The 113,450-nt window shown below is 37.9% G+C and overlaps 5 protein-coding genes across 6 annotated transcripts; 1 reads left to right on the top strand and 4 right to left on the bottom strand.

The window, feature by feature from the left end:
• The first annotated feature begins 19,870 nt into the window (after window positions 1–19,870).
• On the top strand, window positions 19,871–29,675 carry LOC111564906 (purine nucleoside phosphorylase-like). The gene is made up of 6 exons (XM_023264772.3): window positions 19,871–20,026; window positions 22,824–22,993; window positions 23,112–23,215; window positions 24,946–25,121; window positions 26,238–26,428; window positions 28,704–29,675. The coding sequence occupies exons 1-6, from the start codon at window positions 19,998–20,000 to the stop codon at window positions 28,922–28,924; spliced, it is 891 nt and encodes a 296-aa protein (XP_023120540.1). The 5' UTR covers window positions 19,871–19,997; the 3' UTR covers window positions 28,925–29,675.
• Window positions 29,676–37,595: 7,920 nt separating this feature from the next.
• On the bottom strand, window positions 37,596–43,538 carry LOC111564905 (zinc finger protein 235-like). The gene is made up of 4 exons (XM_035945734.2): window positions 42,677–43,538; window positions 42,397–42,464; window positions 39,630–39,723; window positions 37,596–39,436 (listed from the first exon to the last, which is right to left on the bottom strand). The coding sequence occupies exons 1-4, from the start codon at window positions 42,882–42,884 to the stop codon at window positions 38,397–38,399; spliced, it is 1,410 nt and encodes a 469-aa protein (XP_035801627.1). The 5' UTR covers window positions 42,885–43,538; the 3' UTR covers window positions 37,596–38,396.
• Window positions 43,539–49,912: 6,374 nt separating this feature from the next.
• On the bottom strand, window positions 49,913–72,692 carry LOC118469922 (oocyte zinc finger protein XlCOF8.4-like). The gene is made up of 4 exons (XM_035945736.2): window positions 72,225–72,692; window positions 68,107–68,697; window positions 52,664–53,419; window positions 49,913–51,265 (listed from the first exon to the last, which is right to left on the bottom strand). Exons 1-4 carry the CDS (start codon window positions 72,478–72,480, stop codon window positions 50,448–50,450), a joined length of 2,421 nt encoding a protein of 806 aa, XP_035801629.2. The 5' UTR covers window positions 72,481–72,692; the 3' UTR covers window positions 49,913–50,447.
• Window positions 72,693–81,911: 9,219 nt separating this feature from the next.
• On the bottom strand, window positions 81,912–83,931 carry LOC118469921 (gastrula zinc finger protein XlCGF52.1-like). Its single transcript, XM_035945735.2, has 2 exons — window positions 83,551–83,931; window positions 81,912–83,049 (listed from the first exon to the last, which is right to left on the bottom strand). Exons 1-2 carry the CDS (start codon window positions 83,816–83,818, stop codon window positions 82,127–82,129), a joined length of 1,191 nt encoding a protein of 396 aa, XP_035801628.2. The 5' UTR covers window positions 83,819–83,931; the 3' UTR covers window positions 81,912–82,126.
• Window positions 83,932–86,323: 2,392 nt separating this feature from the next.
• Window positions 86,324–104,805, bottom strand: si:dkeyp-68b7.12 (rho GTPase-activating protein 30). Of its 2 annotated transcripts, none has more exons than XM_023264769.3 (14): window positions 104,717–104,805; window positions 103,773–104,162; window positions 100,738–100,840; window positions 100,467–100,611; window positions 98,801–98,883; window positions 97,033–97,140; window positions 96,681–96,799; window positions 96,425–96,599; window positions 95,670–95,767; window positions 95,050–95,121; window positions 92,689–93,429; window positions 91,264–91,472; window positions 89,419–90,023; window positions 86,324–88,215 (listed from the first exon to the last, which is right to left on the bottom strand). In XM_023264769.3, the coding sequence occupies exons 2-14, from the start codon at window positions 103,858–103,860 to the stop codon at window positions 86,970–86,972; spliced, it is 3,792 nt and encodes a 1,263-aa protein (XP_023120537.2). In that variant the 5' UTR covers window positions 103,861–104,162; window positions 104,717–104,805; the 3' UTR covers window positions 86,324–86,969. The 2 variants fall into 2 exon arrangements, with proteins under 2 accessions (XP_023120537.2, XP_023120538.2); XM_023264770.3 differs by having other exon boundaries at window positions 86,324–88,212.
• Window positions 104,806–113,450: the final 8,645 nt, after the last annotated feature.

Raw genomic sequence — 113,450 nt, 5'->3', positions numbered from 1 at the left:
AACCCTTGCACAAACAAATAGATGTGCATGTTTGGACCCTCACATGCACATTCCCCACCACTGCACCAAGACACACGCCAACAAATGGCTCTAACAAACCATCCTCTGCAGAACACACAAACACACACACACACAAACACTCTTTTCAGGGGACCCACAGAGCCCCCTATTCAAAACTTTTGTGCCCGGCGTTTGCTGTGTCCAACAGCGTCTGTACGGATCGTCCTGTTGAGCTCAAACACATAAAAAAGGGGACGTCCGTGAGGTGAATACAAGCCCTTGCTCTGCTGCAGGAGAGGGTGACAAAGCATTATTTAATTGAAAGAGGGAGAGTTGATGAGGACCATTGGTCAAATGTGCTGAAGAGTCCCTGTGAGTCCACCTGGCACAAAGCTCAGGATAGGCTTTATTTTGTGATGCCGTTGCTTTTAAATAAAACTGTATCTTCAGTACACTATGGTGGATGTTTGGAAAGATGGACGGAATTAAACTTTTTTGCTATTTACATTAAGATGATAAGATATTTTATGTTTGCTTTCATGTAGAAGATCTGGAAGAGATCCAAAACAAATGCACATGAGCATGGGAAGCCCATGTGTAAGGGCCCCAAAATATCAAGCCCAAATAGCTAAGAGAAAAGAGCTGACATTTAATCATCCTCATCATCTCACTTCTTGTGTTAAAGTTGCAATTAAACATCCTGTAAAAAAAACAAAACTGCAGCTGATTGTATTGCATTCAGGACTTGAAAGAGCAGAAATCTCACTACGGTGGCATGCTGCAGCATATATTTGCAACCTAATAATGTGGCATAACCTATGATTTTCACACCACTTTGAACATATGAAAAAGTTTCCTATTTGCTCTTTATGCTAAAATGCACAAGATATATGTAATCAACTGCCTCTTGCTTTGTGAGCTTGTGTGTGTGTGTGTGTGTGTGTGTGTGTGTGTGTGTGTGTGTGTGTGTGTGTGTGTGTGTGTGTGTGTGTGTGTGTGTGTGTGTGTGTGTGTGTGTGTGTGTGTGTGTGTGTAAGTAGGGGGGGGGCTTAGTTGTTTAAAGGTAACATGTTTTTCAAACCAATCTATGGTTCTTGGTTTTCAGAGGGTTAAAACACTTTGTAAATATTCATGTGTACTATCAGTACAAGTGAAATTATTATTTTTAATGTACTGTGCACTAATTGTCATATGTGTTTTTTTCACAGACTATGAAGTTTGTGGCTTTTTGTGGAGGAGACTACAACATGTAATACACACCAAAACCAGTTCCTCCACATTTCTCGTACATTACATATCTACACAAAGGGGAACAGTGGGTTTCCTTTTACTGTAGCTCTTTCCAACCTCTCTGACAGCACTTACTGTAAGCATGTTGAGCTTTCACTTTACAATTTAAATAGGAATCACCATATTCTTCCCTTTTACATATGTCATCATGCTGTCATCTTTATTTCGTGGGAACATGACTATGATGTGATGTTGTGATACTTTTATGGAGAAGTTGAGTCTGACAAATTATATCTCACAAACTATCACGTTTTACCATGAACATGTGATCAGTTTGGCGGTTATTCAAGGCCTGAGACAGACTCATCTGTTTACCACTTCCTGTGTGGGGGAAGGAAAGAAGAACATGTGCATGTGTTGCTACAGGGGTCAGTTGGTGCTCTTGGCTCATGTCAGTGGTGGTGTTGGTGGACTTACCTCCGTTTTATTCATCCTTAGAAACCCCTTTCTCTCTCTCTCTCTGCAGACTTTTGTCTGGCTCTCTATGTCTCCTGCATATTTATTTGCTGTTTAGTTCGCTGTTTCACTTCCTTCCTGGGCAGCTCTCAGTTTGCCAGTTCAGGTGAAAACACTGACACAAGGTCACAGAGAGTTTAGAGACCTGCTGCAACTTTCCATCAAACCCAGACTCATGAGGCCACCATTTACCCCAGAATTGATCTGTTTCATTCATTCATTCGCTCATCAGAATGTAATTAACTGGATCATTAAACAGCCACAGATCATGCTGCAATGTCTACAATATAGTGCAATCTGTAAAACAATAGAATATCACATTTTTGTTATTAAACGTTAACAGCAGCAGTGCAAAACTAGCTGCTAAAATCCATTACATGCAAACTAGCATGATTTGTACAGATGATGCTCAAATTTCTACAACCAAAGGTACCGTGGTGCATCTCATCCGGACTACCCTGCAAGTTAAGGTTTAGCCAGCAGGGGGCAATAACAGATAATAAAGATTCATCTCAAGACCGACTTTCAGTGTGTGCTGCACACCATTTACATTGAGGGGAATTACCTCCTTTTAGCGGGCAAAAAGCAAGCAAGCATAATAAAATCCTTCCATTTTGAGATGAACAGTTGGTTTAAGATCAGGGTAACGCTTGGTTTAGGTTAAGGTGAAAGTCAACGAGAAACTGCAGGCACTGGCATTAAAATCATGTCAAACAAATCTAGCAGCCATGTTTGACTCAAATCTTTTTCTTGAGCCTTATATTAAAACCATAACAGACTGCATTTTATCATTTAAGAAGCATTGCCAGAGTGCAACCTGTTCTCTCTCAAGTCAATACAGAGATCCTGCTACATGTTTTAATTACTTGCAGGATTGTAAGACCATCTTAAGGTCTCTCCAAGAAGAATATATCTCCATTTCAACTGTTAAAATACTCCATAGCACATGTTGACTAAGACCAGAAGAAGAGCACATGTTTCATCAATTTTAAAGTCTCTTCACTGGTTACCTGTCCATTTTAGAAAAGGCTTTATGATCCTTACATTGGTTTGTACAGTTCAGGATGATCTTGGTCCTACTTATTTATCAGATTTGCTTTTATCCCATGAACCCTCTAGCTTAGCATTTTGTTAACATGGCCTACATCATTAGCCTTCCTAAAGATTTGAGGGCAACAAAGAGTGTAGATATTTTCAAAAGCAAACCCCACACCTACCTTTTTAGTCTGGCTTTTGATTGTCTTATTTATTGCTATTACTATTTTGAAAACTGATTGTTAAAATTGATTTCTCCATTTATTTTTTTCATTTTTTGTCTATGTTATTTATTTGTTTTACATCACTTTTAGTTACTGTCTTATTTTGCTGGTATTTGCTGGAATTTTGACTGATCCTGTCTCTGGCATTTCCTCATTACATTTATTTATGACAGCCTTTCCTCAGTTCCTCAATTACTGTTTTATTGATTTCATCACTTCCTATTGTTCTGTAAATCACTTTGTGTTCCATTTCATTAATGTGAAAAATACTATACAAATAAAGTCTGATTGATTTATTAATCAATTAAGGTATGGTAGCAGTCAGGGTAGGTCTAGAGGAAATTAATGTATTCCACAGGTCTGTACTACCAAGCTAGATTTGAGGTTAGTGAGTTAACTCAAGATTTAACTCTGGGTTTTCATGTCTACAATGGTGGTTTACTTACTAGTGTACATGCCTATGGCAACTGAAGCAGGTTATGTTCATGCTAACAAATCAACACGTGTCTGCCTGAATTTATAGTCATCCAGGTCATGATATTCATTGGAGTGTCAGTAAAAAAAAGCAAATGGGCTCAAGGACTGAAGAGTCGTCTTGGATGAAAGGAGAAACATCCTCAAGAACCCAAAAGAGAAGTCAATTTGTGCAGAAACTGCAGGGTTTCTGATGAGACCAAGAGTTTTTTTTTTACAGACCGTCTAAACCCCTGTCATTCCCTGATAAGCATATAGATAAGCGATAAAGAGTCTCACTGGAGTCTTGCTTGCTTTTTTGCACTGTTCTTTGTTTCTTAAATATTATTTATCTCAGTACATATGAGCAGATCTTGACCTTTTGCACTGTAAATGTTGCACAAGCCTTTCTTGACACTGATTCTGTAGATATGTTAAACACAAAGACATGGACAAGTAAGAATTTCATCACACTAAAAACATGTCTATTGCTGTGTATGACAATAAAACATTTGGATCCACTGAATCCTTTTCCTTCCTTTTTGACGACAAGCAATTTCATTGTTCTACAGGCCTGTGTAGAGCGATATAATCCTAAATCTGACATGGATAAAGGCCACAAAAGCCTTAAACTTGTTGACCTTACGAGGTTTTCAGTGAGATTGCTTCTCAGTTTGAATTGTGTTTTTATACACTGCTCAAAAAAATTAAAGGAACACTTTTTAATCTAAGTATTGCATCAAGACAGTTAAACTTCTGGGATACTGAGCTGGTCAAGTAAGTAAAAGAAGTGGTTTTTAATCAGTTTCAGCTGCTTTGGTGTTAATGAAATTAGAAACAGGTGCACTAGAGGGGTAACACTGAGACACCCCTCAAAACAGGAATGGTTGTACACGTGAAGGCCACTGACATTTTTTTCCCTCCTCATGTTTTCTGACTGTTTTTCAATAGTTTTGCATTTGGCTAGGGTCAGTGTCACTAGTGGTAGCATGAGGCGATGCCTGGACCGTACAGAGGTTGCATAGGGAGTCCAATTCCTCCATGATGGCACATCAATACGTGCCATTGCCAGAAGGTTTACTGTGTCTCCGAGCACAGTCTCAAGAGCATGAAGGAGGTCCCAGGAGACAGACAGTTACTCTAAGAGAGCTGGACATGGCCGTAGAAGGTCCTCAACCCATCAGCAGGACAGGTATCTGCTCCTTTGTGCAAGGAGGAACAGGATGAGCACTGCCAGAGCCCTACAAAATGACCTCTAGCAGGCCACTGGTGTGAATGTCTCTGACCAAACGATCAGAAACGGACTTCATGAGGAAGGTCTGAGGGCCCAACGTCCTGTAGTGGTCCCTGTGTTCACTGCCCGACACTGTGGAGCTCGGATGGCATTTGCCATAGAACACAGGAATTGGCAGGTCCATCACTGGTGCTCTGTGGTTTTCACAGATGAGAGCAGGTTCATCATGAGCACATGCGACAGACATGAAAGGGTCTGGAGAAGCCGCGGAGGACGTTATGCTGTCTGTAACATGGTTTAGCATGACCGGTTTGGTGATGAGTCAGTGATGGTCTGGGAAGGCATATTCACTGAGGGATGCACAGACCTCTACAGGCTAGACAATGGCACTCTGACTGCCATAAGGTATCAGGATGAAATCATTGGACCCATTATCAGACTCTACACTGGTGCAGTGGTCCTGGATTCCTCCTGGTGCACGACAATGCCTGTCCTCATGTGGCAAGAGTACGCAGGCAGTTCCTGGAGGATGAAGGAATTGATACCATTGACTGGCCCCAATACTCACCTGACCTAAATCCAATAGAACACCTTTGGAACATTATGTTTTGCTCCATCCAACACCACCAGGTTGCTCCTCAGACTGTCCAGGAGCTCAGTGATGCCCTGGTCCAGTTCTGGGAGGAGATACCTCAGGACACCATCGTTCGTCTCATTAAGAGCACGCCCCGACATTGTCAGGCATGCACACAAGCACATGGAGGCCATACAAACTACTGAGTACCATTTTCAGTTGCTGCCAAGGAATTTCAACAAGATGGACCAGCCTGCCACATCAGTTCTTCACTCTGAGTTTTGGGGTGTCTTGAATTTAGCCCTCCTGTGGGTTGATAATTTCATTTCCATCAAACAATGTGGCATCTTTTCATTCCTAACACATTATCCAGTCCATATCAATGTAAATATCCACTTTGTTTTTTCCCCGCATTGAAATATGATGTGTTTTCAAAGTGTTCCTTTAATTTTTTTTGAGCAGTGTATTTGATCTGTACTCACTCATGACCATTTAATGCAGGCAGGGCTGCAACTGTGAGAATAAGACGAGAACTTTCTTACAAACGCTATAATGATTTATTTAAGAAACACATTTAATGGAGTAGTCAGATGCACTCATGCCTTAATGACAGGACAGTGATAATAATAAGACTGTTAGCTTTCAGCAGTCAGGAGTCAGGATTTTCCACCTGCTACCTTCAGGTTTCAGATTATAGCTTGTTGTTCTTGTGACAAACACACAGCTCCACAATGGTTCATGTTTGCAATAAGCTCGATTCAGGAACCCAGTTTTGTGTGACCACTTGGCTTAACTGGGGTTGTTGGGTTTCGTGAAGCCAGATAATGAAAAGACATCCTGAATGTTTTGACCTTTCTTCGTATTGCAGGCCTTATGTATAAGTCATGTTGTGGGGATCACAAAATTAAGTCTTACCTGTATAAATCCTTCAGCTTTGAGGTGAAGATGTCTTTTTAGGTTACAGTAAGTTTAATTCAGTTCAGGTCTGGATTGGACAAATCTTGATAGTAAGAAAAAAACCTAAGTCATTGTAATGTCTGAAAGCAAGATGCAAACTTAACTGTGTGTGTGTGTGTGTGTGTGTGTGTGTGTGTGTGTGTGTGTGTGTGTGTGTGTGTGTGTGTGTGTGTGTGTGTGTGTGTGTTTACTTTGCAGAAATCCTCAGCTGTTCATTGTCATGAGAAAGCAGCTCCAGTCTGCTCACCTGAAAACAACAATCTGTGGTAATAATGGCAAATACGTATAAATACAAAATAAACAAATGCCCAGAACATATTCTTAGTGAGAGTTGATGGTTACATCCATAATTTAGAAGGTTTTTTATTTTAGAATCTGTGCTTCAATATTATAAAATTTGCAAAGTTATTTTTAAAAAAAAAAAAACGTTTTTACACAGCAGAACTGAGAAGAACTGAAAAGCAAAAATTCTATGACGTTATTACCTTAAAGGTCCACTTGCTGGGTTCAGGAGCTTTTTTTTTTCAGACTTTGTTGCTTCATGGTGAGAGCATTCACTTGACAACACTTAATTTCTGCCTTTTTATGTAGACAGATTATTTTTTATTTGTTTTGTCATAACAAAGATGGTGAAAAAAACTCAGTTTAAGCTGCATGCATTAGAATCAGAGCACCTGTCTGGGGTGTGCAGATCTGGAAAAGAAAGTGTCTATATTAATTCGAGGAAATATGAGGGGTTAGAAGCAGAGTGGCCCAACCTACAAAATATCCAAACTGAGTTTTATATAATTTCTATATTTTATGGTCTAGATTTTAATGGCAAAACCCAAACATAGTGTTACAGCAGCACTTCGAATGTTAGACCATTCTTGAAAACACAAAATTTTGAACCCATTTTTCTCAAAAACAACAGAAAGTGGGTTAGATCACTCTGCTTCCAAATCCTTCATTTAACCAAAGTGTGAGTAATGAGTAAAAGCCCCCTCCATCTCTCATATTTATTTTGCTTCCAATTTTACATGTATGAATGTTACTAACATGAGTCACAGAACTGAAAATTCAAGCAAGTCTTCATAATAAAACTAATTTGTGCTTCCCAGGAAGACTTTCCTCGGTATCTTAGCAGGCTGGTGAAACAGCACATACAGGTGTAGAGATGCTCCACATTCAAGTGAATGAATCTTTAACACCAAATCCTCAACTAGTAAAGAATCAGAGTCACTGACTCAAGCAGCAATGTTATGGATTGAAGCTCCAACTGCTGACCTAAAGCACCATTCACCAGCTTAGCTTTAAATTTCGATATGTGACTTTCTGGTTAAAATGTTCCTGAAGCCACAGAAAGAAACAGAGAACATACATTATGTTGCAGACAATTCACTGCTGACATATTCAGCTGATAAACACCAGAGTTCAGTTCAGTTCAGACCAGTGTTGTTGTCATTTTCTGGATCGATAAGCTACTGCTTCTGGAGGCCTGATGGATCCATTTATAGAAACCCACTTAGTTTAATGAATGCAGTCCTGACAGGGGGCAGGTAAATGTAACCATTAATGTGTAGTGTTTAATGTAGTGTTTGTCCATCAAATGAGATGGTGTTGAATGTATGTACTATCACCAACATGTCTCCTAAGTTGCATCTACAAATGTTTTATTTGGGAATACATTTTGGCCCTTTTCACTCTCAGCATTCATTTACAGTATTTGGAATAACCTAATGTACACTGTAAAAAAAAGTTGTTTATTCAGTAGAACGTCGGCAGCTGTGGTTGTTGAAACACTACCGTAAAATTACAAAACAACATTTTCTTCATTTACAGTAAAGAAATGTATTGACGCTTTGATTTTGTGGTTAAAAAATGTGCTTAATTCCATACTTTACTGTTGAAAAAAGTTTTAACTTTAAAAAAAATGTTTTACTTGAAAATTTACATGAAAATATCATAAAAAATAAAGTTTGTGCCATGACATATGAAAGTTTTTTACTTGACAAATAACGGTCTACTTTAAAAACTACTAATTTATTCTGTACAAATTCCCAGAAATTACTGCAAATATTAAGGTCCAGGCGGAAATTCCCCATAAAACTTACAGTAAATCAATTTCTACTAGTAACAGTAATGGGTGCTGCTGATTTTATGGTTTAACATTGTATTGTATTCCGTATTTTACTGTGAGAGTGTATTCTGTGCTTTCATTCTGTTCTGTACACTTAGTACACAAAACATGAATTAATATTGTAAAATTATTTCATGCATCAAAACAGCCACAAAAAATATTCACCTTAAAACTTTCAAATATATAAAGTCTTCATTTGATATTTGTGAGGTTGTAAATATCAAATTGATTTACATATCACAAAATATCTATGACTGAAAGAACATCATGAAAGAAATATTCACAAGTTCACGCTAAAACTGTTTTAATTTTGAAACCAGTGTAGTAAGGTGAACACACTTTTTACGTACGAACTGTAACAGACAATTTGCCAAGAAACCTTTATACTTAACTGGAGAACATTTAAGTGCACTTTTTGGTACAAATCTAACCAGAAAGTGGTATCAGTGTAAATACTGCATATCATTTTCACATCATCAAAATAAAATCATCGGGAGCAAAAGTTTCAAATCTTGCATCATAAATCTAAAGAATATACCATCTCTGTGACTGCAAGGAATTGTTTCACTTACTTGAGGGGAACAAGTCATATACTTAAGGAATGGTTAATTAATGCATAATCCATGATGAATTGCTACATGCACTAACAAAAGATAGATAATTGATTCATGTTGCTCATAGTTAACACATTATAAAGCCATTATGACTTTGTTATTAGTTCACACTTAATAGATCATCAATTAAGGATTACTAAATCACAGGTACTTTATATGTTAATTGATCTTTTATGAGATCAGTTTGATTTCCTTAGTATAAAAGTTTATGAATAACACTTGAATCTTTATGGCATTAGGCCTAATAGAATTTGTTGGACACCTGATGGTATTTTGTTAGCAAATGAGTGTTCTTTACACTCAATCAACCATTTACTGGCACAGCCTGTGTCACACTGCTGAACTTAAAAATAACTTAACTTAAAAAGTCCACCTACTCTGTTGTAAATCTCTCCAAAAATACTATCAGATCTATTCCCTTAAACGTTTCAAGGGAAATTAAGGCATTGCCCATGAACTTTTAGACTAAAAAAATGTGCTAATCTTGTTAAATACCAATTAAAATATGAAGTAACTGAACCAACAACCCTTGATTGATGATCTATTAAGTGTGAACAAATCACATTAAGTTTGGCAACAGGAATCGTGCATCCTTCATTCATTACAAATTATGTATTATTTAAGTATGGCTTAAAGAAATAGTCCACTTTAAAAGAGAATTAATTCATCTTCTACTCACCCTGCTGATAACAAGTCCAGAGTATTTTTTGACTAGAGAAAACACTAAGCTTTCACGATTTTTCCAAAACAATGCAGGTCTATAGAGGGGGGGTGTTTCATTATATTTTATCACTGACCTGTATATACTTCCACTGTTTTGGAAAAAATCCTGAAAGTTGTTTTGCTCTGTAACTCTATTAGACCGGACTTCTCATCAGCATGAGAGTGGGTAGATAATGACTGAATTTAACTTTAAAATGAACTATTCCTTTAAGTATATGAACTGTGTACTTCTAATTAACTATTAGCATTTTAAGACATTCATAGAACGCACAAGTTCAACTCAACTTTATTAAAGTACAACACCAGTGCAGTAAAGCTGAACCAGACAATATATCTAGTAAAACAATACATTTTGTAAAACTCTAGGAAATTTAACTCTAACAGCAAAATGCTTGCAGTATTTTTGGGTACTTTTTATCATATCATCCCTCAGCATCACTGTTGGGTCCACCATGGTCAGCAAGGTCTGAGATGAGAGTGAGGATGCTGGGATTGTCTGAGAACAGTTTTTTCTTCTTCTTCCACTCGACTTTGGAGCTTTTCTCAGGATTTATTGAAAAGAAACACCTTTAAGAAAGAAAGAAAGAAAGAAAGAAAACCTCAGGTGTGATATGAAATGTCTTGTATTTTCTAATACTATAAAAAAAAGAAATTTTACCATTTGAGGAACTCCAATGTTGACCGTAGTTCCACTGAGTAGTGTAGATAGATCGATAGATAGATAGATAGATAGATAGACAGACAGACAGACAGACAGACAGATAGATAAAACCTTTATTGATCCCACAGCGAGGAAATTTATGGTGTAACAACAGCAAATAGAACAGTTTGAATAAAAAACAGAGCAGCACACAATGCACACAGTGCATAGATATAAATATTTTCTTGTTCTAGAAGAAAAAATACAATATTTACAGCAAAATTTCTATGAAATTGCACAGCATCATTATGTACATTTTTATTGCACAGTTTGTAGGTGGGTGAGCTGAACTACTGGGAGCTTGATTGTAAAGTCTGACTGCAGGAAGGAAGGACCTGCAGTATCTCTCCTTTAGACACTGTGGGTAAAGCAGTCTCTCACTGAAGGTGCTGCCCAGTGATGATACTGTTTCCTGCAGGGGGTAGGAGGTGTCCTCCATGATAGACAACAGCTTTGTCATCATCAATGCACATAAGTTGGGGTGCACAAGGAATATAACATCAGACATCATTACACAACCAGACATGCTGAGGAGTACGCAAAATATCAAGGAGATGAGAGAGAGAACCAGGTCGTCAGTCTTAAAACATGTCTACTGAGGCAACAAGATTTCTTCAAGAAAGCATGCCTGCTTTCTTGAAGAGAATGATGTAGCAATGATGATGTAGCAATCAAAGCTAGCTACGTGGTGAGTGAGATGATTGCTAAGGCGGGAAAGCCATTCAAAGATGGTGAGTTAATCAAAAAGTGCCTGTTACAGGCTGCAAGTATAGTCTGTCCAGAAAAGAAGTGTCAGTTCAGAAACATCAGCCTTTCAGCCAACACAGTGGCAAAGCACATTTCTGACCTGTCAGGTGACGTATACGAGCAACTGTGTGAGAAAGCAAAACGTTTCTGTTAGAGGTGGGCGGATTGATCCAAATATCGATAAAATCGATTCCAGCGTTGGTATTGATATTGAATGATACCAGTGCAACAATATCGATACTTTAGTTTCAGTTTGTGTCCTGTATGTCTGCACTGATGCTGCTTCAACAAACAGGCAACCTGGCTGTCAGAGGTCCTCCTGTCTGAGGAGCAGCAGCTAATCCTCCTCTTATGATTGGATGTTGTATCCTCACATGACTCAGTGGCACCAGACAAACAAGCAAGCGGGCTCAGCTACATCATAAATCATAGTGGTGGAAAGTATAACTTTAATTTCTTCCATGGCTCTGCAGGTCTGTTCCTGCCTGATGTTTAGAATGAGCTGTTTAACTGTTGTACGTTCCTCAACCAACACTGAGAAACAAGGAGGCAGAGAGGCAGAAGTCCGACTGAGACACAGCTGATGATCAGACTGCAGGCAGGAAGATACTGAACCAGAGACAATAGTGCTGTAACAGGACTACAAAATGAAATAATCGTTAATCACAGTAATGATTTTTAGCTTCTAACCACTATAAGAAAACAATTGACTGTGGCCTTTAAAATTAAAAAATGTGCTCCGCTCTTAAAAGACTTAGCGCACTTACGTGCCCTGTTTTCTCCACTCATAGAAGACAACATGTAGATAAAATCAATAATTTTCATGTTGGACTACCCTGAAATGAGGACACTTTATCTCACTCTTTTCAAAGTACCGCAGTCCAGGCTGTGAGGCGTTCAAGGAACATTGGTAAACGTCTGTCGATAATGGCAATGTCTGTCACAAAGAAATGTGTGTGTGTGTGTGTGTGTGGGTGGGGGGGGTGAACCGTTCATGTTCTGAAGAACCGTTTATGTTCTGAAGAAACATTCATGTTGAAGAACTGTTATTGATAAAGAAGAAGAAGATTGGCTCAGTTGTACTTTTCTTTGGAATACTTCAAACCCTTTTTTGTGGCATACTCAATGCGACCTCCAGTGGCCCCAAGGTAAGTTCAGCTTGAGACCCCTGGTTTAGAGCATAGACTCTATAATAAATATATACAATCTATGGTATAGAGATGCTTTTAAAGTCGTTCACATGATTGACGAAGATGCTTTTCAAAACATGTTTTGAGATGTTTTTAAAATCATCTTTTGAGACGCTTCTAAAATCAATCAGATGTTTTGAGATGCTTTTAAAATCATTCAAAAGGTTTTTCTTATATAAATTCAATTTACCTGTTGATGGTAACGAAACAGGGGCATAGGCCTTTAGAAAGAACAGACTGCAGGTTAATGTTTAAATATATTTTAAATATTTTTATAGAAAAATTTAATATACACTTAACATACATGCATTTAATATATGTATTTTTAGCAATGACATGTATGCAAAAAATTGGGGTTATAGCTGTCATAGATATTAAAGCATATGTCTGTTATTACCAAAAAAATCCACCAATTTGACATGTATAAACTGTATTTTTTACATCAAATAAATGCAAAAATCCAAATGTTACTTGTTATAAGTTTTACGGCATGTTTCCATTATCAGCACAACAGTACGTACATTTAACTGTGAAAAATCGTACTCTTTTCAGGAAATAAATGCAAAAACTACAATATTGAATGTTTTGCACAATACGGAATTTTCAATTTAAAAAATGTGCAAGAGTAGGCAAATGTATTTTTTCAGGAGAAAAAATTTTAAAAAAATTTTTTTTTCTCCAGATTAGGTCATTTAAGGTGATTCAGTGTTATATTAACAGTATCAGACTGTTTCTAGAGTTTACAGATTTTTACCATCATGGTTTGACAGTTTTTCACCGTAAAATCTATGGACATTTTCTACAGTGTAGAATACTGCAAAATAAATGCTGTAGGAAATATTTCTGTACAATTAGTTCAGCTAGTCACATTCTCACCTACAACAGGTACCTGGTAAAATACTGGCAGCTGTGATCACCAGTAAATTACTCTAATTTTACCGCATTACAGTTGTAGTTTACTGACAGATAATTGTATAATTAATTACAGTTCTCTGCATTAAGAATATGAGGTTTTCTGTTTATTACTATCATCTAGACTTTCCAATAACATACTGTATTTACGTAATGTTGTCACTGTAATCAGTATTAATTGTAAGTGTAGCTGCCTGTAAATTACATTTTCTTCTTTTAAAAAGAAAAGTGAAAGCAATAAAAGATAAGAAATAAGGGAAGTTACATTTAAGGAATTTAGAAAAAATATTCAAAGGCAGCAATGGACAACAAGTTGTGGTTTATTATGTATATTTTGAAAACAAAGGGGGAAAAAATACTTAATAAAACCTGATGTAAAAATGGCCTATCTGAGAGCATCAGTGGAAAGTTAGAAATAACAGTTTTAGCTGCCTAAATTCAATCATGACACTTAAAAATGCTCCGTGAACTGTTGTGCAATGATTATTTATTTAGTTCATACTGTCAGTGTGTTACAGTCTTTTACAGTAGCCTGCTCTTAGTGGTTTTTCTTGTTTTGACACCAGAAACGTTTCTTCTGTTTTTTGACATCACTGTTTGAATTTGACTGTATTTTTACAGTAAGTCATTGCAGTGAGGCTTACATAAACAAGTTTGGGGCACATTTATGAGGACTTCAGTGTAAAGTGTTTTAATTTTTAACTTTCTCTATGACATTTGAAATTGTCATATGTTTGATATTCACGCCATCCTATAATATGTGGGGCATGGGATTAGTTGCAGACTTACAGCCACTTTTGAGTTACAATGGAACAAATTATTTGCCCGATTAAAGTGTAGCAATCAAACGTCACAAATAAATACATTTTTTCTACATTAGACAGAGCGAAGAAGTCTGTTTCACAAAAACATTCTTCACTAAAATCCAAAAAATTAAGAGTGACTGTAATCATTCTATTAATCTTAACTAGATGACTACAAACAGCAAAGTTTATTACCATTTCGACCTCTTACTGCAGCAACTTACATCCTTTAAGAGTTTAGTTACCCTTTATTTATCTAACTAGAAGTCCTTTTAGATTAAAGCCTTTCATTTGAGGGCGACATGGACAAGAACGGACTCGATTACAAACTTACAAAAGATTATAAAATCAAGCAACTAAGGAACTGACACAGGAAAAAAGCAAAGCACATTAAAACAACTGAGGCCTTCCAATACACAAAACAGAATCCAGTTTAGGAGTTCAGTTACACACCTTTTGATCAGAGTTTTGAACTCACCCCAAAATCATGAAGCTGCAGTTTGTTTTCAAGTTTGTTTATTCCAGAACCAGAGAGCAAAACAGAAGGAGCCTGTTCGACCATTATTCAGAGCAAGTCCTGGGTCTTCTGTAGTAGCAGCAGTTTCGACGAGTGAGAATGATAGAAAATTACACAGTTTACTGTCTTCTGTTTGGTAAATAAAATAGAAAGGTCCTGCTGCCTCCTAAGAAGCAGATTACAAAATGCACAGTGATGTGAGCTTGACAGTGAGTTGGACATAAAACAGAGAAAACTCATGCAGAGAGGAGTAGAAGCAGCGTATACAAAATGTCACAATAGCCTAAACACTTGCGAATCTGTGTTTTTCTGACTGCTAAATGAGAGCAGGACCTATTTCAATCTTAAAAACACAACTTAACATTCAGTTTTGTTCACTCGGTGCACAATATGCATTCAGAAATGGAGCTATATATCCAAATACTAAGACACTTGTTCATTCAAGTCAAAATGCTTTGCAGCACATTTAGAGTAAATATGATCCAGATATCTACAGCACATGTCAGATCTGATACCATGTCATCTGTTAGAGAACATTTGAGGTTGGAAAGAGTTCAGGGCGATACCGGTGAGGATGGTAGGTGTGTTGCATGACTTGACATGACAGCAGCGCCCTGGGCAACCTCTGACCTAAATTATCCTGTTAAAGGCTGTGAGGATTTTTGTTTTCGTCTTCTAACAAAACAACTTATTATTATTTTGCACCAAAAAACATCAAAAATCTAGAACATAATATTTCTTTGAAGTTCTCCCTTAGATCCCTTAGATAAGTCTCACAGACATACATTTACGCAGCAGGAGTGGAAATTTTGACCAGCTCGTAGGTAAAGCATCAGTGTCATTATGATTCTTCCACTGGGAACCATGAAAGCTGGCAGCAAAGTCTATTATAATCTCTTTAAAACTTGTTGGGATGTTTCAATCTGGACAAAAATAAGTTCCCTGGAGACTGTCAGTACAGTCACGATGCTTCAAAGCTCAATGCGTTGGCCCCTAGTCAGAAGATCAGGTGTTCAAACACAAAAAAAAAGGCTCAGTTTTTTTCATTGTTAAGCAGCTTAAGTTACATGAAAGGCGTCGCATGTATACAGATGAACAAAGACACAATGGAAGACACACCTAAAGCGAAAAACGTGAATATTTGGTTAGTTTGAGGCGTAAAAATGCAAGAAACTAACATAAACCTGTAAGAAATGCAGTATGGATGCTGGTTTGTAGCATGTTTGATACATCAGAGAGCTGTGATGTGAATAGGACAAAGAAAGTACAAACACAAAGTGATGAGTGCAATTACATTTTACAGGTAAATGTTGAGCTTAAAAGATGTGCACAGTTTTAGTTTGGAATTCTGTGTGTGCAGTAATAAATTATTAGCGATAATACAGTCTGAAGCTCAGTCAGAAAGTATCAAAACAAGCTCCTGCACATGAAATACATGTAAAAATGTGTCAACTTGCAAAGAAACTATAGTGTGAATCTGCCCTGAGTTGTCAATGTGAAATTCTTGCACCGGTGACTCTTTTCTAATTTGCTTGCAGAGCGAGAGCTGCAGCTTTTGTCCGGCACGTCAGGATAAAGGCCCGACAACTATGTGAATACAAATCAGCAGTTACGTAACTGCTGGTAACCGGAACACTGGTCGCTCTGTGCTGCTGTCACAGGATAGAACAACACACACAGAGGTAGATGTACACACAGAAAAACCACATCTGTGTTAGATACTTTTTTCTTTTTTACAATCAGACAAACATTAATGCATGCTTGGAAATACAAATTCATTCTTTGTCCACTCAAGCAAACATAGCCCAGACTGCTGTTTAATTTATCTAAATGATTCTGTGTACTAGTATTGAACCTTGCTTCCATCAGGTCAATATTTCCACTAGATAGATGCTTTAATTAATGATAAGAGCTTGAACAGTGCTGGCTACATTCTGATGAAATTTGCACTGAATGTTCATGATCTCCAGAAGATCAATCTTGATATTTTTTAATAACTCCTGACAATAATTCACTAAGTCTAATTTATTTATAGATTTGATTCTAATAAGCAATTCTAAAGACAAAAAAAGTACTTTTTTCTCCAATTTTACAAACAATGTGCTGCTCTTTTCCACATTTTCATAGTTTGTATAAATTACAGCTTATAACTAGTAACAGTGCAAGAACAAATAAATCTGTTACATGTTAACCCTTAAAAAAACAGACCAAAAATTGTTAATTATGTATATATTTAACATAAATATTTTTACAAACATTTCTTCTGTCACAATCTTTTTGATCATAAAATTACATTTTGTTTTATTGTATTTAAATCAGCAAAAAACAGAATTATTTGACAGATCTATTCTATTATGTGAAAGAAAAATATGAATATTAAGGATGAAAAATGGTAAATTATTTATGAATAGTTTTTTTTTTACAGATTTCCCGTTTTGTAAAATTCCAGAAAATATCTAATGAAATCAGTGAAAAAAGTATTAATTTGCATGTTGACTATAACATAATGTCTACATTACAGTCAGTATTTTTACAAATAGTTTTTCCACAATGTTTGATCATAAAATTACAGATTTTTTTATTGTATATAAATCAGAAAAACATATAATTATTTATTGATTGTTGCCATTACATGAAATACTCTGTATTTGGGATTGGAAAATAGTTTAAAAAAAAAAATTACAGTTATTGTAGTATTTTTACATTTTTTTGACAATGTGAGATGGAAAAATTACACAGTTTTACTGTATTTAAATGAGCTTTAAAAAAACTATTTTACAGATATTTTTCGGTATTTTCACTGTTTTCCAACTTACAGTCGTCAACTGTTTTTTAACCGTTTTTGAACATCTTTTGCTTGGCTCCTTGCTGCCAGATCTTCACTGGTTGTTTGTTTTTTACAGTGTAGTTGGACCAACATCTGACCTGTCAACTCTACACATAGTATTCTGTATCTGATTATGTGAAAGGCTAACTGCAGATCTGTTGATGACCTCTACGCTCTATGAAACCATTTCATTTTAATGAAGCCGAGACATCAGATTACCCTTTAGTGTCACCATCGGGCCTGAAAACAAACATTCAACAAAAAACTGTGAACCCAGCTAGTCGTTTGACAGAATTACCTTGACTCAGAGTTCACTAAATTATGCTTTATTTTCACTTTAAACTGTATCTTATCGTATATGTATAATAATTTCAGTAAAAACTAAAAGTATCTGTGTTAGTTTCCATTCAGCACTTTGATAATGTTAAGTGTAATAACTGCATTTGAAGTCTTGTTGGCTTTTTAGTACTTTTGTCTCAAACATACTCCAAATGTGCGCTACACTTTTGAATGGTGCCGCAAGTTATTTAAAAACCAGATGTTTAAAAGCTACACTTTGCCCTGGTGTGATTACAGCTTCTACACCTGCAGCCTTACATTTTGTTGCTGCATTTATTTTTCCTTTTTGTGAAAGTCAGCAGCCTCCAGGGAGACAAAAATGGACGATTCCAGCAACAGATGTGAATACAACAAATTGATAATTAATCATGTCTATTATAAATTTAAAGTGCTAGTATTAGCAGAGCTAGAAATATTCCTCTTTTTAATTCAAAAGTACTGATATGAAGCTGATCCATTAAGCTTTCTAAGAAATAATTTTGAACAAATTTCATAAATCCTTAGTAGTGAAGACATCTAAGATCTATCAGACAACCTTTAATGCACTATCTTTTCGTGTCTAGTGCTGGGGGATTGCATCAGCGCCCGAGCCAACAGGACCACGTTGTGAGATTTGTGTGGTCTGCTGATGCGTTCATGTACTGTAGGAAATCTTACAGCTGAGTGATCACTTGGGCTTTCACGGCCAAAATGGCTAAATGATGTTTTTGTGTATTTTAAATCTAAAAAAAAAAAAAAAAAAAAAAAAAACTTAATGTGGACAAAACTGCTGCAAATCTAGGCTTTAGCCAAACTATAATGATAGATTTTGGTTCAAAGGCTTTAAAACGTGACAGTATTTAAGGAAGAACTTCTAACATTTTGTTGTCTTACTGTCTCCCACACAAAATAACTGATTTCATTTTAGAGGAAAATAATAATATCCCTAATAGTTTCTTTAAGATATGTTTGGTTTATGTGATGTCCTACATCTGTGGTACATTTAAATAACTTAAAAATTAGACTTTTTAGACAATTGCATTGTAATATTAAAAATTTCATAGATAGATAGATAGATAGATAGATATCATTTCACAGATATTTGCTGCTATTTGAAAGGAAAAAATTGTATATTTAAGAAAAATGGTACATAATTTTCTGACTTCCCTTGTTTTGTGAAATGACATAATATCTAGTAAAATCATAAAAAAGTATTGATTTACACGTCCACTAACAAAAACCACAACAGGACAAAAAACAGGCCACACTTGTGCATAATGTCCACATAAAAAATATGTACTTTTATAAATGATAATTTGGTCTTTTACAATATTTTACCATAAAACTATTTGGGCTAGACCTGAATATCCGAATATTCGGTGTTATCCGGATATTAATTTTGAGATCCGAATATACCCCCACCCACCCACCCACACACACACACACACACACACACACACACACACACACACACACACACACACACACACACACACACACACACACACACACACACATTGGTTTTTTTTTACTGTATTTAAATCAGTCAAAAAAACTAACTCTTTTTAACTTAAATTTTCTGATAATTGAAAGAAAAATTGTGTATTTTAAAATTATGAGAAATTGTAAATACATTTAAATGCTATTTTACAGATTTACTCTGTTTTGGTAAATTACAGATAATAACTAGGCCAAAACTGTAAATAATGTCCACATCAAAAATCTGTATTTTTACAAAAATTTCACAATGTGTGACTGATATTTACATTTATTTTTACCATTTCAACAGTGTGTAAGCATTGCAGTATGTATTCTGCCATCTTTAGCTCGAGCTTTCTGGGACCTTTGCTGTCAGATTTTCATCAAAATGTATGAAATTCAATATAATTCAAATCACAAATCAGACAAATTACAGGTAAAGTTACTTCTTAAAGCTCTGCTAGTCAGCTTAAACCTCAGCAGTTTAAATTTGTGTCAATTTATGGCAGACATAACTCCTGCAGCTACCTCGTGTTTATTGTGTCAGAATTTCCACACCGACACTCTCCTCCCGCTTCACTTTGTTTCATGAGGCTCCTGAACGCACCACCGGAGTTACCAGCAGCCCGTCAGAGGCGCAGTCGAACAACGCCTGCGCTGCAACCAATCAGAGGCTCCGCTGGGCTGTGACGTGCAAGGGAACATGTCCGCAGCGTGGTGGAAGGATGGGGGGGTGGAGGGTAAAACCTAAAACCGGCCCCTCCGTCAGGAAATCCGGATAGTCGCTCACAGACTGAAACACGGAACCTGCAGCATCTCGTCATCATGCTCTCCATGTCCGAGTTTGTCTCTGGGTGAGTTTTTCTGTAATATTCTGATTATAAACTTAAAAAAAACAAAACAAAACACCAGTCTGAGACTAAAACTTGATTTCTGACGCTACATGTTTGATTTTTTCTGCTTGTAATTTAACATCAGATGTGTGTTTCCACTGATGCTGGCCGTTGGGGCTGTTACCGGGTTTTCATTGCTCATATTACATGTGGACGCGGTGTTACTCTGATGAAACGCTTACGAATGCAGCTCCTGTGTCCACATCCGAAGAGTAAAATAGGCAGAGGCCTGTTTAATTACACTGGTCCTAATTAAAAACAGCTTGAGAAGCGCCTAATGTGGTGTGTTTAAAATAAGTCTGAGGAGTCTTTTATTAACCCAATAAGGCGCGGAAAAACCCACGGTGTGCTTATTCGTGGGACGGAATGATTAAAAATAAACAAAAAACGTGACGCCAAGACCAGCCCAGTGACCTATCAGCGGCTCAGGAGGGTGAGTCAGGCTCCTGAACTGAGACCTTCTGTGTTTTTTTTTTTCATTTGCGCTCATGTGGCTCAATGTGAGGTGTCCCTGAACCTGCCACAGCTGGCGGCCAGAGAGGGTTTCCATCACCGCTAAAATGAACAGAGTGGGTCAGCCGCACTGAGAGGAACGAGGATAAAAAAATAGAGGGCTCACAGTATTTTTTGCTTTCTGTGTATTTTTGGCATCATTGTCAATATTTTGTGTAAATATATCGCCTTCTGCCTCCCTTATCTCAGGTGCAACTCTCAGAATTTAGTTAGATCCTTTTGTATCAATATATTTTCATGAACTGAACGCCAGTGTAGAAATGCTTCTTAGCTTCTGGGGTAAAATGTGTCAGAGGAAGCTGCTGAGGGCTCATTTTGTTTTCAAGAGTCTCGGGCTCGATGTGGGCAAAATGATTTTTGGATCGGATTAGACTGGATTCAACTTTACAAAATTTACAAAAAGAAAAAAAGAGGATGAACTCATCTGATGCCTTTTGGGCGAATTAATCCACAGAGTGGAGGTCAGCGGCTATGTTGGGGTGTCCTCACATGTGTTTCATAACGTTACTCACTCATACTGCCAAGAGGCTGTACACAGTTTTTAAAAAAAGACATCCTTAAAAATTGTAAAATAAAAATTGAAGAAATGTGAAAAGCTGGCATCAAGTGTGCCAGGAAAAAAAAACAAAACTTAAAAACAATGGAAAACTGTCATGTTATAAAATGGTTTAAAAAATAAAATAACAGCAAATATATATAAAATAACTACATTTTTAGCTGATTTAAATGCAATAAAACAGTTTAATTTTACACACACTGTAAAAGAACTAATTACAATTTGTGAAAATGTAGATTTTTTTATTTTTATGTAGACATTATTATTCGTTTTGGTTGTTTTTTTCATTTTTTACGATCAACATGTAAATTACAACTTTTTTTCTGATTTTATTTGTTATTATTTGTAATTTAACAGGGAACAGGGAAAATGTATTTGTTATTTAAAAAAATATGTTCTTAAAATGCAAAATTTTTCTTTGAAATGGCAGCAAATTTTTTTTCTGATTTAAATCAAGTAAACATTTTTATGGTCATACATTGTAAAAGAACAAACTATTCTTTCTAAAAAATAATAATTTTTGATTTGAACATTATTTATAGTTTTGGCTTTTTTAAAATTTATTTTTTACTGTCAACATGGAAATTAATGCTTTTTTGCTGTTATTTTATAACATGTCTTTAATTTAACAACAAAAAAAAAAGAAATCTGTAAAATGATGTACATAATTTGTCTTTTAAATAATAGCAAATATTTGGAGAAGAAGGATATTTTTGGTAATTTAAATACAGTAAAATTAATGTAATTTTTCAAAGAGCCAATTACCTAGAAAAATACAGATTCTTACTGTGAACATTATTTACAGTTTTGGTTTGTTTTTTAGCAGTTAGTGTGTATATTAGCATAAATTGAAATTTTATTATTGTTCTGAGATTTTACTGATTTTAATTAATAATTTTTTGCTGTCATTTTACTAGATATCTATAATTTAACAAAAAAGAAACAAAGCTGAAAATCTGTAAAATAAATAAATCGATTTTGTCCTTTTATATGCATAATTTCTTTCAAATAATGGCAAATATATGTTGAAAATTCTTTTTGTTGTTGTTGATCTAAATACAGTAAAAGTTGTGTAATTTTATGTTTGAATGTTTTAGAAGAACAAATTACAATTTGTGAAAATACAGATTTTTGATATGAACATTATTTACAGTTTTGGTCTGCTGTTTAACACCTGACATGTATAGTATAAAATGAAAAGTTATTACTTTTCAGGGATTTTACTGATTTAAATTCATCTTTTTTTAGTGTCATGTTTAAAGATATCTGTAATTTACAAAAAAAAGGCCAAAAATCTGTAACATAAATTTTTATATTTTATATAGATAATTTGTCTTTCAAATAATGGCAAACATATGGGAAAGAATGATTATTTTTTTTGCTGATCTAAATATAGTAAAAGTTGTTTAATTTTATGTTCGAATGTTGTAGAACAAATTATAATTTCTAAAAATATAGATTAATTTTTTGATGTGAACATTAATTACAGTTTTGGTCTGTTTTTTAACAGTTAATATAGATATTAGTATAAAATGATATTTTTTGTGTGATTTTACCATTGTAACCCATGTAATTTAACAAAACAAAGAAACTATTAAATAAGGACAAGTTGTTCAAAGTACAACATGTTTTTTTTACAGTGTATGTTGGTACATGTCTGCTTCATGTTTGTTTTTCTTGCTCTCTCAGTGACAGCTATGAGGAATGTCGGGCCACGGCGGACTGGCTGATGTCCAACACTCAGGTCCGACCCACTGTGGGAATCGTGTGCGGTTCAGGGATGGGAGGACTCGCCGAGACGCTCAAGGAGCCGCAGGTCTTCAAGTACAGTGACATTCCCAACTTCCCCCGGAGCACAGGTATGCACAGCCTGCAGCTGTTTTGGAAAATCACAGCAGTAAATGTGTTTGTGCATGGTTGCAGGTTTTGATTAAATGCACTGGCTGTCTAACTGTGTGTGTTTTATTTGTGTTGCAGTGCACGGTCATGCTGGCCGCCTGGTGTTTGGAACGCTAAAAGGGAAGCCGTGTGTTTGCATGCAGGGCAGATTCCACCTGTACGAGGGTTACCCTGTCCAGAAGGTGAGTCTAGATGAACACCTGCACCAGTAGGCTTAGTTTAAAGAGTCCATATCCGGCTTTTGTGGGATTTTAATTTCCTTCAGAGTGTCATATATCTTTTCTTGTGCATGGAAAATGTCTGCAAACCTACAAAGCCCAAAGTCCACAACAAAGAAAACACTACTAATTACCTGCTTGAAACCACCATGTTTGACGTCCAGGCTTTTTTTCTGTTACTTACTTACTTACTTACCAGGGATGTTAAAGATTAGTGATTAATTGCTAATTTCCAGTAATAGTATAACTGATTAAAAATAAATTAATCACAAAGGCAGAAGACAAAGCACATCCATGCCAGAAAATGTACCGTATATTAGCTGTAGTACCTGGTGAAACACAGGAGGCGATCACTCCAACTACCAGCAGTTGGAAACCAAAAAACAATGTGGGAGTTCTTCCAGTTAACTAGATCCCCCAAAAAAGAAATTTTAAACCTGTGAAGCCTAATGCAGACTACACGACTGCATTTATCCATTGTTTACAGTTTGCCTCTGATAAATTCTTGAGCTCTGAGGCAGCATTCAAGTCTGCACATGCATTCACAACACATAGAGTGTTGTCTAATTCAACTCCGAGACACGGCAGCATTTTTCAAACATGTTTTCTTGTGTCATAACCAACCACAAGATGCACTTAATAATAAACAATAATAAAATCACCTTTGAGATCAGCCTGAGATGGTCATTGAGCTGTATCCAATCAGAGAACAGGAAACCAGATGGAGGGTGACAACACCACGATTCTACAATTTTATTTAGCAGATGCTTTTATCCAAAGTGACGTACATCTGAGAGTAGATACAAAAACAGTTACTTCTGCTTGACTTAGTATTACCATTGTCTCTCAGCAACCACAATAATCTAATAATCTGTGAGTCTCACAGTAGAAGTTCCAAGACTTTAGAAGCCTTGTAGTCTGCACCAGCTTTAAATGTTCAATTTAAATGATTCAAATTACAGGAGATATTACATTCGATATGAATGTTTTCTATCTCAATCTTCATATCACTAAGCCACGCAGATACATTTATATGGTGGGTTTTGCGATATTTGCTGCAAAGACATTATCCACCACCAAAGTAGAAGTAGATTAACATTTGTTTGTACTTGTGTTTCCATAGATATTGTCCTGGTAACAAAGTGTTATGCACAGACTTTCCTGTGCAGTTTTCAATAGGACAGGTTCTTTGATTGAGAGTATATTTCATGAAAACATCTAATCCAGAGAATTGTCGACACACACAGCTGTTAAGAGTTTCAAATGTAAATCTCAGGTTCCAGATATGACTAGAGGGGATTAGGAAAACATGTAGTTGTGTGATTTGTGCACCTTTTAAAATATTACGTTGAACATCTGCTGGATGTTTTTAGCAGTTCAAACGTTGTCTAGACACAGTCGGCAGAGGTAACATGCTCCTCCTTTTATCAGATTGTCCATCGTGGAAATATCCTTGTTTGCTCTGTTTGTTGTTAGTTGACACACAGATTAGGAAAAAGACATGTTGCTCCAAAAACATTGAGAAAGAACACATATTTTGAATTTCTATTCACTTATTTAGTCTTTGCCTCACGTCAGGTTTCTTATATCTGGCCCAGTTACAACTCTAATACTAAAAGTGCTCATCCACAATGTTATTAAATCTTAAAATTGTGGGTGCGCATGTGCGCTTTATATTCACTTGTGCATTCCAGATCACGCTGCCCATGCGAGTCTTCAAGCTGATGGGCGTTGAGACGATGATCCTGACCAACGCAGCCGGAAGCCTCAACCAGGACTACAAAGTCGGAGACGTCATGATCATCAAGGACCACATCAACATGCCGGGATTCGCTGGAATCAACCCGCTGGCTGGACCCAACGATGACAGGTAGGTACTGAAGAGAGTGAGGGACAGAAACGGATACTGAAAGTAGTGTTTTAGTTTAGTTTCCCTCCCAATATGTGACTATAATTAGGATGTGTGATGAGGGGAGATATTCAGTCCTGGATCACTCTGTGTTTTGTGCTTTCAAATGGGCAACAAACGAGCCTCACAGGGGAATTTTTCTTTCCGACTTTAAAATCTATAATTAATGCAGCTTTCTTTAATCCCTTATTTAGTCACAATGCCCAAACTAGTCATTAGCACGCCCTCAGTACATGTCTCACTCTGGTGCACCATGGCAACACTTCAGTTTGCTCTCAAAATGAGCATCAGTGATGGTTAGATGTAGGGCAGAGAGGCCACAGAAAATGTCACATAAGTCATCCTTTTGCGTAAATGTTAGTTTCCAGTATTAGAAATCATGCTGTGGATTAGCATAATCTACAAATAGTTTATTTCAAAGATTCCATAATTGCAGAATATTTATGATTAAATCAGAGAAACCAAGTCATTTTTTGAAAAATTGCAAGTAAGCGACGTTGACATTGACACTGCTCAAGTGACTCAGTTGTTCCAAGTTTTCCCTGCCGCCTTATTTCTTCCAGTAATTTATGTGCATTTTTGCAGTCTCCTACACAAAACGGCCTCTCTTCAGCCTCGGAGCAACAATAGGCATCTGATGTCAGCGTCAACAAACTCGTCTTTTGTTTCCAATGGCTACCAGCTTTACATGACACTCGATTACTGCACGCCTCAGAGTGGAGCTACATGTCATTACAGAGGATAATAGCAGTACATTCAGTGTTTGTTTAAATCGATTAGGTGCAGAATGCGTTGAGCGATTTATTTTACCAAACTAATGTTCCACCCATGTAGTGAGATGTTTAATAAACTGTCTTATGCAATGCTGGTTTACCGTTTATCAGCATGAAGCACCACAATCGGTGACACATGAGGTTTTTCACGTCTCACTGCCATGTTACCAAACCTCAAGGACTTGCTGCTTTAGTGTTCTATGAGTCATCTGGGGGCAATTTTAGTATTTCAGTGTTATGCAAAAACTATGCCGATTCCTTCCATTGGCTGAGCTTGACTCAAAACTCACCTCCAATCCTTCAGGTTCGGCGTCCGCTTCCCCTGCATGTCCGACGCCTACGACCGCAAGCTCCGGCAGATGGCACATGATGTGGCATTGGAGCTGGGCTTCAGTGACTTCCTGCAGGAGGGAGTTTACTGCGTGCTCGGAGGTCCGTCCTTCGAAACCATCGCCGAGTGTCGCATGCTGCACCGGCTGGGCGCTGATGCTGTCGGTGAGTGTTTGAATTGCAACCTCCATCACATGCATGTGCAGCTCAAAAAAAAATTAGGGAAACTTCAAATTTGATAACTTTCATATACATATACACATTAAGTAACATATTTTGAGCCTTGTCTTCATTTTAAAGGCCCCACAGATGCAGTAATTTGTGGTAAAGGAAAGGAGCCACACCCAAATGTTGAGAGTATATTCTAGTAATTTGAGATACTAGATTTCTGATTCTCATTAACTATCCGGCCATAATCATCCAAATTAAAACCAAAAACAAGGCTTGAAATAATCCCTTTACGTGTAATGAATATAGAATATTAAAAAGTTTACCATGTTGAACTTAATTATGAAAAAAAAACTTTTTTGCAAATTACAATTTTTTTTACCTGCAACTGTACATGTACACAGTTGTATTACTCTAACTGAAAACACCTTCTTTGACGTGATGCATCACCACACCCTAAGCATCAGAACTCCTTGAGTAACACAAAAGTTTTTTTAAAAAAATGAGGATCAGAGAACAACTTCAAACATTCAGGTTAACACAAAAGTCCAAATAAAAGCACAAACACAAAGTGTACAGTCATCCTGCCAGCTGAAAAGATCAGTTCAGATCATCTCAGTTAATTGCATGATGACTAACAGCCAGGAATTACACCATGACAACTAACAAAATAGTTATCATGAAAAATAATGCATGACGCAAAACACTATTCTACATGATAAGCACAGACTGATACCTGCATTAATGGATGCACAATTATATGGATATATTTGGTGTATCACACCTTAGAGATCAGTTCAACTGTCACAGCAGCAGTGCAGGTGTCAGCGAAGCAAAAACTCCTCTTAAATGCCAGGCGCAACCGCTATCAAGCAACATGTCAGTCGCAATGCAATATGCATGTGTAAATCCTGCCTAACTGAGGCTGTGACAAATCCAGCAAATTAAATAATTAATCATCATACTTTACATTGATTCCCCACTTTATGTTGTTACTCCGCCAAGGAACGGCGGAGTTATGTGACGATCGGCGTACGTTTGTCTGAATCTGTCTGTCTGTCAGTCTGTGTGAAACATTACTGAAAAACGGAGCAACAGATCTGATCTCTCTGAGTGCTTTTCTAGTTGCTATTGTTGTTTTGTTTACCAGGGTTTGAAGGAATATGAAGATAATAATAATGATAAAACAACTAAAAAATGATACAAAATGACTACAAAATGTGAAACAAAACAACCACAAAGTGACAAAATGGCAACAGATAAATCCAAAACAACTAAAATGAGACACAGAATGTAAAGAATGTGACACATGACAGAAAATTACCTTAAAGAGACACAGAATAACCACAACATAATTAAAATCACCAAAATGTGAAACAAAATCATCTAAATGTGAAATAAAATGACTAAAATGTGACGCAGAACTCCTAAAATGTAACACAAAACAACCAAGGTGTGAAACACCATTACCACAAAGAGACATAATGGCAATAATTAAATAGAAAACACCTAAAAGGGGACACAAAATGAGACTCAAATTGAATAAAATGAGGCACAGAATGTGACACCTATGACAGAAAATTAACTTCCAAGATGGGGAAAAAAGGGAAACAAAATTAACTAAATGTGACATAAAATGACCAAAATGTTACATAGACTGACTAAAATGTGACATAAAATGACCAGTAGGAGACAAAATGGTAATAATTAAATACAAAATGACTAAAAGGGGACACAAAATGACTGAAATAAGACACAGAATGTCACACATATGACAAAAAATTATCTCAGAGACACAGAATGGCCATGAATGATGTGAAATCACCAAAATGTGAAACAAAAGGGCCATAAAGAGACAAAATGGTATCAAATAAATGCAAAACAACTAAAAAGTGACACAAAATGAGACAGAATTTGACCGAAAATGACCTCAAAGAGACATAGAATGGCCACAAGAGATGCAAAAGGACAAAAATGTAACACAAAATGACCAAAGTTAGACACAGAATGACAGAAAATCTTATTTTATTGTACACGTTTTTGATATATAAAGATTTGGGAAACAATATTTTGATTAGACATGTATGTATAGACACTGTAACATTGCTGACAAGAGACTAAAGTAATAATTAAATCAGCATTAACAAAATCAAATACAATCTGATGACAGGTGACCAATGTATCTTTACAAACCAGAACTTCTAACTATAACGTACAGCGACTAACGTGAATAAAGCAGTATGGTATTTTACCTTTTCTGTCTTCTATGCAGGTATGAGTACGGTACATGAAGTAATCGTCGCCCGCCACGCCGGGATGCGCTGCTTCGCCATGTCTCTGATCAGCAACCAGTCAGTGATGGACTATGACAGCGAGGAGAAGGCCAACCACGAGGAGGTCCTGGAGACGGGCCAGCAGAGGGCCGAACAGCTGCAGAAGCTGGTGTCCACCATGGTGGCTCGGCTGGAGCACAACAACAACAACTCCTTCTGAAGATGCTTTCCCATTCCTTCTGCTGCAGCTGATCCTGGGTCAGCTGTCCTGCTCTATATTTTTAACACGTTTGTTAGAATGCTAAAAGAAAAGGTATAGAATCTTAAACTTCCAGGCTGGGGTTCCTACTCAATGAAGTAGTTTCTTAGCAAAATAGTTTTTAAAAAGTTCCTCCAAACTGTTACATTAAGTCTTTTCCTTCTGGAAATTGGTCCACTTTTCTACACATTCCTCTATCAGCTCCGTTTACATTCTCTTTGAGTTGTACACATAAATTATGCCATGTTAAAGCATGTGTACTGTACTGTGTCCAACTGACTTGTGTTTCAGTGAAACAGCATTTTATTGTAAAGTTAAATTATCTGAATATTTATTGTTTTAGTTCTCTCACATTCCCTCGATATCTAATAAAGATGAATACAGTTTTACTAAACAGGACCGACTCACCGTTCATACGCTCATGAAATAGTGACCAAGTTGGAAATCATTTGTTGTAGAATCAAAGAATTTTTAAAATATTCGAAGATATTTATACTAAATTTATTTAAGTAGCGTTTGTATTTGTCTTTTTTAATATAGTAAGTGCTGGATTATCTTAAAGGGATGATGCGACCAAACATGTAGATATGCCATGTCTTATCACTGTGTTAACCAACAGAATGGGTGTCTGTGCTTTTAGAGATACTTTACTAAAAACTGTACAAACAGGGATTGATTTTTTTATAATAAATGACTCAAATTGAAAATAAAATGTTGTTTGTGGGCTTCATTTCAAAGTTAAAGATTGAATCTGCTTACTTTTGGTTCGTTCATTTGTAGGATTGTGTGGGATCTTTGGCTTTCAGACAGATCATGCGGCCTCTGTTGCTCTGATGGTCATGTTGCTTTGCCCTGTACAACATCAGAAAGATCAGCCCATTCCTGTCTGAACGTGCAGCACAACTCCTGGTACAGGCTCTCGTAATATGAAGCATCGACTACTGCAATTCCTTACTGGCAGCCCTCCCCGCATGCACAGTCAAACCTCTGCAGATGATCCAGAATGCAGCAGTATGTCTGGTTTTCAACCAGCCAAAAACAGCTCGTCATCCCACTGTTCAGATTGCTTCACTGGCTTACAGTTGCTGCCCGCATAAAATTCAAAACTCTGCCACTTGCATTCAAAACTACAATGAAAACAGCTCTCTCCGACCTGAACTCTCTCATTCAGGTGTACACTCCCTCACACTCACTACGCTTGGCCAAGAAAAGGTGCCTGATACAACCACAACAGGGCCGGTCCATAGCTAGACTCTTGTCCTCTGTGGTTCCCTGGTGGTGGAAACCAAACTCTGTTCGATCTGCAGAGTCCCTTTCAGTCTTTAAGAAAGGACTAAAAACCCAGCTCTTCCCATTATCACACTTTAACTTGTTTTTATGGAACTTACCCAGGTTGTTTTCTCCTGACTAGATCCTTGCTTGTGTTGCATGTATATTGCTTTGGACAAAAGCGTCTACTAAATGAAATTGTAGAATTGTAGATCAGCCACAACATTAAAATCACCTGCCTAGTATTGCGCAGGACCCCAATGGGCCACTAAAACATCTCTGACCTGCAGGGGCAGGAACGTAAGACCTCTGGAGGTGGTATTTGCTGTTGCTGCTGCTGCTTAGGTTTTGTAGGCTGCATGGATCTGACTTGTTCCGGTGAATCCCAAACTGGGGGAAGTTGGGGTTGAAGCAGAGCAGTTTTTGCAGTTGATGGGATGCTTTATCCTTCTGGTGATCAAGGTGTGTGTGCAACAATGTTCAGAAGGTTGTCAAAGTAACATCTACATGAATGTAAGGGAGTATCCGACATTTTCCCAGCAGAACGTTGCATTGTAAGAAGAAAATCAATGGTTTTAATACATTCTTATCTTCTACTCATCAAATTAGTAGTTTCTATTCAAAAGTACCATAGAGCCAAATTCAAATTGAGCAAAGTGGGCAACAGTATGCACAGCCCCGAAGGCCTGAGGCATATTGGGTTTTTTGTTTTTGCTATTTTATCAATTGCATATTTCTTGGAATTTGAGTCATTAAAGCCAATATAAACTGACAAAAGGACATTAATGACCCCCTCAGTTAAGTTTTTTACCTGGTTAACATGACCATATGTTAACAAGGTAACATCTGGACGTTTGTTAAAAGGTGTTTTTTTTTAAATATAAGTTTAAAAGACATAACAATCAAAATAAGCAGTAAAAGCCATGGCTGAGCATTTCTACCTTGAACTTTCAGTTTACCAGAGATGGTCTTAAAGACACGGATTCACCCCAACAAGGTTTCATATGTAACAGATCTAAGGAACTAATCCTGTCAGCTAGCAGGATGAAACTTTCTGTACCTTTATTCTTCCTCAAAATCAGTCTCTGTTTCCGACCTGTCTGGCTAAAATATTCCAAAAATAGTTATTTGCCATTATGTAGTTTGAAGTCATTTTACAGCCAAAAAGAATGGGTGAGTGGAGAGAAAAGCACAAACTTAATAAAACTGCTAATTCTGGAAGAAACAATGGTGCAGAGTAAAATCTAAACCATTTTACGAATTGATTATTTTTTGTGAAAAAAAATATGAATTAGTAACTCTGATGCAAAGAGGTGAATTTCTGGGGGTTAAATCAGTGACAAGAGGGTGCTTTAAAGTCACATTTTATACATACTTAATCATTTGAGGTCCTGCCTTATTAGGGTCCGAGCACCGAGTGGTGCGAAGACCCTATTGGAATGCAAGGAAATTATAATTTTTTTGGGACATTTCAGGCGGCTTTTAGAGGGCCTAAACATGCATGAATTCGCGTGAAAAATTCCAAATCCATCAAAACTGGTGAAAAATTTTATATTTTAAGGGAATTGCAAATGTGTGTGGAAAAATGGCTCTATAGCGCCCCCTGCAAATTTTGCAACAAGTACGACAGACAGAATATTTCACCTACAGCTACCAAATTTGGTACACACATGCAGCACGTCAGGCTGAACAAAAAAGCCAGCGGTGGCCATATCCTAAACCCAACAGGAAGTTTGCTATTTTGCATTAACTGTGGGATATTTGCGGCATTTTTGCTCATTTTCAAGCGCGAACTCCTCCTAGGGGATAACTCCAAGGTCACTGAAATTTTGCCAGTACATACAGCAGGCCTTAGTGAGCAAAAGTTATCAAAACGCTCCTGGAAATTTAAAGGGTGTGGCCGTGGTGGCCTCTGGAAGTTTGATCCTTCGCCATGAAACATCAGGTGCTGTGCAGATGCCCTAAACATGCTCCAATCTGCCTGAAACTTTACATGTATGATCAGTGTCCTGCCCTGATCACATTCATATGATGAAATACATTCATAGCGATAGCGCCACCTGCTGGCAACAGGAAATGACATGTTTTACACTTTGATGTACTATTCTTAAGCTGTTGGTCAGATTCACCTCAAATGTGGTGACATAAGCCTTAAGACTTTGATGATGATTCACAGTGAAAATGGTGAGTTGTCATCAAAAGGCGTGTCTGTGGCGGCGCTGCGAATTTCGATGTTTCGCCATAACTACTGAAGTGTTTTTTTCTTTGCTAATCCTGATCCTATCTGCCCCAAACTTCATATGCTGGACACCAGGCCCAGTCTGAAGACATCCACACTCATAAATTTAGAAATAGTCAGAGCGCCACCTTTTGTTAACAGGAAGTTTAGGCATTACATTTGCACGTCCCATTGCTCCAGACTTCGTCATATCATTCTGGAAATTGGTCAGCTCACTCTTCACCCCTTGACAATGCCACAGTCTGAAGATTTTGATTTTTGATACAATGCTGTTGCCGTGGCAACACCTTGTTGCCGTGACAAAGTACTTTTTGACAGGTTTAGAATGCTCAACAGCTCACCAAAATTACCACACCCATCACTGTCGACCCAAGGAAGAACACTGTATGCATCTTGGCATTGCGTGTGCTATAGCGCCCCCTGCAGTATTTTTAACAAATAGCCCCCGCAGCATGTTTAACCTACATCCACGATATTTGGTAGGCATGTATAACACATCAGGGTGAACAAAAAAGTCTATGGTGCCCAAAACCTAAACACAACAGGAAGTCCGCCATCTTGGATTAATTGTGAGATTTTGGGTCATTTTGGTCATTTTCACCGGTTAACTACTCACAAGGGACAACTCCAAGAGACATGAGATTTGGACAGTATGTAAAAGCAGTCATAATGATGACAACTTATCAAAATCACCTGCATCAGTCAAAGGGCGTGGCCATGGCGACCCCCTGAACTTTGATGCTTCGCTATGAAACATCAACTACTGTCTGCCCCCACAGCAACTTTCACCGATGTCTCTGAAATTTGGTATGTATATGTAGCTATACATTGGGATGAACAAAAAAGCCTCTTGGACACACACTCTAAACCCAACAGGAAGTCCGCCATTTTGAATTAAATGTCAGGTTTTTGGTGTTTTAGGTCATTTTCAGCAATTAATTCCTCACAGACAATAACTCCAAAACACCCGAAATTGGGACAATATATACAACACGCCTTCAGGTTTAAAAAATGTGAAAATTGTACATGATACTCAAAGGGCGTGGCCATGGCGGCTGACTGAACTTTGATGCTTCACCATGAAGCAGGAAGTCTTGTATAAATCCCCTGTACATGCTGCAATCTGTGTCAAACTTTACATATGTGATCAAAGTCCGGTCCTGATGAATTCCATACAGCAATATACAGTCACAGTGATAGCGCCTCCTGGTGGACAGACAGGAAGTGCTGCATAAATAGTCTGTACACCCTCCAATCTCACTGAAGCTTAACGTGTGCTCAGAATCCAGCCCTCGTCGCATTCATGGGCCTAAATACACTCTTGGTCACAGCATCGCCTGATGGACATGCTTGCGGTCGCCGACCAGCAAGGATGCATGGACCCGTTCAACGCTGCTTGCAGCTTTAATTTAATTTATGCTTGTTTAATAATTGGCCATTTCTCTACAAGAATACGAAAGACACAATAACACGCAATAAATCTAGAAGGACACTCAGAGGGCACACTCTCCACCAAAACCCAACAAGGTTTCATAACAAACCTAAGAAAGCAGTCCTGTCAGCTAGCAGGGTGAAACTTTCTGTATCATTATTCTTCTTCAAAATTGGTTTTGGGTTCCGAAGTGTCTGGCTAAAATACTCCAAAATTACAACTTGCCATTGTATAGTTTGGAGTAGTTTTACAGCCAACAAGAATGGGTGAGTGGAGAGAGAAGCACAAACTTAATAAAACTGCTAATTCTAGAAGAAACAATGATACAGAGTAAAATCTAAACCATTATATAGCATGAACTGATTATTATTGTGGGGGAAAAAAATTGTAATTTTGATGCAAACACATGGGCTTTCAGGAAATCAATGACCAGAGAGTACGTTAAAGTGACCTTTTTTACATACCTAATCATTAGAGGCCCTATCTTATTTAGGTTATGTTTGTTTAATGATTGGCCATTTATCTACATGAATAATAAGAACACAATAACACACAACAAATCTAGAAGGGTACTCAGAGGGCCCATTTTCCACCAAAACCAGTGCCCTATCTCACATTTTTTATTTTAAAAAGTGATGGGGATTTGCACCAGAATTAAATGTGTTCTGTCTCTTGCCATGCTCCACTTCTTTACCAGATTTCATTAACTTCTGCCCAGTAGTTTTTGCTTAATCCTGCTGATACACACAGACAGCACTGAAACAATACAGTACCTCTGACAAGGCAAGAGCCACAAATGCAAATATTTTCACCAGGCTCTATCTTCTCTAAAATGTTAACATAGTCATTAAAGCACAAGCTGCTGACCTTCCAAGAGTAAAAAACATAAACCTAGGTGGTGCACACAGTTCTCCCTCTGAGAAAAAACCTTATCCGTCATGTATATCCTCTTATCTTGTTACCGTCTGCTCTCCCATGGATGCTCCTGGCCCCACTCTGCTGTTCCCACTTTCTTACCCAAAAAATATATCCACTGCCACTTCGTCCCTCTTCCTCCTCCTTCTGCAGGAAAAAAAAAAAAAAAGAAATTCCGTGACGCTCAGGCACCACTGTTATGGCCATACAAGGTCATGAGAATTTTATGAGCTGTCTGTTTGCCTGCAGCGGGAGGAGGAGGTCCAGGTGTCTGCACAAAATTTATTGATATACTGCAGCGTACGGACACAAAGCAAGGCCACAGCTGTACACACTGTTGGGACGCGCTGACATAATATCAATAGCTCCATACACTGCTTCTGCAGGTTGGATTTATGACTGAACACTGAACTCTTGGCAACCCTTGGATGTACAGTATGTCCTGCATTTAATTATGGTGGTAAAATCATAACAGCAAACTGACTGACTTTCATCTGATGACTGCACTGCTGAAAATGCCATACTGGCTAAAAGAAGCACAAATATCCATGCATCAGTGGCGCAGGTACATGTCAGAATGATCTGGTATCAGGCCATTCTGATCACTGCCTTCTGAATTATATTTTGATTATGGAAAACTTCAAAAATGAAGTTTTTCGGAGGAAAATCACTAACTGAGCTTACCTTCTTCCACAACCACTGTATGCGCATGTGTGCAACAAAGCTATGCAAACATAAAAGCTATTTCACATTACTGTCAAACATGACGGCTGCTGCTTCAAATGAAATTGAAGATTGATTCATTTACAATCTGGAAAGAGTATGTCTATGGAAAAAGTAAGCATTTCTGACCCTAACTACGAGGACACAGTGTTCCAGACCAGTGTTTATACTTAACTTTACAACCTGCACAACCTTGCAACACCAAACCAAGCCAAGCCCTACTACACTATTTAGCCATGATCACAATGGCAAATATACTCAGAATGTGGTCCAGAACCTCAGAAAGGTCAAAATATAACCAACAAAACTTTAAGAAAATAAATGGATCTCGTTTGGAAATCTGAACAAAAGCACTAGTATCCTTGCTAACAAGCCATGCTCACTGAGGTTCGCTTTAGGGCATAGCAATATTTTTGGCCTACATTCTAATGTCATAAAGCTAATCTGTCAATGTTTACCCTGTAAATCATCTTGGTTTGCATGTCAGCAAGCAAACATTTGCCAATTAGCACAAAACCCAAACTACATCTATCTGACGCTAATGGAATGCCATTAATTTGCAGATAATTGGAGATAAAACAAAGTTAGTGTGAACTTAAATACTGACTTTATAATGGTGAAAGATTAGCCTGGCATAGCCAGACTATACTGCAGCACAGAATGGTCTGACTCCTCCCCTGCTACAGGGGAAAAATTGCTCTAGCTTGTTGGTACTTCTTAAACCACTAACAATCACACTGAGCGGATTAAGCCCAGGATGCAGCAACAGTGTCCCCTCAGAATAATGATGGGGGAATTGTTTTGGTGGAACAGTTGCAAGCATGGAGGCAAGCAGTGTAATTAAAATGGCTAATTTGCCAATAAAAACACAGCAGGGTTGTAATCAGTCCAACTCCTCTACAAAACTTTACATTTTCAGTGTGGAAGGTTGCTAACCTGGATGTCGTTGGTGTAGTTTCCTGTACTGAAGGGGATTTTGATACAGTGACATGTGGACGGGAAAAGGGGAGGAAAAGCCTGCATGAAATACATGACCAATGGCAGACTTATATAAGCAGTCTATATCCTGTGAGTCAGACTAGTACAAGCACATCACCAAAGCTGTTTCAACTAAGACATGAATGAGTGTAACAAATTCCAAGGCAATGCATTTCATTTAAAACCACAAATGTAAAGTAAGTGGAGGTGGAAGGGAAAAACCTCTGCTTTGTACAGTGAGGCCGATAGTGCAACAAAAACCAGCAAGTAAAATAAATTAAAAACATCAAATATTGAGCAAAAGGCAACAGGTAGAATAATGAAATAAGGCTGGAAAGGGGATGCAAAGTTGTATCAGAAGCATGCAGTGTTTATGAGAAAGGCTCTCCAACCAATAAAATTCACGGTCAGGTGGTTGCTATTATTTCTTGTACTAAACAGGAACTTCAAAGCGTAAACCTCCTGTTCCTGTACAGGCAGTGCAGTGTCACAGTTCCCTTTCTGCTCTGTAATCGTTTAAATGAGTTACACTGCCCTCTGGTGACATTTCACCTACCAGAATGACTATATTCTTGGATAATGCCAGAATTTGTGTGGTGGTGAGACAGTAGACTGATGGTAAATTAATCAACAACAGCTTTGCTGACCACCAGATTTCTTTGGCATCTGGTGATGGTTCAACAAGCGGCTGCTAATGTTCTAACAGGAAAAATGAATTGTGATCACATAACCCCAGTTTTAAAATCCCTCCATTGTCCTACTGTTTGTTTCACAATTGATTTTAAGATTATATCGTTTTCAGCCCTAATTTTGTTGAGGAGCAAATGGCACACATATTAAATAATGTAATGAAAACAGGGAATAAAAGTGAATACAGCCAAGTCATATCCCTACAAGCAGTTAAAGGAATACAAAGTTTGCAGTTGACAAATTATGATGTCCAAAATTTGAAATATTTCTGCAAATGACACATCGTCTATCAAATAATTTGCAATAAAAAAGTACTACTTTGTAGGATTAAAGTAAATATAAAGGAGTACATGTCTTTCATGTGAGAATCACAAAAGTCCAGCTGCTGGTTTTGACAATCCTTTTAATATAAAGCATTACAAAGAGGAGAGAATTTTGGGGTGAATTTTCATGGAAAATGTAACACAGAGCAAAAGTCAGGCAGGTTTACCAATACTGACATTAAAACATGAACCTGAGGTGCTGATTTGGGTGGAAACCCCACTTGTCTATGGAGTATGCAATTCTAATCCAATACACTCATAGTCCATTGGATGTCCACTTCATTTGTGCTGAAAAACATCCGGTGTTCATACACTGCCCTGACCAAATAAGCTAGCTAGCTAAATATCCGCAGTCTTTCTCCAGAATCGCAGACTCCACCTTTAAGGGAAGAGTGGATGGGGCAATGAGCATCTTGTGCTTCTTAAGTTTCAGTACTAAGATGAAGTAAGGCTGGTTACTACATGACAAGCTAAAAAACAAAGAGTTTGGGCGAGGATCTGTATGTACGTAGGTAAGTGTCAGAGGAAAGGCTGAAGGGTTTGTTTGATGACTCCACATTTTAGACCTTGTTTTTTGGATTTCTAGCTTCGGAAGTATTTTACAAATACTGACTTATGTGAATGAGGGTGGTTTCACATTTTGATCCTTTTAAGACAATTAAAAAAAAAAAAAAAAAGAAGCAAACGTCTTAAAATCCATCCAGATGGATTTTGCATAGTAAAATATGCGTTAATATACAAAGTCTGTCAGCAACACCGCAAGGTTAAAAATCACAACCCAAAAAACAAACAAAAAAGCTGCCGCTCAGTGGCTTTCTGATTTGGTTTCAAAGTGTTACTTGAGTCCTTTCTTTCTCCTGAGCCTCACACATCTCCCCCCCAGCTGTACGTATGAATTATTCTGTGCCGTTTCAAATGGTGCATTAGGATGAAGGTTTTCCCGCACTGTGAGCAGCTGTAGGGTCTCTCCCCGCTGTGAGTGCGCTGGTGGACCCTCAGGCTGCTCTGCTGTGTGAACCTTTTCCCGCACTGTCCGCAACCATACGGCTTCTCCCCCGTGTGCGTCCGGTGGTGGATGCTCAGGTGGGATGAGCACTGGAAGCTCTTACCGCATACCGTGCACCAGAACGCTCGCTTTCTCTTGTGGCTCTGCTGGTGCAGTTTGAACTGGTGCAGGCGGTTGAAGGTCTTCCCGCACTGTGAGCAAGCGTAGCCCCGGGCCACGCCGGAGTGAGACTTGTGGGGGTGGAAATCGCTCGGTGTGAAAGTGTTGTGCGAGTGAGTTACAGCTGCTCTATCTTCGGTGGCAGCCTCCCTCTCGGAGTCTTCGTCTGGCTGCCTCAGATGGGCGCTATGCGAGGCGTTTCTCTGTGGGTAAATTTGTTCCTTCTGCTTGTCTTGCTGCGACAATGCAGCCTGAGGTCTGGGCTGAAAACCGGATGACTGAGGAGCATCACTGTTGTAGATCCCATTGCACAGCCTCTGTGACTGCTGGACATTGGTCGACTTGTTAGAAATCACGGTTGCATCTGAATGGTCTGGGAATGTGTTGGAATACTCCTCAACTACACTCGAGAAGTCCGGAAAACCAGCCTCAATGTCATTGCCTTCAATTATGGATGACCAGAGCTGATTTTCCCTTTCATCCATGGAAAAGTCGGCAGTCTGCTTCCCCACATTGTGCTGGCATCCATCCTGTCTGAACGCCAATCGATCCTCCTCCTTCTCCGTCTTGACGGTGAACTGAAGGCCACTGATGTCTACTGCATGCGGACCAGAGTTGTACGAGTTGCTGAACTCTGAAGGCTTCTGTCTGGTGACCTCTGAATGGGTTAACTGGTGGTCATCTTCAAACTGCTGGTTCCCCGGAGCATTAGTAGCATTCGGGTATTGTACAGCAGAACCTGCAAGTGACAGGTGTGAGGAGACTTCAGGAAGGGATATGAAGTCGATTTCAAACTAGAGACAGCAATTCTGGAGATTTAATTCCTACACAAAGTCCAGTTCTTCCTGTGTGCAACCATCTGATCTTTAAATTGGATTTGTACAGGAAAGAAATCCACAAATTCTTGCACAAATTCCCATCCGTTAACTCACCAATCGCTCGAGCAGAATCACTGATCCAAAGTGCCTCATCTTGACTCTCCTCTTTAATTGTAAAGGAAATTGTGCCATCTTCAATATCGGGAAACTAGATAAAGAGAAGACGGATTAGTTGGATTTCTCTGGGTCACTTGGGGGCAACAAAACAAGCACTAAACAACTCCAACATATTATTACCATATAATATAGATTTGGAGAAGGTGTTAGCAAGCAGCTTCTTGTTTGTGCATTTATCAGACGAACAGCAGCTTTGCTACCTGGTGAAATAAGTCCAGTATTGACCTGCAACTCCTGAGGGATGTATTTGGTTAAACAGTCGGTTTATCTGTCAGCTGTGTGGTTCTGGTCAAGTAGCTGCATTTTAAGCTGCCTGCTGTTGCTGGAAGCAACACTGAGCAGAATAGTAACAAAAAATTGTGAAGTTTCAACCAGAAATGCAGCCAAAACAGTTAGCCAGAAGACACAAACACTATTCACAGAGTTAAAGTGATATTTATCCCTAGATTTGTTGGACATATGAGTATTACTATATAAAAACATTACTCAGTGAAGCAGCATTTACTAAAAGCAAGTTCCACGTTACAGCTGAACAATTAGGGCAAAATATAAAACTTTTCAGACAGATGTTGCAATTGCAATTTGATTTGCAATGCATGAAATATCATAAATAACTCTTTAGTCTAATGTAAGGATCTGAACTTAGAAACATGAACTGCTTTTGCCATGACATTATGTAAGTGGCATAGAACATAGACCAACTGAAAATGGAACAATTATCACTAAAGCTGTAACTATGTTAAATTAATTTCATAAAGTGATAATAGTACTGGGAATAAATTGTCCAAAACTGTTTCTAACTAGGGCTGCACAGTGGCGTAGTGGTTAGCACTTTCGCCTTGCAGCAAGAAGGTCCCTGGTTCGCGTCCCGGCTTTCCCGGGATCTTTCTGCATGGAGTTTGCATGTTCTCCCTGTGCATGCGTGGGTTTTCTCCGGGTACTCCGGCTTCCTCCCACAGTCCAAAAACATGCTGAGGTTAATTGATTATTCTAAATTGCCCGTAGGTGTGAATGTGAGAGTGATTGTTTGTCTTTGTATGTAGCCCTGCGACAGACTGGCGACCTGTCCAGGGTGTCCCCTGCCTTCGCCCAAGTCAGCTGGGATAGGCTCCAGCCCCCCCCGCGACCCTAGTGAGGATTAAGCGGTGTATAGATAATGGATGGATGGATGTTTCTAACTAAGCGAAGACCACGTCTCCCCATTGCAAATGAAACGTTTTCTGTTTATGTGTTTATTGGATGGCTGTCACACAAGGGGGACGCCATGAATTTGCAAAACCACTGACAAGACAGTTTAAAAGCTGGGTCAGACACGTAGTGTAGCGAATGCCCCAAATTGAGTGAGTTGTTTTTGATTTTTGAATAAAATCAAGTGGCAAACAACATAAAAGCTAAAATCCTACATCTATGGAGGAAAAATATGTATATCTAACTGACTAGATACACCTTTTTAAATTCCAAATCAGATGAAACAGCTCTGATTGGTCAAAAAAATATTACAATACACAAACATACAAAAAATAAATAAATCACTATACTGAGTTGGATAAGAGATCCAAAAATTTAGGACTAAATTTGAGCTTTTCAATTTCTGAATTTTCATTTTTGGATTAACCTTTATTAATTGCTAGTCCACACCAGTATCAACGCTAGTCAGTTTATTTCTTTTCTCTGCTTCTTTTTCTTCTTTTGCCTGCTCTAGATCCATCTCTTCCTCCTCCACCTGCAATGTCTTCTCTAACCACATCCACAAACCTCCTCTTTGGATTTTGTGCTCAACTGGCAACTCCATCTTCTGCATCTTTTCCATACTAAACCAGGCATATCTCCTCTGCAAACCAACTCAATCTTGCTTTTCTTACTTACACCCATCCAGAGCAAATCGCAGCTTCTTCTTTTACCTCCAGCTTCACTTCCTACTGTCTTTAATATAACTGGTCCTTCTATCATTTTTACCTTTTACTCTTTCTGGTATGATTCTGTTGCATATCACTTCTGGCGGTGTTTCCACTCGGACTCCACTTTCTTTCACAACATCTTAAACTCATCCACTCATTTCTTGTAAATACCACCAATTTTGCATCTATCTATCTATCTATCTATCTATCTATCTATCTATCTATCTATCTATCTATCTATCTATCTATCTATCTATCTATCTATCTATCCCAATCCTGAAGAAATTCTTGAGCCAGAAACAGCTAAAAGAAAGTATAACATGAGAACAAACCCAGTGCCTAATAGAATTACAATAAGATAAAAGTACAATATAAGTAGTAAGATCAAATCAGACTAGATTATCAAAGTAGGAATCAATACTAGCAATGGCTCTGCAGTAGTTAAGTAATAATACATGGGAATAAATGCACTGTGTAATAGAAACACAATAAAATAGAAGTATGATATAAGAAGTAAGCTAAAATAATATTAAGTAAAACTAGTAATACGTTTGAAGTCGTAAAGTAATAATGCAAATGAAAATAAAATATATAATACAGGTTTTAGTTTGAAATTTCATTATTTTTGCTATCTTGCACTGCTGTATAATGACAATAAATAATACAATTTTGCAGGAAAATGCAAATACTGCATATAAAATTGACATATCACAATATTATGAAACTGATATTTGCAGCGAACAGTTAAAGAAATTAAAAAATACATGTACAAATCAAAGTTTTTATATAATAAAACCGACACAGACTTTAATATCTCCTGCTGTGGGGTGTGGACAGTTGTTTCCCTCATCAGGTCCTCGGTCCATGTAGTTCTCTGGAGGCAGAAAATGAACATTTAAAGGAAATTAAGTGTTATTTTTAAACAGGAAATAATAATAGAGGTTAACCTGAAACGAGCAGCCTTCCTACAATGCTAGATTAGACTCGTGTTGTTGCATAAACCGACTGGGCGTCTTGTTTTCTCTACTTCTACGTGAAGATGCATGAATGAATTTTGACAGTTTTGTGCAGAAACGAGCGTCTCACCGAATCCTCGCTGCAGCTGCCGGTTCTTGTTCTCCGTCAGCAGCAGCTTCCTCTTCAGCATCTCGTTCTCGCTTTGCTTTCGGGAGATTTCCAGGTGCAGAAAAGCACATTTGTCATCGACTAGTTTGGAGATTTCTGCCACTGCTGCCTTCACCAGAACCTCCATTATTGAGGATAACTGTGTTTGGAAGGTGATGCACGTCGCCATGTTCAGTCGCACAAAGTAAACACGAGAGGAAAATGTAAACAGAGGCTCCCTCAGCGCAGAAGGTTTCTTTTTAAAAAAATGAGAAAAGGGGCGACGCAGTATAATTTTTACATCCCTGTGTGTTTCTAGCAGCTAACTGCTCCTTTCTTCCGTGTGGCGAAGAGTTTTACCGTAAAGACATGAAGAGACGCGCAGAGACATTACTGCTAAAGTCTGACATGATGACCTCCACCTTTATTTAACATCATTAAACTTGTGTTTAAAGGAAAATTAAAAGTAGCTTACCTGAATTTTCAGTCAGGAATCTGCACAGTAATACATTAGGACATCAAAAAGTTCACATTTTATGTAAATGAAGTTCCAGAGGCTGGGTTTTAGGCCAAAATCCACAAATACATTAAATAAATGTTGGGCTGAAAACACTCATTCCATACAATTTTAGAAGTAGGCATTAATTTGTTTCCTTTTCATTATTAGTCAGGTCAAAGTCACCACTATTCATATGGCACAGTGGTGATTAAATATTAACATTAGGATCCTATAATATTAATATGGAAATTTACCAGAGTGATTTAAATATTATGCTAATGACCCTACAACATTGTATGAAATACAAATTTACCTAACTAAATTAAATATTGTTGAGACCCTACAATATTCTATGAATTCTAAATTTTCCTAACTAAATTAAATATTAAAACTGTACAATGTTGTATAAAATACAAACATACCTTGATAAATTTTGGTGGGACCATACAATATTATATAAAATACAAATGAAATGACATATCAGAAACATAAATTTCATTTTTATATATATATATATATATATATATATATATATATATATATATATATATATATATATATATATATATATATATATATATATATATATGTATATATATATGCAAATAAAGCAAGACCAATTTAAAATTTATAAATAAATACTACAGTTTACACCCTGCGATATCGTAAACTATATAATTATGAGTAATTTAGATATGACGACCAAGACCTTACAAAATTAAACAAAATACAAATTTACCCGCCAAATGAAATATTAAGACCCTACAATATTGTACAACTCAGACATTTACCAGACTGAAAATAAATATTGCAAAGACTCCATAATATTATATAAAATACCAATTTCTCTGACTAAATTAAATATTAAGACCCTACAATATCATATAAAATATAAATTTACCTTACTAAAATAAACATGGTTAGGACTCGACAATATCATATGAAATATAAATTTAGCTAACTAAATTAAATATTGATCAGACTCTATAATATTATGAAAAATACAAATTTACCTGATTAAATATTAGGACCCTACAATATATATTATACAGATTTACCTGCCAAACATTTTTAAGACCATAGGATTTTGTAGCAAACACATATTTTGGGTAAATTAAGTTCCAGTGGCTGTGTTTTAGGCCAAAATCTACAAATACATTTATTAAATTGTGGGTTAAAAACACTCATTCCTTGTAAAATATAATTTTAAAAGTAGGCCGATGTATTTTTTTGTAATTATTAGTCAAATAATCATTATTTATAGGGCACACTGGTGATAAAAATGGAACAAGCAAGTTTAAATAATAATGTCAGGACCCTTCAATATTAATAATTATGTAAATAAGGCAGAGTTAAATATTACAGCAAAGACCCAATAATGTTAATTTTTAAAAAAGAGTAATATCAATAAATTAAATATTAGTGTTAAGGCCCTACAATATTGTATACAAATTTGAGGAAGTCAGATATTATGTTGTAGACCCCTTATTCTATTAGATACAAATATACTTGACTAAATTAAATATTGTTAAGACCCTAAAATACCATATAAATCAGACATTTACCAGACTGAAAATAAATGTTGCAAAGACTCCATAATATTATATAAAATACAAATTTCCCTGACTAAATTTAATAAAGATCATATTCATATTATATAAAATACATAATTACCTAGCTAACAAAAATGTTAAGATCTCCTTCATCATCTTTTAAATATCCTAAGCAGCATTTATCAGTCCCAAGAACTCCTTTGAAAATGTAGACCTACTGTAGAGTGCTGCAAGCCCTTCTGCAGCAGACAAAATCTATTAAAGTTCCTTTATGGTCATTGATTAAACCCTATAACCTCATCTCTGTGTGGCAGAATTACATTTATTTTCCATTAAATAATCCATGACTTAATAGAAATAGACTGTATATAAAAAATGGATTTAGTTAACAAAGAAGTGACTTAAATTTGCATTCCTTACAAAAGCCAGCAACCAGGGCAACTCTGGTTTAAAAAGAAGTCAGACTGCATAGAAGTCTATGAGAAAATGGCCTTACTTCCTCTGTGAATGGGTACCTTAGCTAACATTTTCCTAATAACTCTCAATTGCTACTTTTAAGACTGTAATAATTCAATCTAAAATCCGGCATCCCTCAAGGACCCATGCTGAGTCCTCTTCTGTTATCACATTTTACCGCTTTTCAATGAATGTAGAAAACCTGGAAGAAAAGGAAGGAAGGTGAGAGGCATAATAAAGGAGGAGGAGGAAGCAGTAGAGAAAAGTTTCAATAATCATTTACTTACCCTGATTAATAATAGAATAACCACAGTGGCCAGAATTCAATAAACTTAATTTTTAGTTCTTTTGAAAATATAAAAAGAAGAAAATCTGGTTTTACTTTCAATATACATTTATCTTTTCAAACGTCATCTAACCTCCTGCACACAGTGACTACTATTGTAAAGGTCGTGTGATGTCCGTGAACCATGCTACAATTGTTGGGTATCAGATTAACAGTTATTGATCATGATTTTGTGCAACAAGCTGCTGAATTACATCAGAGTGAAAACACTATAATTAAAGAAGAAAAAAAACAAGAACGTGACAGTTTTTAAAGGCAATAAGACTGCAGTGGCAGATTTAGAGATACCTTTCTCATGTGAAAAATGTAGGCACTCACACAATAAAGGGTTCTAGTCACCACTCTTGCCCCTGACAGGTGCTACTTCTGAGCTAGTGCTATTTTAACCATGTAGACTTTAAGTCCAGCCATCAAAAAACTGCACTGTTCATCTAGGACACATAATTGAATCAACCAGATGATTTCTTTTCATTTAAAGGGTGTCCATTTGAAATGCTCAACACCGCCTTTGACTGCATTTGTTATAAACGATCTTGACCAAATCAAAGGGACATCTTAAAAATGATGTGACCTTCCCAAACTCTTGGTATCAATGAGGTATTTCAGGTCTCTTTAGTAAAGTTTCTTACATATTCTTCAGCTTATTACCGTTCCTTCACTTTCTCCACAAAAACTTCACCATGTGGTCATTCACTGTTTTTGGTTAGTGAAAAGTCACGTATGTTTTAAATCTTGCCTCGCCCCAAAATTCACAGGACATGCTTTTTGAAACATCAAACGGAATATTGAACCGACATTATCAAAACATATTCACATGCAGCTTTGGAGGCGATGACAATCTGAGGCACAGTAAATGAGGACGAGGTTTGACTCTGCTAACTGCTATCATTTCAACAAATTATTTTAAACTGGCTTTTAATCACTTCTGCAACAAAACAAAACTTCAAGCACCTTCATTGGATCCCCTCAACAGAAGAACTCAATCCATATTGTAAAATAAAATAAATTATGCTGATGATACGCTGACCACTGCACTTTATCAAAATTATGATGCAGATTGATTTGTGAAACTATTCCTGTAAAACAAGCTGATAGAGCAGAAACCATTAGCTGATATGCTACATCCATGTATTTTGCATGTGTTTGTACCGATTCTGAAAAAAATCATTTTAAAAAAGAAAAAAAAAATCATCATTACCTGACTAATTAGCCGATATATCCATATTGATCTTTTTTAAATCAGGAGATTTGCTTAAAGCACATTACTTGTAATATAAAGGACACATTTTTAACCCTCTGAACCTCAAAATCTACAGTTTGAAAGGCATGTTGTCTTAAAAAAGAAAACAAATTTGCAGAAATGACACAATTTAGCTGCAGCAGGAATTGTAAAAACTGAAAGAATCATCAGATTTTCTAACTTTCCTTCAGCATTTCACTGGAAAACTCATCTAAATCTAAAATTAAAATCATAATTTTTCCCAAAATTAATTTCCTCTACATGCCCTATTTTAAAAATATTGCCCAAATTAAACTGTTTGCGTCAATCAGAATCTGCATAAAACAAAAATTGGCAAGTCCACCATGTGTCAAATATTCTGGGACTTTTTTGCTGAACTTCAGCTGCTGAGCAGGTAGCAAACATAATTAAAGCTGCAAGCAGCGTTGGACGGGTCCTCGCATCCTTGCTGGTCGGCGAATCCATGCATGTCCACCAGGTGGCGCTGTGACCGAGAGTCCATGTCGGCCTATGGATGTGATGAGGGTTGACTCGGATCACACAGGTCAAATTTCAGGCAGATTGGAGCATGTTCAGGCTACTTATAGAGCTTTTCCTGTCCATCCACCAGGTGGTGCTGCGACCGAGAGTGTATATTGGCCTATGGATGTGATCAGGGTCGGACTCTGATCACACATATAAAATTTCAGGCAGATCGGACCATGTACAGCCTAGTTATAGAGCATTTCCTGTCCATCCAACAGGTGGCGCTATAACTCTGAATGTATATTTGTCTGTGAATGTCTTCAAAGCTGGACTCTGATCACGCCTGTAAAGTTTGAGACAGGTTGGAGCATGTAGAGTATAGTTACACAGCAGTTGATGTTTCATGGCGAAGCATCAAAATTCCAGAGGCCGCCATGGCCACGCCCTCAGACTTTAGGCGACCATTTTGATAACTTTTGATCACCCATGCCTGGAGTACATCCTGGCGAAATTTCAGCTCTCTCGGTGTTACCCTGTTTGAGTTTATAGCTTTTGAAAATGTCTAAAAATGACCCAAAATTGTCAAAGCATATGACATATAATTCAAAATGGCCGACTTCCTGTTGGGTTTTGGGCATGGGTGTCAATTACATTTTTGTGCGTCTTGACAAGTTACATATGCCTACCAAGTTTCATAATTGCAGGTAACACGTACTGGCCGTAGTAACTGTTTGAAGTTTTCCAGGTGGCGCTATGGAGCCACTTTGCCACACACATGTGCAGTTTCCCTAAAATATCAAATGGGTTGCCGGTCCAGATATGTGTGGTAATTTTGGCGAGCATTTGAGCATTTTTAACCTGTCAAAAAGTACTTTATTACGGCAACGATGCATTGCCACGGCAACAGTGTTTTATGAATCGTCAAAATCTTCACACTGTGGCATCATCTAGGCGTAACCACTGAGCTGACCAATTTTCAAGATGATATGACAAAGTTTCCGGCAATGGTAGGTGCAAATGTAATGACAATTACTTCCTGTTGCCAATAGGTGGCGCTATGAGTATTTCTAAATTTATGAGTGTGGATGTGTTCAGACCCGGACTGGTGTCCACCATATCAAGTTTGGTACAGATTGGATCATTTCCAGCTGAGATATTAATAATTCAATTTTCATGGCGAGAAATCGAAATTCGCCACGCCGCCACAGACACGCCCTTTCATGATGAGTCACCATTTTCTCTGGGAATCATCATCAACGTGTTCAGAGTTATGTCACCAAATTTGTGGTGAATCTGATCAACCTGCTAAGAATAGTACCTCAAAATGTAAAAAATGTCAATTTCCTGATACCACAAGGTGGCGCTATGACTGTCAATGTATATAACCACATGGATGTTGTCAAGGCCGGACTCCGATCATACATGTAAAATTTCAGGCAGATTAGAGCATGTACAGCAGAGTTAGACACCACTTCCTGTTTAATGGCGAAGGATTAGTATTTCTGGGAGTCGCCATGGCCACGCCCTTTGACTTGTGGTGAGTATTTTGATAACTTTTCATCAGATATGGCTGCTGCATGTACTGGCCAAATTTGGCGTCTCTCGGACTTATCCCTGCTGAGGTATTAATCTCCAAAAAAATTTTTTATTATCCCTTATTAATCCCACGAGGGGAAATTCTGATTTTCGCATCTCTCAGAGCGCAGGGTCAGCCGCGGTACAGCGCCCCTGGAGCAGGAAGGGTTAAGGGCCTTGCTCAAGGGCCCAACAGTGGCCGCATCGGGGTTTGAACCTCTGACCTTCTGATCAGTAGTCCAGAGACTTAACCGTTGCGCCACCACTGCCCAAATTGCAAAGCAATTCAAGATGGCCGACTTCCTGTTGGATTTACAGTATGGCCATGACTGACTTTTTTGGGTTTCCTGATGTGCTGAATATGCCTACAAAATTTTGTAGCTGTAGATGAAACACTTTGCCAGTTGGCCTAATGACCAAATTTTCAATTTTCCAGGGGTCGCTATGGAGCCATTTTCCCACACACATGCGCAACTCCCATAAAATATCAAATTTTCGCCAGTCCTGATGAGCATGCCAAGTTTCACGCGTTTTGGGGTATGATAAGGCCGCCAAAAGTGCAAGTCTGGAAAAGAAATAATAATAATAATAATAATAATAATAATAATAATAATAATAATAATATTAATAATAATAATAATAATAATAATAATAATAATAAATAATTCCTTGCATTCCAATAGGGTCTTCGCACCATTCGGTGCTCGGACCCTAATAAAATGTCTATAATTCGTAGAGACACCACATTTTAATCTAGTATTGGCAACACTTGTGGGCACTTGAATGAAGGCTGTACATGTTGACTTAGTTTCTTTCCAATTTTTGAAAAATAAGTTATCCAAGTAATTCAGCTTTTGTTTGTTTTCGATTTATGACATTACAACTGTCTTGTTGACCTTTTTATAGTCTCTACTTCTAAACACAATTGTTCTTTCGATAGAAGCGCAGGACTTTATATTGCAGTGAAAAAATGAAAATGAAAATGTGACAGTAGCAAAAAAATTATGAAAAACTGATTGAGGTTCAGAAAGTTAAGAATAGAATTTCAAATCTCAGCATAAAAAAAAACACAAAATCACACAACTTACAGTACGTGTTGAATTGGTTTATGTTTAAAGCTTCTTAACTTGTACTGTGAAATTGCACAGTAAAAACCCCAAAAATAGCCTTAATAATTTCAATAAACTAATGACAAGCCTAACTGACAGCTCTGAAAATAATACTTTTTTTGGTTTCTCTTTATAGTAATTCAATTATTGTCACTCAAAAGCTGAGCCTACTATGGCAATCGTGTTCGCTCTATCTGCCAACAAAACTCAGTCATGTCGAAAATAGCTTTCCTTCTACTGTAAGAGGCAGATGGAGGAGGTTAAAGTAGCAGGAGAACATTTCTGCCAGGAAATTAGAAATATGAAAGAAGTCAGACCGATCAGTCATTTGGTCTCCGCAAAAGAAAACAAAAACATGATTATTACTATGAATGGAGAACAATGCATTTTGTTCCTCAGCTTTAGCCATTGAAAGTTTTGGTTGATGTTGAATAGTTTTGTAGATTTCATGAGAACATGATCTTGTGTCTTTTGCTGTTTGCTACAACTGTATTTTCCCTGTTGTGGACATTATGAAGGATTTTTTTCCACGTGCAGTTTAAGGTGCAGTTTCAGGATGGTCATCTGATTGAAAGTCTTCCCACATATCTTGCAGCAGAAGGACTGCTCTGTGATTTGCTCACACTGGTGCCTTTGAAACATAGTGAAACTATCAAAGCTTTGCCCGCAACTTGCACATATAAAGCTATTTTGTCTGGCGGCGTCCCCAACACCACCATCCTCATGCTTGCCCGAGGCGGTCATCGTAAATTCAAAGAAGCCTCCCTCGTGAGTCCTGCCACTCACTGAGCTGTAATCATTCACAGACACCTCATGAGTAAGATGCTGATCATGTGGCTCCGCTGCTAAAGTTAAATCAGAGCTTCCTGGCTGCATTCCCAAGACTGGATACTGATCAATGTGCATGACACTTTCCTTTTCTTTGTTGTTGTGAAAAGCCAGATCTTTGACTGAGGATGCGTATTCCTGCTGCTCACTGGCTCCGGCAACAGGACTGAGGTGATACTTGACATCTTGCAATAGCAGACAGACTGTTTGTTCGGGGGCATCATTGCTCTTTTCCATCCCAGATGTCCACAGCTGACTTTGGTCCGGTGCTCCTGATCCACCTTCAGTCCCTATCTGACCCAGAGTCTGAAAATCCTCCCTGTTTGGCTCAAGCTTTACCGTTACAGTTTCCTCTCTGACTGTCTCGCTGTATGCAGGACCTGGTAACTGTTCCTCTAAAGTGACCAGTCCGTTCTTGGGTTCCAACAGGTTCTCCAACAGTTGATTGTCAGGCATCGTGAAGATCAACTGAGTAGCCTCGGTCACGTCTGGATTCTCCCCTTTTCAGAGAAAAAGACAAAAGAATTAAATGAGCAATCAGTATTAATAGACTAACTTTTTGTGTTCTTAAGCCCTTTTCAGACACGGGATTAATATGGTAAAATGAATGGATTCTGTCATTCAGATGTAAGTCACTTTGCCATTAATGTTCCTCATGGTTTCCTTAAGACATACCCACGAAAGTGATGTAAAAAAAACCACAGCACATATGCAATATTCAGCAAATGTAAGATTGTACAGTGTAAGTGATGTATAATGCATGTTAAAGCAATAATATCAATTAGGGATATTCTGAGTCCAATTGCAAGGGATTAAGGTCAGTCATGGCATTAGATTTAGTCTAATTCTTTGTTTTCATCAATTGTCACATGGACAAATACAACAAGCCACATGATGGCTGTTTCAAATGACACTGAGAAATAAAATGACTAACCCAGTTTATCCCAGCTCGATTTAATGTTTGTGCACTGTCTGGATGTCATTATGTCTAACAGAAGACTTTGTCATGGTGCCCCTTTGCTAGCTAAACTCCCACAGTGCTCACTACTTGCCAACACCAGTGCTTCCACTGGCCGCTACTGTATTAAATAAACAGCGAGAGGCTCCAATCAGGCACTACAGCTAATCTACAATACTTGTGTGTACAATCCATGAATATGGTATCAGATACCATCAGCAGCAAAAAACACCAGATCTGTAAATCCCGAATAATAAAAATGATAATAATAATAATAATAATAATAATAATATAAATGACTAAGCTTAAACTACCAGCTAGATTATCAAACTATTCAAACAACATAAAGTCTAGTTTATTTCTGATTTCCTAAACTTTTAAAGTTCTGTCCACGTGTGACGATAATCTAACTGCAACTATAAGAAGAGTGAAATGAAAATATCCTGACAGCTGAAATGGAGCACAGGACTCAACCTGAGGATGAATGCTAAATAACAAATAACGAACTGCTGCTGATTAACCACTGATATGACGTGACTATTATTATTCATTTCATCTCAATGGGAAACCCTGGGTTCTGGCATTTATGTGGAAGTTACTTTGACAAGTGCCTCCCACAGACAATGCATTACTCCTACACAATATTAGTCAGGTGGTCTTAAAGTTGTGGCAGATTGGCCTATTTTCCTTAAAATAAATCTATTTCAAGACACAGACTTTACACCTGCATGTAATCTCTGGAGACATGACAATAATCAGGATTTTGCTATTTTGTGCAAATTTGTTTAAATCATCCTTGGCTTAGAGTACGTGATGCGAGTTGTATTGTTTCAGGTATGTTAATAACAAAATGAAAGATAATCAAGACAGCAGTGGGTTTCTTAATAAAAATTAGTTGCATCTCTAATCTTTATTTGGAGTGACACAGTTTGTCTCTTACCATTTCTGTGTGTCTTCATGTGGCCCTTGAGGCTGCTCTTCTGGTTAAAGCACCTCCCGCAGATGTGGCAGCCGTACGGTTTCTCCCCGGTGTGAATTCGTAAATGTCTTTCAAGGTGGCCAGCTCGCTCGAAGATCTTGCCACAGTACGAACAGACGAAGCATTTCTTTGGTTTGATCACCTGAAAAGATCTGGGTCTCCTCTGTCGGCAATGATCTATCGAGGCCTCTGTTACACTGTGTAAACCTGCTTCACTTGGCATCGTAAGTGTGTCTGAGGATCTGTAAGGTGTCTGGGAGATCATGCTGGTTTTGATTTCCCTGTATGGTTTCCCTGGGAAAGAGAAGGTGCTACAAGAAGCTTCAACTGGTGATTGGAGTAACTGAGCTATCCCTGGGTAGGAGGTCATGTTCTGTGCTGAGCTGCTGAGAAACTCTGTGCTGCCCAATTCTTGGTTGCTTTGTAATCTGGACATCCACTGCTGACTTTCTCTCTCCAACACTGTGAAGGTCTCACTGAGGTTGTCAGATCCTTCCCTTGTCTGCTGATTTCCTTCGTTAAACAGTGGTTGTGTTATGTTCTCCTCTACGGGCTCAGATTTTACCTGTACAGGTGTGGGCAGAATGTCCTCAGTCTTATGATGTAAATTTCCAGCCTGACTCTCCTCTTCGGGGCGTTGTGTTTCAATACAAGGTATCACCTTCGGAGCCGACTTCTGTTCGCCCATTTGGGTCTCAACTAGTCGAGACTGAACATCTGTTTGAGCAGAGAGATAAACATTTTACCAGAAACATCTACGACCATATTACTATATACCTGTAAAATCCATAGAAAATCTGTAGGATCTATAAATGCTGGCAAAAATGTATTAGAAGTAAACACAAACAAAATCAACCACAATTAATGTTCAGTTAGGTCATTCATTCAAACATCGAATACAAACACTGCAAAGTCTGTGTGTAAGGCATGAAGGTGGCATCATCTGGTGCATTTGATTCAAAGGAACATTTCAAATCAAAACCACAACAGATGAATATCCATAAGGCTGAGAATCAGAAACAGATGATGAGGTTTGTATCCCAGATGCCCCCCCAAAAAACATCTGAAATTCTTCTTTGCAACTTCTTAACACAACACAATCTGCTGATGTCTGACTGAACTTTAACCAAACATATGTTAATTTGTTTTTAATATTCTGCATGATTTCGTACACATCCATAAGCAGCTTAAATGAAATCAATATAATTTACTCAAACTGCTCAGTCAGTTATTAAAGCTCAGTGAAAATACCTTTCTTTTCATTTTTGTGACCATATAATTGAAATTAAAAAAGTATTCTGTTTTGTTAAGTTTCATTGTAACATGAAACTACACATGGCTCAGAAATTATCACTAGTTCACTTCTACATTGTTATTATTTAACTCTGGATCAATGCCATTATTAAGAATTAACTTTGATATTTTCATGCTTTTATAGTTAATAGCTCCTGAGATATTATCGTTCAACCGTAACCTCAAATTTCAATGTGTGGAAAAATATGCTAAAAATAGGTTGGCAGGTAGTTGTTTCTTAAATGTCATCTCAAAAAGCACTTGACATACATCAAGCTGAAATGTCACAAATGTCTTTATAAATATCCATATTTCATGTTCTAAGTACTTCAGGCAAATGGAGATGGTCGAGCAGAAATTGTTCTAAAAATCTGATGATTTAAGATGGAATGACCCAAAATGTGTTACAGGGTGACATAAGTAACAGAAGGGAAAACCTGGACTTTAAACAAGGCCTATTAGTCAGGTAAAGAGCCATCTTTGCTGTGGAGGAAAATAACTCTGTTTGGCGTGGACATTGGGCTTTTTAAGATTGCAGACCTTTTAAACACTCAAAAAAGCTACACTGCCTGGCCAAAAAAAAAGTCGCCACCTGGATTTAACTAAGCAAATAGGTAAGAGCCTTCTATTGGATAATTACTGCAGAGATGAATATGTTTCATTTGGCAACAACTTATTTAACCCTAGGTGATGCAGTGAGGAGCTTCTCATTTCTTAAACAACCATGTTGGAAGACATGTCCTGTGGTCATGGACAGAATGTTAATCTGTCTCAGAAGGGTCAAATTATTGGCCTGCATCAAGCAAGACAACAACTAAGGAGATTTCTCAAACTACTAAAATCAGGTTAAGAACCATCCAATGCATCATTACAACCTGAAGGATAGTGGTGAACCATCATCTTCGAGGAACAAATGTTGGTCATGTGGTCTGATGAGTCCAGATTTACCCTGTTCCAAAGTGATGGGGGCATCAGGGTAAGAAGAGAGGCAGATGAAGTGATGCACTCATCATGGCTAGTGCCTACAGCCCTGTGGGGGTTAGAGTTATGATCTGGGGTTGGTCAGGTTCAGCAATGTTATCTTCCTAAGAATGAGGTCAGCTGACTACCTGAATATACTGAATGACCAGGTCTTTCCATCAATGGAGTTTTTCTTCCTTGATAGCACGGGCATATTCTGAGATGACAATGCCAGGATTCATGGGGCTCACATTGTGAATGACTGGATCAGGGAGCATGAGACATCATTTTCACACATGGATTGGCCTCCACAGAGTCTTTGGAATGTGCTGGAGAAGACTTTGTCTGACTCTCCCATTATCAATATAAGATCTTGGTGAAAAACTAATGCATCTCTTGACAGAAAAAACTGCTGTGACATTGCAGAAGCTTATCAAAACGATGCCATTGGGAATGAGTGTCATATTCAAAGCTAAAGCGGTCCAACAAAATATTAGAGTGTGCGACTTTTTTTTTTTTGGCTGGGCAGTGTGTAATACATGAAAGAAAAATAAAATCCTAAAAAAGTGTAATAGGGGCTTTTTATAATTTCAAACATCCCACTAATACCATTTCAGTAACTTGTTATTCCAGTTTTGTGCATTAATTCCTCAACCAATCAGTCTGTTTACATCCCTTTTTCCTTATGACCCTCAATGCTTCCACCAGTGTCTGCATTACTGCTTCATCATCTGTTTACAAGGTTATCAGCAATATAATTTGGCATATTCACAAATTAATCTGCAGGGTAAATAAGTCTTTATTCAAATATTCCTGTCTAACTACACAAAGTGCTGATATAGTAAAAACTGACTTAATGCCATTTAATTAACTGAGAAACTGATATTTGTAAGCAGTGTTTTATTGCATACACATACTTAGCCTGAATTAAAAAACAGATAATTAAAAGTTGAAACAAACCTTCAAACCTGGGTGAAAAATATGTAATCAGTCCAAATGTGTCTATAAGAACAACAGGTAATCCTGTGCTTCAGTGCAGCAGCTGGTAAAATGAATTTAAAACACCACTGAGGAACACTGAGTAATCAGAAGAATTAACAACCATTTCAATAATTTATTTATCATTTCAATCATTATGTAATCAGAAATACAAAAGACTTAATTTCCCCACGGTAAAAAGAAAAAGTCTTACATTACAGCACAGTGGATATTTTGGGGTTCTGGCAGGTTGATTAATTAATTAATGATTAATTGCTATATAAAAATAGCCGTTTGTTGCCGCCCTGCCCAACTGACATCAGCGAATTAAGCTTCTGAAGTTCTCCTCATTAATGCAACCAAGAGAAAACCAGCGACCACTACTCGCTAAGTCTAAACCATCTGGGAAGTCGTGTATGGAAGCGTTTTGGATTCAATACCACAGATGGAAAAAACTGTGGATAAAGCTGTTGGCTGACACTTAAAAAAGCAGCTGCAGAATAGAAAGAACCAAACCACATCCATCTCACACCAATACTGTAGACTGTAGAATGAATTCTAAGAAACTAGTACATTCTCATTTGTCTGACGTAGGTAATTTAAAATATTAGCATCCTTGGAGGTGTATTTTATGGGGTGTAACAGCTGTTAAAACTATTGTGGTCTCTAAATTGAACACAAAAAGTGCATCAGAATCTCTGTGGTTTACCAAGTTTGCCAAGTATTCTCTGAGGTAAACATTGGTATGCTCTATTTGCATACATTGGAAGGAGTTCTTAATCACGGGTCTGCATAACTGGCCCTCAGTGCATGCCATGCCATGCTAATATTAGCAGAATTAAAGATTAGAGCAGGGGTGTCAAACATGTGAACTGCGAGCCAAAAGCCCGCCGGATTGGACCCGCCAGAGGGTCCAATCCGGCCCGTGGGACGACTTTGCAAAGTGTGAAGATTACAGAGAAGACATTAACTGCAAATTGTAAATTTATAAAACTCTAAATTTAAAATAATTTCTTGACCTTGACAAGTTGTTTTGATCATAAAGTAAAATACCCTATTGCTCAGTGTTATTTTGTACCTCGTTTTAGTCATATTTTGTCAAGTTTTTGCTGTTTTTTTGTCTGATCTTTTGTCGTTTGTTTCATGTTTTTGTCATTTTGTGTTTCCTTTTTGTCTCATTTTTGTCATTTTGTGTTTTCCTTTATTCATTGTTTTTTGTCTCATTTTTGTCGTTTCATGTCTTTTTTTGTCTTGCTTGTGTCGTTTGTCCATTTCTTTGTCACTTTGTCTCATTTTTGTAATATTTTGTCTTGTTTTTGTCATTTTGTCTGACTTTTGTTGTTTTGATCATAAAATACTATATTGTTCAATTCCAGATACCTGTGACTAAATGTTTTCTGCCTTTGTAGATACTCTGATCCGTTAGTTGTAATGTGTAAAGGATAAACTGAGGCCTAACATTTTTGAAATTGAACTTATTTTTCTTAAGAAATTTCAGGTTGTTCATAATGTCTTGCAAAAGATAATTCCTTAAATGTGAACATTTTCAGAATGTACTTTTTTGCACTAAAACAAAGGAAAAATTTGGAGTTGTTGTTATTTATAGGTTATTATGCTCTGATTTTACTGGTGCGGCCCATTTGAGATCCAATTGGGCTGCATGTGGCCCCAGAACTAAAATGAATTTCACACCCCTGGAACAGAGCATCACCTGAAGGTCTGGAGGACAGTTTGAATGCTCCAATAGTTTCACTGTTGCATGCCTGAACTCAGGTTTGACCTTAGTAATTAATATCAAATGGATGTTAAAGATAAAAGACGATCTTCCAAAGCCAGCCGGGTGAACTCAGCTGTTAGCAGGAAACTTTTCAATCCCCATCCCCCCTCTGACTGTCGTTCCACTTACACCACAATGTTTTTCTCTGCTTAGTGTGATACCGAGGAATGTCACAGTCAGAGAAGTCCAGTTGTGAACTGAACCGAGACTTCCAAAACGGAGTATAAAAATAACGCGTCAAGAAGCACAACCAGCTAGGAGTGTGTCAGCGAGACGCAAACCCTCAAATTAAGAGAGATGATTAACCACTTCTCTGCATCATTTCTCTATCTAGACCAGTTTAAAACTGATTCCAGGGAGGACTTCCGGCAAGATGGCACAGAGAGTAGCTGAGTAGTTTCGAACTCCTCTAAGTCGGTTAAAATAGCTCCACTAAAACTACCTAACTCGATATGCAAATATTTCGAATTTAGTAATGAGTGGAGATAATAAGAGAAAAAGCCACAAAAACAGCAAGAAATCAACACAAGAACAGCGAACAATGGAAGGAGTCCCCAAACGCAACCAAGCTGACCCTGATGACGAGACGGCGGGGAAAGTTGACTAGGACCATGCCGAGGCCCTCCAGTCCGAGCTAGCAGACATTAGTTGAGACATAAAAGACTTCCATCAAAATCTCCAAGATGAACTACAAACATTCAAAAACGATATAAAAAGGGAAATAAAACAAGAATTGACTTCGCTCCGAGAAGATATTGACCGCAAACTCAGAGAGAGTAACAGAGAATTACAAGAACAAAAGACAAAGCTAACCGAAGCACAGGGCATAGTGGAACTGGAGGAGTGGAACACCGAGGCTAACGAAGCGCTGCTGCATCTGCTCAACTGTACTGGTCATATGCAAGACAAAATAACTGACTTGGAGGCGAAATCATGAAGAAATAATATCCGCATATTCAGTCTACCAGAAGAAACAGAGGGAAGCTCTATGATTAACTACTTTGACCAACTATTGAGAAGAGAGCTGGCGCTTCCCAGAGAAATGAACCTGCAGATCCAGCATACACACAGAGCATCACCGCAGAAGCCGAGCGCAGGTAACCCTCTGAGATCAGTTATAGTCAACTTTCTTCAGTTTGAAACCAAAGAAGTAATCCTGAGAAAAGCATGGCAGAAGAAGATGAAGGTGGGAGAAAAGGTAATCCAGTTTGACCACGACTACCCATCAGAAATAGTCCAGACACGCAGAACATACTTGGACATAAAGAGAGCACTGAGGGAGAAGGTAATCTGTTTCCAGACCCCGTATACAAAAATACGAATTCACTGGAATGACGGAGTAAAAACTTGTAACGCCAGAGAGACCACACGGGATATGAAAACAAGAGGATTCACACTGGATATGCCGAAAGATGTCGATGAGCGAGAGGGGAGACTCCGTGGAGCGCCGGGATGGCAGCGAAGGAGAGGCAGCGGCACGAACCGGGACACAGCACAGCGAGCGGGGGAAAAAACTACAGGGATATCAGAGGAAACTCCAGAGATCATCGGGAGTAAGACACAAAACGCTTTCTTTAAAAAACTGCTTGTGGTAAGACAAATAAAAAGACTATAAGGTGTTGTGGTAAAAACATGACTAATACAGCAGGGACCACTCCATGAAATTGTTTAAATTGATACGTTGAAATCAAAAGTAATACACAAGTTAATAGCACAATATAGGAGATTATCACAACACTGTGGCTTTAACTATTTCAATTCATCACACGCCGGCAGAGAGGAAGAAATGTTAAAAATGTTGGACACTTCTAGACTGAGGACAGGTCCACATGGTGGCTACATGTCACTGTCTAGGGATGGGCCCTCATGGGAGATGAGGATTCCCTGTCCACCCACCAACAGGGACTATGGGGAAAGTAGGGTGACCCCCATACGGAAGTCCGATACAGTTCGTGTTGTTCAGAATTGTTTAGTTTTAAGCTGCTTTGGAGAACATCTACAGACAACGGCTCAACATAATGGTACATAACAGTATGGAGGTGCTGTCAGTAAATGCTAAAGATTTGAATTCACCTGTGAAGAGAGGAAAAGTTGTAACAAAACTGAAAAAAGCGAAGGTACAAAACATATTTCTACAAGAGACCCATATATCACAGACACAGCATGAAAAAATATGGTTTTAGGAATTCATTCTACAGTTCATATAAACAAGGACATAGAAGAGGAGTGGTAACATTATTCTCCAATTCAACTAAATTCTTATGTGAAAAAGAAATGCAAGATAAAGAGGGAAGATATGTCCTAGTGAAGGGAAGACTAGAAAATTAACCTGTTACCCTGGTGAATGTATATGCACCCCCAGAAAGTGACAAGCACTTTTTTAAATCCATGTTCAATATAATAGCAACAGAAGCAGAGGGCATACTAATCTGTGGAGGGGATTTCAACATAGCAAGAAATCATAGTTTTGATACAACAAGCATAAGGAAAAACAAAAGACAGTTGGCTAAATTTTTTAAGTTCTCCCTAGAAGAGATGGGAATGAGTGACATATGGAGAAACCTCAATCCTTCAAAAAAGACTTTACTCATTATTCATCAACTCATGGGGTCTACTCGAGGATTGACTACTTCTTTATGAACATGGATGACAGATACCTTAAATAGTAAATATCTTGTAGAAGACAATAAAAAAAAGAAATCAGACAATATATAGATGAAAATAATAATGAGGAAGTTGACCCAACAATAGTATGGGATGCTTTGAAAGCAGTTGTCCGGGGAAAGCTCATAGCAAGGAGCACATTACTAAAAAAAAAATAAATAAAACCGCTAAGTACAAGAACTGCACTGAAAGGTGAACTAGAGCAGCAAAACCAAATTACAAAAGAACAGAGAGTATATCAACAAATACAGGACACTAAAAATGAAATAAACAACCTCTTATTAAGTGAAACGGAAAAAAGATGTTTGTTTCTAAAACAAAGCTATTATGAAATGGGTCCTAGATCAACCAAATTACTAGCAAAACGCATGAGAAAACAACAGGCAATAAATACTGTATAAAAAATTAGAGACCCGGACACCAGTAAGGTCACCTACAATCCAGAAGACATAGATAAAAAATTTTATGAAAAGTTATACACACAACCACTGGCTGCAGATGTGAAAGAAATTGAAACTTTTTTAAATCAACTAGACCTACCATCAATCGGAATCTTTCAAAATGACATTCTAACAGCTGCTATCACCAGTGAAGAGATAACGGAAGCCATAAATTCATTTAAAAAAAAACAACAAATTCCCAGGTAGCAATGGCTATCCTGCGGAATGGTACAAAATGTTTAAGGAAGAGCTGATACCAGTACTGCAAACCTCTTTCAATTGGACTCTAAAAGAAAACAAAATGCCTCCAACATGGGCAGAAGCAATAATCTCAGTTATTCCAAAAACAGGGAAAAATAAAGAAGAATGTGCAAACATCGACTACAAAATATATACATCTATTATTTCCAAAAGATCAACTTCCTTTCTATCAGATCTCATTGATGAAGACCAAACAGGCTTCATAAAAGGTTGCCAAACTCAGGACAACATCCAGAGAACACTTCATATAATAGAACAAGCACAAAGGGAAAAACAAAGCACTGTCTTGGTGAGCACTGATACCGAAAAAGCGTTCGATTGTTTAAATTGGAGGTTTCTCTATAAAGTATTAGACCGAATAGGATTTAACGAGATATCAGTACAGTTAATAAAAACATTATACAAAGAACCTTCAGCCAGAATTAAAATAAATGGAAATCTGACTGATGAAATTAGGCTCCAAAGATCTACCAGACAGGAATGCTGCTTATTACTCACCCTCTTTGCTATTTTCATCAAACCTTTGGTTCAGACAGTTCGGCAAAACAAAGAAATAAAGGGGGTCACAATAAAAGACACAGAACACAAAATTGGACTTTTTGCCGACGATGTAGTAGCCTTCCTCGGACAGCCAAGCAGAGCACTTCCAGCACTGATGAAGCTTTTGGAATCATATGGCGATTTATCAGGTTACAAAATAAATATTTCTAAGACACAGATCCTCACAATTAACTATACTCCACCAAGGGTAATCCAGGAAACTTACAAATTAGAATCTTAAATCTATTAAATATTTGGGTGTGACAGTCACTCAAGACCCATCAAAACTTTATGAGGAAAATTACAAAACACTAAATCAAGATATACGAAAAGATATAGAAAGACGGTCCACTTTACCACTAGACTTACTCAAGAATTGAGATAATAAAAATGAATATGTTGCCCAGATGTCTGTACCTGTTCCAATCATTGCCTGTGGAGGTTCCTCAAACTCAGTTCACAATGTGGGACAAAATCATATCTTGATTTATTGGGAGTGGTAAAAGACCAAGAATAAGATATGAAACCCTCCAGCTGCCCAAAGATAGAGGTGGAATGGCTCTACCAAAATTAAAAGAGAACTTTTATGCAGCTCAACTGAGACCTCTTTATTTTTGGTACAAACCAGACTATGAGGATAAGTGGAAAGATATTCAGAAAGAAATAAACCAACAACCGATTCAAAACATAATTGGAGATAAGGAGCTGTACAGAAAATTCAGGAAAAACATGGATCCAATAACAAGTCACACACTAGACTTATGGTTAAAATATTAAAGTCCAACAAATGTCTCAACGAATCCAAAAGATTAAAATGGGTTGCTTATGATAGCAACTCTGAACCAGGCCAGTACGACCAACGATTTAAACAATGGGCAGCGAAAGGCATGACAGCTTGGTGTGTTTTAGAAAATGAAGGGCGGCTGAAGAGTTTCCAGAACTTGAAAGGAAGGTTTGATCTGGCGACACATGACTTTAACAGATATCTTCAGTTAAGTAATTACTACAGAAAAGAAGTCCAGATGGATCCCTCCAGAAAAGTGAATGGTGTGATACAAACTACAGTCAAAGCATACAGGGAAAGTAATATGAGAATACTTTCAGCAATATATCAAGCACTAAATTTACACGATAAACATACAACTAATTACATAAAACAACTGGGAGAAGGAACTTAACATGGAAATTACAGATGATGATTGGCTTAATATGTGGAAGATTCATCACACATCCACTAGTTCGCGGATATGGAGGGAGTTCTCCTGGAAAAATGTGGCACGCTTCTTTATTATACCAAAGATAAAAAATAAACAATTGAACCGACATCAGAAATGTTGGACAGAGTGTGGAGAACTTGATGTAGCTCACTCACATTTTTTGGAAATGTCAGAAAATAACAGTGTTTTGGGAAACTGTATGTGAAGCTACACCAAATAATGGGTTATAAGATCCCTTTGAGCTGCAGTGTGCTTTATCGTTGTAATTTCTCTGAAGAGAGTGTGATGGGAAATGACAGATATTTAATCAAAACACTGCTAGTGGCATGTAAAAAAGCCAGAACGAGAAACTAGGGGAAAACAGGACCACCAAAAAAGAACAATGGTTGAAAATAACTGAGGAAATCTACATAATGGAAAAGTTAACTCACAAACTGAGACTACAGGAAGCACAAATGGACAAAAAAAATGGACTAATTGGACTGAATACAGAACTCGAAATGGCAACGTTGGAGGAGAACAAGGGGAAAATTATGATTAACAGGACTGAAGGATGATGTAGCTGCTCTGTTACTAGCCAGGCATTGTTCAATTGTTTTGTTTGCTCATTTGTTTTTCTTGGTTTGTGTAAGCACATAAAAATAAATAAAAACTTGAGTGAAAAAAAAAAAAAGATTCCAGGAGGAAGTCTTTAATCTTCCTGTCGTCCAGTTGAATATAATAATCGTACGAGTCCCCAGACATCCAAGATCGGTCACCCACAAATCTGTGAGCCTCTCTAATCCTGCAGAAGAGTCCTTAATCCCCAGCAGCTCCACAGCCAGAGGGCCCAACCTCCCTTAGCAGGAAAACATCGAAGGAATGTCTTCATCCTCAAATTTATATTCAGACATTTATCTGGAGATTGCTCTAATGTGCAGACTCTTTTGCGGCAACACCCAGATTTACGCACACATCTAACCTATTTGGCACTTGAAACCTGCCAAGTAGAACACCGAGTCCTTCTGTGAGAAAAGCTGGGATTGTAAAGTCACCAAATCATTCGAGGACGTTTAAAAATTAGATTGTGTTGGAGCATTTTCACTGAACAGGACTGAGTCTAGGTGCTTGCACAAGAACGAAAAACATGCCTTACGGTGGTTGCAAAACATGATCTTGTGTTTTCCACAGACACAAACAGGGATAAGGCAAGGATATTTCAGATTCTAGCAGTTTTAAACCAGTTTGTGTTCATTCAAGGAAGAAAAATGAAGTTTTTACAAGATTAGAACTTCGACCTATCGAATACTTTGGGGGCTCATTTGCTGCCTTCAATACCTGCAAACATTAAAGATCTTTTACAATAACAGAAATAATGCATTTGTTGTAAAGCTGCAATGATTATTAATTAATTGTCAACTACTTGATGACTGGTTCATTAGTATGAGGAAGACTTTAAGAAATAACAAGTCACAATTCTCAGATTCTGATTCCGCCATGTTTGCCCTTCGAACACCCAAAACCCACCGGCAAGTTTGAAATGCTTGCTGTTTTAAAAAAAAAAAAAAAAAAAAAAAAAAAGGAAAGGAAAAAGTAAGAAAAATTACCCAACAAAATAGGAGCTAGAAACTATTAAAAAATTTACTGAATTGTCAGATTTTTAAGTTTTCCACCATACTTGTCCTTGGCTCATCTGTGAAACGCTGATCGATCTGGAAAAATTAAACCAATCTAAGCTTAAAATCATGACATTTCATTAAAATCTAATTTTTCTACGTGTCTAATTTGAAATTTCACCACAAATAAACAACGTGCTTGAAATAGATTCTGTCACAAAACAACAGTGAAGCCATCAGTGATTCAGCTGTGACCAACAGTCACGGGACAAAACCTTTGCAATTTTTCGTCTGAACTGCAGGTTGTGTTGATGTGGTGCACCTAAAATTTGGTGACCACATTTTGTCTAATTAGATTTAATTTTACAGTATTCCAGCCAGGACAATATTTTATTTTAAATAAGGGACAGGAAAATAGCAGCATTCCGAGGGGGAACTGTTGACATCTCCAGTGTTGCGCCTGGGTCACCTTAGGGGGAGGGAAACGGTGGCACCCCAGATGTAACCTGTAGTGGTTTGCGATACTGCAAGATTTGGTATCCATCCAATACCAAGTAAATACATGGCCAGTATTGCCGATATAGATACCGATACTCCAGACTAACTTTTTCAGTAGTACTGCTTTAAGAAAATTTTTTTGCAGTTACTTTTGTAATGTTAAATATGATCTTTTAATTCCTCCACGGTTATTGTCACACTGATAATAAAGTGTGACAGACATCGTCAGTTCGTCGCACCGACCTGGTCCCACCTGGTTACAGGTGAAACACCTCACTAGCTGAACTTCTAGCAACTAGCTTACTGACAGACATTTACCGATGTTCCCTGAACGCTTCACAGCGCAGACTGCGGTAGATGCTGCTCAGTGGCTGGGTGATCAGACAGGTGTGAGAGCAAAATTTACTTTGAAAAGAGTGAGATAAAGTGTCCTCATAAAGTGTCCTCATTTCAGAGTAGTCCATGATGGAAGCGATTGATTTTATCCACGTGTTGTTTTCTATGAGCAGAGAAAACAGCGCACATATGTGCGCTATGTCTTTTAAGAAGGGAGCGCATTTTACATTTTAAAGGACGCAGTCAATTGTTTTCTTATAGTGGTTAGAAGCTAAAAATCACGACTGTGATTAACGATTATTTAATTTTGTAGCCCTGCTACAGCACTATTGTCTCTGGTTCAGTATCTTCCTGCCTGCAGTCTGATCATCAGCTGTGTCTCAGTCGTACTTCTCCTTCTCTGTCTTCTCTTTACTCAGTGTTGGTTGAGGAACGTACAACAGCTAAACAGCTTGTTTTACACATCAGGCAGGAACAGACTGACAGAGCCACTGAAGAAATTAAAGTTATACTTTCCACCACTGTGATGTATGATGTAGCTAAGCCTGTTTGATTGTTTTTCTGGCGCCGCTGAGTCACGTGACGGTACAACATCCAATCACAATAGGAGGATTAGCTGCTGCTCCTCAGACAAGAGGACCACTGACAGCCAGGTTGCCTGTTTGTTGAAGCAGCATCAGTGCAGACATACAGGACAGAAACTGAAACTAAAGTATCGCTATCGTTGCACTGGTATTATTCAATATCAATACCAACGCTGGTATCGATATTATCGATAATTGGATGGATGCGCCCACCTCTAGTAACCTGGAGGACGAAGAGTGTGCCGAGTGTCTTCATTGGTGTGCATTATCTCCTGTATTTTGCAGATTAGTACGGTTAAAAATTGCTAAAGTGTGCTTATGACTTATCAAGCCTTAAATGTTAAATCACTGTGTATCAGTGAGATGTTGTTTTAAGTGATGTTTAAGCAAAGAAAATTGTTACCAATTGAGGATATGTTTTTTTTTTTAAAGAGTTTTGATAATAATAACTGTATAAAGAGTTTCTAAAATGGTATTTACATTACCTGAAAGTGCCTTGTCCTTTTAGGAGTTTAGACAGCTAAAGGAAGCTTGTTTATAAGACAGTTGTTATACTGTACTGATTTAGAGATGATTGTATCCAGCATACTGAAGCAGTGGAATGTGAACAGTCTGCAATATATAATTTTGGATTAACAGAAGAAAAGGTAGACAATATTGCACTTATGAGGACATTGATACCAGGATGTTTGCACAGAATGATGAATGTTTTCTGTTAATTGAAACCAAAATAATACAGATGCAACCCGGAGGACAAAGAGTGTGCCAAGTGTCTTCACTGCTGCGCATTTTCTCCTGTATTTTGCAGGTATTCATTTTTGTTGCTGTGGTCCTATTCTTGGACCAGTAACATTTACACAAAGCTGAAATTAGCCAAATTAAAAATGTAAGTAGTAAAATATCTATAGTATATGGAGTCACTTTTTTCAGTATTAGTCACACCTGTGGTCTGTGTAGTTTCTCATTCATCCAGGTCATGGTTATCCAAAGTTGTTTAAATCAATCCAACTGGACTTTAAGAAAGTTCCTTGAAGACGTTTCACCTCTCATCCAAGAGGCTTCTTCAGTTCTGGTGGTGGTTGATGTTGCCTCAGCTTATAACCACTGTGAGGTGTGGTCAGTGCTATTCATATTCCGACGACCATTGCCAAAGCCCATCTGGCTCCTCAACGATTGTCGTTGGGAACCAGGGAGTGACAAAGGGGGTAACATCAACCACCACCAGAACTGAAGAAGCCTCTTGGATGAGAGGTGAAACGTCTTCAAGGAACTTAAGTCCAGTTGGATTGATTTAAACAACTTTGGATAGTCACACCTATGGGCACTTTGTACATGATGCTTCCAGATTTTAAAATACTTTTTAAATAAATAATCAGAGAAATTCAATTTTCATTTATAACTTTCTCATATAGCACACAAGACATTTTTGAGTCATCTCTACTTCTAGTCAGGATGTTTTTTGCTTCCTAAGAGGTGCAGGACTCAATATTGCATTGAAAAATGCTCAGAAACTTCATAAGCTTCAGATGGGTAACTGTGAACTCTTCTGTTTTCTGCACTAGTTAATGACAATAATGTGGTTATTTTTGGGTCGTGGACCAAACAAGACATTTCAGCAGTTTGGTCTTCTGCAAACACAGATCCACCATTTTCTGACATTTCATAGATCGAACAACTACTTGATTATTGAAGAAATCCAACAAATTTACATATAAACTGGCAAAGAAAGAAATCACTAGTTGACTAGTTAATTTCTTATCTCATATCTACCATTCAAAAGTTTGAGGTCACTTAAAAATGTCCTTTTTTTTGAAAGAAAAGCATTTTTTCTCAATGAAGATAACATTAAATTAATCACAAATACAGGCTAGACATTATAATGACTATTGTAGCTGGAAACAGATGATTTTAATGGAATATCTACATAGGGGTACGAAGGCCCATTTCCACCTACCATCACTCCTGTGTTCTGATGATACATTGTGTTAGCTAATGGTGTTGAAGGGCTAGTTGGTGATCAGAAAACGCTTGTGCAATTATGTTAGCACATGAATAAAAGTGTGCAAAACATGGAACACATGAAATTATCCGGGTGACCCCAACTTTTGAATGGTAGTGCATGTGGAGAACTAGTAATTTCCTGATGACCTTCGGAGAACAAAACTATAATGGCAGATGATGTAAAAAATGTTTTTTTTTCTCTTCTGGCTTAACAAAAAAAAAAAAAACATGAACCTTAAACATTCCCATACTTTACTTACATCTTCTGTGAATCTTCATGTGCTCCTTGAGGCTACATTTCTGATTGAACCTCTTCTCGCACATCTCGCAGCGATACGGTTTCTCTCCGGTATGAATCCTCTTGTGTCTCTCGAGGTGGCCGGCTCGCTCAAAACATTTGCCACAGTATGGGCAGATGAAGCCCTTCTTGAACATCAACCTCTTCACAGTCCTCCTTCGCACCGTGTTGTATGAGTTCCTGTACTGACTGTAGCCCAGCAGTCCACGGCTGATGAACGGACTGTGGTGAAACCCACTGGAGCTGCCACTGTTGCAGGACACGACCAGTCCACCATCCAAAGGCGTTTCAGGAAGACGCAACATTGAGCTCTGTCCTAAAGTCAAACAATCTGAGTTGTTGTGTCCGGTCTCGTTTAGCGTCATTGATCTCCACTGAGCACCTTCGCACAAACCCAACTCTTCTTTCGGCTTGTCAGGTTGTCTTATAACCTCTCCACCTCTATCTTCCACAGGTTCACATTTCACCTGAGCTTCAGCTCCAGGCAGGATTTGGTGGCCTTCATGACATTTATGAAGAAGGTTCCTCTCATCTCCAGCACCACTCTGACTTTCTGTGGAGAGAAGATAAACTTTGATGTAATTTTGTGCTGATAAAAACTGTGATTATCATCCCAAAAATTACACCTAACATGTCAAACAACTAAAACACTCCAATGACACACTGACTGACTGATCCTCTAGCATATCGAGAAATGGAAAATCTGAAGCTTTTCATTTAGTAGTTTTCATCAACAGGTAAATATGATTCTTCATAAACCTTCTTTAGGCTGCAGTGTTGTTAGGACTCATGTAAAACCGAAGAAATATGCAAATAAACCTTAAAAAACCACTACAGCCCCCACATGAGGATAAACAGGCAATCCAAACTGCACAGAAATTAATTCTAACAAGCTTACAAGATGAACTACACATGTAGGTATTATAATTAGGCCAAACAAACTTCCGCAAACCTTTAATTCAACCACAAATAAAGCAACTCCTTTATTGCCAAATGTCTACTAATATAGGCTGCTGCCAAATACAATCAAAAAATTGTACAATAATTAGATTGTTTTACAAGCTAATAGATTACTTTACCATTACAAGTCTGCAGTTTTAAATGTCAAAAAGCTGTTTAGAAATGGATGTTTGTCAATATGTCAAGGTGTCTTTATCAGAAGGATGGTTGGTAAAACCAAATCTCTGCTTAAAAGAGAGTTTTATAGACTTGCTTTTATGTGATGCTGTCTTTTTATTGCTTAATACGGTTGAAATGCTTCTTATTTAGTTTGTGTAAGAGAAGACAGAACTTTATCAAACCTGGAGAAAATGTACTTATGTTGACATGTTGCATCTTTTGTCTTCTTTTACCTTTATCATAATTTGACTATAATTTTGCATTGCTTTGTTTGGCTTTATTGTCTCACTTCTTGTAGTTATTTTGCTTTCCTACTAAATCCTACTTCTGCTGTCCATCAGAGCACTTTATAAACCATTATTTTTGAAAATGCTGTTAAAAATAAAGTTATTATTATTATTATTATTATTATTATTATTATATATTATCAGACTGGCCTCCCGAATGAATTAAAGACCTTAAAAAAATAGGAAAAAGCCCAGAAAAGTGTTGTGCTGGTGAATGATTTTTCACAATCTGGCAACACAGAAGCTGTTCTTATGAATAATTTTTTTTTTTTTTTAAATCACATCTAAAATATTAGTAAATGATTAATTAATCCTTGTAAAATCTATCGAAGTCAGAAAACTGAGAATCGTGCAGGTCCATCCTTAAGAACAGCTGTGTGATCAAAATCAGTGAGCACCTGCCGGGTCAGCACGGCTGTTTATATGGGTCTAGGGGTGGTCCAGCCCGGGTGGTGCTGTGCCAAAAAAAAGATTATTCGCTAAAAACTGATTATGCTTCATGTTTCAGCTGTTTTGTGCAGTTTCATGGAAGTAGACAGCTGCTTTTATCTGACTCAAGCAACCAAAATGTTCAAATATGCTTAATTTTTTTTTCAGTAGTCACAGCAAAAGTGTGTCTCTTGCAAAACTTCAGCGTTTTCACAGGTTAAAGTGGAATCAGGCCTTACATACTGGCTGGCCAAAAAAATTTAATTAAGCAAATAGGTAAGAGCATTCCATTGGATAATTACTGCAATGATGAATATGTTTCAGCTGACAACACCTTAATTAACCCTAGCTGATGCAGTGAGGAGCTTCTCATTTCCTAAACAACCATGTCAGAAGACATATCCTGTGGTCATGGAAAGGATATTAATCTGTCTCAGATGGCTCAAATTATTGGCCTGCATCAGGCAAAGAAAACAACTAAGGAGATTTCTCAAACTACTAAAATCCAGCTAAGAACCGTCCAACACATCATTACAACTTGAAGGATAGTGGTGAACCATCATTTTCGAGGTGCAAATGTGGTTGTCATGTGGTCTGAGTCCAGATTTACCGTGTTCCAAAGTGATGGGCGCATCAGGATAAGAAGAGTGATGCACTCATCATGGCTAGTGCATACAAGTCTGTGGGGCTTAGGGTTATGATCTGGGGTTGGTCAGGTTCACCAACATTATGTTCCCAAAGAATGAGGTCAGCTGACTACCTGAATATACTGAATAACCAGGTCTTTCAATCAATGAAATTTTTCTTCCCTTATGGCACAGGTATATTCCGAGATGACAATACCAGGATTCATGGGGCTCACATTGTGAATGAGTGGTTCAGAGAGCAAGAGACATTATTTTCACACATGGATTGGCCTCTACAGAGTCCAGACCTCAGCCCCACTGAGAATCTTTGAGATGTGCTGGAGAAGTCTTTGCGTAGTGGTCCAACTCTCCTATCATCAATATAAGATCTTGGTAGAAAATGAATCCAACTCTGTAGAGCAATAAATGTTGTGACACTGTAGAAGCTTATCAAAATGATGCCACAGTGAATGTGTGCCATACTCAAAGCTAAAGGCAGTCCAACAAAATATTAGAGTGTGCGACTATCTTTTTGGCCGGGCAGTGTATCTAAAATGAAGATATTATTTATATTGATGTTTTTCTATAAGCTTTTATCTCCTAAATGTAACCTCAAGAGTGAAATCAGTCACAATGTTGAGGCTGCACTCAATTTGGTAAATGTAAAATTGCATTATATGGGGTAAATAGGTCCTTTTAAGTTATTTCAGCGGGTAAAAACAATTGGATTGATTATCATCCAGGCCACAAAGCAGGTTTTTTTTTTTTTTTTTTTAAAGGCAGTAATAAAATGATATCTGTATTAACAAAGGCAGAAAACATTTAGTCACAGGTATCTGAAACTCAACCATCCCGTATTTGACTTTCTGATCCAAACGACTTGGCAATATCTATAAATTATTAAGTTTACATTAATTTCCACATCTGTCTAGTAATCTTGACCGCCTGAATTGACTCCCTATTATGGAAGAAGATTAAGTTATCTCCCTGCCATGTAAATATATAAAATTTATACATAAAAAATAGACAAAAGTTGTGACTGCAACATGGCTCCACCAAACCTGACTGACATTACATTGCACATATTGCAAGTTCAATGTCTTTAAATATTTCCACAATAAGGATTCATTTTCACAGAACAACATTCTTCAGGAAGTGTCTGAAGAAGCATTTTACATGAAGTGGGTTTACTAACCGTCTAATTTGCTCCTGGAACTTGGCATCTTTTTTACACACATGGTGTTAAATATAATTTTCAGACTGTAATTAGCATGATTTCTGGATGCCTTCTACATCTAAAACGAAGAAATTATTTTTCTTGCAGTTTTCCTATAAGCTTTTATCTCCTAAATGTAACCACAGGAGTGAAATCAGTCACAATGCTGAGGCTGCACACAATTTGGTCAATGTAAAACTGCATTACATGAGTTAAATATGTCCTTTTAAGTTATTACAGTGGGTAAAAACTACTGGATTTTTTTTTATAATTCAGGTCACAAAGCAGCTACATTTTAATAATAATTAGATTTTTTTTTTTAAAAAGCAGTGACAAAATGATATCAGCTCCAACAGATTGCAGTCACTTTTGGGCAGATGATCCCTCCATGCCTCCCACTCACCCTGTCCTCCTCCTCCTCCTCCGCCGCCGCGATGCTCGGGTCGCCGAGTCACTGCCTGCTGCGCCGCCCTCAGCTCTCCGTGCAGCAGCTCAATGTCGCTCTTCAGCTTCTGGATCTCGGAGTCCCGCTGACAAACCTCCAGCCGCAGCACCACCATGCCGTCCTCCACAACTTCGGCGATTTGCGCCGCCGCAGCTTTGGACAAGGCGTCAATCACGGAGGCGATCTGAGCGCGGAGAGCGACGCTTCCCGACATGATCACAAACCGGCCAAGAGGCGACAAAAGCTCAACTTTAAAGCCGACAAAAGTGACTCAACCGTCCGGCAGGCGGCTGGAAGTCCGGCGGCTGTGCTTAAGCGTGGCGGGCCGCTGAATGAGCCGCCGTCCGTCCACAGGTTGCAGCCATTTAAAGAGCTGAGTGATGTTTTTAATGAGCCGCTTCCAGCTAGCAACTGCTAATTGGTATAAAGACGTCTTCTTCTACGGTCTTAAAGGACGCTGACAGCTGCACGACCGCCACCTGCTGTACGGAGGGCAGTGGACAAACGCCGAATAACACGTCACTACTATCATGTTTCATACAGCAAACAACTGATGAAATGATCAAGAAAATTAATGGATCAATCTTTAATGAAAATAATTCTTAGTTGCAGATCCAGTTGTTACCCCGGCAACCAGTACTTTGTAAAAAAAAAAAAAGAACGTTTTTAACAGTAATACTTGTAATGATTTACTTGTATTTTACAGATTTTCCGTTTTGTTATATTACAGATAACTTGTAAAATCATTTTTTGTATTAATTTACATGTTAGCCATATGAAATTAGGCCAAAACTGTAATGTCCACATCAAAATCTATACTTTTAAAAATAAATGTACTCTTACAAAATTTGGAAATATCTACACTTTATGCACCTTCTATTTGTATACTGCACCTTGTTTGTGCTTTAAGCAGAGGTGGGTAGAGTAGCCAAAAATTGTACTCGAGTAAGAGTAACGTTACTTCAAAATAATATCACTCAAGTAGAAGTAAAAATAGTCATCCAAAAATCACTCAAGTAAGAGAAAAAAAGTATTTGGTGAAAAGACTACTCAAGTACTGAGTAAAGTGCTACTACTCACACTGAAGTATGAATGCGTGTGAATGTTGGTGGTGGTCGGAGGGGCCGTAGGCACGGATTGGCAGCCACACTTCCGTCAGTCTGCCCCAGGGCAGCTGTGGCTACAAATGTAGTTTACCACCACCGTGTGAGAATGTGTGAGTGAATGAATAATGGATTCATTGTGAAGCGCTTTGAGTGCCTTGAAAGGTGCTATATAAATCTAATCCATGATAAAGGCTGGGTTATACTTTCTGCACGAACGAGCCGCGCGGAAATCCGCGAAGACAGAGAACGTGTGTGCATTTATACTCCGTGCGGTGTCTGCTCCCAAACTGCAGGGGGCAGTGTATCGCAAACACACGTCTATCTAGTTTACTCTAGTACTAGACTAGAAGAAGTTTGCCATTGTTTACACCACTTACAATATGGCATTTTCCTGAATAGTTGCATCTCAGCAGTTAGTTTTAATTTCACACCATGAATCGTTCATAACGCAGTTGCCACAGTGATCTCTGTGTGATGAATTGTATAAGTGCCCATATTTCTAGACTTCAGCTACGAGTAGGTCCTGGTTCTCTGCCATGTTTTTCCGCGCGGCTCCGTCCGCGTAGTTAGAAAAATGTGGAGGTGCACGGCGCGTTAATTTTCCATGTGAGAAGGGCCGCTTGAGGGTGCGTAGTTGCTAAAATGACGCAATTTTTCCACACGTAGCTGCACGGACCTCGTGGACGTGGAAAGCATAAAACAGGCTTTACTGTTTGATTGTAATGTCCGTTTTTTTTTGTTTTGTTTTTTTAATGATGTGATCAGACAGACAAAAATGTAAAATAATGTGCAAATTCTATATATTTCCAAAAAATGAAATAAAAAAATAGCAAAAATAAATAGCATCTTTACAAAATGACAAGTTAAGGATCAAGAAACACAAATTTCCAAATCTGTTTTTCACAGCATAAAGCTTTTGAAACAAATACCTGAAGTAAGGTAACGTTTTTATGTTTGAACAGTGCAAACTACTTCCAGTGACAAGATATGCTGTATTTCACTTCCTTCCAAATGGCACAGGCTGAGTAGATAGAAAATAACATTACAACTCAGGCAGGACCCGAATATCCGAGTATTCGGCCGTCGGACACCCACCCCCACGCGGGCTACCAAGCGTGACGTCCCGCTTCACTTCGGCCATGTAAACAGAAGACAAAAACTATTATTGTAGCAAAACTATTTGTCAATGCGAATCGAGAGTTGTCTGTATCTCAATCCGTGTGTCTGAAGTGAGATTTGTCAGTGTGTAAATGAACTGAGATTTGTCAATGCAAACCGGAATCTGCAAAAGTCGTCTCAAAATTTGTCTGTCTGTAATTAGGTTTTCAAATGTGTAAAAAAATCTGCTAATCTGTATTAAAATTTGTACATGTAATAAGATTTGTACATGCGTACAAAGAGTTGTCAATGCGTACCAGGATATTCATAGTTGAAAAGTTTATGTATTCGGTTACACAACTGCTGGAAATGCAAATCACCAGTTACAAGTTGTTCGGCTTCACAATTGGCTGTCTTTTTACACATGACTTTTGCTTCACTTCTGCCGTGAGAGAAATTCGTATCCGAAACGTCAGGGTTTTAGCTACCTGAGCTCAGGCTCAGGTAGCTAAAACCTGAGCCTGAGCTCTCTCTCTCTTCATAATACATCTTGTCTTGTGACTGTTCAGTTTTTACATTTCACTGTCAGCAACACGTTGTTTATTTCATCCATTTATTTCGTGTGTTTACACATCTTTACAGTTCAGAATTGATAAATAATGCAGTTTTTAAATGTACATAAAGGAACTAATGAAGCCGTTGCCCTGAATGTGTTGATGTTTTAATACAGCATATCTGCTATAAATGACATGGACTTTTTATGCTGTATTTCTGCTCCAACAGCAGAGATGGAGTTAAAGGTGATAAATAGAACCCCTGAAAACTAAGAACAGAGAATAATAAACTGCTGAAAGAGTTGGTCTGTCCTTCTGTAAGTGAAAGCTAAACAGGAAGTGGCTCACTGAGGATGTCGTCCATTCAGTCTCCTTCTTCACAACCAGATGAGGTTTTCCTTCTATTGGCTTCACAAAGAAGATCCTCACAGTGAAAATGAGACACCTGAGATGAAGACAGATGTCACAGTATCAGCATCAACAGCAGAGGTTCATTTGAAAGTGACCCTGGAAAGATTTCCTGTTTCATATAGTTTATCAGCACTGAATGACAGAAAGGCCTGTAGTCACTTCAGCTTTAGGAGTGAGGATTTTATTCTTCAGCTTATCTGTGCTGTAATTTAAATGTAGTAACTGTAGTATTAATCATTACTTTGATCATATTCTCAGTTTGTTATTCCAATCTATACTGCAGGAATAAGTACTACATCATGTGAATCAGTCATTAAACAACGTTAACCATTAGAGAGTAGATTTACTGTTTTCTCCAGTTTAACTTCAGAGACTCAGCAGATATTCAGGACTACTGACAATTTAGGTTTTCTAAACATTACATTAATGTGAACCAGCGTCTCCACTGACAGTTTTATTAACTAAATGTACCACATTACAATAACACAACACACTTCAGCTGTTTACATGACACACAACACAAACACCATTAGCTTAATGCTATGTTAGCTTTAATCAGGCTACAACAGAGCAGCTAGCTCAATTAACAATTGATTCACATTAAAGCTAATATTTACTGGATGCTAACTCTCTTCTCTGGTCAACACACAAAGAAATAAACTCCACCAACGAGTGGAGTGCATGGCACACATTATATCTGACACTAAAGCTGCATGTAAATTATAACCGGAATTGACAGGAAAATAAACATTTACTTACCGAACTATCAGAGTCCTTTCAGTGTCTGCTGGTAGAATCAGCCGAAGGTAGAAAACTGGTTAAAACAAGCCAGCGGGCAGAAAAACTGTCGGTGGAAAATGTTCCGCTGCTCCAAAGATAAATAACGACAAGCTAACAGTTACTATATCAGAATTATATCCAAACGAGATGAGTTTACGGTGTATGAGTCTCAGCTGCTTCCTCCAGATGACCTGTCAATCATTCCAGACCAGACTGTCAATCAAGTAGCCCCGCCCCCTGACGGGCCTAAACCTTCAAAGCTTTATATAATATTCAGTATTGATTTATTTTCATACCCCTCACCTGATCTCTGGTTTTGGCTATGAAAACTAATGAAAAAAGAAAATCCTGAGCTGTAGAAAAGTAGTTTTTCGTTTTTTTGGTTTTCTTTAAATGATTGATCAGCTGTGACCTGCAGGACACTAATCTGCAGCTAACAGTTAACTGGAGAGTCCTCTGCATAACTACTGGGGTACAGGGCAGCAGAGCGGAATGCAGCCAGCGTGAACGAGCCTGTGAGCCTGAGCTCAGGTAGCTAAAACCCTGACGTTTCGGATACGAATCTCTCTCACGGCAGAAGTGTCACAAAAATCATGTGTAAAAAGACAGCCAATTCTGAAGCCGAACGACTCGTAACTGGTGATTTGTCTGTATTTCAAGCATTTGTGTAGCCAAATACATAAACTTTTCACCTATGAATATCCTGGTACGCATTGACAACTCTGTACGCATGTACAAATCTTATTACATGTACAAATTTTAATACAGATTAGCAGATTTTTTACACATTTGAAAACGTAATTACAGACAAATTTTGAGATGACTTTTGCAGATTCCGGTTTGCATTGACAAATCTCAGTTCGCATAGACAAATTGTTTTACACACTGACAAATCTCACTTCAGACACACGGATTGAAATACAGACAACTCTCGATTTGCATTGACAAATAGTTTTGCTACAATAATGCCCCCATAGATATCCACGCTAATGCTATGCTAATGTTGTCGGACTCCAAAGCAAGATCAAATGTCTCGAAAACGCCCCCAATTTTTTCATTCCGTGTCTGCTACGTGTGAAGACTTTGTGCCGCTATGCCACCATGGTTCGCATGAGGTCATGTGACCGCAGGGTGAAACGGAGTCACGTGATGATTGTGGCTTCGTCTGATTGGTGAAACACAGTCATGTTGTAGATCCACTGGGGGCATCTCTCTGGCAAAATAAAGCAGATCTAATGTGGTTAATAAAAAAGTAATGAGTCGAGCATAGCCCAGTGTAACGGAGTAAGAATAGCATTTCTTCTTCACAAATCTACTCAAATAAAAGTAAAAACTATGGCACAGTAAAACTACTCTCAGAAGTACGTTTTTTTCGAAAAGTTACTCAAGTAAATGTAACAGAGTAAATGCAACTCGTTACTACCCACCTCTAGCTTAAGCCATTACATTTTCATATATGTTCAGCAATGCGCAGTACCCAGAAGTGCAACATCAGCTGCACTACTGTTTTAAAGTTTTTAATACACCGAGCTATCCTTACAAAATAAGCTATATGGATGTTGTAACTGATTACAGTTGTACAAGCAAGTTTTTTTTTCTTACTATATTTTAGTATTTTGTATTTGCACATATTTTATAGTAATTTTGGGGGAAAAATTATCTGATTGTGTAATTTCACTGTGCAATGACAATGAAGGAATTCTATTTTATTCCAAATGCTGATTTGACTTTTATTCAGTCATAAACTATTAATATTTAAAACAGTATCTGTGAAATTTTAGCGAGAGATATCAAGCACTTTTCTCAATGATTTAGTTTTTGACTGACTTAACTTTTGACTTGATCAACAATATCTCACTATCAAAGATAGAAGCCTGAAATGTTCACTGTTATTTCTTAACATTTCATTGATGATTACATATCTTTATAAATATCCATATCAGTGTTTCCTCTAGAATTTTTTTCAGCAGCGGTGGCAGGCTCTCCGGGTAGGCATGGCAATGTAAACAAATGACATTTCCCTGCAGATTTTACGTTTACAACTTTTTTATTGAATGACCAGTTGAAAATAGCTTTTTGATGGCTGAATGTAAAAATTAAAAATAAAATAAAACTATTTGAACAAGCTCATCTGAAAATGCAGTAAGCAGTTACATCATGGCGTGTACATATTAGCTTAATGCTATCAATAGTTTACTCACGTTAGCGACACTGAGTTGGAACGGGGCCCAATTAACTTAAGCTACCGATATATTACGTAACGTTAGCTGGACATCAATATTTTGCGAATCTCTATTTAACTTGTAGAATCTATTATGAGTTATCTTAAGCTAATAACTTTTCTCCGATAAGTCGCTGCCCTACTTCCCAAGACGACACTCCTCTGACTCTCTGACCTGGTACCCAGTGTAGCCAACTCCTCAGTAAGGAAAGTAGCTATTGGCTGTCCTAAAAGTCGCTTGAATTCGCTAAATGATGTCATCACCTAATTTGCATAATTTTCTGTTTGCATGTAATTGTAATCAACGTTGTAGGAGAGAGGAATAACATTGTGGGAGAAACAAAAAGTGAGTATAAAACACCCAAAATATGTTTTTGAACTAGAGGCTAAATGCAGTGATTTATTTTAGTATGACAGTGAAGAAACATTTTCATTTACATCCCGCTCTGTAAACCAGGACAGGATCTGCAGCAACTTTGCGCATGCGCAATTCATCTGCCGTCTGGCCGCGGAGCGATGTGGGTCTCCTCTAATCAGACAGTGGGAACTGCTACGGGGTTACTATACTGACCGCCTGTGCTTTGGGACGGGGAGGAGCTCACAGCAGCACCTGCTGCTCGTTGAGGACAGTAACTGCAGAACTATGCGAGATTTCATGTCAGAGTCTCCAAAACACCATAAAAAGTCGCTAGATTTGTCGCTAGTTGCTTTTGACAAAAAAAAAAAAAAAAGTCGCCAGGAGGCTTTGGAAAGTCGCCAGATTTAGCGAGAAAGTCGCCAAGTTGGCAACACTGCTGGTGCCTGGGTGCTTGACGTGACGCCACTTTCAAGGCTGCGCTCTCACGAGTAATTAACATCATATTAACCTGACGTATCACAGAGTAGATACTGAGCAAGATAGTTATCTGTAGTTTACCTTGGCACTTGTGAGTACCCGACATGGTGCAGGACTCTGCTGTGAAGTTGGAGACATGCGGTGGTGGTGTATTTGTGACAATTAAAAAAATAAATAATTGAAGGAGCGGCGGCTAGGATTTAGGAATGGGGGCCCGCCGCTCCTAAATGAATGTAGAGGAAACACTGCATATATTATGCTATCAACATTTCAGGCAAATAAGTGATGGTCGAGCAGAAATTTTGACCTTTTACAGTGTCTAAAATTGCACATTTACTGTATTTAATGCAGCAAATATTAAAATGTCATTATATTTATTTTATATAGTTCAATATCAGACTCCACAGAAACCTCTATAGAATAAAACTTCCTCTATCCTTAGACTCTTGATTTAGTGCCCTAACACTGTAAAATTTTATGCATTAGTTTAGTGAACTTTTCTTTATGTCACTCTTAATCAACTGGATTGTTTCAAACACCAAGTATTAAAAGTACCTCACACACCTAAAAGACATTAAATGTAACCTCACAATAACCTTTGATGTACTTGATTATTTTTTAAGCTTTTTAAAGTAGATTCTCCCAACAAGTAAACAAATAATGTCTATGTACTCAAAAATCCTGCAGGGGATTTATAGAATTCAAGTTAGCCTTGAAAGCAAAATGTACTCAAGAAAAAATGTCAACATTAGTTTGGCTTAAGTGAATAAAAATAGTCTTTATACTTTGTGTGCCTCTCCTTTTGTTGTGGCCATTTTGAGCCAAGTCTGAACAAGTGAAAACATAAAACACAATCAGTTATTGCTTAAATTAAGTTTGAACTACTCAAACTAATTACAGATATATTTAATTGAATCGAGACCTTAGAAGCTACAACAAATAGGAGGCGGAGGCAGCTTCCTCTACAAATGCACGAAAGCACTGTAACCGTAACAGCTGTGGGATTCTGTTTATGCTTTGTTGTGGGTCCTCCAGTCAGTGCATCTGGAGACAAAAAAAAACCCCTACAATAAACTATGGATTCAAACCACAAGTCACTAATGAACGAAGCTCTCAGTCTCTACAAACTGCTCACTGAGAAGCTCTTTCTATTTTCTAACATTTCGTAATGATCTTATCCACCTCTACAACCTGTATTACCTCTGCTGACACTGTTCAAATGCTTTGCATATTTTATATCCAACTGGAAAACCTGCATGAGCAACCATTTCTGTTGAATTTTGCTTTAAGATATGTGTAACTTCAATTTGGACAAGTCAAAACTGAATCACAAACATCTCTAACTAGTCAGTTACAGATATCTTGAATACAACTTCAGTCCAATCACAGAGTAACTACAAATATAACTAACATTGTTGATATGTAAAATTCTTGAGTCAAACAAACCTCATAAAAGTTCAAATGTCTCATTACAAGCCCTTAATATGTTGCCACACCTACTAGCAACTAATTGCTAAAGTTTGAATGTTTCCGTGAAAAATTTTACCCTCTCAGATTCTCTGAATCATCTCAGATGTTTTTTTTTTTCATCACTAAAACAGATAAGAGTGAAAATTTTTCCAAAAAACAGCAGAAGTCCGAAAACCCAGTTTGGAAGCCACTGTGGACAATGGTGCAAAAACTTTTGCATCATTTCAAATACTACATTTATTTGTCAGTTACTGTTTCATCCTTAAGAGTTTCCTGATTTTCCAGGAACAAGTTTCTATGTGTCTTTCTAGGCACCGAAAACCTATTAAACTGTCTAGTTTCTCACAATTACTGGGATGTCCAGTAGAGCCTTTGACTTTTATTTTGTGGTCTGTGATATTTCAGAAACCGCAGTGTGAATTCCCAGTAATAAATCCAACATTATTGTTTTAGTGATGGATCATAAAGACCGAAGAATCTGAAAATAAGCCAGCTTTTTCAGTGTTACAGAATGACAGATAAACATAGCTGTCTCTCATTCAGTTGTGCTCCACAGACTTCATCAAACAAACATAAACTCTCCAGAATAGTTCCAGATACAATTGATGAAACTTGTGGTAGATGCTCCCAGGCTCCTTGCAACCCGACTCACATGTTTTGGTCCTGTTCTAAATTAGTTAAGTTTTGGCAATTCTTCTTTAAGTCCATGTCCGACATTTTAGGTTTAAACATCAATCCAGCTATCTTCGGTAGGTCACCTGACGATCTTGCTCCCTCGACCACTCAGGACAATGTTGTTGCCTTTGCCTCTTTGATTGCCTGCAGGAGGATCCTTCTCTTATGGAAATCTTCACAGCCTCCCTCCTTCCCAAGCATCCTTTCCTCTTGTGCCTCTCCGTTTTTGTTTTTTGTATGTCTCATCATTTTGTACTTTTATTATTTTTGATACTATTCTCAAATGTGCTTTTATTTTTTTCACGCTTATTTTTTATTTAGTTATTGTATTTTATCTTTGTGAGTTTTCCGCTGTGGCACTTTGATTCTTGTCTTTAAACTAAGAGGTCAGTTTGTTGGTCTGGGAGGGTTGTTTATAGAGAGAAGCTATACTGGGTTTTTGAATGTTTCTGGAGGAAAAGAAAGAAATATGCTGACTGCATCCCAATTGTCTTGAACTTGCTTTAATAAGTATGTTGGAGAAAACAAACAGATAAACATAACAGTCACATTTTCTTCACACAGTGACACTGCCAGCATCTATGTCCCCAGAAATGCTAATGAAAACACATTTCACTGTGACATTCAGTGTAATACAACTGTCAAAGCTCACTGGCAAGATCAAGATTTGTGCAAAATATTCTAACTCTTACAGCTGCAGCAACTGAGTGCTATCTCCCCTCTCTCCCCTGCAGGTGAATATCTTGATGTAGTTTGAGGTTCCTCAGCCCCGTGAAGCTTTTACCGCACAGCCGACAGCTGTGGGGTTTCTGCCCGCTGTGGAACCGCTCGTGTCTCACGCAGTTGTCCTGCCTCGAGAACATCTTGCCGCAGATTGTGCAGCTGAACGGCCTCTCCCCCGTGTGGACTCTCTGGTGCGTCTGCTGCCGGACCTTGTGGGCGAAAGATTTACCGCATTGGAGGCACCTGAATGGTTTGACAGTCTGGTGGGTCGACCTGTGCTCCTCCAGCTGAGACAGACAGGGGAAGCCCTTGTTGCACAAATAGCAGGTAAAGACTTTTTGATTTGCTCTCCACACATTCGTTTCAGAGTTCGATGCTAACATACCAGCTGTGGATGCCTGAGCAGAAGGAGGGGGTAAAGACGATCCGACCTGTTCTAAAACATGTTCAAACTGTTCATTATGAGCCGATTCAGACGTGTTGTTTCCCATACACTTGGGTCGAACCTCTACTTCTACTTTTATTGGCACACTTAAGTAGTTATCTACGACATCCTCTGCTGCAGTTGATGAAGAATTGCACAAACTGTCAATGTTACGGTGAGCAGAATATCGCTCAGCACGAGAGGGGCAAGTCTGTATTTGCTGCTGTGTGGCAACAGAGATGTTCTCAGAAACGCTACAAGCAGGAAGAAGCCATGTCGAGTCGTCTCGCTTTCCTCCTTCAAAGCTAATGTCCGCTGCCACTGTGTTGTCTGTTGTTTCTGTGGTTATAAGTTCATCCGCTGGCTCCTGTTTCACCGCTGGCCTGAAGTTCTCATCGGTTTCATTTGGGGTCTTGCAGAGTGAATCAGCAGTTTTGGATTCAGGGTACACAGCGCTTGTGTCCTCATCTTCTTTTATGTCTGCAACTGAAAGACAAAACATGCAAAAAATGTTCAAAACTTCTCATCTTTTGAGGATCTACACAGGTGATAGTTGTGCTTCCCTTCGTCCCCTCCAATTGGTTCAAAATGCTGCTGCCAAAATTATCAAGATTACAGTCATTCATATAACTTTCAGCACCTACTCCCTGTTCATTTTAAAGTTTTGCTGTTGGCCTCGATGAAGAAATCAGCACATATTTTGCTACAAACACCTTCTAGTGTCACTCCTCACAATATTACCAAACTGTAAAACTGCAGGTTTGGAAAGAAAAATAAAAACTAAAAAAGACTAAGTGCCTGATGATGTTCAGCTATGTAAACTATATTTTCAATGAAATAGAGATCGTCCTGACTCGTTAAAGGTGCTAACTTATTCTCTAACAAGCATGAAACTTTGTGTAGAAGCAATTTAATCCTGAATTTGAGAGCTTTTCAATGGAGTCCACTGTGGCCCACTCGGATGTAGGAGCCAGTTTACTTTGTCACCTCTCAGGAGGACCTGGTTCTCAGCTGCTGGTAGCTCCTCCTGTCTCTCCTCCGTCTCTCGGATCGTGAACGCTTCTTTGCAGAGTTCAGCCTCCATCAGCTCCAGAGTCCTACGGAGCTCCTGGATCTCAGCGTCCCTCTGACACACTTCCAGCTGCAGAGAGACGCTCTCGTCGTCCACCAGCTTCGTGATTTCTGCCACCGCTGCTTTGACCAGAACGTCCAGGATGGCTGCGAGCTGCGAGCCGAAGGAGGAGGAGAAAGACATGCCGAGGAGCAGAGCCAGAAAGTCAGGAGAAAAAAACGTCAGTCTTCATAGCCATCTGGAGCTTCAGCAGGAAGACAGTTTCCGTCCAGTTGCTGTGTTTGGATTTACATCCGGGACTTTAGCAGGCGATGGCCGTAAACCGTCAAATAAACGCGCATTAAAATATCTCCGTCAGAGTTTAGTTGTTAGATTTTAGAATCAGAATCAGCTTTAATGAACAAGTACGTACACAACATACAAGGAATTTGGTTTCGGCTGTTGGTGTCACTCAAGGAATATGGAATAATAATAATAATAATAATAAACTATAGAAAGAGGAACAGGGAGGAAAAAAATTGTAGTAATAAAATTAAATATAACTCAATATATACAGAAATTTACAGCTAGAAAGAAATATATAAAGACAGCAGTGCAAAAATGATAATTGGTATAAATACAGTAGTGCAAATGATATTTGCATGATGCAGTGCAAAAAGCAGACAATGCTGTACATGGTGCAAAAAAAATACTGTACATGTCAATTGGAATACTATCTATTGTACAGTTTAGTAGGAATGGCTCAGCTGTTTATCAGGGTGATGGCAGTGGGGAAGAAGCTTTTATTGTGTCTGGTGGTTTTTGTGTACAGGGCTCTGTAGCACCTGCCAGAGGAGAGGGGGGAGAACAGTTTGTATCCAGGGTGTGCAGGGTCTCTGATGATGTTCCCTGCCCTCTTTCTTAGCGAACAATTTTAACCCTGCAAAACCCACTGTTGTAGAAATACATCAGTTTTATATATTTTTAAAGATTATTTTCTATTATACATGTATGTGTGTGTGTGTGTGTGCATGTATATATATATATATATATAGATATATAAAAAACAAACAATGCTAATACTAACAAACAACAACAACAATAGTAATAATAATAATAACTTCATTCCTATAGCACAAGAGTTTATATAGTGAAATTCAGAAAATGCAAAATACAGTAGAGATCAACAGAAGGTGGTCTAGAGTACAGTGCTTAATTAACTGGCATCTAATAAATGCAAATTAAAAATCTTTGTCAGATTTTAGTTTAAGTTGTAGTGGGATTTTCAGTAACAAGAAAATATGTAGAAACAGTCATGGAGCAAAATCTGAAAAATGCTTAAAAGTGCTTAATTAACTAACGTCTAACAAGGTTTTATTTTTAGTTGTGAGACTTTTGTTCAGAAGAAAATATTTACTAACAAACATGGAATTTTATTTTAAAAGTACATAAACAGTGCAGATATTGTATTAAAACTGCCTTTGTCTTACAAACTAGGACTGTACTATACCACTACTACTACTAACACCATTCCTACTACTATTATTTCTACTACTACTACTACTACTACTACTAACAGTAATAATAATAATAATAATAATAATAATAATAATAATAATAATAATAATAACAGCCACAATAATAACGATTCTACAGAACTTTTACGACTAAAAATTATAAAGTGCTGTAGCATTGAATTTATGTATGGTTATGTTCATTTGCATTTTACTTATTACTTAGTAGGCTCCATCCGTCTCGAGAGACGATGGTGTGTGCCTAGGTCAAACGTCCTTTCCTTCTCTGTGGCCTTTCCTCATTGTTCTCCCTTCTCCGTTGTTCAGCCAGCTTGATTCCTTGCTGGACTGTCTGTCTCCAGACCGGCCGGACTGGAGCTAGAAGCTCCCAGGTGTCCACGTCAATGCTGGTGTGCTTCATGTCCCTTTTACAGACGTCCTTGTACCGGAGATAGGGTCTGCCGATCTTCCTCTTGCCTTGAGCCAGTTCACCGTAGAGTAGGTCCTTGGGAATACGGCCATCTGGCATCCTGTTCACATGACCCAGCCATCTAAGTCTGCGTCGCGTAAGCAGTGTCTGGATGCTGCACATCTTGGCCAGTCGGAGTACCTCATTGTTGGTGACCTTGTCTTGCCACTTGATGTGCAGCATGCGCCTGATACAGTGGAGGTGGAAGCTGTTCAACCGCTGTTCTTGGCTGGCATAAATTGTCCAAGATTGTAGATTATTTGAATTATGTGATAGTTCTTTTTTTGTGTGTGATTCCTTAATGCCATCCTCGGTGTCCCAGATGTTGGTTCCAAGTTCTTGTTGTTTCTGATACGACCTTTTTAAATCGAGGCACCGAGAGTGAGAACGCAGTCGAAGTTGTTGTGCGGAGCTGAAATAAAATCCGACTGAAAACTGTCCTGCCATTGTGATGTATTAACACGGGAGACAGCAAAATATAATAACATTACAAAATTGTAACCCGCCGACCCACAACCCCGGAGAGGTGAGCCAACAGCTTTTAAGGGTTACAGTGCTTTGACAGACAAAGCAATATCATATAATAATATATAAATGAAATGGATGCTTCAGCCATATTGCATATGTTTATTATGCTACAATAGCCTTATTGCTACCATGACGTCTAAATTAATAAATATAAAGATTAAAGATGAGTTGGGGAAGAAAAACAATAAAAGACCGATATTGTCTTGAAAATGTTTTTATTCACACAATCCAAAAAACTCCTGCAGGCATTATATTCATCAAAATGATACATTTCATTCATTATCTTCTAACCATATACTTTAAAGATAAACGGTTCTTATACATATTCTCTTTATAATTAGAAAGTATTCTATAATTAGATGACTGCTGCAATTTGCTCTGTATTTAGGGCAAAATTATAAAAAATCTAGATCTAAATTGACTTTTCAAAAAATAGGATGTTTGATTTTACAGATTTCATACAAGTTTAGATTTTGAAAATTGCAGTATATAAGGTGGTTTGTCATGCTGGAGCAGCATTTCTCTTTAAATTCCACTTCATTATTTGCTTCTATATATTAATTTCATTCATTTATCCAATGGGGAACCTCTGTTGCATATCAGTCAACACCTCTTTGTCCTATTTGACTGTCTAACAAAGGGGAAAAAAATCCTTTCTCCCAAACATACTTTGAAAAACTACTAGTTTTCTAAACACCTAACCATTCAGCTGCATTAGACGAGCGACACTGTTGTTGTATTGAAACTAAACTTTCATCCAGCATAAGAAAATACAGCTTTTTATGCTACATAGTTTGTACAGAAACATCTGTTTTAATTCATATATTGTACAGAAACATTTGCTTCACTTCCCCAACCCATCTGCATCTAGTTCACCTTCTCGCACTCGCTCTTTTTCCCGCCTCATAGTTGCTATGGCGACGGCCTCATCAAAACACATGCTGAGGGGGCTGTTTCTGCTAGCGGTGACTTCGTCCCTCCGTCGCTCCCGGTCGCCTCCTCGGAGCGTTGGTTTCTCGTTTTCGTCTTTGTCCTGCTCTGCCGGGACTCTCTGGGCGTTTTCTCTCTTCTCTCGCTGCTGCTGTTGTCGGATCGTCAGCGCCGTGATCTTGCAGTGCTGAGGCTTCGGAGGCACCACTGGCACTGCTTTGATTTGGTAAACTCTGGGCTGTTTGGAGACGACTAGCTGCCTTCCGACGCCTCCCAGGCCACTTTTTTCACACTTTCTGCTCTCTCTTATTGTATCAGATCTGACCTCCTTTAGCTGTTTATCTGGAATCAGCAGTGTTCTGTGTTGCTCTTTGTCATGGTTCTCTTTTTGTGGATGTTTTGTAACCACTTCTTCTCCGTCATGCTGCTGTGCTTCTTCAATGGAGCCTTGCTTCTCTTCGGTTGCTTCTTCTAACTCTCGTTTCTTTGGAAAGCAAGTCTCGTCTTCCTCAGGGTCTGCCAGCTCACTCTCCTTCTCTACTTCTATTCTAACTTCTGTCTTGTTTCTCTCTCCTTCTTTAACTTCCACCATCTTTTCACCTGAAACCTTTGCCGTCTGCTCTCCCTCCTCTCCATCTTTGACCACATCCGCCCATCCAGCACCACCCTCCTCCTCACATTGCTCACTTTCCTCGTCCTCTATCACTTCACATATAACCTCCTCAAGTTCCTCCCAAATGTCACTGTTTGTCCCAAAGATTGCACTTTTCTGCTCTTTGTGTTTTGTGTCAGCTGTTCCCTCAACAGGTTTCTCCTGCACAATCTCATGTATTTTTTTTGTTTCCAGAGGAAACTCTTGGTACATGTCATCTGTTTCTTTGTCTGCCTCCCTACAGCATCTCTCCTCTCTAACACAGCTGCTGGACGTCATTTCAGAAAAGTCTCTGGAAACCTCTAATGAAACCATTTCTGTCTGTGAAATTTCAACCTCCTCCTTCTCCTCCTCGACTTTGATGCCGGCCACAGAGCTTGATTCATCGTTGCTCTCGTCGCTTGGCGGTGGAAGATCTTCACAGCAGGGTGGTGATGCCTCTAAAATGGCGGGAGATTTTTCACTTTCAGCATCTGTCATGCTGCTCAGCTGCTCCTCTGTTGCTCTGCTAAAGATAAATGACAAAAAGGTCATCTACAGTATACAAAGTGGGCACAAAGAAGAACATGTAAATTTAAACCAACTGGTTGAAGTTTTTTTTTTTTTTTGCATTATGGGTATTTCAGTTTCAGTTTTGGAGACACTGTTTATCTAATGTCATTTTCAATGGACTATTTAGTGAAATACACAGGTCTTCCTTTTTAGATTTCTCAGTAATTTAAAAGAAAATAACTTTAATTTAAATTCAATGTCACTATTGGTGAAGTTTGATTATAGGAATGGTAAGATTATTCTAATGGCATTAATTAAAAAGACAATTCATTTTCATTTGGAACTGTCCAGAGACTGTATATGTGGATGTAGTGTCTGAGACCTCACCAACTGGTTTGTGGACTACCGTTTTGAAGCCTTGAGTTTGTCCGTCAACATCTTGTTTTTGAAACCAGACATACTGTGCAAGGAATGGATCTGATTCAGCATCCAATACTCTGTTTTATCATCTAAAAGTAAAAGTAGACTCTAAATGGAACCATGCTGTACAAAATGAACATCATGTTGTATTGAAGAGGATGTGAAACTAGTGATTGAGACCATGCACTCATCAGGATAAAGTTTGCTGAAGTGAGAAGTAGCATCATTTTCTCATAGACCTCTATACAATTACACTACGAGAAGAGCTGCCCCCTGTTGACCAGGAGAAAGAAGCCATTTGCTAATTAGGCATCCACCACATACAGAGCAACTTTATCATTCATTCTAGATAATTTTGACATCCTGATAAATCTTTATTCATCATTCACTCTTCTTTTAGCTCTGGTTGGTTTCCACCAACTCCTGAAAGAGTCACTTGAATCTTTAGCTGCTAAATGTTTCACCAGCTGGTTATTTCATATGTCTGGGCAGTTATTGATGAGATTATCATTTTCTTTTTGCTGATAAAGCTGCTTGTTGCTGCTGCAAATTGCTAATGAGAAACTACTGTAAAGCTGTAACGTCAAAGCACTGAACCGCGAGATGCTAAAGGGATTCAATTAAGAACTTTAACCTAAAATGTAGTTGTCTGACCCTCTGCCAATTTAAATTAATGATTAAAGCAGCTTTAAAATTGTATCCTGTGGTAACCAAAGCCTGTGACAGAAATGAACGTAATTATAGTTAATGTTATGAACTAAGTTTGTGTTATGTATTCCAATCTAAAGTCAGTTCTCACCTCTGCATATCGTCTCCCTGCTGGTCTTGTCCCTGGTGAACTTCCTCTTCTTTTTTTGTTATCTCTTCCACTTCATCTTCATCTTCTCCTGGTTTCACTTCTGTTTGATCACTAGTAGCCGTTTCTTTACATGCAGAGAGTTCAGGGTTCAATGACTGACAGTCTCTTTCCTCCGAGCTCTGAAAGTAATGTTCAGGATCAAGAGTGGAACTGTGCTGTGCTTCAGTATCTGGGTCAAACCCGACCAGAGTGCTTAAAAAGAAATTAGGTGGAAGGCTTTTAATAAACATGTTCTCGTCATCGTCATTGTCGTCGTCATCGCTGGTGTAATCATTATCACCAAAGTCATCCTCTGCATTATCCTCATCCTCAGAGCAAGACTCCTCTGGCCCGTGGATTGGTGAGGTCATGTACGGCAAGCTGAGGGATTTAGTGTGTCGACTGGGGATGTCGAGGCTGAGTGGCCTGAGTGGATTTAGCTCGGTCTGGTTGAGTGGTTCGGGACTTGGCTGAAGCTCTGTGGGGTGATGGGAAGGCTGAGCTTGTTCCATGACTTCATACTCATCGTCCGAGTGTCCGGGAGGTTCAACGGAGAACTCATTCACCTGGCAGGTAAAAAGACACGAGAAACAGGGTGCAAAAAAGTTATATTTCTATGTAAAAGCCACATTTTCTCATCAACATTTCCTCTTTGGAAACCAAATGTAACCAGCAAGGGTTAATCTAATTGTGGAACCAATGGGCATTATGCGCATTATTATGGTGATACTAATACATACACTACTTTATCATCTATTTAACTCTACACGGGACTATAATTAACAAAATGAAGACCATGCTGTACTGAAGAGGGTGTGAAACTAATGATTAAGACCAGAAAGTCATGAGGGAAATGTTCACTGAGGTAACAAATCAAGTGAGAAATAGGGTCGTTGTCTCATAGACTCCTGTAAATCGTACAACCAGAAGAATGCAAGTGTAAGAGATTTCTGCATTGGCTTCATTTTTCATCCAGCTTTTACATACAGTGTATGGTAGAAGCTATAGAAAGAAAGGGAAGTAGAATACAGTGCAATCTGCTATCGTGAAGTTTTGATATTTCCACCTAGAGGTGTAACATAATTTTTATCTACTACATAGCATTCCATATAATCTTTCCATAAAAGTCATGTTTTCCCGTCGACATCTTGCTTTTTGGAAACCAAATGTAACCAGTCAGGGTTAATCTGACTGAGAACCTGAGGTCATTACGCACATTATTATGGTGATGCTAATACATACACTGCTTTATCATCTATTTAACTTTACATAGGAATATAATTAACAAAATGAACATCATGCTGTATTGAAGGGGATGTGAAACTAGTGATTAAGACCAGAAAGTCATGAGGGAAATGTTCACTGAGGCAACAAGTCAAGTTACAAATAGGATCGTTTTCTCATAGACCTCTGTACAATTGCACAACCAGAGGAGTCGCCCCCTGCTGCCCGTTAGAAAGAATGCAGGTTTAAGACATGTATATATATATGTATATTTACATATATATATATATATATATATATATATATATATATATATATATATATAGATGGATAAATAGATATATATAGATATAGCTATAGATATATATAGATATATCTGTTGAGTACCTTTCTTGGTATTTTCATTTAGAGGTGCAAAGTTTGCCCCTACAGTGTATTCTTATTCCTGTTTACTCCTGGCTCAAAGTCAATTAAAGTGACAATTAAACGTGAAAAAGTCTCTATTTTCTTCTGCAAACTTACTATATTTTATCCATATTTGCAACCCTAAAACCTTATTTCTACAGACAAAACACCACACACCTGATAGGACACACTGCAGTCCATATGGTCCAGGACACTGCAGTCCATTTGGTCCAGGAATTCAAAGTTATCTTGAACATAGCCAGACAGCTCGTGGTCGTACGCCTGCACCTCCACTGAGTTCAGGATGTCTGAAGCATCAAATACGCCGTCGTCTCTGTGTTGAGTCACTGCAGCCTGAAGCTCAGCCAGGTCCACCCCTTTCATTTCTATGAGTGTAACAGAGTTTCGATTTGAGTTAGAGTTGATTTGGTGCACTGTGCTTGCAAAAGAATGAATCAAGTCCATGTGATTTACATATACAGCAGATTTAAAACAACAGACACTGCCCCAAAGTGCTTTCTAATAGAGAAATAATATTAAGATTACACATTTACTGGACAACTTTAAATACAAAGACCAAGATCCGACAATATTACATAATATACACTGTAAAAAAATCTTTTTTTTTTTAGTTTGTAACTGTAATTTCTTGCTCAATTTACTGTTATTTTACGTTTTCGCTATCTAATTAAATTCCAGATAAGAATAAGCTAGTAAAATCACAGAAAAATAACAGTACATTCCATGCTAACTGCAAAAACAGGCAAAAACTGATGTCCACATCAAAAACCTGTAATTATTTTCACAAATAGTAAGTGATTCTTTTCTAGCATTTGACTGGAAAATGATACTTTTACTGTATTTGAATCAGAAACAAAGAATTATTTTACAGATATTTGCTATTATTTGAAAGAAAATGTATGTATATTAAGGATTGAAAACAAATATTTGACAGAATTTGCCTATTTTGTTGAATTACGTAAAATAAATAGTCACTAATCACAGAAAAAAAAGTATCAATTTACATATTGGCTGAAAAAAAGGTTAAAACTTTAACTAATGTTCACTTCAGAAAACAGCATTTTTACAAATAGTAATGTGTTCTTTTACAATGTCTCACTATAAAATTACACACTTTCTGTATTAGAATCACCTAAAAAAATATAAATATTTTGCAGATATTTGCTGTTATGTTCAGTTTTGAATGTTACAGTTTTCAATATATTTTTCTGGCACTCTTGCTGCCAGATTTAAATTTTTTTCCCCCCCAAGAATGCTTCAGAAAAGGGCCATGAATGAAGAGGAAAGTATAAGATGACCTGAACAGAATGGGGAACAATATGAGTGAAATATTTTTTTTGATCTGATTAAAAACTTGTATTGATTGTTCTCAAATGGATATCTAGTTTTCATCATTATATTTTTTTTAATGCTGAAATAATTTTTTTAAAAGTTATTTTTGAGACTGATAGATGATTAATGATTCAATTTATTTACTGAAGTACCCCCGATAGTTAATTAAAATCCTAAAATCATCTCTGTGTATCAAAGTATCATTTAGATGTTGAAATGGCTCAGATGGATAAAAGCAGGCGTACTTACCCATGTATTCGCCGTTGTCATCGTCTGCATTACTTCCCTCAGTGTTGGAGTTGATGCTTTTGTTTCGCTGCTCTCTGGACAAACTTCGAGCTCCCATCAGCTCCTCCTGCTTGGATCTACAATCTCCTTTCACCTCCTCGTCTCCTTTGTCTTCTACTCCTCCACCTTTTTCCTCATCAGCACCACCCACTGCCTCTGTTTTCCCCTCCACAACCACTGCTCCTTTGCTACTTTGACTCTTCTCCTCTTCCTTCCTACCTTCCTCCACCTTCTCTTCCATCCTTCTGCTTTCCTTCTTTTCCACCTTCTCTCCTGCCTCCTTACCCTCCACCTTGTCTCCTCCATCCTTATCTCTTCCCCTGTGGATGACCCTGTCGCTGCCGCCCCCCTGCAGGACCCCTAACGCCAGGTTGGAGGTGATATGTAGTGGAACAGTGACCATAGTGGGCCCTGTGATGTGCATGGCTGCTCTTCGGCCGACTTTAGTGGAGAGTCCTGGGGATCTGGACTGGACGCCCTCATTTCCTATGATCCCTAAACCTTCTGGGTCGAGAGCTGTGTAGGTTCCCTGAGTTCCTGCGCCGCCACTCACTAAACCTGTTCCTCTACGATACGTCACAGCATATTCACTGCCACCTATTGCACCGGAAGGCACCGAGACATCTGAACCGGACTGAGGAGGTGGAGTGGTGATGGCAGACATGTTGGTAGGAGGAGGACGCTGTGCAGAACGCCTGGAACCTGGAATATAACAGATGAATAAGATCTGGGACAAAACAGTTCAGTTTATGTAGAAGAACAATTTGTATGTTAACAAAAACTGTTTCGAGAATCTGTCCTTCAAATAATTTCTCTTAGTGCACTTAAGTCAGGTAATTCTTTTATTTAATCATGGATATTTCTACAGTTGATACGCAGCAGGATCTTTTTTTTTTAATCCCAAAAATGTTCTGCAAATTTTCTGCTAATGTTTTCAGCTGGAAGTTTTCTTTTAGCTCAAAGAATGTTCCTCCTAAAGATAGGACAACTAAACACATTCTAAAAATATTTGGTGACAAAACTATTCTGCTGTTGTGCAAAACTTGTTGCAATCAGGATGTCCTTCCTTTGCTAACACGTGGAACGTTGTGGGAACGTTTTATAGATCCTAACATTCCCAAACATCCTCAGAACATTGCAGGCAGAATGTTCCATTTTTAAAATAAATCACAGTACAGGAATGTGTCATTAAGAACGCTCCATCATCTGAGACATCTTTGAAAACGTTTTCTAAATGTAACATTGACAACATCCTTTCTTTGTTATAATAGTGGAAATGTTTTATAGAACAAAGGTCCTATAATATGTTCCCTTGACAAAATGGCAAAATGTTCCATCTTTCAAACGTCACATTACAGGAATATTTTAAAACGCCCTGAATAAAAATCACATGTCATCTGAAGCCCCGATAACATTTGGAAACCATTTGTTTGGATGTTCATTTGAGATCTTGGTGATTTTCTATGTTATGAAGGAACATTCCACAAGTTACCATAAAAATATCTTTCAAAAAACATTATGTCATCTGAGTTCTCGACTGCATCTGGGAAACAATTTCTGAATGTTGCATTGAGAACATCCTTTCTTTGTTATCATCTTGAAAATATTTAACAGAAAAATGTTCCATAATTTGTTCTCTTAAAAGGGATAAATGTTGCACCTTTAATATATAACATTACAGGGACATTATAGCATTTTTACAGTATTATGCATAAATTTAACTGTTTCATTTGTGTTAAATAAATAGGAAATATTTGTGAAATGTCAATCAATTTGCAAATGTATTTTCACAGTCTTTTTGTGTCAAAAAATATATATTTTCTCAAAAAAGGAGGGAAATTTTAGGTTTCTTCCCAGTTAAAGGTTTTCAGTGATATTTTATTTAGACATTCATGGCCTACTCTTGAAAATTTATTGATATTTTGTATGTTTCAAAATATGGGGGGGAAATCCGTTAAAAAACAAAGAAAATTCTGTAAAGTTACAGTTTTTTTTACAGTGTACAGTAAACAAGTCTGTTTGCCTTATTTGACAGACATCTATGAATGTTTCTCAGATTTATGACTATTTGATAAACAAAAAGTCATAAATCTGAGAAAAATGCATAGACTAATTCTGTTTATCAACTAGTCATAAATCAGAGACTTATTTTCTTTAATTTATGACCATTTGATAAACAAATATTCTGCCTATATAAATTATACCCAGTATGACACTGGCTAAAACTGCTTTAGGGATAAAGTGTAGAGTGTAGAATTAAATATCAATTCATTTTAAAAAGATTCACAAAATCAGCATTTAAAATATCTGAGAAGAGGCTACCTTCAGCTGGAAATGATGGGGTGTTGAGGGAGTCCATGCTTCTTGCGGATCTCAAAGAATGAGTTTCTTTTTCTGAAAAAATAAGAAAATGCCTTTTTAAAAAATCTATCTCTCTATCTATCTATCTATCTATAGGGAGAAAGATATATATATCTATCTATATATAGAGATAGATGATAGATAGATAGATAGATAGATAGATAGATAGATAGATAGATAGATAGATAGATAGATAGATAGATAGATAGATAGATAGATAGATAGATAGATAGATAGATAGATAGATAGATAGATAGATAGATATAGATATTTACATACATAGATATATATATTAAAACATCCCGTCTAAAACAGCAGCCAATAATTTGTTTCCAAATCAAATGTCTAACTTTGATTACTACCCCCACATTCAAAATCCAGAGTTCAATAACAGAGCATCACCTTCTCTTCTGCCAAAAGAGTGACAAATCTTCATTTCTGGATCATTTATACAATTTTAACTATTTGTGCTATTCCATAAAACACTGAGTAATTAGTAAACACAACAAAATTAACAAAATGACAACAAAGGATGACAGTCTATGGACTGATTACTTCATGTCCATGTGAGGGTTTTGTACCTTTGGCTGAGTGTTTGTGTCTCCTCCGGGGGTCATGAAATCGTCCTCCGATGTTGAAGATGGACATCCACTTCCTGCCTTTGAGAGATCCTTTCCTCCTGATGAGAGTGAGATACAGACATTTACAGGAACATGTTACATTCATAATAAAAACACATAGAAATTTGAATTAGGAAACTCAGAAACTTCCATCCATCCATTATCTATACACCGCTTAATCCTCACTAGGGTCGCGGGGGTGCTGGAGTCTATCCCAGCTGACTCGGGCGAAGGCAGGGGACACCCTAGACAGGTCGCCAGTCTGTCGCAGGGCTACATACAAAGACAAACAAGCACTCACACATTCACACCTACGGGCAATTTAGAATGATCAATTAACCTCAGCATATTTTTGGACTGTGGGAGGAAGCCGGAGTACCCGGAGAGAACCCACGCATGCACAGGGAGAACATGCAAACTCCATGCAGAAAGATCCCGGGAAAGCCGGGACGCGAACCAGGGACCTTCTTGCTGCAAGGCGAAAGTGCTAACCACTACACTACTGTGCAGCCCACTCAGAAACTTGTTTTGTAATATACAGTAATCATGTTATAATTTCAATGCACATTTTAAACATGACTTAAACTTGAACAAAAGACACTTGAATTGGTCTGACAGCAGTTTAACCATCTCTAAGTGCATGCGTGATACTTAAACAAGGTAAATAACCATCTGGAGTGTAATGCACAGTGATGACAAATGGATGTTGTGCTCACTTGTCTGTGCCTTCGATGATAGCGTGGTAGGGTCTAATAGGAAGTGGACCATCTCCTGGGCTGATGTTGCCGAAGTTGGCAACCGGCTGAGTGTGACTGGACCTGAAGAAGATTTCATTCTGATTGGGCATGGCTGACGGCGAAGGGAGGGACTTCCTCCTCTCGTTTGATACACCTGAAAGGGAGAACAAAGAGGTGAAGTCGAGGTAGATTTTTGTTTGTGGTGGTGTGATGTGTGTGATGTTTGTGTTGCGACCTTGTTCAGGAAACAGCTGAGGAACATGTGTGAGGATGAACTCCACCACAATGGACTGAACCCTGACCTCCATGAAGGCTGCTGTGCCATTAAATCCAGATGCCTCAATGTCCTTCGACCTTTATATACGGGTTGATGGATCGGTTTGTTGATTATTTGAAGAAGGAAGAGTGAACAGATGAATGAATAGAAAGAACACTGAAGGTGGAATAAGGAAAATGGAAAACTTGGAGTTTACTGTTTTGAGCCTATTGGTTGTTAAATTACACAGAATGTAATCAGGTTTATGCCTGCTGTATTTTCTTGCAGGGTTAAAGCAGGTAGTGTCTTTCTGAAAGTGATATAAACACACCTGAGCAGGTTGGGAGCCCAGACGATGGCCAGGTTTCTGGCGTGCATGTTGGTCTCTGAGGAATATGAAGCCATTTTGACGAGATGATGCATCAGAAACTGCAGAGTCCTGACGAACAAATATATCACAAGATTTCTGGATGTTTTTTTCTCCTGTCAAAAATCAGCAGAGTCCTACACCTCTATGGAAACAGCACAATAATGGCTAGGAGTAGAGGGAACTCAAAGATGTGTTTTTTGCAGTATAACAAAATTATAATGGCATAAATAATAATAATAAAAAAACAAAACACAAAGTTAAAAGTTGAAAAAAATCCAAAAATCAACAACATGTGCCTACAGTTATTAACAGTACTGGAATCCACATGTTAGTTATATTTTTTATTTATATTTTTACAACCTCTATAAACTCAGTGTTCTTCACATTACTCTGCACATCAACTCTAGAAAGATGTTTCACCATGCTGAATGTACCTTCCAACAACGTGCTCTTCTGTATACCAATTTTGAGCCATGCTGCATTTATTTTATGAATCAAATATATTTACTTTACCTCTCAGTCTCTCCTTATTCTGTTTTATCTTAGCTTAATGCTACACACTTTATATGTAATACATCAGATATGTTCTATGTTCCCCGATCAAATAAATGAATAAAAAAAAATAGATAAATAAATAAATAAAATATAACACTGCCTGTAGTTCAACCTGAAAACGCTCAGATTTTTTGTCACATGACTGTTGGGCACAGCTGAGTCACTAATGGCTTCACAGTTGCACCAGGGACTGCAGATTTTTATATTTTCTACTTGGATTTGGTGCAAAGGGTTTATTTTTGGTGAATTTGAAATAAAACATGAAGAATAAAGTGAAACATTTCTCTGAAGGATCAGCATGTCGCAGTTGAGTACTTCAATGACTGTTTGAAAGCAGAAAATCTGATGATTCTTCCTATTATGTTGACTGTTATTTTATTTATTTATTAGTGAAAATGTACCTTTCAAATCCATTGGCAGGTTTTGGGTTTCAGAGGGTTAAACTGGCATACTTATTAGCAAACAGTTGTGTATTTGCATATCTATAAGTAACAAAACAACAGCGGAGTAGTATTTCTAGTCAATAGTGACTCTTTTTAGCTCTATTTTTGGTCTCTACCAACTCCTAAAGGAAATATCTTTCTGTGACTGTTTAATTGTACACCGTGTTGACCAGCTTGTTGTAAACTGTTTCTAACTGATGTTTGTTGGCACAAGTTCTGCTACAGTCTCTGCACAGAGAGTTTTTAAAGCTTTTTTGCAAACAAGGGATGCCTATTGCCCCAGTAAACCACTATGATGGTGATGGGAGTGAATTAATACAGTGAAGTTACAGTTAATCACAACAAGTAAACCGTTATCCATTTCATTGCAGTGTTTACATACATCTAACCAGGTTGTTTATCATTGTCATTTGACATACTGGCATAGAAAAAAAAATGATTTACAGATACGTTAAATAACTAGAGAACAAATCAGTGAGTCAAAATTAAAACTTATTCATCAACCTAAATCACATTATACAGGTTTCTTTGGCCAAATGGGGGTCTGATGTTCTTATCTATGGATGTGGTTACCCAAAGTAATCCTTAATTTCCAAATCTTTTTTGGATGGTTCAACTGCAAGGAAATAATGACTATTACCTGCTTCAAGGAAGAAAATACAGGTTTTTTTTATGTAGATTTAATTGGAAAAGGTGTTTTATATGAGTAGAAGAGACACTCAAAGGACTACCTGTAATGTGGTGCTGGTAGTTCTTTCAGCACATCTCGGATCTTTACTAGCCTCTCCTCTTCCAGCTGGATGGCCACAGCTTCCTGTAGGAACACGAGGTATCATGGTTTTCTTTGTAAAATAAGTTAGGGTCTCATTCCAGTTTCATCTATGGCATTATTTGGACAACAACCAACTTTTTTTTTTTATTGTGAATCATATTTTCTGTGAATCAATTACTTATTTGGTATGTAAAATGTAATAAAATTGTTAAAAGTGTCAAACAAGTCCAAGATTATGTCCTCATATTAATTATTTTGTCCACAACCCAAAGATATTCAGTTAGCTATCATAGAGGAGTAACAAAACCATAAAATATTCACATTTAAGAAGCTGGAATCAGAAGATTTTGACAATTTTTTCTTGTTTCAGCTCTAGACATTACAGCATATATGTTTTCCATTCATGTTTTCATTGCAAAAAGAGGGCTGCTCTAATCTTATAGTTTTTCTCAGTTGCTTTGGTTCATTTCTCAGATCAGAATTAAAATTCTCAAAACTACTTGTTCAATCTGCACATCATTGTGTCACTTGTGCACATTAAAAAAGCAGTTTCTTGTTTCTTTGAACAAGTTTCAAATGCTTTGGTACATCCATGCAAATGATTCTGTACAATTCTCTGCCTACATTATCAATTGCTTATGTCATGTTGATCAACATGTATTATAATTGGTCTCTGTTGAATAGTCTCACCTCCCACAATATTTAGGCATTAGTTCATTGCATATGTCTTTACATGCAAAATGGTTGAACAAATTGTCGTAATATGTCAAGGATGTTTTTATGCATTTCCATTAGACTTTTAAAAAAAAAAATCTGTCTGGTAAATTGCTCCAAGGTGAATCTTGACTTTCTCTAACAAAGGGAAATGTGTGAAGGGTTAGGGTTTTCTGAAATCACTCAAAGACACAAGAGAAGATATTCATGATGTGGATGAGAATTTGTGGCCCAACAGACAGGAACGTCAAGGAGGTGCAGGAAGACTGCACTGTAATTCCTACAGCACTGCATGTACAGTTTTCCCTAAGGAGATTGTCCTATGTTCACATTTCTACTTTAGTTTTTTTGTTTTTTTTATTTGTCCTGTGCAGCTCTGTTTTCCTTTTTGTATCACAATAATGCGGTCTGTCAACAAATTACAATACAAACAGTAAAAGCGTAAATGTAAATCTTGCCCAATCTCTCTCAATCTCCCACATACACTAAGGTGTAACTTACAGTTTACAATAATTGTCATCAAAACTTTATCCATAGTTTACATCAGAACATCCCTCCAGAGTACAATGTTATAATGACAACATGACTAAGCAATCTGACTGTCTTATCCACACAATGACACAAGGACTTGTCATTCTGATGTCATTGATATGTTCATTGACACAGATATTTCCTTTTGAGAGATGAACTAAGGATTTTGAGCAAGAGACTGGCTTTTGCAGGTAATCCATGGTGTTTTGCTATTTGTACGAATTGTTTTGAGAAATGCACTTCCTGTTTTGCAAATGTCAAGGATGATTCAAGAAATGTACGAAAGCGATCGAGAAAAACTGTAAAGACCAGGCTTGTCTATTTTCAAAGGGTAATCTAAATCTATGAGGACATACTGTTTTTGCAGTGTAGATACTTACAGCAAACTTGTCGTACAGCTGGTATGTGAGCAGAGGGTTTGGCAGTTCTCTGAAATAAGCTTTGCACAGAGAGCTGACACAGTGGATGTCCTGCAGGTACACATCCTTGTTCAGGTCTGGACTCCCATCGCTCTCAAACTCACCCCTGGTTTTAATGCAAACACAGATTCACTACAGAGTGCATTAACATTACACAAAATTCTGACCAAAACTTCGGTGCAGCTTGTTGTACTTGTACAGATACGTGTTCAAACGGCAGCACACGGCTAACCTGAGCTTCTGAATGTTGGACGACACTCCAGACAGCCTGTAGATTCCATCCACAATCCCATTCTGCTCCACAAACTCACTGCAGCATCGCAACACCAGAGGAACTGTGGGAGAAGAGTAGCAATAGCATAAATAATAAGAAAAGCACTCAGAGAGCGCAGCACTCTGCTAAGGCTGCTCAGTCGTATGATTTCTGATAAGTTAGCAGTGGTGGATTTTTAGTAGGATTGCAATCATGTGATCGTCAGCAGGCAGCTGACGTAGTGTTCATTTGTAGTCATAGATACAGTGACGCCGTGCTGCTATCTCACAATGATACAGAAATCTTTAACAAATCCGTGGATCCAGACTATAAGCCGCATCACTACCAAAATCTTATCAGTTGGTCCTTGTGTCATTTCTGACCTTCCCTGAAAATTTCATCCAAATCCGTTTGTCCATTTTTCGTTGAGAACAGACAGAGACAGACAAACAGACATGTGAACGTACGCCATTCATCACATAACTCCGCCGCATTCATTGGCGGAGTAACAACAGAAAATAGTATGTGTCACATTTATAATCTTTGAATATGAACATAGATATTCATTGTCATCTTTATGTTTCAGTGTGTACCATTTATGATCGAAACATGTACACTACCGTTCAAAAGTTTGGGGTCACTTAGAAAAGTCCTTATTTTTTTAAAGAAAGGCTTTGTTTTCAGTGAAGATAACATTAAATTAATTGCAAATACAGTCTAGACATTGTTAATGTGGTAAATGACTATTCTAGCTGGAAACGGCTGATTTTTAATGGAATATCTCCATAGAGGTACAGAGGAACATTTCCAGCAACCATCACTTCTGTGTTCCAATGGTACATTGTGTTAGCTAATGGTGTTGAAAGACTAACTGATGATTAGAAAACCCTTGTGCAGTTATATTAGCACATGAATAAAAGTGTGAGTTTTCATGGAAAACATGAAATTGTCTGGGTGACCCCAAAGTTTTGAATGGCAGTGTATGTTATGTTTTTGTGAAAACAAAACATACCTGCTCACTGTTAACTTGCTCACAATTTATTTATTACTCAGATAAAGATAAATTGTAAATGGAGCCTCCGTACCTCAATGTATTTGAAGTTGAAATAAGGGTTGATTGAATGCATATGAAGCAACTTGGAATCTAATTTGTGGCTGTTGTATTTTTGTCATTATCACATAACAAAATAGCAGCGTGAGGGGACTTTTGGTCCATTTGTACAGATTATTGTTACCCAGCACCTGAGTTATGAAACTCCAGATCACTGTAGATCACTACCAGACATAGCATTACATAACATGTACAACAAATGTGTATTACCAAATCATCACGTGTGCAGCAGCATGAGTAACTGAGTTAAAATTATTTTGAAGAAAAAGAAATATTTATACCGCCTTCATATACTGTCAACTAGTGTGTAATTTGAACATTCTCTAATATATATTCTTTTCTTTTCTTTTTTAGCCAAGATATTACATTGATGGCATATGGGTTCTGTAAAGCGTCTCGAGACAATTTGACTGTAATTGGCGCTACATAAATACAATTGAATTGAATTGAATTGAATTGAAAAATTTATTTATTGGTCTTTGGTGGATTGCCAGAAAATTTCAAGGTCCACAGAGGATGAATCTTATCCACTTTTCTACATATGAGTAAAAACTCTAAACAACTAGGGGATGAACTAGCATAGATATCCATGTTACACTCAGGATGAATTGTAATAACCAGTAATGGAAAGTAACTAAATACAGTTATTCAATATGCTTTAGTACAATTTTGAAGTACCTTTACTTGAGTATTTCCATTTGATGTTACTTTATTCTTCACCTCCACTGCATTTTAGAGGGAAATATTGTGCTTTCTGCTCCACTACACCTGTAATGCCGTAGTGTGTTGGCTTGAGTAAAATGCCTAAATACTTTTTTCCATCACTGGTAATACTGCTGGGATTATCAGACTTTTTATCTTGCTTCATCATCAGGTAAAAATGTAATCAACAGAATGGTGAAATTTGATCATGTAGCTCAAAACATAATGGCAGTCCCATCAGCTTCAGCTGTACTTTGTGTTCATTGCTAATTAACATGTTAGCATACTAAAACACCAAACTATGACTGTAAACATTGCAAATATTCTACCTGTTTATCATGGGCGTGCTAGCATTTAGCTCAAAGCACCACTGTGTCTAAAAGTCGTGCAAATGTGCTAGCAGGCTGTAGATCCTTAGTCTTGTTTCTATCTAATGCAAAAAACTAAATTCAGCCTAACCTAGCCATTCTGGAGAAATAATGTGTGTATTCAGGTAGCTATTAACATAGTTTCCTTGTGCCAGATGTACCATCCTTCTAACCCATCTTGACAAAAAGTGTCAGATTCCGTGACTAGATTAGCAAACTCCACCTACAAGTGATTTGAAGTGACAAGAAGGACTGTTAATGAAATCCTAAGACTAACAGCATGTGCACATAATGGTAAAATTATACAGTAAAATGACCAGGAGTTACTTCTTTCAAGAATGTGTCAAAGCCTGCTCTGGTTAAAACTGTGTGGTCTGAGTTGTAGTGAAAATATAACTGAACATGGGCATTTTTTCTTGGTTTCATGTCAAGATTTCACTGCAAAATGAGAAACCAAACAGCTCTAAAACGTGAGACATATTCTGCCCAATTAATAACTATAAAATAGCTCTATTATTACTTCTGAATGAGTCTTATGCCAACTGTAAAGTAACTTTTGAGAGGATATAATCTGTATTTTTATGTTCACCAATACATGTCCAGTCTCATCTAATCTACCACATTAATTATGACATGTATTAATAGGTTTGCACATTTGGTTTCTTTTACATTGCACAATTATGCAGATGTCCACAGTTAGATAACACTGTTGCCCATATATAGTTACTTTATCTGAACAGGATGGTGTAAGTTATCATACCTGCAGTAAAGGAAACCATCACTGCAGTATGTCTGTAGAATGAACAGGATAGAATACATTGTGATTCACTTACTCTCTTGCGAAGAGACAGTCAGGTGCTCCAGCAGGTCACATCCAAACACCTTCTCTTTATTCCCTCCTTTTCGTCGAACTCTTCGCATCTCTTCCTGTGTTCTGTTTCCACTTCACATTCAGACCAACCTGCTCTGTGTCTATGTGTCTGTGTCTGGCTGTCTGCAATGGATGTGTTGCCCAACTCAGTTAATGTGACTTTGTAGAGACGCTGCACATTTCAGAGATTTGACTGTGCTGCTACTGCTACTGCTGCTGCTGCTGCTGCTGCTGCTTCCTTTGCTTCAGTGCATGTTGTTGGGTGCAAGTTGTTTCCTTTGTGAGCCGCGTTGCTTTGGAGTCAACATGTAAAAGCTGCAGCATTAGGACATATTTTGGTTTGTCTTCCACCCTGCAAAAGCAGAATACGAGGTTGTGTTTGTGCAAATAGCAGTTTCAGACAACAATCAATCTCCCTAAAAACCAAACAAACTGCTCTGAATCCTCAGCGTGCATATGTGACTCTCCACTTCCCCTGATGCACTCAATTTATTTTCGAATGAAAGGCCACACCCTTGCTGCTGTACTTCTCCTATTGAGTGAAATGAGCCCCTGAATGCTTCACTCCAGTCTCGCTATAAAGCTTCCCCAAGCTCCTGGAGCCACCTAAGCCTCCAATCTCAGCTCCTGCATGAGGCCTGCATTCGTTACAGTCTTGGTTACTGCAGCCTGGCCGCATGTCACGGCCATTGCGGCCCCATTGTCACTGCAGCGGAAGTCAAGCACCGTTGAACATACAGCGCACAGACATTCAAACACTCTCTCCACACCCTCTGCATCCTCCTGACACCTGCCTCTGCTCTCCTTCTACACCGCCACTACCTCCTGACCTGCTCACTTTTTAGGAAAGAGTTTAAATTTGGGAACATGAGGAAATAAACAAGTTAAAACGCCCAGAGTTCCTACCTTCACTCAGCATCGGCACACAAGTAGCAGCATAAAAATGATGACGCAAGAAACCGCTAAACTTCCCCTGTTAACTTCCTGAGTGTCGCTCCTTCTCTTGTGCTTTCTCTCTGTTTGTGGCCCACAGTTTCTCCGCCTCTGCCGATTGAGTAGGGAAATCAGTTCAGTGTATCAGCACAGTGCATCTATTTCCCTCTATCTGCTGTGTTTGTTTCTGTAAAGTCCAACCTCTGTATGATTTAGTCACCTGGTAGGAAGAAGTGCATTTGTATGTGGACAATTTAACCAATTTAACCCAATTTCTCTGTCTGTTCTATCTGTTTTGCATCATTGCAACATCATTACAAACTAAAGTACCTCATAGAGTCTCTGCAAGTACCATCAAAGTACCACAAAACACCACAAACTGCCACAGTCTTTAATACCACAGCATGTCGTGCTATTAACTACTCAGAAATGCCATGACTCACAAATTAAACCAAAAGACCTCAGATAACAATTTAATACTGTTCCACTGTATCACAATCACTGGAACAGACTACAAATGACACCAAAGTTCCACAGTATTAGTACATAGAAACACAGAGTTCATAAATACACGACAAACTACCAACAGTCTCACAAAGTGCTGCTAAGAAAGACAAAAAGTGCCACAAAGTACATTAATGACCACAAACACTTGCATACAACACCAACTGGAAAAGATCAGAATAGTTAATACCACACATACCATCACAAAGTGCCATTTTGCAGTTATCAGTAAATGCAGAATATCTTGCTGTGGCATGTGTGCAAAATGTAATATAATGTGAAATAATGATGAAATCTTATAGTGTAGTTGTAGTTTATGATATTTGCCGGTACTGTTTAGGATATTATGGCTCTGTGTGGTATTTTATGTCCATACTATTTTTTCACTACAATGTTATTAAACAGATTGTCATTGTAAAGAGTTTCCAAGAGAAAACTGCTGTTGAAGTTTGTGAGGCTTTCACAGTAAGAGATGAGTTTTTAAGATTTCAAATCAAAGTACCGACAGTTCCTTGATTTACACATCGGATAAGAGCAGAAATATTATTTAACGTCACTTTTCAAATGTGTTTGTTAAAAAATGTCCTAAAATGCAGGTTACAAACTGTCAGGATGCCATGTTTTTACACTGTGGAATGTTGAAAACAGTGTAGAAAGCATTGCTTTACTTGTTTGCTTAAAAGTGAAGAAAAAAATGCTCTATGTGGTCATTGAACACCACTTTAAAAGTGTTCAGTGTCAACACAGACTGCATTAAATAACTGGCATTTTCCTAAATGATAATGAGCCCTGATCTTTAGTTTTCTGTGCACAAAATTTGACCTGTCACCACAGCCATCACCCAATCAGTAAATAGCAGTAAAAGGGAGTGTTTGTTGCTTTTAATGGTGAACAAAGTATCTATTTTACCTTTAATTCATCAGAGCACCAAGTCACGTTTTGACAGTTGTTTATGACATACAAAGTGCTGCAGGAGCACTGGGAGCGGTGTACTGTTTTTCTATTTGTTGCTGTAACACCGAAAATGTCTTTGCTGTGGGCTCAATATAAGTTTAATCTATCGATCTATCTATCTATCTATCTATCTATCTATCTATCTATCTATCTATCTATCTATCTATCTATCTATCTATCTATCTATCTATCTATCTATCTATCTATCTATCTATCTATCTATCTATCTATCTATCATGACACAAAGAGACTGCTTTAACAAACAATATTGTCATGGAAGTGAGTTTGGCATGTCAGATGGTGGCCAGGAATGGTTTTTGATTTTTATATGCACTGTGGCAGAATTTATTGTACCTTGTACTTCTTATAGACATCTTGTCTATTTGTTTCTCTGCTTACAGCTTTTCTCAGTCGCTTTGGTTCATTTCTCGAATCATCCTTGACATTTGCAAAACAATAAGTGCATTTCCCAAAGCAATTCTTACAAATAGCAAAACACCATGGATTACCTGCAAAAGCCAGTCTCTTGCTAAAAATCCTTAGTTCATCTCTCAAAAGTAAATATCTGTGTCAATGAACAAGTCCTTGTGTCATTGTGTGTGGATAAGACAGTCAAATTGTTTAGTCATGTTGTCATTATAACAGTGTTCTCTGGAGGGATGTTCTGATGTAAACTATGGCTAAAGTTTTGATGACAATTATTGTAAATTGTAAGCTACACCTTAGTGTATGTGGGAGATTGATTGCAAGAGACCGGACAAGATTCACATTTACGCTGTTACTGTTGATATTTTAATTTATTGACAGACGACGTCATTGCGATACAGAAAGGAAAACAGCACTGCATAGCACAAAGAAAAAAACAAATGTGAACATTAGGACAATCTCCTTTGGAAAACTGTACATGCAGTGCTGTAGGAATTACAGTGCAGTCTTCCTACACCTCCTGACGTTCCTGTCTGTTGGGCCACAAATTCTCATCCACATCACGAATATCTTCTCCTGCATCTGTGAGAGATTTCAGAAAACCCTAACCCTTCACACATTTCCCTTTGTTAAAGAAAGTCAAGATTCATCTGGGAGCAATTTACCAATTCAGGACAGATTTAGAAAAAAAGCCCAATTTCCACTAGACTTTTTTTCTAAATCTGTCTGGAATTGGTGTATATGTATAGAATTGTATAGAAATATCCTTGAGATATTATGACAACTTGTTCAACCATTTTGCATGTAAAGACTTATGTGATGAACTAATGCTAAATGCTGTGGGGGGTGAGACTATTCAACAGAGACACATCATAATACATTTTGTTCAACATGACATCAGCTACTGATAATGTAGGAAACAGCAGAGAATTGTACAGAATCATTTGCATGGATGTACCAAAGCATATGCAACTTGTTCGAAGAAATGATAAATTGCTTTTTTTTATGTGCACAAGTGACAAAATGATGTGAAGATTGAAAAAGCAGTTTTAAGAATTTAAATTCTGATCTGAGAAATGCACCAAAGTGACTGAGAAAAACGGTATTGCTTACTCATGTGCATGGTTAGGCTCTCCAACTGCATCTCTCTGTTTCATTTTTTGTTCTGTTCTAATGCCACAAGCTAATAAATGCTAAACTATGCTATAGTTAACCTCCGATTTGGCTGTTAAGGGAAAAATTAAGGGAAACTGAACTTAAAACTTACTGATTCCCAGTGGCAGACATTACATTTTACACCTAGTCCTTCAGTGGCATCCTACCTAAAATTAAACCACCACTTAATACCTTCATTATGACACCACGACCGTAGAAATCAGCAATTTTATACAGAAAGGCAGTATAACAGGATGTTGCATCATCATGTAGCGAGAATGATGATCCCCAGTTCGTGTCCCGGCCTGGGCCTGGAATCTTTCTGAATGGAGTCCGCATGTTCTCCCTGTGCATGCGTGGGATGGTAATTGTAATTGTTTGTAGGTGTGATTGTGAGTGTGCTTGTTTGTCTCTATGTGTAGCCTTGTGATAGACTGGTGACCTGTCCAGGATGTCCCCTGCCTTCGTCCTAAGTCAGCTGGGCGCCACCACTGCCCCTATATATGTGCCCCATATATATATATATATATATATATATATATATATATATATATATATATATATATATATATATATATATATATAAATATATATATATATATATATATATATATATATATATATATATATATATATATATATATATATATATATATATATATATATATATGCTTCATCTGATGTGTGCAGCTGGTGGCCTATCATTGATGTGGGCCTGAGTATTTATGCTGCAGCCCTCCACCCGTTTCTTCCTCTGCTCCCATCTGGATCATTTCCGTGTGCAGGTCTGCCTGCGACAGGTATCTCTGCTCCTGCTGTGTCTCAATGGTTTGGTTTCACAAATAGTATGCTTAGGACTAGTGCTGTCAAATAATTAAAATTTTTAATCAGATTAATCACAGGGTCGCTGTGGATTAATTCCAATTAATCACAATTAAATATAATTCATTTTTAATGTATATTAATAGCGCTTCCTTTTGCATGAGCAAACAGACTCAAGAAAGAAGAGACTATATATGCACTTAACATGTTTATGAAACACCTGTGCTTCAGTGAAAAGAAAACTCCTTCCTGCAGAGTGTTCATATTCCTGTATGTTGGTCAACTGTTCCATCTTTTTTTTTGGGGGTGGGTTTTTGTATTCAAAAAGAGGGCCAACATGCTGTTTAGCACAGGGGTATTCAACTAAAATTCAAAGAGATCCAGTCAGAGAAAATATATTAAAGCAAAGGTCCAGAAAATCATAATGTCTAACTTGAATTAGTGTGATATATGTGGATGTAACCCAGTAGTTTAATTAACATCTGCATGTAATCAATAACTGATCATCAAATCAAATAAATTCAGTATGGTTCAAAAATGTTTTGACATTTATCAGTAAATAACTTTTTATATAACTGTACATCTTAAAATACAGTGCAGAACTTGAAAAAATAATGACTGAACAACCTGAACAAACGTATGTACATCTTTAACAATACCTAAATCTCAAAAAATGTAAACTGTCAAACACTTTTACATTTTTTTCTCTTATATCACTCCCCTTTTATCCCTGCTGCTTAATGGAAGAACTGAGCTGCAATTTTTCCTGCCAGTGTTCTGAATCGTGGTCTGAACGGTGTCAGGGTCATTTTCAAACACATTTTCTAGCTCATTGGTGAGTCTGGAACAATATCTAGCTCAGATTATATTCATAGTTGAGAAGCTGGCTTACAGCTGTATGTTGAGCCAAACATGGTCATCATATGCAGAGCTACTTTCCTTTCGGTGTCGATTTGCTTATTACTCCGCCAAGGAACGCGGCGCAGTTATGTGATGATCGACGTACGTTTGTTTGTGAATGTGTCTGTCCGTCTGTCCGCCTGCAACATTACTCAAAAATGGACAAATGGATTTGGATGACATTTTCAGGGAAGGTCAGAAATGACACAAGAACCACCTCATTAGATTTTGGCAGTGATACGGCTTATAGTCTGGATCCACGGATTTGTTAAGAATTTTCCATTCCGAGATATAGAGGCCAGCACGGTGTTGCCGTAACCATGACAACCAGTGAACGCTGTTTCAGTTACCTGCATCAGTTCACTCGACCCGCTCCATATTTTGGTCACGCAATTCGGTATCTGTACTACATAACGTACGCATGCACAACACATGCCTGTGCTCACGTAAGGCAATTTTGTAGTTATTTAGTTAGTTTGTGGGTCGATCTATATTAAATGACCAGATTCTATGTTGTCGTGATTTCTGAATACACAAATTGAGGAATGAACAGTTTTGGCAGAGCACTGCACTCTCTGAGTGCTTTTCTTCTTTATCTTTTTGTCCGTTCTACTCTCGTCTGTCCCTCACCTGTTTTCTGAACTCAGCTGCAATGTTTAGGCTGGAATGCATTGGTTGAGTAGCGTCACGTGGGATGGCTGAACTCCTACCTAATTGGTCTGTGTGTTTCCTGAGCTGATAAATTAATGCCTTAAACACTGGAAAAGCTGTGCCAGTAAAACAGAAGCGACCCATCAAATTTAAAATACCCGAAATGCATTGCAAGAGACTTTTCAGGGATTTTGAGTCATTCTGTGCTGCAGATGCGTTGTGTTAAAATTTTTATCTGATTAATCATGGCGATGGATTAATCTGCATTAATGCGTTATTTTTTACTGCCCTACTTAGGACATTTACTTTGTGCCGCAGAGCGACTGGTGTGTCCCCGGGTGGTGCACCCCGACTTTGTGTGTACACGCATCACCCGCTTTTGGCTGGATGTGGTAGGTGTCCTCTCTCGCACAGCGTTACTTTGTATACTATTACCTGGGTAACACTCCTGTGATCACAGGGAATGTGAAGAGCTGCATGGGCTCTCTTCCTCCCGCCTTGTACGTGTGTATTTGCTGCCATTGACAGGTACGCACATTTATAAGTGTAGTGACCGCGCCATCTTTTAAGCAGTTTAACATAGCAATGTTAATGCTGTTTTTAGCAGGCTCGTGTGTTTGTGCGTGCTGCTGCTGACGTCACCGTCAGCTGACTGGGACCGCCTCTGCTTTGTCTCCTACCGCTGCTTTGTCTCCGCTGTTTTGTCTCTGCAGCTTGGACCTCTGCTCTGCTGTCTGCCAAGTCTTAATTGCTGACTGTGTATGCGAGTATGCACCGCATACACTGTATTTAATTAGTCTAATTTTAATTGTATGATTGAAGAATTTATATAGTTTTTATTTGGATTATTTTGTTTGTTGACAATTGCTAACTGTTCTTTTGTTTGTGTTTATTTTGTCTTATTTGGGCATTTATTATTTTGTATCATGTGCATAGTTTAATTTGACCCCTGCCCATTTAGTATATTTTGTTCCATTAGTATATTTAGTTGAATTAAGTTGTTTGATTTTCTCCCCATAATTTGTTGTATCTCTTTTCAGTTGCTGAAGGCCGGTGGTGGTGCTGGTGTCCAGGTGGTGGTTTTGTCCTCCTTTATGTGCTGTGTTCTCTGGGAATTGGTTTAGGTTATCACGTGTGCACGCCACGTATGTCTGGGTGATTTTGCTCTAGTTTGGTGGATTCCTCTCCTCTTCACTAGCCCCTGTCCAACCAGTAAGCCTCAGCAACTGATTAGATTTCTTTTGTTTCATTTGCCCCCTGGTGTGAATGGTGTTTATCTGTTTTAAAAAGAACTCATTTTTAGAAATTTGTATTAAAATGAAGTATTTTAGTTTTGGGTCCACGTCTCACGCCTCCTGAGTAAAACAAATCTGTGTGCTTCCAGTGTTAGTGAGAATTCTCTGGATGAAAGTCCCAGAGTGGCGTTGTCCTGCACCCGATCTCATCCTGAGATCATATAATGTGGATTATGCTGTAGTCGCGTCACAACATTTATTTTTTATTTTGGTGATCATAACCTGTGATTCTGAAAACAGACTAAGTCAAAAGAAATCGCATATTCATTCAGACTTTATTCATGACATTAGGGTTAGGGTTAGAGGGTTAGGGTTAGCGTTAGGGTCACACCAGGTTTCCATGCACTGTTTGAAAACTACATTCTGTTTGTATAATACTGGTTTTTATAAATTGTGTCCCAATAACAGCAGAATTGATGTTTCATCATAGTACAGTCATACAATTCAGTTTACAGCTCAATAAATGTTTACAAAGTTAAGTACCTTTTTAAGTTGTACACATAAGATTGTATCCTAGTTAACAACGAAGACAGTGTAAGGAAAAACATATTCATTGTGAATCTTGTAGGAGGCAGTAAAGAATGAAGAGGAAGGGTACCATCACCAGCTTTTTACAGCCAAAATGAAGAGAGCAGGAAGAGCATCAAAGAGGAGATTAAGGAGGAAGAGTTAAGAGTGAAAGAACTGAAGGCATGCACAGCTCGGACAGCGAAAGGTAAATGAGAGACTATCTCTGGTCCAGCTGTTCCAATTAGTATGAATATTGCTTTAGTATTATATATCTGAGTAAGAGGTACACCTGTCACAATAATTACCCATTTGCACAAAATATTTTCTGATGTAGTTAGTCTTTCAACTTTAAGATCATAAGTAGAACCATAATTCTTAAGAATATCCAGATATTGGAATTATAGTGGGGAAAAAATGTAAGAAATGTCCCAAATAAAGACTATCAAAAAAATTAAACTACAAACCTAAAACAATGAATAAAATGATCTGGACTCTCTGTTCAAGATGAGTTGATGATGTACTCATTGTGGCAGGCCTAATATAAGCATAGATCACACAAATGCATATTTCGCAAAACAGTGCATTTTTTATTTGACCTTTATTTTGCCAGGTAAAAATATTTGAGAACCGGTCTCATTTGCAAACATGACCTGGCATAAAAGAGGCATGTCTAGTTTAAATCTAATTTGTTTCTAAATTTAAGAAACATTTTTTGTTTCTTCAACGTACATAAGCAGAACTTTTATTTCAGTTTAAATCTTTTTCCCCTCTGCTAGACATATCAAATCACATGTTGTGATTGACAGCTAATGAGAACAACTCATGTTTAGAACTGCCTCACAAATACAAATGATATTTCATTTTTCAACATATTTGTATCAGCAGTACAGTCATGGAAAAATTATGAAACCACTCGTGTTTTCTTCAGTTTCTTGTTCATTTTATTGACTGGTACAACTAAAGGTACATTTGGTTGGACAAATATAATGACAACAAAAATAGCACATAAGAGTTAAATTTAAGAGCTGATATATAGCCATGGTTTTCTTGATAATAACCAAAATCACTTCCATCAGTTCTTACATCAATAGTTATGGCATTGTACTGCCAAAAACAGTGCTTTTAGGCATTCCATGTTTTCTTTTCTGTCTGTTTTAGTCACATGATACATACAGGAGTTAGTGCATTGTTTTTCATGACTGCAGCCATGTGTCTTGGCATTGCTCTCCACCAGCTTCTGACATTGTTCTGCAGTCACAGCAGCCCATTCCTGTTGCACAAATTCAAAACAAATTTGCTTTGTTTCTGGGCTTGTGGTTCTCCATTTTGCATATGATGATTTTCAGTTGGCTTTAGATCTGGTGATTGAGCAGTCCAAGGCATGGTTCCAGTGTTCTTGTTCTCAATCCAGTCTTTTACCGCCATGTAGCAAGGGGTATTGTCTTGTTGGAAAATCCAGTCACTGGTGGTAGGAAAGAGGTTTCCAGCCG

The sequence above is a fragment of the Amphiprion ocellaris genome, chromosome 10 (assembly GCF_022539595.1).
Source record: "Amphiprion ocellaris isolate individual 3 ecotype Okinawa chromosome 10, ASM2253959v1, whole genome shotgun sequence".
Taxonomy (NCBI): domain Eukaryota; kingdom Metazoa; phylum Chordata; class Actinopteri; family Pomacentridae; genus Amphiprion; species Amphiprion ocellaris.
This window is presented reverse-complemented; position numbering and strand designations above follow the sequence as displayed.

Coding starts and splice junctions, on each gene's coding strand:
- si:dkeyp-68b7.12 (XM_023264769.3), bottom strand. CDS start 103,860: ATGCGAAGAGTTCGACGAAAAGGAGGGAATAAAGAGAAGGTGTTTGGA. Junction 96,600..96,680: donor TCAGCTGTTTCCTGAACAAG/GTCGCAACACAA, acceptor TCTCCCTTTCAG/GTGTATCAAACGAGAGGAGG. Junction 91,473..92,688: donor TGACAACGGCGAATACATGG/GTAAGTACGCCT, acceptor TTACACTCATAG/AAATGAAAGGGGTGGACCTG.
- LOC111564905 (XM_035945734.2), bottom strand. CDS start 42,884: ATGGCGACGTGCATCACCTTCCAAACACAGTTATCCTCAATAATGGAG. Junction 42,465..42,676: donor GCAGCTGCAGCGAGGATTCG/GTGAGACGCTCG, acceptor TTCTGCCTCCAG/AGAACTACATGGACCGAGGA. Junction 39,437..39,629: donor TGATTCTGCTCGAGCGATTG/GTGAGTTAACGG, acceptor TGTCACTTGCAG/GTTCTGCTGTACAATACCCG.
- LOC111564906 (XM_023264772.3), top strand. CDS start 19,998: ATGCTCTCCATGTCCGAGTTTGTCTCTGG. Junction 20,027..22,823: donor ATGTCCGAGTTTGTCTCTGG/GTGAGTTTTTCT, acceptor TTGCTCTCTCAG/TGACAGCTATGAGGAATGTC. Junction 23,216..24,945: donor AGGGTTACCCTGTCCAGAAG/GTGAGTCTAGAT, acceptor TGTGCATTCCAG/ATCACGCTGCCCATGCGAGT.
- LOC118469922 (XM_035945736.2), bottom strand. CDS start 72,480: ATGTCGGGAAGCGTCGCTCTCCGCGCTCAGATCGCCTCCGTGATTGAC. Junction 68,698..72,224: donor AGGAGGAGGAGGAGGACAGG/GTGAGTGGGAGG, acceptor TTCTCTCCACAG/AAAGTCAGAGTGGTGCTGGA. Junction 53,420..68,106: donor CATGAAGATTCACAGAAGAT/GTAAGTAAAGTA, acceptor CTGCTCAAACAG/ATGTTCAGTCTCGACTAGTT.
- LOC118469921 (XM_035945735.2), bottom strand. CDS start 83,818: ATGTCTTTCTCCTCCTCCTTCGGCTCGCAGCTCGCAGCCATCCTGGAC. Junction 83,050..83,550: donor GAACCAGGTCCTCCTGAGAG/GTGACAAAGTAA, acceptor TTTGTCTTTCAG/TTGCAGACATAAAAGAAGAT.